At 50.1% G+C, this 114805-nt stretch overlaps 1 protein-coding gene across 2 annotated transcripts; it reads right to left on the minus strand.

The window, feature by feature from the left end:
• Positions 1–33509: 33509 nt before the first annotated feature.
• LOC144124697 (uncharacterized) lies at positions 33510–94860 on the minus strand. Of its 2 annotated transcripts, none has more exons than XM_077657539.1 (10): positions 94666–94860; positions 92268–92437; positions 70092–70240; positions 64809–64970; positions 56323–56453; positions 54992–55094; positions 51673–51804; positions 36134–36222; positions 34068–34151; positions 33510–33748 (listed from the first exon to the last, which is right to left on the minus strand). In XM_077657539.1, exons 1-10 carry the CDS (start codon positions 94725–94727, stop codon positions 33619–33621), a joined length of 1212 nt encoding a protein of 403 aa, XP_077513665.1. In that variant the 5' UTR covers positions 94728–94860; the 3' UTR covers positions 33510–33618. The 2 variants fall into 2 exon arrangements, with proteins under 2 accessions (XP_077513665.1, XP_077513664.1); XM_077657538.1 differs by lacking the exons at positions 92268–92437; positions 94666–94860 and adding exons at positions 87100–87262; positions 91630–91779.
• Between the last annotated feature and the right edge of the window lie 19945 nt (positions 94861–114805).

Consider the following 114805-nt stretch of genomic DNA (forward strand, 5'->3'; position numbering starts at 1 on the left):
CTGATCGTGGTTTTTTGTAGGTACGGCTCCCATATTTCAACGTTAGTGCATACTAGTATTATCGCCGCCCATAGGAAAGGCTGAGTACAGGGAGAGGAGCAAACATTCTATCGATCATCGGGGTTATCCAGCGGCCAACTCGAAGCTGTCGGCAAACGTGGCCGAGTGTACTCCAGCTTGGGCCATCGGAAGTGTTTTAGTAGAGGGGCGGGGCAACAAGAAATTGGAATAAAAAAAAAACGCTTCACTTAGAGACCATTGTGTGTACAGCGTACTATATGTGAATGCGATAATTTTAAGTGTGGTATGCATGCCTCTGTTTTGTAAAAAGGAAAGGAACGCCGACCAAAGGTTGTTGTTAAAAAAGAAGACGTTCTGGCTTCCCTATGGAAGCCTTGATAACTCTGATCAAGGCTTCCGTAGGGAAGCCGAAACGTCTTTTTTTCTAACAACCTTTGGTCGGCGTTCCTTTCCTTTTTACATGAATCTTCTACCTGACCGGACGAGTTTTCGTCGAACTTTAGATTTCATGCCCCTGTTTTAATTGTTGTTTTGATGCATGCATTTTTTTCATCAAAACGAAGGGTCAATTGCCGCCGATGTATAAACGCTGATGAATGCAAGACAAGATAAAATAACTTTTATAAAACAAAGCACTCCTTTATTGCAGCGCTCCAACTATGCGCAGTGTGAGACATATCTTGAATTTCTCAAAGGAATGCTGTGTTTTCTTGTTTGCACAGTACATTTAGCCGCGCGACTATGAGCACTTGCCCATTTTAGCATGAAGCTTCTTTTTCCTGCGAGCTTCTCGCGACTCATTGATTGATTTAACATAAAAATGCAGCCTTGTCAAAACATAAAACTTGAGAATGCTGACCGTGAGCGCTTCTGAGTGCTGGCTGCACCCTACACCACATGAAATCTGAGATTTTCCCAGCACCATAACATCTACTATGCTGTTACTGCACAGCTTTTCCTGACTAAAAAAAGTTGTGAAAAGGTTTTCCAGCCTTCTCACCATCAAAAAAAGCACACGAGACGGGTAGAGCAACCCTCCTTTGTCACAAATTGTAGTAAACTCACTGTCCTGGCTTTCCTCATTTGGCGCCTGTAGAAGCAAGTTTTTGCATTCGACACAGTCATTGCGTGCAATGAACTTGCGCGCTACATAACCTGCCAAGTAGTGTATTAGCCGGTCATCGCTATTTTAAATAACATAACCGCTGTGATCTGGAGATATTTGGCGTAGTTTGCCTTCAGCCAATGAGAGATTGCCCGACTCTATGAGTTTGTCAATGTCTTCCTCTGCAGTGTTGGCATTATATGCGTCCAGCAAGGAAGTAAGTGGCTCATTGCTGTCGGCGTTGCCTGATCTCACTACTCTCGCTAGATTGTAAAACGAAAGACAATTCACTGCAATCAAAAAATGGGTTGGTGTAGGGTGATCGTTAGATCCACAGGACTGCCTAACTATACCGAAAAAGTTCTCCAATGGATCCTGACTCAAGCGCGATGTCATTAAATACTTAAAGCCCTGTGTACTCAGGAAGTCCAATAGTTCGATGGTGGCAGTAAGTGTGACCTTAAAGCCAACTGCTGTTGACAAACTTATGAATCCTGCACCATTTGCATGCGTTTCCCAGCGTGATAACAGCTACAGGAAGTCCTTGATTTGCTGTACACTATGAGAGCCTGGACGCCATGCTTGCGCTGTAAACCGAGACGTCATGATCCTTATGAGACTGCTGACAGTTCTGAAAAAATGAAAAGCGAACTTTAGTGCAGACATAGGACACCACATGGTACAATAACCAAATTACGTTGCTGTCGAAACGATACCTTAAGTAAGCATAGGAGCAAGAACGCAGTTATGCGGAAAAGTGAGAAATGAACATTGAGGTTAACTTGTCCGGCAATCATGAACAAATGCTATTGCTGTCAGTGCTATAATGTCACGTGGCGGTGACAATGCCGCAGGCAACAAATGAACTGGCAGGTAGGTGTAGCACTCGTATGAACTCTTTTATGGGGGCTGACTCGCGCCCGCAAATCTACTCGGCGTTGTCGATAGCCACAAACGTACTAGCTGGTCATCGAACAGAGAATACCCATTTACCCGTCGAACAGAGAATACATATATAAATGATCCGCGCGCTACAATCACACTGATAAGGCCACATGCCGATGGCAGCTAAAAAACAGAGCTTGGAATGGTTCGCGATAATATCTTAGTGCCCTTCAATCCAATTACGAATAGGTCGTGATGTTCCTGAAAAAGCGCTTGCTTACCTGAAGAATGATATTGTTGCATCAATGTTGCCCCAAGACGATTCTAACTTCTCCTAGTAGAAGTGTAGGCCATTGATAACACGATTTCCAAATAGCTGGAATGCAAGTGTCACCCTCATCTTTTCAAACCCATTAGGTTCCAAGTGTGCAGATGTCAAGCCAGGCATTGCCTTTAGAGTGAGCTGGCTCGAGTCGAGCTTTAAGGCCTGTTTTACAGGCTGGATGGAGACCTGGAACAGTTAACATACCACATGTTGAGCTGTCAAAAAATGCAGTAGCTAGAACGCAGCTTTCATAAGAGTTGCTAGGACAACTGCTATTATACAAGGATGGGCACTTACCATACCAGTTGGAGTGTTCAGAGGACCTTTGAGTAGAGAGTTCCTCAGGCATTTTAGGAGATGCGGAAAATCCGACAGGAAAAACAGCTGTCGAAGAAGGTCCACAGGGTGTTCTCGGCTGCACGTAATATTTCCATTTTTTACGCCAATTCCCAATAGGTTCCACATACGACGATTCCATGACGCACCATCACATGTAATGAAATCAACCAGAAGTCCACTGGCCTCGGCGACAATTGTGGCTTCTATTAGAATTTTTGCCAGCATTTCAGCCTTGACATTGCCAGTAGTAGCAAAAGTGCCAATAACTTGCGACCATCGTCCAGTAAAGGGCACAAACATTACGACCATCCCATGGTCAGATGGAACATTCTGTCCGTCAGTTGTAAACGGGCCCAAGTCAACGAATCCTTCAATACGACCAGATGATGTCACATTTAGGTGCTCAGACAATTTGATTTCATCAACCAAAAGGCCGCCACGAAGTTTGAAGCTATCCATGCGTCGAATTTTTTTCTTCAGTTGGCAAAGTACTCTGTGGCTGAACCCAAAAGTGGTTTTGTAAGCCCGTAAATAGCGCTTTAGTGTACTCTTGCTTGGCAGGCAAATAATGTTGTGATTTCGGAGATGTTCATACAGCTTGGCACTTTTCATCTTCATTAATATGCATTCTAGAATCCAAGCTTTACTGTACACATTTCCCTTGCTGCTTTTTTTTTTCGCTGCCGAGAAACATTGTCTCACGCATTCTTGCTGTTTAGGATCCAGGGCTGAGATCTCTGCCTCGATCACTTCCATATGCTTAGAAGCATTTTTCTCTTGCATCTTGCAGAGCTCATATTTCAGGTCACTCATTCGTGATGATAGCCTCCGGTTCTTTTGTCGCACTGAACGCAGCTTCTGCGTTGTACTTTGCACACTCTTTCTAATTGACCGCTTTACCCTTGAACACCGCGTCAGTAAGGCCTTTCTGAGGTAGCGGCAGGATACGCATGCCTGTCCTGCGATGTAGAACAAAACAGAGAAAAAATAACTGACCACAACGTCGGCTCTAATCGTACATGCATTACATTGTGAAGTTCGAAGCAAAATTGAAATAATTAATTTGAAAGAAATCTGCACACCTTCAGATGGCTCCTTTCCGGCGCATCGTTTACTGAAGTATGTGCCGTCGTGTAGGGTCAACTGCGCTTGAAGTCCTTTGGTAAGGCTGTTTTTCGGCATGCTGCTAACGGAGAGTGCTCCTTTACATAGGCGGTATAGGTCGACACTTCGAAGCAGTCTGTTTCCTTCCTCACGGCTGGCAATGCGCCCCGTTTCTACTAAGTGGCCGCAAAGGAGCGCACTATATGCGGCGCCGGGCCCATCATCGCGTGAAAGCATCACCACCCTCTCTGACTCCACGCATTGATTTTCGCCCATTCTTAGCTTGCAGTACACAGTACCACTGTAATCAGGTATGCGATGGCAGCTCCAGTATTCTGAAGGAACATCCAGCTTAGAAAAATCGTCCGGCACAGATGCTTCGTCAACTTTACAAGGGTCTTGGTCGTTCGCCAACACGCTACTCTCAGTGTCAATGCCCGGACACCTCGATTCCTTGTTAACGTCGGAAGCATTATTTCGTGGTCTTTTCGCTTCATTAGGGTATGTACTTGTGCTTTTCCTCTTTCTAGGTGGTCTCTGTAGCGGTGTTTTCTTTGACAGATAGCTCGGCGCGTTCGGCAGCAAAGTTGGCACCGCATCGGGTAAAAGTTCCGGCTTTCCACGCGGGATGCGGACTTCTTTGCCGTCAATGATGTGTATAAAGTCCCTCACAATGCATGATGGCTCGAAATGTAGCTCACACACACAGCAAGTTTCGTCCAAAACCTTATCTTTTCGATGAAGGTTGCGTTCCCACTGCTTCCGTCGGTTCTCATCCTTTGGCACAGCGAAGAGCGACGGCTGATCGCCTTTCGTCCACTGGTATCCCGTTTTGCACCCGGGAGCAAAACAATGCTGTTGACGCCGACGATTCGGCATGACCGTAGTCTTAACGCCGCGAACTCACAAAGAGGAAAAATGCACCGCACAAAAAGCAACAAACAGCTGCAGGCAGCTTGGCGGGACTGCTAGCCGCGCGCGCGGGCGCGCCGAGCCTACAGCCCACGCTACAACAGCGCCACCGCTTACATCCGGGACCTGTCGACACTCGCCGCCTCACCGCATCGCATGGAGCGCGCCGGCTCCTGAACCCACTACCCATATTCTAGAGCACTGTAACGGCGTCAAATAGGCGTTCGCAGAACAGTTTAGTAGAAAAGTGCTCGCGTACGCGCGCCCTACGTGCAAGGTGAACAGGGCTCAAAAATAAAGTCGTAAAACCGTCGTTTTTTATTGTTCCGACCCTAGTTCAAAAAAAAAATTAGAGAGATCATAAGGCCATGAAACACGCAAACAGCTTTTTCACTTTTTCCTGACACGCTTTTTTTTTTTTTTAGGCTGGGTAGGTTTGACCACAGAAATCGTTTGTCGGCCATAAAACGAATATCAAAATAGAAAATTGAGTGGAAATAATTTTACGTGCAGCTGCTTTAAGTCACCCTCAATAATTTAACAGCGGAATGGACAAGGAACTGGCCCTTACGGGTGAAGAATACCAGTTTTCCGACTAAAAAGCAAATATGCAATAATCTCGGCATGCATCAACACAGTCCCCCGGGTCAGGGTCAGCAAGCCGTTTACAGCGCGATAGCTGTTAGAGGCCCGTCCCTGGCTTTCTCCTCGCCGTCGGCGTAACCGGTGGGTGTGTTAATGATATCCAGCCTGGATGTAAGTAAAGCGCCCACCGCGGTCGTTAATGCACTCAACTTATATCGCTGTCAACCTGGGTCGCAAAAGCGTACTGATGGCTCTGTTCGGAACAGCAGCCGGTACATCACTAGACCACATAAAAAACACTGGGCCATGGTCTGCGGCGTACTGTATTACTGCGCTGGCCCATCGTAATAGTCAAGGAAATAAACTTTTTAACGTTTGACTGCATTAAACAAATTCTAGCTCCTATAATTTTTATTGTGATTAGTTTTTTGTGTAGGCAACAAGAAAAGTTTTAATAATGGCCTACGTTTTTTTGTCGCGGAGAAAATCTGTGAGGTGGTCGTGAATGTGGGCGGAGCTTCACTGCAGACAGCCGGTCTAATTTTGCACAGGAATGAAAGCTGGCGCTCCTAAGTCAACTGAAACCGCGTCGTTTTTTGCACAAAAGGAGTGGAAATCACTTTATTCCCTCGTTTATTCCTTGAACTGATGCACCGGGCGGCGGCACCACGAACTACTGCCCCTTGGAAGCAGTGACGTCACGCGTATTCCTGCTTCCGTGACCGGCCAGCCCGTCCGCTTCGTAGTGATACAAAACTATCGAAAAATTTACTATCGATAGTATTTTTGAAGCTATCGATAGTGCTACTATGGATAGACTATATATCGTTTGTATTATCCATAGTACTATCGATAGTACTAGAGTCACTAAATAAGTCTTTATTTAGTGACTCTAGATAGTACTACCGATAGTGTAAAAGCTGTCTTTAGTGCTACTATCGATAGTGAGACTGTGGACAGTGAGACTATAGTCTATCAGTAGTGTCGATATAGTAAGATTATCGATAGTAACACTATCGATATTCTGCATTCGCTGCCCAGCGATATTGCCAAAACATTTGCGCTACCTTGTCGGCTTCACGGTTTTAAGAGGCTTAATGCCCGAGACTCGTGCTATGAGGAGTGCATTAATGTGCAGTTCTCCGAATGATTTCGACCAGACATGGTTCTTTAACGGGGGAGGAGGGTGGGGTCGGGTGGCATTTGCTTCACGCGCGGACTGGTCATAAATCGGGCCCGCTATGGGAGGTCGGTGGACATGTTTCGTCGTCCGCCTGCTGCGCGCGGCCGCGCGCCGCACTCTTCTTGGGTTTTTCGTGCACCCTTTCTTTGCTGTTTTGGCATGATAAAATTGTTTGCGCTGCGGGTCAGCAATGTTAACCGCAGCGCTGGGCCAATGTACGGAGAACAGTGGTTTTATTGACAAATATATCTAGCTTCCGGCTGGGACTGCGGAACTTTTTTAAGAGGGGGGGGGGGGGGGGCAAGACTTAAAGCTTATCTTGTTATTTATGTATTTAATGTTCATATACATTGTGGGGACCTGCCCTGCAGCCGCTGAGTTTGCTTTCCCGCGAGGCACCGTGCAGCGGCGGTCTCACCTCGAGGCTGAGCGGATTCCCTTGTCAGTTACATTAACTGGCAATTCCCGCCGCGCGATCACCCCTTTTATCCCCTCGGTCATTGCCTCCCTGGCAGCAAATCGTTACCGTCAAGCTTAGGCGTGCTACCCTCTCCGCAGAAGGCGGCGCGCTGCCGTGACGTCACGTCAGTGCTGGGGCGGAAATGAGCAGAGTCGCGGGGGTGCCTTCTCTCCACATTCCTGGCGGCCTGCGCGCCCGTGTAAGTCACGGTCGCCGCTGGCGCGGGGGACGAGGAGGGGATACCAGCGTATCCCACATTCTCCCCTCCTTAAGAAGCCTCCCGAACACAGAAACAGGGGCAACATTACTTGATCTCCGCCATCCTGAGATCGAAGTTCTTCAGCTCCCGCCGGTGCATCGGTTGACGGCCGCGCCACGCCCCCGCCGATCAGCTGCTTCGCTCCGAGGGCTTGGCCTCCCGCACGATGACGCTTGGAATCTTGCTCCCTCTCACGGTCTTCCGAATGCGCGCGGCTGCGCCGTTCCGGCGAATTCGGTCGACCGCCTCCTTGGCGCCGGCTGGGATGGCTTGGAGGCCAGGTCCATGGCTGCGCCCCTGAGGTACTGGGTCAGGTGGCTTCAGGGGCCAGGGCTGCGGCGCTTTATGGTTGAGGCCACGGTTGGGCTGCCCTGGCATACCCGGTCAGCAGGCGAGGACCCAGGGTTGCGGTGGTAATGGGGCCCCGCAGGCGGTGGCGCACAGTCGACGGGTGGGCAGCTCCGATGCGTTGTGGCAGGTAGCCGGGGTGGCCAGGGTGGCAACTGCAGGTCGCGGGCGGGGCGTAGCGTCGAGCCTTGGGCGCGGCGCGTTGCCGAAGCTGGATGGTGGCTGGTAGTGGAACGGTGTCGTTCCGATGTGCCCTGCTTCTTTTCCATCTGCGCTGGAAAAGGTCAACACAGATGTAGCCAGCTCCCGCAGCGCGTGCTGCGTGGCTGTTCGACCCTCACGAGAGTCATGAGGGTTAATGCAAGTCAGTCTTGCGTGACACTGATCGGCATGAGCGGCCCGTACGTTCATGCATCTAACGAGACTGCCTGCCGGCTCGCGCCCTCGCTCTAGGCTGCGCAGGCAGATTCTGTTTCTGCCTAGGGCGCAAGTTATAGCGGGACGCGGGGTTCGCCGGCTGATCGCAGATCTCGTTATCCGACTGCGGCGCGGGTCGGGCTGTGTCCTCTACCCACTCATCTCGCTGCACGTAACGTTTCAGGTCGCATACGTGCACCGGTCCGCCTGTCGGTTTCGACCGCAAGTCCTCGAGCCTGTAAACGAGCGAGGAAAGTTTCTCTCGCACGCGGAACGGCCCGATCCATTTCGGCGCCAACGAGGCCGCAAACTGTTTGCTAGCGTCGCTGAGAACGTGCTGGCGTCGAAGCACCAGATCGCCCACTTCGTAGTGAACATCCCGGTGCGAGCGGTCGTACTGTGCTTTTTGCTGCGCCCTAGCGGTGCCCAGGTTGCGGCGAGCCTTGCGTAAGGCCTCCGTCATCTTAGCGCGCAGCTGCGTCGCGTACTCAGCTCGTGCTGACGAAGCGACTGGCGTCTTCCTGCTGTCCGATAGAATCCGGTCCATCGGATTTAGCAGCTCTCTACCCAGATTGAGAGAACACGGCGCATACCCAGTCGAGCGGTTAACGGTCGAACGCAAAGCAAACGCGATCTCCGGCAGATAGGAGTCCCAATCTTTGTGCCTCTCAGAGTACGCGACAAGCAAGTGCTTAACGTTGCGATTGACTCGTTCCGTGGGGTTCGACTGAGCATGATAGGTGGTCGTTTTCTTGTGCTTAATGCCGAGTGCAGCGCACGAATCAACGAACACCTTCGCAGTGAAGTAGGACGCGTTGTCCGTTATCAGCTGCTCTGGGAAACCGAACCTGGTGAATACGTCCATCAGCTTCTCCATGATCACTCGTGCCGTCAGCTTTCTAAGGGGGAAAAGTTCAACCCACTTGCTGAAGTGATCCGTGGCCACCAGCAAGAACTTGTTCCTACTCGGTGTCATAGGATACGGTCCCATGATGTCGCACGCCGCGATTTGCCAGGGAGTCTGGCTGTTAATCGGGTGCATGAGGCCGGGTGGTCGTCCGCCTCGGGGCTTCACACTTTGGCACACGTGGCACGAGCGGGCGTAGCGTATTACGTCCCTTTTCATGCCAAGCCAGGTAGCAAAGCGACACAACTTAGTGTAAGTCTTGGGGCCGCTTGCATGCCCAGCGATGCACGAGTCGTGAAAGTAGCGTAACAGTGCTGCTCTCAATACTCGCGGTATCACCACCTTGAACGCCTCGTTTGTGTCGTTCTCGGAGGTGATATACCTCAGCAGGACGCCGTCGGAATCCAGCAGATACGAATCCATCGCGCTCACAGCACTACCAGCTGTTTCCCAGCGCTCCGCACCGACAGCAAAACCAGCTGTCTCCTTGTGCGCGGCGGCCCTGCCGCCCGGCTCCCGGAGCCCGTCGAACACCTTTCGACAAAACGGATCCTTCTGCTGAGCTTCGAGCAGCTCCTTTCTGCTGAACACGATCCCCACGGAACTCGCGTAGTCCACGTGGTTCACGCTCTCGCCCTGGATCAACGGTTGGTCCGCGTTCCTTACATGGGCTACGGCTCGGGTCAGTCCCTCGCTCTCCCCGGCTGTCGGGCGGTCGGTCGCGTGACCTTCCTCGCACTGGACAGGCGCTCGCGAGAGTGCGTCAGCCACAGCGTTGTTTTTCCCTTTGCGGTAGCGCACGGTGAAGTCGTAACGCTGCAGCAACAGGGACCAACGCGCTAGGCGGCCGCTCGGCTCGCTGAGTCGTCTCAGCCAGGTGAGCGCCATGTGATCCGTCTCGATCACAAATGTCACCCCATCGACGTAGTAGTCGAACTTACGCAGAGCAAAAACTATCGCGAGACATTCCTTCTCTGTCACCGAGTAGTTTCTCTCTGCCGGCGTCAACGAACGGCTCGCGAAAGCTACCGGACGGAGAAAGCCTTCATGCTCCTGAAGCAACACTGCTCCTAAGCCCAGGTCGCTTGCGTCGGTTTGAATCACAAACTCCCTGTTTAGGTCGGGTAGCTGCAACTCAGCCGTGTCAGCGAGCACTTTGGTGAGGTTGCGCAGTGCATCCTCTTGCTCGTGACCCCAACTCCAGCGCTCGCCTTTCTTCAAAAGCTTTGTCAAAGGCGCCTGCAGCGCTGCGCACTCTGGGATGAACTGGCGATAAAAGTTCGCCATTCCCAGGAAGCGCCTGAGTCCGGCTATATCTGTGGGCGACGGAAACTTAAGCAAAGCCTCAAGCTTATCGTCGCACGGCAGAATGCGGCCTCTGTCGATCGTGAACCCCAACAGTGTTATTCGGGTCGCGGCGATCTGTGCCTTCTTCGGGTTCAAAGTGATTCCCGCGGACCTCAGCCTCTCTAGGACGTCCCTCAAGTGGCGCAGGTGTTCCTCGAACGTTTTCGAGTACACCACGATGTCGTCTAGGTACGCGAGCGCATGTTGCCACTTCGCATCTCCCAGAACACGGTCCATTAGGCGCTGATAAGTAGCGGGTGCTCCTACCAAACCAAAAGACATTCTCTTGAACTGGAAAAGGCCTCTGTGACAAGTGAAAGCAGTTTTCTCCTTGTCCCGCTCATTCATTTCAACCTGAAAGTATCCGCGGCTAGCATCGAGCGTTGTGAAGTACTTCGCCCCACCTAGGTTGGACACTAGGGAAGAAATGGTGGGTAGAGGGTAGGCGTCTTTCCTCGTAACCTCATTCAGCTTGCGGTAGTCCACGCAAAGTCGATATGTATCGTCTTTCTTTGGAACCAAGACTACCGGGAAGCCCCAAGGGCTGTTAGACCTCTCAACAACGCCAGTGTCGATAAGTTCGTCTAAGGCGCTGTCCAGTGCTTTTCTCTTGGCCAAGCTAATTGGTCTAGGATTGCACTTCCAAGGCAGTGCGTCACCCGTGTCTATTCGGTGCCTGTCTAGGGTAGTGAGGCCCGGGCGGTCAGTGAATGTCACGTTGTACTCGTAGAGGAGCGATGACAAACGTGCCTTCTCCCTCTCCGTCACGCTGTTCACTTCCGACAACAAGGGGTGCGCTGACCTTCCCTGCGCGGCAGAGCAGCTTTCTACCGCGGCAACCTTCTCTCTGCCCTCTCCCTCAGCGGCGATGGTCCGCTCGCCTCCTGGGTCTCGGGCTGGCGCGGTGGATTTGTCACGGTCTCCCCCCGCTCGCGCCGCGTTCGGAGTCTGAATGGTGTGCGACGCCGCGGGCGCTTTCGCGAAAGGCTTCAAGGCGCCTGACGTGCGCTCCCTGTAGCCTCCGCTGCTGATGTCTATCACAATACCTGTCTTGGCTAGGAAGTCTCGTCCAAGAATTACAGGAACGGATAAACAGGGAAGATGAACGAGGCGTTGTCGCCGCACGCGTCTTTCCCAGCGAACCACTATCCTAGCTGCACCGCTTGATTGCGCTGTGCCGCTCGCGAGGCGAAAAGTGGTATCGCACTCTCTCAGCCGGATTTTGTTCTCGCGGAGATGGTTTAACACCTCGTCACCGAACAAAGAAGCGCTTGCTCCTGTATCTAGTAACGCGGTGAATTTCTTTCGAGCTATTGTTAGCTCAATGAACGGCGCTGACAGGTCAACAGAATTTCCTACGCGACATGCCAAAGGCGCTAGCAAACCGGAGTTTTCTGTGTACGCCGCGCGGAATCGAAGGTCGATCACCGGCGGCTTTGGCCGTTTCCCGACCGTGTTTGGTCACGGGCGGGAGGGCGGCCACACTCGCGGGCGAAGTGTCCCGGCTGGTCGCACCGGTAGCAACGGTTGCCCGGGCCCCTACGGGCTAGGCGCTGGTCGCCCCGTTCCGGTCGGTCATCTCGAACTCGCGGCGCGGATGGTGGGGGCCGCGTGTCGGCCTCGCGATCTCGCCTCGGTTCATTCCGCTCAGCGGCAGCGTGTGCTGTTCGCAACGCGTAGCTGAATGGGTCCAAAGCGCGGTCGGACAACTCCCAACCCCTTGGGACACGCTCGTCAGCAAACTGTGCTGACGCTTCAGTTCTAGATGGACTGCGCGCTGAGCTGCCATTCCACGCGCAGCGCGGCTCAAGTGACAGCGATGCGGGTGGGGGCGGCCGGTACGCTCGCGCAGAGAGGATGTCTCCCTGAATGCGCTTCGCCTCAGCTGCCAGCTCATCCAAATCTCTGAACCTGACTCCTCTCAGGTAGGCCGTGAAAGTCGGGTGCGCTTGTCTCGTGACACGCTCAACTTTCTCCGTGTTCGTGGCGCGAGGGTCAGCGAGGCGATAAAGTTCGTCCATCGCTCGGACGTACTCTAACAGAGACTCGTCGGGGTGCTGGGTTCGGAGCTCCAGCTCTCTCCTCAAACGCCACTCATAGTTTGCGGGAAGGAATTCGTCGCGGAAGCTTGCGCAAAACTCCTCCATTGTCCTCGCTCGGTTGCCGGCTAGTCGGTACCAGCGGGCCGCTTGCTCCGTCAAAGAAACAGGCACAACACGCGCGAGCATTTCGGCGTCTGCGATTCCTGTCACTTGCTGATAATGCAGCAGACGGTCGAGGTACTCATTTGCTCCCGCAATGTCGTGGTACCCCGTGTAGGTAGGCAAGTCTATCCTAACACGTGGTGACTGGGCCGGGGCTTGCAAATTGTTTTGCAAAATACCCGCTAGACTCTGCATAACCTGCATTGCGTTCTGCAAGAGCACCTCGGATGATTGCGGACTAACACCCCCGGAGTTGGGCGCAGCCGCTGATGGCGTCGAATGATGAGGCCTAGGTGCCTCATTGTTCGCGCCGCGGAGCGGCGAGGCGCCCGATGTGGAGCCCCCCATGCCAGGCCTAAGTCCTACCAACGCGTCAGGGGATGTTACTCGGCTATTCCGCGTGGAACGCCCAAGATTCACAAATTCAAACCCTTCCAACGGCGCGTCAAGTAGGGAGCCCTGGTTATGTGCCGCTGGCTCTGACAGCATAAACAAAGACTGCAAGTCACTCCTGTCGGCTGCCATCCTTTGTTAGGGCGACGGTAGTCGTTCGCTCCAACAAAGGTCACTGCTCGATTGCCTAGTTCGCCCCACGTTGGGCGCCAGATGTGGGGTTGACATGGGGAGATAAGTACTTTCTCCCCACTCAATCGCGGCTGACACGGTTCAAAGCCGCCCGGACCCCACCCCGTGATCGCGTACGCTACCGAGCGCTCGCCGACCACGGCGGGCCTTGCTCTGGGGGAACAAAGGAACGACACATTGGCTGACACAAACAGGCATTTATTGCTACAGAAACAATAACGCCAGCTAGCAACAAGGTACGCTAATGAATCGAGGGCGTCCGACTCACCAGCAAGGTTCCGAGCGAATGTTCGCCCGCGCTAGGGCAAGGGATATAAACTCCGCAGGCCGGACGGGACGAGTACGGGAGCCTGTCTCCCCGTCGCTTCTTCGCCCCGTCGGCGAAGAGCGGAGCCCCGAGCGACGCGTCCGCTCAGGCTCATTATCCCGGCCGAAGAGACCCCATCTCCCGCGGGCCGGCTTCAGCAGTCTCCCGCGCAGCGACGCTGGCGCCCTCTCTTGCCAGTTAATGTAACTGACAAGGGAATCCGCTCAGCCTCGAGGTGAGACCGCCGCTGCACGGTGCCTCGCGGGAAAGCAAACTCAGGGGCTGCAGGGCAGGTCCCCACATCCCCTCAACCTTAAATAGACCCACGCGCCTGAAAGTACATGCTATGGAGGAGTCTCCTGGTCTTCATGTCTTTGAGGCACGTCTTGCAGCGGAGGTCACGCCGACAGCGTCCACGCAGACTTCCGCGGTATTCCGAAGGCGGCGTGAAGGTCTCCGCTGGGACGACTCGTATGGCCCGCGGACTACCGTGTCCGCAGGCCCGCGAATCGAAGGCCGGTGGGAAAACTGCAGGCCAGGATCCTGCAGTAGTCGCCAGGGCAGCAGCAGCCGGAGGTGACTGCTGACTGGTCTCGCCACAGCTGCCCCGGATGGATGCGGCGAACAGGATACAGGCCGCTCCGTCGCAGCAGGTGGCAGCGAGACGATGTGCACCGGTCAGCAAGCCTGGGTGGCTCCACCGGATCTGCAAAATTGTCGAAACGCTCTCGGCGTGCCTTTAACGTAGGTCACGGGAGGGGAAACGGCATCCGCAAGGGCCTCGTGGCACAATGCCTAACTCGCTAGCAAAACGTGTCGGCGGCTGTGCAAACGCAAAGTTCGAGTGAACAAAGCCCTTTCTTGAGTTGAACGAGACTGCTCAGTTCGTGCGAGGTTACAAAAAAAACGGACGGGCAGCAAAGTGCGCCCCATCTCAACGTCACGGTCCGGTGGTCATGTCTCTTTTAATGTGGTGCAGGCAGCTCCGAAAAGCCTCAGGCCTAACGACCACTCCTACAACGACCGTGACCACAACAAAGACCCGAAACGGGTTTTGTGCGCGCAGCCGCGAGGAGACATCAGCTTTGTGGGGTGGTCCTACCCCGCTCACTGCACAAAGCAGCTTCTGAGCGGTCGGCGCCCACCGTATCGGACGGTGTCGGAGCGCCCGGTGCCGAGCTGCAATACCAGCGAGCTCGTAGCGGCACCCGTGGCCCCAGGCCACCCGGCTCCCGGAGCCGCGACTCCCAGAGTCGAAAAAGAGATAGTAGAGAAAATATATACAGAAACTCGGACCACCCACGCGGCTTCCGTACTCACTCGCTTCGGGCTCGGCGACTCCGCGGGCGCTAGGCCTCGAACTCCCTCGATGCGGACCAAGTCATTCTCACGAAGAAACTCCAGGGAAAAAAAAATGTGCTGAGCATGTCGAGAAGTTCAAACATGCTGCAGCGCAATACACCTCGCACTCAAGAAAGCATGCCGCAGGTCCTAGCGATCAAAATTCACTCTAGGCCTAGCACTTGTCAAGTCCGGACAAAGAGCGTTCCTCGAACCGAACCGACAGTCGTCCAATGTTCCAAAAGCAGGCCCCACGTTGGGCGCCAAGATATGGGGTCACTCTGCGTCCAGCCGGCCGGGAAGGCGAGCTTCCGTGCAAGCTACACGCAGGCGTTATTTAAGCACGCAACACGTTTCCCCAACCCGTGGCGCAGAGTCGCAGCCACGGCAGGTCCGGACGAAATAGGCAACGGCAGGGCCCGCTAGGAAATAGTTTATTATCCTAACGCGAGGTAAAGCACACTGCGGAAGAATGTTCTATCCGTAAAATAGATGTTCAGTAGCTCACCAAGTCGTTGACGTCGACCGGCGTTGGTGTTCGGGGGCCGGCGGGCAGCGAAAGGGGTCCGTGGGGCACTTAGGTAAGGTCCGGCGGCGAGAGAGACCCTTCCCGCCGCGCGATCACCCCTTTTATCCCCTCGGTCATTGCCTCCCTGGCAGCAAATCGTTACCGTCAAGCTTAGGCGTGCTACCCTCTCCGCAGAAGGCGGCGCGCTGCCGTGACGTCACGTCAGTGCTGGGGCGGAAATGAGCAGAGTCGCGGGGGTGCCTTCTCTCCACATTCCTGGCGGCCTGCGCGCCCGTGTAAGTCACGGTCGCCGCTGGCGCGGGGGACGAGGAGGGGATACCAGTGTATCCCACAACATAACAAACTTTACATATCTATTATTTTTTATTTTTCAATGTTCAAAGGTTGATACAAACTGTCACGTTGTGACGGCACTCCAGCAGTCAGGGAGACAACGAAAAGGCTTCCAAAAGAAACTGTTTAAGGGGCTGACGCGCACCCAGTAAGAACTGAATGACTCGGCGGCGGTGATAGCCACAAGCATGCTCGGCGGTCATCGAACTGAATGCCTGCAGTTCTTGGCCACGCTCAATTTGAAGCTTGCAAGGAACCTTCCAGCAAGAGCAAATACGACAACCCGGAAAAATGTGGAAGCATTTGCACGTGACCATTATCAATGAAAAAAGTCTGGTCGTACATCCCATTACAAAATAAAATGATAAAGCCGTGTTCCAGAGATTTTGAGTGCGAACGAACAAACGGTGGAAAGACACACAATATGAAACGAATTGAAATGGCAAGCTTTAAGAACGAGGACTACGTGATCATTTGCAATAAAAAAAAATTGTGCATAGCTTGTTTAAATTCTGCTCACCATGATCATGTACTACGCGGGTCACACAGTCGACTTCTGTTGGGACATCACTGGTTTAGGTTCCTCATATACAACAATTGGCGGTGGTTTAGCTCTGGTTAAACCTGGAGTGACGCGGTAGCTACAGCTGGCCGAGTGGAAGTTGCTTAGTTGAATTGTAAAGTCAGTCTTTCGCCGCTCCGTTTCTCTGGGCGTTCCTTCTTCATCCCACTTGACACGGCGATTGCGCACAGATAGCTGTTGCAGCTCGGTTTCGCCGGCGCGCTGCGCCGCCGTCAGCAGCAGCAGCTACTCGGCACCACGTGGCTGGTCGCGTGATCAACCGCGTGGCGGTGGCTGCGCCGCCACTGTCACGTGCCACCGCCACGCTGAAGGCTCGAAATGCTACCGTATTATAGCTATCGCTACAAAATAGGCCGCAGCGTTCATTGGATGAACAACCTCTCGCGATCAACCGTTAACCGCCAACTAGCTGCCAGCGTGGGCACGTTGCTGCGGAACGCACTCAACGATACAGGCGCCAAGCCGCGTCATGCTTGCCCGGCCGAAGGTCGTTGAAGGTCATTTTCCGGCCTACGCGACGACTGCTTTACCTAGCGTAGTGAAGCTTTTCGCTTCAAACGAGATATTTCTCAAAATACAATATGTCTAGGTTACAGCATTCCGTACAATGCAGATAATGTGTTTCGACGCACAATAGGTAAGTTTGTCTCAAACGGCGCAGTTGACATTTTCAGTACATAATTTCATGCATCATTCACGCAATACATGTGCGATCATTCCTGCTTAATGTTCAGTCTGTGCACAGGTCACCGTCATCATCAGCCTACTAAGCCCACTGCAAGGAAAGGGCCTCTCTCATTAACCCTATCCTTTGCCAGCTGCGCCATCCGCACGCCCGCAAACTTCTTAATCTCACCCGCCCACCACAGTGAGGGCACGCAATTTAGTGCGCGAAAGATCTACCTTACAATCGTAGATAATAGCAAAAAAAATTAATATTTATGTAAACCTGTGAAAGCAAACCACTATCACGCAGTGGCCTTCACTGTTCATGCTATACGACACTAATAAAATTCAGTTAACATACAGTTGCATAATCGGTTCCTACGATGTGCCGACTCTTGCGGACCAAACCCGATGACTGTTTCGAATGGAGGCATCGATCCACGGCGCCGAAATGAGCGCTGGCTCCTGAGAAAGCGAGCGCAGCTAGGTAGCGGTTCCCGTCGTATCCGCGCGGGTCTCGCTGCACTGTTCGCAGTTTCGACGGTCACTATCACAAAAGCCAAACACCGCCGTAGCTGTCGCAGCCCCGACACGACTAACATATGAATGAACGCGACGCGAAACTGCATGTGACCGGCGCCGCAAAGCAGGCGACAGCGCCCGAGATAACGCACGACTGACGGAGTTCGCGAAACAGGCAAAGGATGCGTGGCGGTTGCAACGGCTGCGCGGGTCAGACATTGAAAAGGAATAGAGAGCGACAGACCGCTTCTCCTTTCAGAAACTTCTTGCGGTTAGATATCTTTTTTCTTTACTACAGACGCTAGCTCCAATTCCAGCTTCAGTTACGTTCACAACGGATGGTGTACGAAGTTACGGCTTCAGCGGAGCTGGGACGGATGAGATTGAGAAGTTTGCGGGGATACGGTGGCCGCGGCCGCCAAAGGACAGGGTTTCGTAGAGACATGGGAAAGCCTTTTTACCTTGCAGTAGGCGTAGTCAGGCTGATGATGATAAAGTGAGCACCGGATCACGTGAAGCATACACAAACTGCAATAGAATATCTCTTTGTTCACCTGCTGCCATTCTGTCTTCTGGAACATAAGAATTTGAACCAATTTAAATGACAAAGCAGTGGTTATATTGCAGTTTTTGTATGCCTCACGGGATCCCATGCTCACTTGTATACTAGTACCGTCGCAACCATCGTCTGGCAACAAAAACGAAGCTGGAAGTAAACAGAGAAAAAAATCAATTACAAATTACCTTGTGAACGCTGACAAATTCCGCGTGGTGATGTACGTTCACTATTATAACAATGTACGCATCATTTCACAGCAAAAACGCTGCGAAATATTTGAAAAAGTTGAAAATTGGTTTCTTGGGGGAAGGAAATGGCGCAGTATCTGTCTCATATATCGTTGGACATCTGAACTGCGCCGTAAGGCAAGGGATAAAGGAGGGAGTGAAAGAAGAAAGGAAGAGGTGCCGTAGTGGAGGGCTCCGGAATAATTTCGACCACCTGGGGATCTTTAACGTGCACTGACGTCGCACCGTGGGGCCGTGCGGGGGCCCCAGGACCTTCGTCTCCTAAACTCCCCTGTGTCACCCCCACAGGACACGGGCGCCTTAGCGTTTTGCCTCCATAAAAACGCAGCCAGCGCAGTTGGGTTCGAACCCGGGAACTCCGGATCAGTAGCCGAGCGCTCTAACCAATGAGCCACCGCGGCGGGTTCCTCAGGTGGCCTTAGTTGTTGTGGCTACTGCTGCTGATGTTGTTGTTGTGGCCTGAATTGTTGTTGTTGTGACCTGTTGTTGTGGCCTAAATTGTTGTTGTTGCTGCTGCTGCTGTTGTTGTTGTTAGCCTATCAAGAGATGGCACATACCCACACTGGGGGATCGGCCAAGAATCGGAAGGAAGAAGTTGCTATTCCCCCTGTGCTTAATGAAGGCAAAAGAAAAGCACGCGGCAGAGCATCAGCGGTGGATTCTATCTCATGAATGGCATGAACTGAAAAGGGACAAGAGTTGGGATGAAAGAGAGAAAGACAAAAAAGGAATAATTGATTAAGTCAAAATGTAATAATACGTTTTTATGGAGACCCGCCGCGGTGGCTCAGTGGTTAGGGCGCTCGACAGATACTGCGCCATTTCCTTTCCCCCCAAAACCAATTAAAAAAAAAGTTCCCTGGTTCGAACCCGACCGCGGCGGCTGCGTTTTTATGGAGGAAAAACGCTAAGGCGCCCGTGTGCTGTGCGATGTCAGTGCACGTTAAAGATCCCCAGGTGGTCGAAATTATTCCGGAGCCCTCCACTACCCTTACGGCGCGGTTCAGGTGTCCAACGATATATGAGACAGATACTGTGCCATTTCCTTTCCCCCAAAACCAATTACTATTATTATCATAAAAAAGAAAAGGCTAACATTTAGCAAGGCGGTAGATGAGATTCCAGCATGAAATTTCGAACAGTGGTACAAACAGGACAGTGGCTGAACCCAAGTGTGGTGGCGCCAAATGATAGCAAGAGCGGGTGCTCAAACTAAGTCCAAAATGCAGCAACCTTCTACTCAAAGAGATGAAACGGCGACAATGGAGCCAAAAATGATCCATAAATTTAGGATCACGGCAAAATGCACAGAGGGGAGATCGCGCAAAACCATACCTATAGATGTAGATAAAAATTTTGAGGAGGGGTACGGCAGAGCAACCTTGTCAGAGATACTTCAAACTGCTGAGATCGACAAACTTTCCTGCTCCAGGAATATCTCAGATGTTGATAAGCCGCCGATTTTAGAAGTGCTCTTGCGCGCTTAATAACGCACGTCGCCGAAACCTATGATATACGCTGTAGCCGGGAGGATAGGCAACACGGGGCCGCTTAGGGATTCCTTTGCGATGCTATCTGCGATCTCATTTACTGTCACACTGCTGTGACCGGGAACCCATGTTAAATGAACAAGGCTCAAATTAGAAGCAGGGATATGAATGTGCGTAAAGTGGGAGCGTCAACATGCGATGCGAGGGACGAACGAAAAGATTTGATCGTTTTGATAGTGGAGGGTGATTTCATGGCAGGTTACCAGGCGCTCCCTCCTGAACCAGGGGCACTAGTCGCTCTGTGCCCGGTTGACGAATCCTCGGGCGCATTCATAAACTTCCGTGTTCCCTGGGTGGGAGGTATGCGCTGGCACCCATATGAGCTGGAGCCGTTCTGTGGATTATTTGGCTCTGGCCGGGATGCAGAGCTAGAGCTGTGGCATGAAGCCTTCTCTTAGCGAAGTTTCTGATTGCTGACTTTGATCTTAGTCTTAGGTGTCCAACGATATATGAGACAGATGCTGCGTCATTTACTTTCCCCAAAAACGAATTATTATTATTAATATTATTATTATTATTATTATTATTATTATTATTATTATTATTATTATTATTATTATTATTATTATTATTATTATTATTATTATTATTATTATTATTATTATTATTATTATTATTATTATTATTATTCGAATCACTGAGGATGTATCCGGCGTTGGTGTCAGCGGTGCTGGCTGTGGCCGCCTGCTCAGCCTCTATCGATAGTCGGGCGTTGAGGGAGGTGGTCGTCACAAGGGGTCGTCCGTGGTTGTCTACGACCGGGAGTGCAAATAGTTCCTTGTCGGGGTTTTCTGCCGCATTCACGTGAGCTGTTTCCGGCACTGCATGGGTGCATGTTTTTGGAAGGAGAGGAATGAATATGCGATTGAGGGAGCGAAAGTTCGGAGGTAGCCTTGGTGGTGTACCCAATTTTAAGTTTTCTAAGGATAGCCCTTGCTGTGGTCGTGTGGGAGAGGCGTTCGTAGTGAGCTGCAAGATGCGCCTCAGCCAGTTCATCGACCGTGGTACGTACCCCTAGCTGGAGCAGTTTTTCGGTGAGGGTATTTTTGGGTATAGGTGGATGGCTCTTTTATATGCCGCGCGAATTATTCTGTCTAGGGACTCTTTCTCAGCTTGGGTGAAATGAACGTAAGGAACAGTCTATGTTATAAGGCTGAGGAAGAAGTCCTGCACTAGTCGCCGTGTGTCCGCCTCCCTCATTCCTCTGCGTTTGTTAGTAATGCTGCGGGTGAGGGGAGACGCGTACTGTTAGCGCTTGCTTTAAGTTGGCCTGTTATCGCATTATTTCTTCCACTGTTCTGTAGAAGCCTTCCTAGTACCCGGATGGTTTGTACTTCGGCTATTTGGGCATCGTTGAGGGTAATTATCACCTTAGGGGGTTTGAGTCTCGGGGTGGGAGCAGGTTAAGCCAATGCTCCTGGAATAATATTGGACGACATCTCTAGCGGTTTCGAGTGTCTCAATCTGGCCATAATTCCCTGCAGCAGTCCAGAGGGTAATATCGTGCGCCCACAGCGAATGTTCCAGGTTGGGAATTTCGAGCTTTTGGCGCAGCGGAATGAGGGTCACGTTGAAAAAATGGCCTGGCTTAGCTTATGGTTAAGCCTAGGATGCGAAGCATACGTCGCTTGGCAAGCCGTACTTCTCGTTCTTCTCCCGTTTCCGTGGCTCTTTGTAACTTGCGCTTTGTGGTCTGGCGAGCCGCCCTCTCCCTGGCCGACATCTCGCTGCTCAACTGACTAGTAGTAGTAGTAAGTGGATGAAAGGGGAAGAGGAAAGGAAAATGCACGGGCCTGTGACTGGTGTTAAAACACCACAACCACTGCCGGCAGTGGTTGTGGTGCAACGAGTGCGTCGCCTTTTATACAATTGTGTGACGTCAGTATCTCCTAGCGGTAGGAGCGGGAGTTAGGCCGCCGGCGGAGGCTGCGCGTCCGCAAGCGAGCGCACGAGTTGAGCCCCAGCTTTCACAGCTGTTGTGACGTCATATCACGTGGTGCGCCGATGTAGGTCAAGTGGTAGCTACGCGGCTGCGCGCGGCGCAGCAAGGAAGAGCTCGGTTGTGCGGCTTGTATGCTTCGCATAAAAGAACGGCGAAAGGACCGCGCATTGCAGGGTACCTGTTTCGCCTAAATGGAAGGTGTTAGATTTGGCGGAACCGAACTGTCGGCTGTTTGTTCATGTGTACATTGAAAAGCTCGAGGCAGCGCTTCTTCGACGTTGCGTAAGCGCCTCGGCTAATGGCGTCACCGGAGGCGAAATTCCGGTGCTTGGACCGAGGCCACGTAGGGAGACGCAGATATCTGGCGAGGCAAGGGCCGACTTGCATGAAGCAATTAAGGCAGTCTAGTTCCTGCAGTCTAGTCTTATTTGCGGTCTATAACCTCTCTCGGTTTTGAGAAAAGGAAAGCCGCATAACTGGATCACTTTGTCTGTGGACATCTCAAGCGCACCACGGACGCCGAGTCTTAAGTCTAAAAGCTAAAGGGGACGCTCATCGGCGGCGGAACGGTGTGCGCATGTCGAAACCCAGACAGGGTTAGGAAACTTCTATATATACCATTGTCCAGCAGATACAGACGTTAGCGGCAATTCGTCCCATACCGGCTGGAGGGAAGGCAACTAGAGCTTCGTATCGTCGTCATGACAATGATATGCAAAAAAGAAAAAATAGGCTGTGAATCTGCTCAGCTCATCCAGGATATACAAAGCGAAAGCTTTCGGCATTCATTGTGTTCATTGGCGTTGACGTTAACAACGTTCTATAATAATAATAACAATTGGTTTTGGGGAGAGCAAATGGAGCAGTATCTGTCTCATATATCGTAGGACACTTGAACCGCGCCGTAAGAGAGGGGATAAAGGAGGGAGTGAGAGAAGAAAGGAAGAAAGAGGTGCCGTAGTGGAGGGCTCCGGAATAATTTCGACCACCTGGGAATCTTTAACGTGCACTCATATCGCACAGCACACGGGCGCCTTAGCGTTTTGCTTCCATAAAAACGCACCCGACCGCGGCGGCTGCGTTTTTATAGAGGCAAAACAGGCGGATCACGCCGTCGGTCCGTCGCCACCTGGACCCATCAGGCCGGCGAGGCGCCACCTCACTCCAACGTGAGCGTGGCGCCGTGGGATCGGCAGCTGCAAGATGGAGGCGGGCCTGGCGCGGCAGCGGGTCCCCTGCATATTCCGTGGCGGCACCGTGGAGGACCACTTGGCGGCGTACCCAGCCGTCGTGATTCCACCGCAGCCGGCGGCCACGCACTGCCCGGTATGCGGGGGCTTGGTCATCACCCGGCGCACACACGTCGCCTCCCGCTACCACCGACAGCACCAGGAGGGAGGCGACCTCGACGCCGAGGTGGTTTCGGGCCCGGAAGGCCCGGGACGCTGTGTTCGCGGCCAGGGTGCATCGGGTGAAGGTCGCCCCGGAGCCCCGAGCCCTAGTCGCACAACCCGAGCCAGGGAACGAGCCTCCTGCCGCGCCGCCCTCCCCAGGAGCACCACCCCCAGAGGACGACGAGATCGGGGACATTGTGATGAACTTCGATGTGCTGGGGGATTTATAAGCGGCAAAGAATAAAGACTTTAATGAGATCACTGCAGTCTACCGCCCGCTGATCTCAGGGGACGTTCGGTGTTCAGGGAGGTGGAGTGCGAGAATTTAGGAATGCCGTACCCTTCCCTGGTTGGCGAGGCGCGCCGTGGAGACGCAGGACGCTTTCTTCTTTTCCCACGGGCCAGTACACACTAAACAAATTCTCACCCTTAGGGGTGTAAATCAGCTGTCCCCAGAAGAACACCCTTTTGGGTGCTAAAAAGGGTGCAAAGATCAGCACCATTAAGGAAGGGTGCAAACATGAAAGTTTCGATGGCGCGCATCAATCCAAGGCTTTTGCTTCATGGGTGAATCATTGTGGAGCGCCCTTCCAACATGCATTCGTAGAGATGTTATGGAAAAATATTGCCCTTTAATGAGGGTGCAACCATTACATCCTCTAAAGTATCATTAAGTGCACCCTTCATTAAGGGTGCTGATCTCTGCACCCTTTTTTAGCACCGAACAATTGCATAAGAATGTTCGTCTGGGGACAGCTGAGTTACACCATAAAGGGTGAGAAATTGTTTAGTGTGTAGCCAGAAAGGTCAGCTCGAGAGCGCTGCGCCGCCTCCTTCTTCAAATCGGTCGCAAGCGCGCACCGCCAGGCGCCGCCGGAGCGGTAGCTGATTGGCCGAAAGTGGGAATCTTACCGACAAAAGAAACAGCAAGTGCAGGTCCTCGTCCAGGCTAAAATGAAGCAGTCCTCTGATCGCTGGCTGGCTGAAGTTCGCGATGCAACTAAAGGGGAACTAAGAAAGTTCTGGAACCATATATGCTGGCTGGGTAAAACGAATTAAAGAAGCAGGAACAGATTCAAAATGGCGAGAGAAAATGTTTAGAGGGAGACGATGCTGTGAAGTACATAGCATCAGTTATAGCTAACTCTATTAGGAATGACGATAGGGTAAACTTACCAAATGAGGGAGCAACACAGGACAGCCCAACGGAAAACATTTTAGAACTGGCCAGTCTTCACTGGAAAAAAGCGGAAGCAAATATTCCAAAATGCACATCCGCGGGGATAGAAAAAATTCCAATCAAGCTGTTTAATGAACTTGGCCCAAAAGGCAAGGAAACGCTGATAAAAGCATTGGAGGCAGTCATAACAAATATAAGCAAATTCCACACAGCTGGAAACAGAGTAAAATAAATTTGATTTATAAAGAGAAAGGCGATAAGATGAACATAAAATCCTTCCGACCGATTGCGATAACATCAGTTATATACAGACAGGCGATGCAAGCGGTGAAATTAGGGGGTGAACTTAGGTGAGCCTCTGTGAATTCCTCGAACACATGGGCTTGACGACCCGTCTGTTCTCCGTCAGGTATAGTTACACGCAGTGACCGAACCCTGCGCGAGTTCTACCTTGAACGATTAATAACTGGACGCCCTACTCCAGTTGTAGCCAACACAGTGCTGTTCACGTGTGTTTTAATTCCTCTAAAATGAACTAATCACGCGCACAACCTGGACACATTTCTTATTGTGTAAATAGTTTGTATATATTACTTCTCCCCCTATCCTCTATTCCTGTCCCCTCACCTCTTTCATGTAATTTCTCCATTCTGCCTGTCATCCTTTATTTCCGCCGCCCCAGCTCAGGTGCTTCAGTATCGATGGCAGATGCCGGGGCCCAGCAAAAATCTTTTCCTTACTTTTTACTATTATTTCAATAAAAAAAAAACACTACCACCACCACCTACCCCTTCCATCGACGAGCTGAGAGAGCATCGGCACCGCCTTGCCGTGGACGGTCCCACCAGTGTCTTCTCGTTTGATTGGACATTGTTCTTCGAACTGTATTCCCCAGTCAGGGATCTGGGGAATACGAAGGGTATTTAACGAGCTGCTGGTTTGGTACCAGGGGGACGACTTTTGGAGAGACTCTTTGCTGGGACAGACTCCCATCCGCTACGAAGCTACCTTTACTGAGAGGCGCTCTCAGTTGCTCTCACCTGTACAGTTGTAAGTAGTCTGTATGAAGTTTTTTCTTGTCTTCCGCTTGTAACCTCGTCTCCGATCCTCCTCGTCCCTCCTCCGGCCCGACCACGCTTCCTCAACCCAACACCGCTCATAAAGCACGGGTCAACCTCGAATGCACAGGGAAGGGACACGCGAGAGACGCGCTTTGTACGAGAGTTCGCGTCCGTCCGTCCGCTGTTTATGGAGACAGCTTGTGAGTGACGGTGCTGAATAGGTGGGCCTCGGAGATGGCCTTTCCTCGAAACTGGGTTTACCAGAGGTTGAAACAGCCCGCACAGTGGGAAAGCTAGAATGCTCGCGAAGCTCGCGGAAGGAAGGGAGAATCCTCTGGAATCTCGATGATGGAAAGCGCACATATTCTTAAGGTATTTGTCGGGATGAGTTTTCTTTTTTCAATCATTGATTGGCTGTGTTTTCCTTTCCCTATCGATGTTTGTGGTGTCTTCCTCCTGTGGTCGTCTTTTTTGCTCTACCTTTTTATTCAGGTATGATTGGTGATGCTTTCCTTTCCCAATGATTTATTGGATGGATGTTTGTGGAGTTACCTGATTTATGGAGGACATAGGATTTAAAACCAGCAGTTTCGGCGGGACCGAGGGCTGGTTTCGTGAGGTAAAACTACAAATCAGTCAAATGTATATGCCCTATATCTTCCTTGCTTGTATTTTTCTTCGTTTTATTAGCTGCTAATAAAAAATTTACCCCTCAAGAAGTGTCCTCGAGCTAGGTGATTGAGCAATATCGAAACTACAAGACTACAAGCATCCTTAACAACCATAATCTAACCCATTCCCCTCTATAAGATCGATAGAGAAAATCCAATTTCCGTTTGAAGTTTAGAACTAGCGAAAAAAAATGGCCTAATTGATTTTGAAGCTAGAGAACTAGGCTCTCACAAGACAACCTTTGTTTGGATCAAATCTGCCTAGTCTTTGTGCTCGGCTAACGGTCCTCCAGTTCGGCAAGCCTTCGAGTGAGAGCAAATCGTTTCGGAGAGTACGGTTGTAAAGCAGCGATGTTCGCTTCAACGGCAGTAAGTAGACCATGAAAACTGTTCATTCGCTTATCGAGGTTTATTTCCATTCCCTTAATCTCGATAATTTGGAAGCGGACTTCCCAGTGTTTTTTGTCCATTTTCCCATTCGGTGTTTTCGGTAAAACGACAACATGGTTATCACGTTTGCCTGGATCTTCCTTAGAAGGCCCAGGGCTGAGCTCAGTGTCCCCACACAAAAAGAGCAGCTTCAGAACATGCACACATTCAACAGCAGTGCTAAGGAAAACGTTCGGGCATGGGAAGAGCAGAAGGTTTGCATTGCTTGTGCGCTTACAGAACAGAAAGCGACTCGGACTAACCTGCGTTAGAAAGCAGATTTTGCGCGTCCGCATGGCTGCTACTCTTTCGTGACCACTGCAGACGTTCAGATGTCCTCTTCAGGCTGTCCCAAACTTGTCCTCAAGCAGACCAACTTGGATCCTCTAGTCCTTCGTTGCGCATACTGGGAATGTCTTGAGGATCATGGTTTCGTTCGTTCGTTCGTTCGTTCACTCACTCACTCACTCACTCACTCACTCACTCACTCACTCACTCACTCACTCACTCACTCACTCACTCACTCACTCACTCACTCACTCACTCTGAAAAGGAGCTTTTTTCATAGGAGTGCCGTTTTGAAAGATAATGTAAAATGAGTTTATCAGAATAAGCAAAAATGACAGGCATAAGCACGTGTTTACCGCTCCCAGGGTCGCAGAGGCCTATAGCTCCCTTTGGATTTGTATTCTGCTGCCTGAATTGAAAAGACGAGTGGCCCAATTTTTAAGACCAACCTCACTAGAAGCATATGCGGCATATAAGACTAGGTTTAAAAGCAAAAAAATGTTGTATCTTCCAAAGCATATAATTTTTGGGGTCACAATAGTTTCCTCCACGTTTCAGCTTCAGGTTAGACCTTCCAGAACTCTGTGCATTGCTTTCTAGAACCCTTTCAGAGAAGTCAAAATACTGAATGACACTCGCGAGAACCTGCATCGAATGTACGCTGTGCTCGTGGTACACAAGTATGAGCTCTTGCTATCCAGACTGGCTTGCCAGGATCCAGACGAAGCGTCTTTGAAAAGCTCTTTGAAAGTTCTGGTGAGCATCTATTCGGCCTGTACTGAATTTCCTGAAACAGCCACACTTCTTCGTCTTCCTTGTCAGGAAATGCTGTAAGGATCGATGGAGAAACAGTTCCAATCAACCACTATGCTGTCTGTGCGCTGTGTAGCAGCTATTCAAGGAACTCTCAGTTGGGAATTGCGATCTACGCTGTAAATGATAAGCACACAACCTATATACGGGGATATGCAAAACTGGACTTGTTCACTTAGCTGATCCCTAGGTTACTCTGTTGCAATAGTTTTCACATGCACAGTATCCAAGTGGAATGCCTATAAGGTATAAGCATCATTGGACAGTGGCTGTTTCACTTGGTTCACGAATTACTTGAAAGAACGAATCTTACTCTATTTGCAATGTGGTGTGATATATTAGTTGCACGTCATGCTTTGCTTACTGTTACAACGTGTCATTAATTTGTTTATTTGTAATTTCAAGTGTAATTGTACTGTTTTGCCTTTGTGAGTACATTACCCCGCTTTAATGGTTCGGCGCTGCGGGATATGCACAAATAAAAACTACCAGTGACAACCATTACGAACATCTCTAAAACTACCATATGTAAACGGATGACGATGTCACGGGAAAGTAAGACTAGAGTGCACAAATGTCGCATGACAAGAGAAGCAGTGTCAGTGCAGAAGTTAGCGCGTAAAGAAAGAAATCTTTCCCTGTTTATCGATTTAACTAGATTTAACTTCTAGGATGCTAAAACATACGGCCCCGAGCCGACGATTCAGTTTCCGCAGAGAGATACTTCCGGTCGTCCTGCCTCGCCCTCACTCCGCGCACGTTGTTCTCCGTCGCCCTCGCCGATATTTCTGCTCGGGTAATCGCTCTGGCTCTTGTCACCTCTCAGGGCAGATGATGGTGTAGGCGAGGTGCACAAATTTTAGACGACCCCCTGGTCCCAATTCGCGACCTCATTACGCAGTTTTGAAAACCCGATGAAACCCTGAGGGCTGCATGCTGATGACATGAAGGCCCAGCGCTCCCGGGGCTCTTCGTGTCATCATCATGCAGCCCTGTTGCGTCGCAGACACAACTGAAATAGTACGCCGTCATTGGACAGTGCCCTTTCCCGAACGGAAAGGAGAACACGTTCACGAATGCGTCTCGAAGCAGACGCAGTGACAGACGAGGTGTTGCAGTGCATGGCTGTCCTAGCTTCAGGGGCAGGGTGTAAGAGTAAAGAGTAGTACCAACGGCGCCGCTTGTCCTGCGCTCCGAACGTTGCGTGATAAGTCTCGCAGTTTCGGTGCCTGTCGACAGATGGCGACGCAGAATAGCGGGCACTAGAGTGACTTAAATCCCTTTGATCATATTATCAAGGGGCTCTAGGGTGATTGGATGGCCAGCGCCGCGAGCGGTCAAGGCGCCCTAGCGGGCACTACCAAGGGGCTTTAGCGGGCATATAGTGAACTAGAATTCAAGTTCGAGAACTCTAGAACTAGAATTCTAGTTCACTATAAGCGGGCACTTCCGCTATTTGTGTTGTTGTCGTCTGCTTGCAGCGAACGAGCCGCTGAACGTAAGTTTTGTTCGCCACGGACTTCCATTTCGGTTTGTATTGCTGTTCTTTGACTCAAACACGACTGTATTTTGATTGTGGTGGTGTATGGCGCTGTCACCGGTGCTTCGGTGCTTCGACGATGGGACGAAAGTGCTTTGCTCCGCGATGTACGACAGGCTACAAGTGATGCAAAGAAAGGTCGCTGTTTTCGGCACCAAAATACGAAGAATTTTTGAAGGTGTGGAGAAATGTTTCGCGCACGCTAAATAATCTGAAGGCCACGAGAACGACTGGTAAACACTGAGAATTATCGGAAAATATGCATGTTATTTTTTGTTTATTTACTCACTTTGGCTAAGCCTTGTATTTAAACTAGTTGTTCTCATTGCCTCTCAATGTATACTTCGCCAATATTCTATGTATTGCAGCCCAATTTAGTTATTTCTTTCCCAACTTCAAAAGCGGGCGCAGTCGTGTGGCGCCATCTGGCCGAGCGCCGAGAACTGCGAGTGGTTCTGCGCCACCTGCGGAGCGCTCGTTGAGGCGCCTTTCTATTCTTACACCGTTTTCGGGGGTTGGCTGTGTGGTCAATGCCCTGCCTAAACCCCCTCCATGACACTCACGCTCTTCGCTCTTTCAGAAACGCTATGGAGGGGCTTTAGCCCTGCCAGCTTCAAGCACGCTATCTAGGCTACGAAAAAGCCTAGGAAATGGAGAAAATCGCACAGTCAGTCGGGCTTTCTTTCATCGAGGCTGTAGAGAGAAAGAGAGAATCAGTAATGCATTTGCATCTCTCGTCGAACGGCTTTCCTAGATTTTGATCAGTCGATTGATTGACCAGAAAATCATTCACTTGACACATAAATAACTCTTCAGTGGTGATAAATACGCGCACATTCTTTTTTTTTTTAGTGTTCGGAGTTCCGCTGCCACCGAGAACTTATGGTGAAATAACAGCTGAGTCACTGTCCGTTGACAGAACGAGTCGGTGCTTCGTCCTGTCGGAGGTGGCAGCGCCTGCGAGCCAGCTTCTGCCGGATCTTCTCGATCTCCACGCCTTCCCAGTGGTTGCTGGTCGGCCTGCGGAAATACCTGCACGAAATGGAGGACAAATTTAGACGTGGAATTGAGGGTGCTGGACTCAAAAACGGCACAGGCAGTTGAAGAACAAGGCTCTGCTGTTTTTTTCCTTTGTTAAAGACAACGCAGACGAGTAGGCACAGGTAAACACCATTCGGTGTTTTCGGTAAAACGACAACATGGTTATCACGTTTGCCTGGATCTTCCTTAGAAGGCCCAGGGCTGAGCTCAGTGTCCCCACACAAAAAGAGCAGCTTCAGAACATGCACACATTCAACAGCAGTGCTAAGGAAAACGTTCGGGCATGGGAAGAGCAGAAGGTTTGCATTGCTTGTGCGCTTACAGAACAGAAAGCGACTCGGACTAACCTGCGTTAGAAAGCAGATTTTGCGCGTCCGCATGGCTGCTACTCTTTCGTGACCACTGCAGACGTTCAGATGTCCTCTTCAGGCTGTCCCAAACTTGTCCTCAAGCAGACCAACTTGGATCCTCTAGTCCTTCGTTGCGCATACTGGGAATGTCTTGAGGATCATGGTTTCGTTCGTTCGTTCGTTCGTTCGTTCACTCACTCACTCACTCACTCACTCACTCACTCACTCACTCACTCACTCACTCACTCACTCACTCACTCACTCACTCACTCACTCACTCACTCACTCTGAAAAGGAGCTTTTTTCATAGGAGTGCCGTTTTGAAAGATAATGTAAAATGAGTTTATCAGAATAAGCAAAAATGACAGGCATAAGCACGTGTTTACCGCTCCCAGGGTCGCAGAGGCCTATAGCTCCCTTTGGATTTGTATTCTGCTGCCTGAATTGAAAAGACGAGTGGCCCAATTTTTAAGACCAACCTCACTAGAAGCATATGCGGCATATAAGACTAGGTTTAAAAGCAAAAAAATGTTGTATCTTCCAAAGCATATAATTTTTGGGGTCACAATAGTTTCCTCCACGTTTCAGCTTCAGGTTAGACCTTCCAGAACTCTGTGCATTGCTTTCTAGAACCCTTTCAGAGAAGTCAAAATACTGAATGACACTCGCGAGAACCTGCATCGAATGTACGCTGTGCTCGTGGTACACAAGTATGAGCTCTTGCTATCCAGACTGGCTTGCCAGGATCCAGACGAAGCGTCTTTGAAAAGCTCTTTGAAAGTTCTGGTGAGCATCTATTCGGCCTGTACTGAATTTCCTGAAACAGCCACACTTCTTCGTCTTCCTTGTCAGGAAATGCTGTAAGGATCGATGGAGAAACAGTTCCAATCAACCACTATGCTGTCTGTGCGCTGTGTAGCAGCTATTCAAGGAACTCTCAGTTGGGAATTGCGATCTACGCTGTAAATGATAAGCACACAACCTATATACGGGGATATGCAAAACTGGACTTGTTCACTTAGCTGATCCCTAGGTTACTCTGTTGCAATAGTTTTCACATGCACAGTATCCAAGTGGAATGCCTATAAGGTATAAGCATCATTGGACAGTGGCTGTTTCACTTGGTTCACGAATTACTTGAAAGAACGAATCTTACTCTATTTGCAATGTGGTGTGATATATTAGTTGCACGTCATGCTTTGCTTACTGTTACAACGTGTCATTAATTTGTTTATTTGTAATTTCAAGTGTAATTGTACTGTTTTGCCTTTGTGAGTACATTACCCCGCTTTAATGGTTCGGCGCTGCGGGATATGCACAAATAAAAACTACCAGTGACAACCATTACGAACATCTCTAAAACTACCATATGTAAACGGATGACGATGTCACGGGAAAGTAAGACTAGAGTGCACAAATGTCGCATGACAAGAGAAGCAGTGTCAGTGCAGAAGTTAGCGCGTAAAGAAAGAAATCTTTCCCTGTTTATCGATTTAACTAGATTTAACTTCTAGGATGCTAAAACATACGGCCCCGAGCCGACGATTCAGTTTCCGCAGAGAGATACTTCCGGTCGTCCTGCCTCGCCCTCACTCCGCGCACGTTGTTCTCCGTCGCCCTCGCCGATATTTCTGCTCGGGTAATCGCTCTGGCTCTTGTCACCTCTCAGGGCAGATGATGGTGTAGGCGAGGTGCACAAATTTTAGACGACCCCCTGGTCCCAATTCGCGACCTCATTACGCAGTTTTGAAAACCCGATGAAACCCTGAGGGCTGCATGCTGATGACATGAAGGCCCAGCGCTCCCGGGGCTCTTCGTGTCATCATCATGCAGCCCTGTTGCGTCGCAGACACAACTGAAATAGTACGCCGTCATTGGACAGTGCCCTTTCCCGAACGGAAAGGAGAACACGTTCACGAGTGCGTCTCGAAGCAGACGCAGTGACAGACGAGGTGTTGCAGTGCATGGCTGTCCTAGCTTCAGGGGCAGGGTGTAAGAGTAAAGAGTAGTACCAACGGCGCCGCTTGTCCTGCGCTCCGAACGTTGCGTGATAAGTCTCGCAGTTTCGGTGCCTGTCGACAGATGGCGACGCAGAATAGCGGGCACTAGAGTGACTTAAATCCCTTTGATCATATTATCAAGGGGCTCTAGGGTGATTGGATGGCCAGCGCCGCGAGCGGTCAAGGCGCCCTAGCGGGCACTACCAAGGGGCTTTAGCGGGCATATAGTGAACTAGAATTCAAGTTCGAGAACTCTAGAACTAGAATTCTAGTTCACTATAAGCGGGCACTTCCGCTATTTGTGTTGTTGTCGTCTGCTTGCAGCGAACGAGCCGCTGAACGTAAGTTTTGTTCGCCACGGACTTCCATTTCAGTTTGTATTGCTGTTCTTTGACTCAAACACGACTGTATTTTGATTGTGGTGGTGTATGGCGCTGTCACCGGTGCTTCGGTGCTTCGACGATGGGACGAAAGTGCTTTGCTCCGCGATGTACGACAGGCTACAAGTGATGCAAAGAAAGGTCGCTGTTTTCGGCACCAAAATACGAAGAATTTTTGAAGGTGTGGAGAAATGTTTCGCGCACGCTAAATAATCTGAAGGCCACGAGAACGACTGGTAAACACTGAGAATTATCGGAAAATATGCATGTTATTTTTTGTTTATTTACTCACTTTGGCTAAGCCTTGTATTTAAACTAGTTGTTCTCATTGCCTCTCAATGTATACTTCGCCAATATTCTATGTATTGCAGCCCAATTTAGTTATTTCTTTCCCAACTTCAAAAGCGGGCGCAGTCGTGTGGCGCCATCTGGCCGAGCGCCGAGAACTGCGAGTGGTTCTGCGCCACCTGCGGAGCGCTCGTTGAGGCGCCTTTCTATTCTTACACCGTTTTCGGGGGTGGGCTGTGTGGTCAATGCCCTGCCTAAACCCCCTCCATGACACTCACGCTCTTCGCTCTTTCAGAAACGCTATGGAGGGGCTTTAGCCCTGCCAGCTTCAAGCACGCTATCTAGGCTACGAAAAAGCCTAGGAAATGGAGAAAATCGCACAGTCAGTCGGGCTTTCTTTCATCGAGGCTGTAGAGAGAAAGAGAGAATCAGTAATGCATTTGCATCTCTCGTCGAACGGCTTTCCTAGATTTTGATCAGTCGATTGATTGACCAGAAAATCATTCACTTGACACATAAATAACTCTTCAGTGGTGATAAATACGCGCACATTCTTTTTTTTTTTAGTGTTCGGAGTTCCGCTGCCACCGAGAACTTATGGTGAAATAACAGCTGAGTCACTGTCCGTTGACAGAACGAGTCGGTGCTTCGTCCTGTCGGAGGTGGCAGCGCCTGCGAGCCAGCTTCTGCCGGATCTTCTCGATCTCCACGCCTTCCCAGTGGTTGCTGGTCGGCCTGCGGAAATACCTGCACGAAATGGAGGACAAATTTAGACGTGGAATTGAGGGTGCTGGACTCAAAAACGGCACAGGCAGTTGAAGAACAAGGCTCTGCTGTTTTTTTCCTTTGTTAAAGACAACGCAGACGAGTAGGCACATAGAGCAGAGCATAAGCCGCCGGACGCCACTGGCACTGTTTCAGCCCGAATGCTGGCAACGCAGTCTGCGTGTTCCCACCTATTCTGGAGCGGTCAGAGAGCTGAGGAACAGAAAAATAAAGGATTCGGAAGGGAGAGAGCCTTTCTGTAGAGAGACCACTGTGAAGAGTAAAAGAACGGTCGCCTCACTTGTCTCTGACGAGCTGGGCGAAGTCGTCCTCTTCTTTGCTGACAGGACCGGCGCACAAAATGTTCTTGAGCAGCACGTCCGTACTGAAATGAAGTAAGAAGCCAAGCATAGTTCAAATGAACACTTTTGAAAAGATACTCCATTCGAACTTGTTGCTGGGCTAGTTGGTGATAAGAAAGTGCAGCATGAAACGGACACAAAGGACAGGGTGACGCTCACATTTGTTCGGTTTTTCGGTGCGCAGGAGAAAAGGTACCGGAGCGTCATGGATCTAGCATCTTTTATCGAGGAAGGGTTCTGGCGCCGAGATATTTAGCATCAGCAGCCTCTTGTGCAACCCGCCACGCACGAGCGAGATAACGCTGAGCGTTATTTCGCTCGTGCGTGGCGTTATATGCCATGTTCCCATTGCCGCTGTGTGGCAGGGTTAGTGCAAAAAAGTGCATTTGGGGATTCGTTCCAAAGCATGAGCCCTCTGCATACGCCGAAGGGGAAAGCTTTGCGAGTGTCCTGGAATGACCTTGCAGCGACGCACCGTTACAATCGACCAGCCGCTCCGTATGAATGCAGCAGCGTCCACAGTTCCCTGCTTCGGGTTGCTTGTGCCGGACCGCGACAGACCATACGCTGCATGGGGCACTGCCCCGCACAGCGTAACACGAGGGGACCGTGCAGCGCCTCAAAGTCTCCAGCGGTCTTCGTTCGCACGCTGTTTATTTTGCGCATTTTATTTTAACGCGAGAACGTCAAGGAGCCCGTGCCGCAAAAAAGCCGGCGTCGTCCTCGGCGTTGGCTGTCGGCGTCGTTGACCGTAAGCGAAAAAATGCACGAAAAATCCGTAGGGAAGCAACCTAGGGGAAAGGTGGCCCGCCTAAGTCACGTGACCGTGTGGCGTCATCACAACCTACCCACCGGATTGTGAGCAGACTGCTCACCGTGGCAGGAGGTAGAATAATTAAGGATTGGACGCGAGAAGTTGCTCGGGATGAGCAACTTTGGTTGCAGAAGCTACACTGGTGGCAGCAACTCCTGGACAATGGACAACGTAGCGTCGCTTAAACGCTGCATAACTGTGGTAGGCGCGGTATAAGGACCTCAGGGACCTATGATTGTTAAGTAGAGGATGACCAATTCAGTTTCAGCATATGCGATTATGGGCATTAACCAATAAGGCTATTGTGTTATATACTTAAGGCGGAGCTTAAGTGTCTCCTCCAATGTTTTGTTCGCCCACATTGAGCGAATTGCGCCAGACAGAAGACTTTTGCCACCACGTAGTCCACCTTGCTGCACCATTAACTTCCGCAGACCGCATCGAAGTACCTTTCACAGATTTAAAAAGAAACATGTGCATCTAATAATTACAAAAAAAAGCCACTAGAACCTATACCAGAGTCCTCCAGTAGCTTCCTATAAGCAACGGTATGTAACGTGTCTATACATTCGTCTCAATGCACAAACCTCGTCCAACCTACGGACCGATGCGTTCGCAAGAAAATAAGGTGCAGCCTTTTCCCTTCATTATATTCCTCGCCTCGCCCTCGCCAACATCGAAAGTGCTGTTCTGACCAGTAATTTGTTTTGTTTTTTAACGGCGGTTCAATGTACCAATTGCAACCTACCACAGTGCGATTTAGTGTAATTGTTCATACGCCTAAGCGGCCAACCTCCTTTAGTCTGCGCTGAGGTATGTTCATTAAAGCGTAATTTGCAGCCGCATTTAGCAAGTATAAAACCCACTTAATCGTCCATGATCATTTGGAGAGCGTTCTCGCTCTCACACTTCATAAGCATGCTGTCATTAAGCCCTACCAAGTATGAGGGAGATACACATTTTTAAAAAGTAGCCTTACTTAACAGGCATGATCCCAGATGTCTTTTCGAGTTCGGTGCATTGCCCGTAAAAGCAAAATTGGCATTCTACGAGCAGTTCTTGTTTATTCAGAATTACCAAGCGTGGTTCGGCACCTTTAAATTTTTACTGGTGACCACAGCTTACAAGATTTCGACGACTAATGACCCGGTAGCTCATTAAACAATGTGCAGCTATCTTTGGCTGGCTTACCTGCTCATTCCGATGATAGTCGTGTGGACGCCAGGAAACTTGGAGAGGCTGTACCGCAAACCGAGCCTCTCGATGCTGTAGCCGGCCTCCTGGGATATTCATACTGCGGCTCAGGCCACGGGAGCATATTTTCACTCTTTCGTTTCCGAGAAGCAACATCTGAAGGGAAAACTTGTACCCACTGGAAAGCCGGTGGGTATACCCGGCGCCACAGTTTTTCAAACTTAGTGGGAAAAGAGGCTCCGCGAGTTTCTTCACCAAGGGCATTCCAGGAAGGTGTGGTTTCGTAATTGGCTTGGCTAGTGTTGAGCCGGAAATGTGGATTCTGCCCCGGAATCGACAGCGGCGTCGCGACGCTCTCTTCCACCCGTGCATTTTTCCCTTCATCAATAATTTAACCGCTAGTGAAAGTTCAGTGCTAGGCGCGTATATCGCGCCGCGGTGGCTCAGTGGTTAGGGTGCTCGGCAACTGATCCGGAGTAGCCGAGTTCGAACCCGACCGCGGCGGCAGCGTTTCGATGGAGGCGAAACTCTAAAGCGGCCGTGTGCTGTGCGATGTCAGTGCACGTTAAAGATACCCAGGTGGTCTAAAGTAGTCCGGAGCCCTCCACATACGGCACCTATTTCTTGCTTTCTTTTCACAGTCCCTCCTTTATCCCTTCCCTCTGGGCGCGGATCAGGTGCCCGCCGAGATGTGACAGATATTGCGCCGTTCCCGTTCCCCCAAAGCCAATTTTCAATTTTCTAGGCCCGTATAGAAACTTTTGCAGTACTTCTTGTAGGTCCGCCTAGAGAAGAGCCTTACTGGTGCGTCTCAATCCACGTTTTCTAAACAACTGTAGGCTTAACGCCTCAGGAGCGAAGGAAACGACACCACAGCTACGAGCCGACACAAGAACAGAACTGCCAGCCGTGGCTGCACGAGCCACGACCAGGTGCCGTCTTTATTCTCTTCGCAGGGTGGCACGCGCTAGCCGGGTTGTCGGCGCCGCCCAAGAGAGGGTGCTACAGGGCCCCCCGCCTAGACTGGAAGTCGAAACGGACGGAGGGCCGGCGATGGCACTCGAGCACTAGGTCAGGCGGCGCTGGGAGTCGTTCCAGGGCGGTCTCCATGTAAGCCGGTTTAAGGCGGTCTAGACTGACGGTCTCTTCGCGGCCGTTTTGGAGGATGGTGGCGGTTTTCGGGGTGCGGCGGAGAACGCGGAAAGGTCCGTCGTAAGCCGGTGTGAGTGAAGATCGGACAGCGTCGCGGCGCACAAAAACGTGGGTCGAAGTGGCCAGGTCGGGGTGTACGAAAATGGTATGGTGGCGGGACGGACGTGGGGGAGTAGGCCGGGGGTCTTTAACGCAGTCCCGCAGGCGTTGGAGGAATTCTTGGGGCTGGGCTGGAAGCTGCTGGGATGTAAAGAAGTCGCCTGGAAGACGCAAAGCACTTCCATACACGTGCTCTGCAGCTGAGCACTGTAAGTCTTCTCGGATGACGGCCCTTGAACCAAGCAGCACAAGGGGCATGGAGTCGACCCAGGTGGCGTAATTGAGGCGGGCAGCGAGGGCGGCCTTCAATTGTCGGTGAAGGCGTTCCACCATGCCGTTAGCACACGGGTGATATGCAGTGGTACGGCAATGCCTGGCGCCGAGAATATTATTAAGGGAAGCAAACAGAGAGGACTCAAACTGGCGTCCACGGTCGGTTGTCACAGTGCCAGGACAACCAAATCTAGATACCCACGCAGAAATGAAGGCGCGCGAAACAGTCTCTGCGGTGATGTCAGGAATGGGGACTGCCTCCGGCCAGCGAGTGAAGCGGTCGACTATGGTCAAGATATAGCGGTAGCCTCGAGAGATGGGTAGAGGGCCCACGATGTCGAGATGAACATGGTCGAAACGACGGCCAGGGGGTAGAAAGGCTTGGGAAGGTGTCTTGGTATGTCGACAGATCTTGGTCGACTGACAGGGAAGGCACCGGCGCGTCCAAGCACGCACATCAGCGTTGATTCCGGGCCAAACATAGCGCTGGGTGAGAAGGCGCTGAGTAGCCCGAATGCCTGGATGGCATATGTCATGGAGAGAATGGAAGATAGGCGACGTAGTGAAGCCGGAACAAAAGGGCGAGGAAAGTCCGTTGAAACATAGCATCACAAGGGCTCAGGCGAGCAAGGGTGGGGCACAAGCCGTAATCGGAGAGAACGAGGGTTCGCTCGAAAAGCGGCGAGCTCGTCATTCTGCTGGGCAGACTAGAATGCGGCCCAGTCGACGGTGGAAGATGGAGCGTCTACCGCGACTATACGAGAGAGGGCGTCAGCGGCGGTGTTGGCTGCACTTTTCACATGCCGGATGTCGGTAGTAAACTCCGAGATATAAGCGAGCTGACGGAGTTCACGTGACACGTACTTCGATGAGTTGGTCCGGAACACATATGCCAGCGGTTTATGATCGGTGAGCAAGTGAAATTTGCATCCTTCTACAAAATGCCGAAAGTGCTGGATAGCGGAGTAAATGGCTAGGAGCTCTCGACCGAAGACGCTGTAGCGGGTCTCAGCAGGAAGTAGCTTCCGGGAGTAAAAAGTCAATGGTCTCCACTCGGAGTTAATGTACTGCTGTAAGACGGCTCCGATGGCCACGCTGGAGGCATCCACCATCAATCTCGTATGGCCGTCGTTGCGCAGATGGACTAGAAGCACGGCGTTAGCGACTGCTTGCTTCGCGGCAGTAAAGGCGGCCTGGGCTTCTGATGACCAAGAGATTGCGGAGGACGGGCCAGCGGTTGACCGCTGAGCGGGCGAAGTAGCTCTGCACAGTGCGGGATAAAGCGCGAGAGAAATTCGCCAGCCCCAGGAATTGTCGCAGGGTTGTGGGCGGGGGAAAATACTCGATGGTCTGGACGGGGGACGCGAGAGGGCGGATACCCACTGAGGATATGTGATGACCCAAAAACTCGAGCTCAGAAGCACCGAAAACACACTTGGAGGCATTCACAACCAGGCCGTAGTGCTGTAGACGCTTGAACAAAGCACGTAGGTCTTGCTCGTGATCATGAGGTGTAGGGCTGGCGATTAGGACATCGTCAAGGTACGCGAATACACTCAGTAGGCCCCGCGTGACCTCAGCCATGAGCCGCTGGAAGGTTTGAGCCGAATTGCGTAGTCCAAAAGGCATCCGGACGTACTCAAACCAAAGGGCGTCGTGATGGCGGTCTTAGGTATGTCGGCGGGTTCAATGGGAATTTGGTGATACGCCTTAACCAGGTCAACCTTGCTAAAAATGGCGCAGCCGGCGAGGCGCGATGTAAAGTCCTGGATGTGGGGCAGCGGATAGCTGTCGTGGATAGTGTTGGCATTCAACGCCCGATAGTCGCCGCAGGGACGCCAGTCACCGGGATCACGCTTGGGCACTAGATGCAGCGGAGACGCCCACTGTCGCAAATGGGTTGCAAGCCCCAAGGGTAGCGTTGGCCTGGCGGCCTGGGGCACAGCTGGAAACATCCGAAGGTCCCGGCAAAGGATGAGTCGACTGGCAACAGAACAACTTGTTTATTCTGGCATCGCAAAAGAGCAGCCGGTCAGGGCGACCACGTTACTCGGAGGAAGAAATCGAAGTCTCTCTTTGGCGTCCGGGGCAGCGGCTTTTATACCCTCGGAGTCGAGGGCAAGAAGGAACGGCTTGGGATGAGTCGCACGAGACGGCGACGCACGGACATGTTGAGACGTGAAGTGACGCGTCCGCCGGGCCGGCGCCGGTCAGACCTCCTCGCCTCCCAGTTGGGGAGCTCCTCTCCCCGGCTGCCGCGCTTTGACAAGCGTGGGCACCAACATGCACACACACACACACACGCACACACGACGACACGTGGCATTGAAACCTGCCTGGACGCGCTTGGCGGGAGGCGTTACGGCAGCACTGAACGGGCCCACAATGACCGCCACTTTGAACGAAGCCTCGGCGTCCGTTGCATCCGCGCCGGCTATACCGCGCGTCGTAGGCGAAACGTAACAGACCGCCCCGCCGGGAGAAGGAGATCCCGATGGTCAGGGGACTGCATCCGCTGTCCGGAGGGATGTCGCTCGATGATGCTCGTAATCGAAACCGGTCGTCCCTCGACGTTGCTTGAGCGCAGCACACAGAGAAGGCCTCGTTCTCAGGTTCAGGATCACACAGGACACTGCAAAGTGACTTCGGGAGAGTTGCCATTTTTGTGCTTGTTCCCAGCAAGCGTTAGAACTACGCCGAAACGCAACCACTCAGTCAGCAAGCACGAGACAACCCTCACTAAGCTCTGCCAGGCTCTTTCCCCTTTTATGCTACTGCCTAGTTCCTTACAGTAGTCAAGCAGCACTCAGAACGCGTCCACAAATTGGAAAATTGCACTAGAAAGCACATAATCACTTTGAAACACTAAACAAAAGCAATATGTTAAAAATCCTGCATCAGGAAGAAAACATCAGTAACAAACAACTTTGAGGCGGATTCCCACCTTAGGGGCCTCGACTTAAGCCATCGGCGTTACCGTTGAGACTCCCCTTTTTGTAACGCACCTCAAAGGAATATTGTTGCAAAGCGAGGCTCCAGCGCAGGAGGCGGCCATTTTTGGGAGAGATGGTCTGCAGCCGTTGGAGAGGGCAGTGATCCGTCTCAATGATAAACCTCGAGCCGGCTAGGTAGCATGACAATTTCTGAACGGCCCACACGAGACACGCACACTCTTTCTCGGTGGCGCTGTACGCCTGCTCACGACAGGTCAGCTTACGACTAGCATACAGGACGGGGTGTTCCACTTCTCCATTTTCCCGTTGGCACAGTACAACGCCCATGCCTCGCTCACTAGCATCGCACTGAACAACGAACCCTTTTGTGTAGTCTGGCGATCGTAGCACAGGCTGGCTTGTTAGGGCGCTCTTTAGGGCGCTAAAAGCTCTTTCCTTTGTCTCGCTCCAGACGACTGTTTGGGGCTCTGTTTTTCTTAGAGCATCCGTCAGGGGAGCCGCGATATCGGAGTACCTGGGGATGTACCTCTGATAGTAGCCGGCGACACCTAAGAACGACCGAATATCGGTCTTCGTGCGCGGTTGCGGGAAGTCTCGCACAGCGGCCACCTTTATTTCCGAGGGGCGGCGACGACCCTGTCCAATCACATGACCGAGGTAGACAACCTCGGCCTGTGCTAATTGGCACTTGGGAGCCTTGACTGTCAAGCCCGCTTCGCGCAGGCGGGTTAGCACTGCCCGCAAGTGTGCCATATGCTCAGACCAGGATGCGGAGAATATCGCTACATCGTCTAAATACGGTAAAGCGAATTCTTCCTGTCCCCGCAACACTTTGTCCATGAGGCTTGAAAAGCAGTATGGCGCGTTCTTCAAACCAAAACTCAAAACTTTAGGACGGAATGTTCCCATTGGTGAAATGAACGCCGCATACCTACTAGCCTCTTCTGTAAGTGGAACCTGCCAATAACCCCTGACAAGATCTAGGGTGGAAATAAACTGAGCGCTACTAACTTTCTCAAGGCGCTCCTCGATGTTAGGGATCGGATAAATTTGATCCTTAGTGATGGAATTAAGCCTGCGGTAGTCGACGCAAGGACGAGGTTCCTTGCCCGGTACCTCAACTAAAATCAAAGGGGAGGTATAATCACTCTCACCCGCCTCAATAACACCGAGCTGTATCATTTTCTTTACCTCAGCCTCCATAATATCGCGCTGGCGGGGTGACACCCGGTACGCCTTGGATCGTACTGGCTCTGGGGAGGTAAGTTCTATATCATGAGTAAGGGCAGAAGTCCTACCAGGCCTCTCAGAGAACTGACCTTGAAACTCTTGTAAGAGTTGGTGTAGTTCGGTTTTCTGCTCAGCCGACAGCGGTGCTTTAATGATTAAGTCACTAATGACCTGATCAGTGTCTTCCCTGTTCGTCACTGAGCCTAGTCCCGGAAGCTCGACCGGAAGCTCTTCGGGAACGTTTACCATCATACACACCACTGCTTCCCGTTGTCTATAGGGTTTGAGCAGATTACAGTGGTGCTGTGCTTTCCGTTTTCCTGGCAGACTCACCACGTAGTTAACATCCGACAGTTTTTGAACAATCCGTGCTGGGCCCTCCCACTGCACGTCGAGTTTGTTTTTTAGCGATGTGCGCAATATCATTACCTCATTGCCCACCTCAAAACGACGGGCCCTGGCTGTCCGATCATAATAAACCTTGGCCCTCTGCTGGGCCTTTGCCATTGCTTCACCTGACAACTCCTGTGCCCTTCTTAAGCGTTCGAGGAGACTAAGCACGTACTCGACCACGACTGGGTCGTCGCCCCTGCCTTCCCACGAGTCTCGAAGCATGCGAAGCGGAGACCGCAGCGAGCGACCGTACACCAGCTCAGCTGGCGAAAACCCCGTAGCCGCATGCGGCGCGGTCCTTAATGCAAACATCACCCCAGGCAGACACAGCTCCCAATCACTTTGTTGCTCAAAACACAATGCTCTCAACACGCGCTTCATGACGGAGTGGAGCTTCTCAACGGAATTCGACTGTGGGTGGTACACTGAGCTGTGTAACAGCTTTACCCCACACCTTTCGAGAAAGGCTGTCGTCAAAGCGCTAGTAAACACTGTGCCCTGATCTGACTGGATTTCCGCAGGAAAACCAACTCGCGCAAATATGGACAGTAGTGCATTGACTATCTCAACTGAGCTGAGTTCTTTAAGCGGCACTGCTTCAGGGAACTTTGTCGCTGGGCAGATCACAGTCAAAATGTGTCTGTACCTCGTGGCTGTTACCGGCAGAGGTCCCACTGTATCAATAACGAGCCGTCTAAAAGGCTCCGTAATGATAGGTACCAACTTCAACGGCGCCCTCGATTTGTCCCCTGGTTTGCCAACCCGCTGACAGGTGTCACATGTCCTCACAAAGTGTTCTGCGTCACGAAAACACCCTGGCCAATAGTACTCTTGCAAGAGACGGTCCTTAGACTTCTCAACTCCTAGGTGTCCGGACCACGAACCGCCATGCGACAAGCGCAACAGATCCTGACGGTAACACTGAGGCACGATCAGCTGATCGAACTCCACTCCTCTGCGGTCTAGATACTTCCGCTACAGGACCCCACCTCTTTCCACAAAACGAGCATTTTTTTTTGGCGATACCTTCCTTGACATTGCAGCGCATGTTTTCTAGGCTGCCATCCTTTTTTTGCTCGGCTATCAAAGCCGACCGGCTGACTTTTAGCAACCTATTAAGTCCATCGGACGTAGGCGCGATGAGCAAATCTGCAGATAGCTCTTCTAACTTTCCCGTGTCGGGCATTTCCTCTCCAGTACCTGGTGCCTTCAACGCTACAGGCTCAATTTTATTCAGTTCGGACGTGCTCTGAGTATCAGCTTGCTGCGCCTCCAACCCTTTCTCATTGTTCGACAACGTCGGCCCCGCAACTACCGCCTTTGCAGCGAGCTCCCGAACTCTCGATCTGGTTAAGGCCTGAACGCTAGCCTCACCAAACAAAAGTCCCTTCTCGCGCAGGAGGTGATCGGACCTGTTCGAAAATAGGTACGGGTACTGGGGGGGCAGCATAGATGACACTGCGGCCTCCGTCTCAATTGCTCCGAAAGGTCCTTCAATAAGCACTTTTGCTACGGGAAGACACACGCTGTGAGCTTCCACGGCTTGCTTGATCCATGCGCACTCGCCCGTGAACATATCGGGTTCTATACGTAAGAGGGGTGAACTACATCCATTGTAGCTGCGGAATCACGAAGCACTCGGCACTCTTTCCCGTTCACGAGGAAGTCTCGCATGTAAGGCTCGAGAAGCTTCATGTTCTCGTCAGTGCTGCATAATGACAAAAACACGACTTTTGTTTTTGTTTCTGGACACTGCGCCGAAAAGTGACCCGGCTTCTGGCACGTATAACACACGCGCGCTTGCCTCGTCTCGAACCGCTTTCTGCGTTCGGCTTCGGCTGCCGCCGTCTCCTTACGTTCGGTCGGACTGCTTTCACTCGCATCCGCACTACGTGTGTCCCCCCTTGCTCTCATGGGTGTGAACTTCGGCCTCTCAGACTTGGAGCCAAATTCACCCTTTTGACCGTCCTTAGCTCCGCGAGCCCGACGCTCGGCTAGCTCGGCGGCTTCAACCACTGTACTAACGTCTGGCCTATCCAAGACCCAGTACCGCACGTTCTCAGGTAACCGACTATAAAACTGTTCCAGCCCGAAACACTGCAGAATTTTCTCGTGGTCACCAAACGCTTTCTCTTCTTTGAGCCACTCCTGCATGTTTGACATAAGCCTGTAGGCAAACTCTGTATATGAATCACTTCTGCCTTTTTCATTTTCCCTAAACTTCCGACGGAACGCCTCCGCTGACAGCCTGTACTTTTTTTAGCAGACTCGATTTCACTTGGTCGAAATCCTCTGCCTCCTCTCTCTTCAAGCGAGCGACTACGTCGGCCGCCTCGCCGGGTAACAAAGTGAGCAAGCGCTGTGGCCACGTTTCCCGAGAGAACCCCTGCTTCTCGCACGTTCGCTCAAAGTTAACCAGGAACAAACCAATGTCCTCTCCAAGCTTAAACGGCCGCATCAGGTCAGTCATTTTGAACGATACCCGTTCTCCTGCACCGTGTGCCTGACTTCCATTACGAGCGCGTTCCATCTCTACCTCGAGACGCTTCATTTCCATAGCGTGTTGACGGTCGCGCTCTTCTTTCTCTTTATCTTTTTGTTCTTTACGTTCGCGCTCGTCTTTCTCTTTTTGCTCTTTACGTTCGCGCTCCTCTTTTTGCTCCCTCTCCTCAATGGTCTCAAGGCATTCCGACAGCTCGTCATCCTCAGCCTCCAACTCAAGAATAGCCCTTAGCAGTTCTGGTTTTCTGAGTTTGTCTGAGACATCCAGACCCAACTCTCTTGCAAGCTCCAGCAATTTCGGTTTGCGCAACGACTTCAAATCTATGGCTGCTCCGAATGCTGCTTTCTCTACTGCCTACTATTGTCTTGCCGCAAACTAACCCGGCAGCAACGACAACCACAATTACCAGCTCTGTTTCTGACACTAACAAAAGCCTGGCAAAACTCAGAAGAAGAAAGTCCCGCACTCACCAAACCTCGCAGCCAAGAATTCAGCGCAGTCGTTCCGCTGCCGGCAACCAGTCATCACACAGGGCTCGTTGCACTGCTCCCGGATGGTCGTTGTGCTGCTCAGCATACAGTTGACCGCATATCTTCGCTGCTGGCCTCCGTTGTCGCGATCTCACCGCTGGCAACCAGTTGTTGCAAATGGGTTGCAAGCCCCAAGGGTAGCGTTGGCCTGGCGGCCTGGGGCACAGCTGGAAACATCCGAAGGTCCCGGCAAAGGATGAGTCGACTGGCAACAGAACAACTTGTTTATTCTGGCATCGCAAAAGAGCAGCCGGTCAGGGCGACCACGTTACTCGAAGGAAGGAATCGAAGTCTCTCTTTGGCGTCCGGGGCAGTGGCTTTTATACCCTCGGAGTCGAGGGCAAGAAGGAACGGCTTGGGATGAGTCGGACGAGACGGCGACGCACGGACATGTTGAGACGTGAAGTGACGCGTCCGCCGGGCCGGCGCCGGTCAGACCTCCTCGCCTCCCAGTTGTGGAGCTCCTCTCCCCGGCTGCCGCGCTTTGACAAGCGTGGGCACCAACATGCACACACACACACACACGCACACACGACGACACGTGGCATTGAAACCTGCCTGGACGCGCTTGGCGGGAGGCGTTACGGCAGTACTGAACGGGCCCAAAATGACCGCCACTTTGAACGAAGCCCCGGCGTCCGTTGCATCCGCGCCGGCTATACCGCGCGTCGTAGGCGAAACGTAACACCACGCGCTGGACGACGGGCGTATAATGCCGAGCTCCAGCATGTGGTCAAACTCACGTTTGGCGATAGCTAGACGGTCTCCAAACAAGCGGCGCGGTCGAGCAGCTGCGGGTGGACCCCGGGTGACGATGTGGTGTGTCACAGTATGTTTAGGCGCCTGAGTGAGGTTGCATGGCTTAGTGAGCTCCGGGAAATCCGCCAACACTTTTTCGAACTGGATGGAGCAAGGTCGGACGAGACTCCCGAGAAGGAGAGATGAGTCAGGCCGTCGGTAAGGCGACGATGCCGCACGCTGACGTCTTAGTCGAAGTAGGAGAGGAAGTCTGAGCCGATGATCGGGCGAACCACGTCTGCGATGACGAAGACCCATCGAAAAGTGCGGCGTAGGCCGAAGTCGAGGGTGAGAGATCGTAGCCCATACGTGGGTATAGACGAGGCGTTTGCAGCGCGGAGCGACAGTCCTGATGGCTTGGAACGATCTGCCTTAGTCGGTGGAACCACGCTGACTTTTGCGCGCTTGTCGATAAGAAACCCGGTGCCGGACATCTTGTCAGTGACTGGGGGAACCACACGCCGCCGTTAGTGATCCCGGCGGGCGTTTCCCGGCCACGAACAGGGCGGCGTACACTTCATGGCCCGGTGGCGAAAACGCCTGTGGTACCAGCAGAGAGATGTAGGGCTGGGGCTCCGAGCTTGACGTGAGCGCGATGATCAAGACGAGACGGACGGGTCTCCAGAGGTCGGCTTCGGAGTGCGGCGACTGAGGCGGCAAGCTCCTCGAGACGGGCCTCAAGGCGCGAAATCGCTGGGTCTCTTGGCGGCAAAACAGCAGTGACGGACGGGGAGGTGGCCTCATGAACGTTATCTGCGAGCTCAGCCAGGCGGTCAAGGATGACGACACCGGCCGCCGCAAGGACGAGGCTGATGGGCTGGGGAAGGCGTTGGAGGAAAAGCTCTCGAAGCAACGCTGAGTGGTTGGGGATGTCGCGCTCCCCGAGAAGCTGTTGCATGCAGAGCAGAAGCTGGGAGGGGCGCCGGTCGCCAAGGTCTTCCCCGGTAAGGAGCTGCTGGAGGCGGGTGTGGTCCGACGGCATAAATCTCTCCAGCACCTTGGTTTTCAGGTGCTGATATGGTGTAGCACCCATGGGGGCGGAGAGAACGTCGGAGAGCTCACCGGCAACGTCAGGAGGCAGGCTTGAGGCAACGTGGTAGTAGCGCGTCGTCTCCGACGTGATGCGGTCTAGGCAAAATTGCGCCTTAACCTGGTGGAACCAAACTTGCGGGTTCTGGGGCCAGAAAGGTGGAAGGCGAACCTGCAGCGACGAGACGTCCTGCGGACGGGAATCCTGCTGCGTGGATGATGCGGGATCGGTCATTGCTCGTCCTTGGTCACCAATGTAGGCTTAACGCCTCAGGAGCGAAGGAAACGAGACCACAGCTACGAGCCGACATCAGAACAGAACTGCCAGTCGTGGCTGCACGAGCCACGACCAGGTACCGTCTTTACTCTCTTCGCAGGGTGGCGCGCGCTAGCCGGGTTGTCAGCGCCGCCCAAGAGAGGGTGCTACACAACAAAAGCCAAGCATAATACGAAACCATGCACTTATTCCCGGCATTCCTGCACCTCTCTATGGTGAATAAACTACCGCAGAGCTACGTTTCTCTCTAGGTGATATTGAGAGATTCTATGCCGCATATCGAATCCCGCATATCCTGTGTACTAGAGGGGTGCTCAAATCACTAGTCCGCCACTGCGCAACTCTGGAGTCCAACTTTTGCTTTTGCGCCGTTGAAGTCAAATCACCACAGTAGGTAGCCCCCGAAGGAGCTTCGTTCATGCTCTTTTGCCGCGAGTGTTTAGAGGCTGTTCGGAAGTTTTAATTGCCGGCGACTCGCTGGCCCATGTGCATGCCTCAGTCGGTACGTGTTGCACATGGCCCCCAAGAATGGTGGTGTCAGCAGAGCCCGCTCAAGCGTCAATCATCTGCCGAGGGTGGGACCCCGGTGACAGTTCTGAACGCCGGCTCCACAACACCAGCGCGGGTGCCCAATCTTCACTGCACCGCCGAGTAGCAGCCGCTTCAGATATAACCGACTCTAAAAACGCGGACACGGAAAAGGTGTAAAGAATGCAGCGCAATTAGCATGCACTACCAGATAACTTATCCATCATCAGCAGCCTGACTACGCCCACTGCAGGGCAAAGGCCTCTCCCATGTCTCTCCATTTAACCCCGTCCTTTGCGAGCTGCGCCCACCCTATGCCTGCACACTTCTTAAAGGGACACTGAGGAGAACTCTATCAATTTTTTTTTGTTAGCAAAATCTGATAGTTCGGCATTGAATGGCTTTGTTGCCGCTTGTCCGGGAGCGAAAGATGCATTTTTTCGAAGAAATTTGGATTCCAAGTTGAAAGTTTTTCCCTACGCTCCGATTCAAACTCGAGAACTCTTATGACGTCACGGAAAACTCTTATGACGTCACAGGACGGAGTGACGTGAAACGTGATGTAAACGGAGACTCCGTGATTTCTTGCGGCTAGCAGTGCGCTATAGCAGCTGCCGAAATGAAAGCTATACCGCCGCCGCACGTTGAAGGCATCTAACGGGGGTCGCTACCGTCGCTTCGTTTACGTTTGCACCGGCGTCTTGCCAGCGTTACGATAGATCCCGTTTCCGAACCCGACGACGTAGTTCTCGCAAAATCTCCGGCCTGCATTTCAGCGACCTCAGCCCCACAGAGCGTGCGATGATTTTGATGGAGCACGGTTAGGTTAGGCGCCGGCGGGTCGTTTCACCCTTCTTCAGTGAGCAGCCGTTGCAAACTAAATTTCATAACCCCAGTGCGGGGAGTCGTGAGGCGCCAGGACAAGGTCGGCGCCTTGCGCCCATCGGAGGCTGGCCGGGGCTTTGGGCCAACGGATTGTGATTCCTTGAATGGCGCGGTTGCACGGTGCAGCAGGCGGAGTAGAGGTCTCCCACGGTTGCAAGGGCTAGGTTATTGATTTATTTTTTTTTTTGCCACAAAAAACGAATGGGTGCTCAAGGGTGGTCGCGTTTAAAGTTTGCGGCTTTAAACTAAAGCCGGCGCACGACGCTTCAGCGGCTGCCGCTAGATCCAACGGGTCGACTGGATCGGGCTCTCTCGCCCACTTGCATGTACCTTCAGATATGTACTGTGAATGGATTAAATTATCCGAGAGCTCGAAAAGAACAGCTCCGCCCAACTGCCGAAGCTATTGAATTACGTCACAACGCGCGCCTCGCCGCGGAGCCGAATCAGTCTGGCCTGGCCGGCGGCGGCTGGCGCACTCGGCGCGAAATGGAGACATGCTCCAAGTGTCCGCCAGTGCGGTCAGAGTGCGCCGAAGCCGCCGAACGCGTCGGCGATCAAGCGCAGTTGGAGTATAGAGGGTCTCGCTTTGGCCGACGTGACGTCGCCGTGCAGCGCGCGCGCGCCCGTGTTACACCGGAGCATAAACGCGCCTTAACAGAGCCTGCGCTTAACCGCTAACCAACGTATTCGGTGGCGGCATCTATGGGAGCCACCGAAACCCCCCGCCCACTCACTGAATAAAAAAAAATTCTGTGCCGAGGCTCGGTATCGAGCCAGGGCTTTTGGCGTTTGAGGCAGAGACGCTACCGCTCCGCCACGACGGCTCAAGTTAGAGATGTCAATAAAGGCGCATCTAGTGAATGCACTCTTCCGATGCAGAAATCTCCGCACTTTCGCTACGTATATCCTGGCCTAACAGAGCTAGGCCATCAGCAATTTTTCTGAACTGCCTTGTACCTTGTCTCCCGTCCCTAATAAACGATGTCCGTTAAGTAGTTTGACGTTGACTGGCACAGCTAGGAATGTTTCGCCGGGCGAGCGTGCGAAGACACAAGTGCTGCCTTGTACGATCACCGACCATTGTGCCAACACAGTTTTTCATCTACCGTGGCGATCATCTGACAAGCCTTAACAGGCTCCATCAAAGTTAACTAGCACTTGAAGCGGCACTTGGAGTTCCTCTGCTGTTCGGCACTTGTAAATCGAAGCGCGTCAAAAACAAAACCACGGGGCACACAAAGCTCATAGACGCGAAGCGCCTTAAAAAAATCAACTCTCTCCTCGCCGCCTGTGGCGCCGCCAAGCATCGGTTTTTTTGCTTCCAACATTCAGGTTGTCTTTTGTCTGCCTTTCTTGTGTGATAAAAGTGCACTATCGGTTTTAAAACAAAACTTACTTCAATATTGAACCTCGCAACCTTTTTTTGTCAGCCTCAGAGATTCGCAGCCCCATGTAGGAAGGAAAATTCCTCCAAGGTGGCGTCTTTTGTCCTGTGACCTCACCACGCTTGTACTTGCAAGATTGGCCTGTGACAGCGATACCTGTATTTTGGTTCTTGCTATTTTCTACCTTACAAGAGCTTTGTTTTCAGCAAGAGCGGCATTTTTGTGATCAGGAGCTGTTATTCTATCGACACAAGCCAACTTCAATTTCTCCTCAGTGTCCCTTTAATCTCATCCGCTAACCTAACCTTCTGCCGCCCCCTGCTATGCTTGCCTTCTCTTGGAATCCATTCCATTACCCTTAAGGACCAGCTGTTATCATGCATTCGCATTACATGTTCTGTCCCATGGTTCTGACCCCATGTTCTGTCCGCGTGGCTCCTAGCAGCCGCGCGCACTTAGGCGCCTAACATGTTTGCTTATAAATCCCTTTTTCTTGACGTCACAAGCCATTTCGCTCGGCGATCTTTCATATTCGGTATGATTTACGAACTTAGTTGGTCATTATGGAGCATAACTTGTAAGGTACCGGTTAAAGCAATACTAAACACAACATTTGTACGTACGGAGGAAGCTATTGCTTGATTAGTATTTCTGAGAAGCGTTTATGGTTTATGTTGGTTTAACATCCCAAAGCTACTCGGGCTATGAGAGACGCCGTATTGAAGGACTCCGTCCTTTATTGTCAGCCAAGTTTTCCTTTCACACTGCTTGACATGTACAGTCTTTGTCAAAAATATACAGTGCAAGAAAGTTTGCTTCCAGGCCGTTAAGCAAATTTAGCGGGGCTGTTAAGCACATTTGACAGTCCTAAGCTTGGGATTTTTGAGTACTGAAGTTCCTCCCGTCTCCGTGCGATTAGGGTCCCCGAGTATGCAAGAGGAGCCATGCTGCAGGGCTCAAAAGCAGACCTCTTGGGCTGTATATTTTTGACAAAAACTGTACATATTTATTTCATATAACTTAAAAGCACTTTCCAATAAAATCATTCATTACCCTGATCAGTCTATGAACTTCTTAATAACGCTTATACTTTGGCTAGTTCGTATGACATTTTGTTCAGGCTTGTGCGATATCGGCAACAAAGGACAAATAAATACAACCGACAAAACAGGCGATATCATCTGCTTTAATTGTTTTTCCTTCACACGAACATCTACATTATATCCTTCTATATATCCCTTCACTTGTATCTTTCCCTTTTTTGTCTTCCATTCACCAGCCCCAGATGAACCCTATATTGACGTTGGTGGGAAGGAAAAATGCGCAAGTTGATAGTGCGCGCCTGCCCTCTGCGGTGCATCCCTTCATCCCTAGTAAACTGTAGCGCAATAACCTGCACAAGTCTATGTAGCGTACTCGTTACGCTGCAATGCAACCTGTCCTGATCGTCGCGCGTCGACGACGCAGTGCTTTAGAAAGACGTGCAAGCAGGGGTACCTTGCAGAAGGTGGCAGCGTCGGCGCAGGCCTTTTTCAGGTCTTCGGGGGTGGGATGCCAGACCGGCGGCGGCGATGACGTCAGCAAACCCATGCCCAGAGGTGCCGCGTTCGCCACGCCCAGGCGGCGACTCTGCGTTCGTGCAGCGATCCCTGTTATTGTTTGCGGTAGCAGACGTCCGAAAAAACGGCAAAACCAAAGCTAGCAGCGGGAAAGAAGTAAAAGCGAGCCTTGCCCGATGACAAGATCGGCCCGGAAAACTGGTCTGCCCCAGTAAAGCCGGGAAGAGATGGCACAAGGCGCACTGTGTATATCTGATATCTGATAGAAAGTATATCTGATAGAAAAGCGAAATACAATATTTCGTATTCAAGTTTTTGGGAGAGAACGAGTCGTGCAAGATGTTATTTAGCTTTGGGCTACGCAGCTGATGGCTGATGAAATCTTTTTTTTTATTTGAGTTTAGTTGTTTCATTCTGATTTACAGAAACCGGAGCAAAGGCAAAAGGCAAGAAGTCTGACAAAGGTCTCTGCTCCGTACGCAGTTAAGCAGACAGGCAGCAGAAACATACAGAACTACAATTGCGAACAACTGATTCCCTTTTTAGGGGACAAAAGGGATAAAACAAGCAACACTGAAAGGCATAAATGCTAGCAAGGCACAAGAAAAACAAATCAAAAGAATGCAATGATTTCTTGCAATATTACATTTTTAAGGAACTTTTTGGGAATTGGTTTGCTTAAATCAAGAAGTTTTTCAGTACGATTCAGTAGCGACGGTATTTGGAACTGTACGTGCTGCCTATCGTAGTTTGTCCTGACAATAGGGATTTTTCTGCTATGTGTGCGGAAGCAGCACTCCGCAGCGGAGTTTGCTGCGCTGTAAAGTTTCTGGTTCTGCACATGTTGCAAGAGCCTGTAACAGTAAAATTGGTTAGCCTTAAGCAGGGAATACTTTCTGAATAATAGATCTGTCGGTAAATATTGTGGTCGCCCGTGGTAGTTTTAAAATATGCGCAGGACTCGTTTCTGTAGAGTAATCAGCTTATGAAAATTTCCCTGCGTGGTTGTTCACCTGATTAGCGAGCAATAAGATATTCTGGAGTAGAAAAGCGTATAATATAGCGAGGTTCTAAGCCATCGTGGTACCAATGGGCTTAGTTAGCATCCGAAATCTGCCCTGCCCATGCAGCACTGAGATTGTTCCACACCACAACCAAAAACTATTGCCGACAGCCACTTCGGTGGCGACAAAAGAGTGGCCACATTTTGAACTCTGAGAGATGTTCAACGTTCTTCGCTGTGGTAGCGCGGGCTTTCGAACATCGAAATATGCTCTGGCAGTGACGCCGTGAAAGCGTAGCAGAGCTTGTTCCTCCCCTCTCTTGGCTGTGTGCTACGGTGCCGTGATCGGCCCGGGAAACTTCAGCTCAGGTTCCCTATAATGGGAAGACAAGATGTCCGCTCAATAAGTACCGCGTCCGACGCAAAACTCGCCAATCTGTTTGAAGATACATTTAATTTCGGGGGCCACGCAGGCAAAGAATTGCATGGGCATCACTCGGAGGCCCGAGCCGGCGCCGAGCTCAAAGCCCGAGCCCTGTTCTGGACCTCGGCTTTGAGGGGGAGTGCGGCACAGGCCCTAAAAATTACATATATGTATACACTAAGCTAACTTTCTCCACCTAACTTTCTCCGCCTTATTACTGGCGGTTAAAAAGAACCCTGCCGTACTGTTCCACAGTAATAGTAAAATGGCAAAATGCTCCGTTAGATCAACGAAGGCAACTTCTGCACCCTTTTCTCGTACAATACCACAAGAAGACTGCAAATGAAGCGACAAGAACTGCCGGCGGATCTGTTTTGAACCAGTGCCCCAGTAGGCAACAACCTTCATTACCGCCTCGTCTACATAAGTGGTTCAGCCCCAGAAGTTCAAGGTGTTCCGGAAATTCACGAGTCCGGGATTCCTGCACGACTTATTGGATTATAAAGGCCGCCGTTGCACCCACTAAGCTTCGAACCCTTTATCGGGGAGGAACAAAGTTATTTTGGAAGTCTACAACCTTTATTGAAATAATATGAGACGTATGTTGAACGTACATTACGCCTTTTTGAGATATCATGGGACTCTTCAATAGGCATTGTTTCAGTCGTTCCGGCGGTCACCACGTGGAACCATTGCAGGAAGACGAAATGCTAGCAGGCTGCGCATTTCCTTTAATGATCCTAAGCTGAACACACTTATTGGGGACGACCTTAGCAATACGTATTTTTCACACAATTTCAGCGTCCACAAGCAGACACTCGGCGCAGCGATCAGCGCGCACATACGGGTCACTACGGCAAATGTTTTCAGGACAGAAGATACGAGAACTAAATGCATTCACTCCAGCGCAAAAGGTCCCTTACTGTTACGTAGACGACTGCTTCTGTACGATGCGCAAAGAAGGCGTCACAGTCTACCTGGAAGAACTCTACTCGTCTGAGGCATTTATGCTCATACGGCTGAACTGGAACAATACAGCCGCCTCCCCTTCTGTAGATGCCCAGCTCCAGCGCAAAGAAAGTTGTCAATTCCTTCTCAAGCCAGTGCACACAGGTATGTACTTGGACCATCTCATACGGCTGAACTGGAACAATACAGCCGCCTCCCCTTCTGTAGATGTCCAGCTCCAGCGCAAAGAAAGTTGTCAATTCCTTCTCAAGCCAGTGCACACAGGTATGTACTTGGACCATCCGACTGAGCCCAGGGCTCTAGTTGTCGTCGACAAAGTGCACAACATAAGCCTGCGTGGAGCAAGCCGTTCTGCGAGAGCTGTAAAGAGTGCAGCGGGCACTTTCGACAACGGTTTTCCCAGCAAGTTGGTAATTAAGATTCAGAAGCAAGTTGTGAATCCGGTTATCACGAATAGTAGGACTTTTTCTCGGCTGTTGACAAGGGTGTGACTCGTGCTTTGCTCACCCACTATCAAACAAGCTTAGAAGCCAGCCTCACTCATGCAAAAAACCGCTTGCCAGATGTCAGCTTTCCGAGGGTTGTCTGCAAGATTGTATGCCCTCGCATATAAATATATGTCATCGGTAACGTCGCCTTCACTGTGAACAAGAAGCCCGTAGAAGTTTCGGGAGCTTTTTTATTATTTAACGCTAATTAATGATTACTCCTTCCTTTTTTCATCCTGTGATGGCTGAAGAATCGTATTTGCGCCTAAACCTTAACTGAGCTACAGCAGACGCCGTTGAGAGACCTCACTATGACGGGCCACGTCACGGCACCCGTGGCAGCACGAGGGTGGCAGTGCAGTGGGCAACCCACCTGAAAGAACGGCATGTGCTCGGCCAGCGAGTCGTCGAAGAGCGTTCCGCGGCAGTAGCTCAGCACTGTGTCCACTTTCACGGGGCTCCTCTCGATCCCCTCCCTGGATGTCAGAGCGAAACGGCCGTTTAAACACAGAACGCGGCAGGCATTTGTAAACATTGGTCAACTGGCCGCCCCATAAAAAGACAGCCAGAGGTCACCGGCGGAATCTAACGGAAGCCACGCGTTCAGAAGGCAGCGGCAGCAACCTTTAGGCGCGCGCGCGCGCGCACACACACACACGCACACACACACACACACGCACGCACACACACACGCACACGCACGCACGCACACGCACACACACGCACACGCACACACACACACACACACACACACACACACACACACACACACACACACGCACGCACACACACACACACACACACACACACACACACACACACACACACACACACACACACACACACACACACACACACACACACACACACACACACACACACACACACACACACACACACACACACACACACACACACACACACACGGCTGCTGCAGGCGGTGGTGGTAAGTTACTGCCGTCCTTGAGGGGCGGAGTCCTCATTCCAGGCACCCATGGCTGAGCCGAACAGGGCAGCCTCCCAGGAGGAGATGGAAGAGTTGGAGATGGGTGTTTGGTTTCCTGGTGGGTTCGGGCACTCCCAGACAGAGTGTTGGGTTTGGATGTTTGACTGTTCTTTTGCGGACAGCATTCGGGGTATTACGTGGGGTAGAAAAGGAGTTTGTGAAAAATGTAAGGGTACATGAGGGTCTGGAGCTGGCGCCAGGAGGGTTTCGTTGGGTAGTGGAAGCGTTCTTCGTTGTGTTTGCAGTACTCGGTTATGTTCGTGTAAGTGAGCGGTTCTGAGCTTTGAAGGCACCGTAGGGGGGCTTTGTGCCTCCTAATCGTTTTTTTTTGTCTGCAGCTCAGGCTAGGCCTGATGTTCTACACGGTTGCAAGAAAAGCGCATTTTAACTACACAGTTCCTTGTTTTCGCCAGGCAGGCAGACTTGACTGGCTGACTGTTGTTAACTTATATCCCGCTAAAGCACAACGCCTTGCCTTGGTGTCGAATGAGGCGCCGGTTTTCACTGCTATAACTCTGTCTTCCATTTCATTGCGCTGTAGAATTCATGAGCCTTCCTACAAACATGTACTGGCATAGATAAGAGCAACCAGCAAAGAAATAGGGGTCAGCAAATGTGTCAGCGCCGCTCCCTGCAGCTTCGGATCCAATCACTTTCGTTAAAAGCTACATTCAGAAGGGCAGACCTGGTATCCGTACCTTAGTGTGTGCAGCGGATACCCGGTGACGCCAATGTAGCGTATTTTTCCGGCCTGTCGAAGACTCTCTAGGGCCGGCAGCGTCTCCTTGAGGATCAAGTCCAAACTCGGAGCAAACTCTACGTCGTGAACCTATAAAGATATCGAAGTCAAAGGAGGAATTTTCAGAACAGTTTCTATACCAAAGAAAGACTACAATAAAAAGTTAATGACATCTCGGCCTGCTAAATGAACTAGACTGCATCCTCGTTGTGAATGTGAATAGGCAACTTCGAAACTACAAGTCATGTTCTCTCTTTCACGCCCTCACTGCTCCCATTGACTACCAGCACTGAATCTTCAGTACATACGTTTCGTGGTTGCGCCTCTGCCGCCGCCGCACTGCACAGCGAAATATGCAAAACATGAGGGTGCATGCTTTGTGAGCATTACACTAAGTACTACCCTTCGGCAAAGTTTACATAAAGTTTAAATTCAGAATTTGCAGCTCGACTCCCTTGCGCCAAGTCTGTCAGCTGTAGAATGCAGTTCGCAAGGCGAAATCATTAACAAACTCCAGAATAATGCGCCTAATACTCGATACTGCTCGATACTTGCACAGTAGCGCCCCTTAGCGGTTGCCTCGCGAGCCATTGAGCGAGGAGAAACGGAGAGGAGGACACGGGGAGGGGAAAAGAAGCGCGCCTCGATGCCACGACTGTTGCACAAGTTAGGCGCTGCTGGGAGCAGGTGTTCTGGGCGAGTAACTAGCTATATGACTATGATGATAATGTATAAGATAATTATTATGATGAAGTCCTTTTAAAGCGGCTCAAAATGCGCATTGTCGCTATTACAATTTCGTCTTAATTAGTTAATCGAAGATTTTCCATTTTAATGAGCGGCTAATGCGCGGATGAGAGTAAGAAATTCGCTAGGGCACGGTGGCCGCAGCTGGCAGGAGACAGGGTTAATTGAAGAGACATGGGAGGGGCCTTTGCCCTGCAGTGGGCGTACTCAGGCTGATAATAATGAACTGCGATCCCTGGACACTTTTTTCTTTCATTTATTATAAGGGTTCAAAGTCCGAACCGTGCGATTTCTGATATTTCCGCTCACAACCTGTCGAGAGGAAACCTCGGCTCACAGCTATGAAATACGCTATGCATCAAAATGACCTCCACTGTGAAGTTCTCATTGCCATAGCCTAGTTGGGTCCCGCCAATCTGTACGGTATGAAAGTCTGCTTGTTCACCGCGGAAACTTCAATTTGTACTTTGAACCACAGTGACCTGAAACGTAACGTAGATAAAAAAAACCACCACCACAGTTGGGCAAGCTCTATTGCTGGTACAGGGGCTATGCAGGCCCCTCGCTCACAGTATTTAAGCTTTTTCTGCTTGACACTACTGTCCTTGCACACCTGTAAAGCCCCATTTAAGCTCAGAAATGTACTTTACTTTGATCTGAGCATTGTTTTATGTGAATTGCCTACGTAACGCAACCAATAAGCATGCTGGTCGCATGTCGTAATCACTTGTAGTGCGAAATAACTTTTAGGTCGTCGCCGAGCGCTTCAAGCTTACCCCAGGATGTCTCCGTGCAAACCCTCCTTTTGGTTCAATCTGCACACGTGATGTCTTGAAAGAAATGCATAGTGAAACCACGCAAGCCAACGAAGACACGGGCAAGAAGAAAGAGTCAGGACAAACGCCCTGCAGTAAAGTGCACCGGTATCTTGATGACAGACTGTGCGAACACTTCGGAATGTCAGGCCCTCTCTGTTCCTCCTTGCCTGTGTCCTTGCTGCTTGCGCGGTTGTACTACGGATCATACTACTAGCCCGCCTGTCTGAATTAACCACGTTGAAAGGACTGTACGTCGCAAAACATTTCGGTGACGAAAACAAAGCGTGTCTGACTTGATGGGCATGGCGTTAAGCCGCATAGCTTGCGCCATAACATTTCTTTTACTCTTTTTTGCAGAAAACAAGATAAAACAAAATTGGCTGTTGTTTAGCTCTGGTTAACCCTAGCTGAATTGTGAAAGCTTCGTTTCCCCGGCACGTCGTCTACGCAGCGTCTCATTCCGCGGCACTCTCGAGAACTCAAACCGGTCTCTTCCGCAGTTGAAGAGTCATTCCGAGACGTGGCAGGACTTCTAGCCTCATCTTCGTTACGACGCTTCTCAAGTCGTGCGGCGCGTTCTTCTGGCGTCTCTTGAGCGCGTTGTCTCCTCCTCCCTTCGTTCTGCCGTTGTTGCGTTCTCTTTCGCGCTCTCCATAACGACTACAATACAATGAGGCGAAGCGCATATATATATATATATATATATATATATATATATATATATATATATATATATATATATATATATATATATATATATATATATATATATTGTCACCGGCGAAAATACAGAGAACAAAGCTGTTCACTCGGGCGAGGTTTGCCAACACCGCCGCGCTCGTTCTGGACAAAGAAGACGTTCGGCCACGCGCTCAGAAACACAGTTCGACCTCCAGGTGGCGCCGGCAGAAAGTCTGCAGCGTGGCATTGCCCCTCCCATCTAAGAGGCATCGACTCGATGCCGCACGCGAGGGGAAGAAAAAAAAATAAGGCGAAAGGTAATGGCGGGGTTGGGTCCGGGGCTAACGGGAATAAAACGGCTTCATTCGCGCCACGTGGACGACCTCGGACGTCGGGTGTCGAGAGGACCGGGCAGTTCCTTGAGGGAGCACCTCGTAGGTCACCGCGCTGAGGCGGCGTAACACCTGGTACGGACCAAAGTAACGGCGAAGAAGCTTCTCGGAGCGCCCTCGCAAACGGATTGGGCTCCACACCCAGACTTGGTCACCGGGTGTGTAAATCACCTCCCTGCGGCGGAGGTTGTAACGCTCGGCGTCGCGTTGTTGTTGGCACCGGATTCGCTGTCGAGCAACTTGGCGAGCAACTTCGGCGTCACGGACAAATTGGTCGGCATCCACGACAGAAGAGGGAGTAGGATCCGGAAGAAGCATGGCGTCCAGCATGGTCAAGGCTTCGCGACCGTGCACCAAATGGAAAGGAGTGAAGCGCGTCGTTTCGTGAAGCGCAGTGTTGTACGCGAACGTTATGTAAGGAAGTATCCGGTCCCAGTTCGCGTGGTCATCGTCGACATACATAGAAAGCATATCGGCAATTGTCTTGTTAAGCCGCTCGGTCAGTCCGTTGGTTTGCGGATGGTACGCTGTTGTCTTTCGATGACTGGTGCCACTGAGTCGAAGTACCTCGTTCGTAAGTGCCGACGTAAACGGGGTTCCCCTGCCAGTTAATACGACCGTTGGAGCTCCGTGACGAATCACAATGTTATGAATGAAAAAACTTGCGACTTCGGCGGCGGTACCACGGGGAAGAGCCTTGGTCCCACAGTAGCGGCTGAGATAGTCAGTGGCAACAGCAATGTACCGGTTACCCATGGAAGACGCCGGAAACGGACCGAGTAAGTCCATGCCGACCTGTTGAAATGGGAGGCGCGGGGGATCGATAGGCTGCAGGAGCCCGGCTGGTTTAGTCGGTGGCGTCTTCCGGCGCTGACATTCTCGGCAGGTTCGGACGTAACGGCGGACAACCGCAGCAAGCTTGGGCCAGTAGTACTTGGTGCGTATGCGCGCCAACGTGCGGGAAAACCCGAGATGGCCCGAAGAAAGGTCGTCGTGGCACGCGCGCAGAACTTCGTCACGAAGCGCAGCTGGCACTGCAAGCAGATAGACAGTGTCCGTTGGGCCGTAGTTCTTTTTGTAGAGTACCCATCGCGCAAGCAAAACGATGACAGTCCGCGCTTGAAGAGCCGAGGTGGAGATGGGGCGATTCCTTCAAGGTATTCTATGAGGCGCAGCAGGTCAGAATCGGCCCTTTGTTGTTGGGCAAGGGTGGACGTGGTGAGAGCACCAAGAAAAGCGGAATCGTCGTCGGACTCGTCAGTGGGGCACAGGATTGGGGCGCGGGATAGACAGTCAGCATCGCTGTGTTTCTGGCCAGACTTGTGCACGATGGTGACATCAAATTCTTGTAACCGAAGACTCCATCGAGCAAGCCGCCCCGAGGGATCCTTCAGGTTCGCCAACCAACAGAGTGAATGGTGGCCGCTCACGACCCGAAACGGGCGGCCATACAAGTACGGACGAAATTTCGTAACGGCCCACAGCACAGCTAGACATTCCTTTTCCGTTGTGGAATAATTGACCTCTGAACGGGACAAAGTGCGACTGGCGTAAGCAATCACGCGTTCTAGACCATCCTGCCGCTGAACAAGGACCGCGCCGAGGCCAACGTTACTAGCATCAGTGTGCAGTTCAGTGTCGGCCTCTTCGTCGAAGTGGCCAAGCACAGGCGTACACTGCAGACGGGACTTGAGTTCTGTGAAGGCGCTGTCCTGGTCTTGGCCCCAGATGAAGGGTTCAGAATCCTTCGTCAGGCGGGTCAAAGGCTCTGCTAGCCGGGAGAAATTGGGAACAAACCGGCGATAGTACGCGCAGAGGCCCAAGAAACGACGCAGGCTCCGTTTGTCTGTTGGCTTAGGGAAGGCAGCTACGGCGGCCGTCTTTTCGGGATCTGGACTAACACCTCGTGCGCTGACAATGTGACCAAGAAACTTCAGCTCTTGAAATGCAAAGTGACATTTCTCTGGCTTGAGAGAGAGACCAGCGGAACGTATGGCCTCGAAAACAGCACGCAAGCGTTTCAGGTGCTCATCAAACGTGTCAGAGAAGATCACGACATCGTCAAGATATACGAGGCATGTCTGCCACTTCAGACCGGACAGCACGGTGTCCATCATTCGTTGGAACGTGGCAGGGGCCGAGCACAAGCCAAAAGGGAGTACCTTAAACTCGTATAAACCGTCTGGCGTAATAAAGGCGGTCTTCTCTCGGTCGCGTTCGTCGACCTCTATTTGCCAATACCCACTGCGGAGGTCAAGGGATGAAAAGAAGGTGGCATGGCGCAGGCGGTCTAGGGAATCATCAATGCGGGGCAGAGGGTACACATCTTTTTTCGTGACGGTATTCAGGCGCCTGTAATCGACGCAGAACCTGAGGGTGCCATCTTTCTTCGTGACGAGAACAACAGGCGATGCCCAGGGGCTCGTGGAAGGTTGGATGACGTCGTCCTGGAGCATCTGTGTAACTTGGCGGCGGATGGCATCGCGTTCTTTGGAAGACACGCGATAAGGGCGCTGGCAAATTGGTCTTTGGTCGTCAGCAACGACAATTCGATGCTTGGTAAGCGGCGTCTGTCGGACCTTGGAAGTTTCCGCAAAACAGTCGCGGAAGGAATAGATTAGGCTTTGCACGCAGTTTTTCTGACTGGCCGAGAGGTGCGGGTTCACGTCAGTCGGAATGGCTGTAGCCGTCGCGTCGGCGAGGTCTGACGTGGTGGATAAAGAGCACTGCCTCGTACACTCTCCAAGCTCGTCAAAATAAGCGACGACTTCTGACTTCGTCAAATGTTGCGGTTCACGAGTAAAGTTCGTGACTAAGATTTCGGTACGACCATTGGCAAGGTCTACTAGGCCTCGGGCGACACAAACTTGCCGAGCGAGTAGCAGGGACATGTTCGCTTCAGCAATGCCAAGAGCGCCGGTGCTGTCAGTACACTCGACTGTGACGAACTTGCTGGCTCGCGGAGGGATTGTTATGTGGTCGTCACATATGCGCAACATTACTTTACAGGGCTCGGTGGTTGTGTTAACGGCTCGCTGGGCGGAAAAAGATACCATGAGTTCCTGAAGGTTTATGATCGCACCATACTCGTGAAGGAAATCCATGCCCAGTATGAGGTCCTTTGAACAGTCAGCTAACACGGCAAAGGAGCCGGTGAAAGTAAGACCACGGATTTGGATGTGGCAAGTGCAGACGCCGATTGGTGTCACGACATGGCCACCGGCAGTGCGGATCACGGGTCCACACCAAGGCGTCAGAACCTTACGGAGTGTCATGGCTAGCTCCCTGCTCATCACAGAAAAATCAGCGCCGGTATCGACGAGTGCAGTCAGTTCATAACTGTCGACGGTTACTAAAATTTCAGCGGAAACTAATCGTTCGCAGCACGTCGGTGAGGTCGTCGGATCGGGTCGTTGACGCTCTTGCCGTCGCGTCCAATCGTCGGGTGGAGGCTGTTGACTTCGTGCAGCGGCGGCGGCCCTACCCCCGGAGGACGCCGTCTTCAGTTTTCCCGCCGAGGGGACGTGCCTCTGAACTGACCGGAGGTTGAGGGCCGACTGGGCGTAGCAAAGCGCCTCGGGGATGGCGATCGCGACTGTCGCCGCTGTGAGGTCGGGGGCGGCACTTGAGAGTTCAGGTACTCCTCTATGTCCCGCGGTCTTTCACCATAGCGCGGTCGAGGCGCGTCCGGTGGGAATCCTCTCAGACCCATCCGCCGGTACGGGCAATTCCGCAGAACATGGCCGGGCTCCCCGCAGTGGTAGCAGAGCGGACGATCGTTGGACGTTCGCCACACGTACGCTTTGTGGAATGGAGGGCACGGGTCCTGCTGCTGCTCGATGGAACGCACGTAAAGATGGGGTGGTGGTTGTTCGGCAACGGGGCGAAACGCTTGCGGCGCCGAGGCAGGTCGGCGCAGGGCATCGCTGTAGGACATTACGTGCGGCTCCGAAAGGGGTGCTGGGGGTGGCTGCACCGCTCGCCGGATTTCGTCACGGAGAACATCGCCTGTCGAAGGTACGCTTTCTGACGGAGCACTCAAGTGGAGGTGTCGCAGTTCTTCGCGGACAATGCTCCGCACAAGCGCTCGCAGCGCCTCATCCCCGGGGCCTGGCAAGGACGTGCAGTACTGAGCGGCCGCTACATTTGCCTGACGGCCGTATTGGGCACTCCGTTCCTGCAAGGAACGTTCTATGGTCGTCGCTTCCTTGGCAAAGGCGGCGACAGTTCTCGGAGGGTCGCGCATGAGGCCAGCGAACAGCTGCTCCTTTACCCCACGCATAAGGTGCCTCACCTTTGTAGCTTCGGGCATGGCTGGGTCGGCCCGATTGAAGAGGCGGGTCATGTCCTCAATAAACATGGCCACGCTCTCGTTGGACTGCTGTGACCTGGAGCGAAGGGCAAGTTCGGCATTCTCCTTTCGCTCGCTCGAACTGAACGTGGCGAGCACCTCGCGGCGAAAAGCTGCCCAGTTAGAGAAGGACGCCTCGTGGTTCTCGAACCACGTTTTCGCCGAGTCTTGCAGTGCGAAGTACACGTTCAGCAGCTTTCGCTCGTCGTCCCATTGGTTGAACGCGGCCACACGGTCAAAACCGGCCAACCAATCTTCTACATCCTCGAACCGGTCGCCATGGAAGGATGGTGGCGACCGAGGTGCAAGAAAGACGAACGGCGGGGCACTGCCGAAGGACTGACCTGTCTGGCTGCCAGTGGCGGAAGTCATGGCCCGAGCAGGAATCGTGAGTGGCTCAAATTCGGGTTGCAGTCCTCGCAGGAGACGGCTCGCTTTGTGGACAGGTGTGGCGTCTGCTCGTCGGGGAGAAGCGTCAGGGCTATCGTCCCGGTCAGCGTACATGGGATGATACCCAGCACGGCTCCACCAAAAATGTCACCGGCGAAAATACAGAGAACAAAGCTGTTCACTCGGGCGAGGTTTGCCAACACCGCCGCGCTCGTTCTGGACAAAGAAGACGTTCGGCCACGCGCTCGGGAACACAGTTCGACCTCCAGGTGGCGGCGGCAGAAAGTCAGCAGCGTGGCAATATATATATATATATATATATATATATATATATATATATATATATATATATATATATATATATATATATATATATATATATATATATATATATATATATATATATATATATATATATATATATACTTTCCGTGAGGCGACACCTCCTCTCCCTCTACACCAGCGGAGCACGAGCACATCTGGTGGAGCGAGCGGCGACGGCAGCGGCGTCGACGGCGGCGCCATCTGGTGGAGCGCGCCTGCGGCGTTAATTGCTATGCAACGGCGGCTAAAGGTCGTTCGTGGGCCCGCGCATACGGCTAGTGCACGACGAGCCGAAATGGCTCGCTGGCTGGAGTAGTAAAGCCTTCGCTTTAAAAATGCGGAGAAAGAAACCTTTCACGTGAAGTGAAAAACGGTGGATTGTTACGTCGTCTTACTAGATGTGAAAAAGTTTCAGTAATCCCTAATACCCTGAAAATAACGGTCAGTTGAACTAAAACACGTAGGTTTGCGCGCCTTCTCTAGGAGCGAGCAAGAGCTCTGTTAATTCTTGTAACTTCTCTCCCGACGCACTGTGAGGAATGTGGTGGTCTGGCTGCGCGTATGGCGGTGGAGCAACACGGCTGTTTAGCTATCAGTGAAGCTCTCCACGTGAGCGGGCAGCAAAATCAGGAATCTTTTCGTGGGATACACGCTTCAGGTTCGTGTAGTGACCGATTCCGTTGGAAGATGGTTCACCTTGGACTTTCCTCACACGCATGCAGTCGAGCCGTGTCTCGCTTACCTGCACGATGTCGAAGTAGGCGAGGCGCATCTTGTCGAGGCTCTCGGCCACGCTGTCCAGCGTCCGGCGGCCGCTGAAGTCAAACATACGCTCGCAGTCGGTCTCGTAACGGCCCACCTTGTTGGCCACGTGGAACGCGTCGCGGGGCACGCCGTCCAGCGCCTGCGAGCGGCGCCACTCTTATGAAGGGCTCGAAAGTTTGCGGGGAAAAAATGGGACTAGTGCACCAATATCAAGCAACAGACCAGCATCTCCTCGATGAAGTCAGAACCAATTGCTACGACACAGATGAGCCCAAGGGTTACGAAGGAAACTACCTTGGAGAAGAAAATCCAGATATGGAAAATCCCATCACCAGAGAGGAAGTCACCGCGGAAATGAGAGCCATTACGAAAAACACAGCGGCAGGAGTAGACAGAATTAGAAACTCTCTCATAAGAAATTTAAGCGACGAAGCGGTGGACCAGTTGACGGTCTACCTAAACAGACTATGGGAAGACGGAAAGATACCAGCTGAGTGGAAGCATGCCGTAGTAGTCATGATCCCCAAACCAGGCAAGAAGCTGCAGATCGAGAACCTCAGACCAATCTCCCTCACTTCTTGCCTGGGAAAACTGTACAAGAGGATCGTCACGAAACGCATCCAGCAACAAGAGGCTCTACCCGGACACCATGTTCGGCTTCAGGGCGAACCTCTCGACGCAGGACGTACTTCTGCCGCTTAAAGAAGAAGTCCTGGAGACAATGCCCAAACAAGGGGAGAACGTAGTCATGGCACTCGACAGAAAAGGTGCCTTTGACAACGTTGGCCACGCCGCTATAATGGAGGGGCTAAACAACACCAACTGCGGGAGAAGAATCCATGACTATGTCAAAGACTTCTTGACCAACAGAACGGCCACGGTGGGACTATGGGAGCTGAGGAGTGACGTCTTCACCACCCCAAGCAAAGGAACACCCCAAGGCTCGGTCATCTCGCCCATACTCTTTAATGTGGTGATGATCGGCCTAGCGAGAAGACTCAGCAGAATCCAGGGCATCCAGCACGCGATGTACGCAGACGACATCACGGTCTGGGTGAACCATGGATCCCTGGGGGAAAAGCAAGAACTGCAACAACGAGCAGCAAAACGCGTTGAAAGATACGTAAAGAAAAGAGGACTAGCCTGCTCTACAGAAAAGTCCGAACTATTGAGGGTAGGAAGACATCCCACCGACGCGCCGCTCGAAGTGAAACTAGAGGGGCAAAACATTCCGAAGAAAAACATGATAAGCGTCCTAGGAATGTGGCTGCAAGCAAGCAGAAAATGCAGCCACACACTCTGCCTGCTCGGCAAGTCAGCCGAACAGATAGGCAGAATGATAATCAGAGTCTCCAACCGAAGACATGGAATGAAAGAAGACACGCTAAAACTAGTACGAAGTCTCATAGTCAGTAGGGTAATCTACTCGCTGCCATACCATCCCATGATCAAAAGCGAAACGGAACAGGCAGAGACAATTCTAAGGAAGGCATACAAGACGGCACTCCACCTACCAAGAAACACATCGAATGAGAAGCTGCTACAGCTAGGAATCAGCAACACCTTTGTAGAGCTGGCAGAAGCACAGCGCGAAACTCAGCTGCAACGACTCAGAAACACGACTAGCTACAGGAAGAGCGCTCCTGACAAGGTTGAGTCGCGACCCAAAGGGGCATCTCGATCGATCCGCCGATATACCCGACGAGATCCGTAAAACCCTGCAGGTCAATCCCATCCCGAAAAACATGGACCCAAATCTCCACGCGGCCAGGAGACAGGCGCGGGCAGATTATGTGGAGAGGTACTTAGCCAAATTAGAAAACACAGTCTTCCCGGATGCGACCATGTATCCATGGAATAGACGCGAAAGCTACTACAAGACAGCTTCGGTAGTAGTTGATAACGCAGGCAATCTGATCACCTGCGCAACTACACGTAGCGTCAGGATAGCGGAAGCGGAGGAGGTCGCTGTTGCGCTGGCAGCGGATGAGGGCTATCGTAAAGACGAAGCATTGGTCATCCTAACGGACTCAAAAGAGACAGACATGCAGAAACTATACGAAAGGTAGAATCTTCAGGGCTGCCTTAGCTATCCTCCGCGACGCAGTAAACCTCAGAAAAACAACAACCCACAAATTAATCTGGATTCCGGCACACATGGGGATAGAAGGAAACGAAAGGGCAGACACCTTGGCTCGAGATATCACGTACCGAGCCGAGCAGCCATACGCCCTGGGACAGCACTTCACCGTGGAGATCGGATTTTCAGAATACCTAAACTATCAAAGAGGCAGGAGAATTAGATACTCCCCGCCACATAAGGACCTAACACAGCAAGAAGCAGCTAGTTGGCGGAGGCTGCAAACGGGAACATTAACTTACATATACTTAGCAAGATGTATCCTACACAGTATAGGAACACATGCCCGTGGTGCGGGGCAACCCCCACGCTTTACCATATAACCTGGGAGTGTAAGCGAAACTACACGTTCCACCAACACAAAACCCCGAGTGCGGAGCAGTGGGCGAGCCGGCTCACCAGCTGCGAGCTCGCCGCCCAAGGGGCAATGGTGCAGCACGCAAGCGAAGCAGCGCGACTCAGTGGAGCCCTGGACTAGGGGCCCAACCCTGCTTTGAAGGTCAAGAGTCTGCAGCGATGCAGACGAAGACCGAACGCTAAACACTTAATGGACCAAAAAAAGTTTTTTTCTCTCTCTCTTTCTCTCTTTCCGAAAATCGGAGCAAAAATGTGCGCCGAGTGGCCGCTGGTACTTGGCGTTCGCGTTAATTTCTATCCGAATAAAGGGCCGTACTTGATGAAGCCTGCCTATCTTATATTCCGGATAGAGAGAAGGCAGGAAGATGGGATGCTTGACAACACACACGCACACGCGCGCGCACACACACACACACACACACACACACACACACACACACACACACACACACACACACACACACACACACACACACACACACACACACACACACACACACACACACACACACACACACACACACACACACACACACACACACACACACACACACACACACACACACACACACACACACACACACACACACACACACACACACACACACACACACACACACACACACACACACACACACACACACACACACACACACACACACACACAAAGAACTAGGATTGAGAGGGAGCCTCCATTAGCCACCTGCTCAGTTTGCTGAGACTCTCCCTCAGCCTTTGTTCACTTTGTTTTGTATCCCTGACAGACACTCGACCTGGTGCGATGTATGAACGCGAATAGGGGGTGTTGGCGTGGTAGAGTGCATGGAAAAAATTGACGGTCGTTTGCGTAGTTAGGCCAAATGAGAATTAGGTGGCCTCACTTCGTTTCGTTGTGCAGTGCCCTCGGAGATCGGAGTCCCTACCCCCTCCACATAAGCAACTTTCTGCGCCGGACTCCTGCCACCTAAGACGTATACAAGCACTTACTTTCCCCAATCTCCACCACCTACACAGCATTCAGCCAAAATTAAATGCAGATACATGCCCTTGGTGTGGCGGCATTGCTTCATTCACACGCATTACATGGGCATGCACAGCTAAACGCAACCACTTAAAGCCGCACAACGCGGCGCTGGAGCAGTGGGAGGTGACGCTGGCGAGCGGGACCCTGGAAGACAAGGAGACGCTAGTCGCCGTCGCCAAAGCGTCGGAGGAAGCCACAGGAGTCGTGGACTGAGGAACCCACCCACAATCCGCTCCGGTCTCTTTTTACGCAATAAATATTTATTCTCTCTCTCTTCACTTCGGCTCCGGTGTTCGGATCCATTGTTCACAGATGGAGGTTGCTCGCATAGCGATAATGGCTGAATGTGCAGTTGGCCATTCTTTGCTTTGCGCTCATAGATCCTTGGGGGGTCACATACCACTCCTGGCGCAGTGGTGCAGCTGTTAAGCTTGAATGCACAAACTGATTTGCTTATTGTTATGCATGATATCCGTGAAACAGCGCAAGGCCCAAGGCCTAAGAAGACAGCAGAGGAAAGGAGGGAACGGACGACACAGCGCTGGACTAACAACTGATTTTGTTTGGCACGCTGTGCGCATAAACACATTTTGGCACCAAAATAGACACCACCTCAAAGAGCACATTAATGCGCGCGGATCCCTGCAAGAGAACACAAGCTAAGATGTGGAATTCAGGAAGCGAAATTCTTTTTGTGATAAAGATACCGACAGAGCACTTACACAGGAATCGCCGTACTTCTTGATATTTGTGACCTCGATTATTTCGCGACACAGCTGATCTTTGTTCCTTGCAGCAACTCGGCACATTTCGAACTGTGGGATGCACTTGCAATCATGACAATGGTTACAAAGGTTGCGGGAATCTGCATTATCAACATTGTTACGATGCTGCCTGAGCCTAGCATTTAAGCATTGTCCTGTCTAACCAATATACAACCTGTTAAAAGGGACAGGAATGGAATACACATTTTTTGACACGTCACAAATTTGCACTTATGATTGTTGGGGCAATCGGGGGTAGTTTTCCCTGGGTTGGTGACACGCATGCACAAGCTTGATAACTTATCGGGGGCCGAAAAAACAACATCCCCACTCCTACTCTTTTCAGCACTTGTCAAATTATGCGAGATCTTGTGAATATACGGAATGACTACTACTCGCTATCTTGATTCGCATTCAGGACTGGGGGAGCATTTCAATTTCTTCAACAACACTGCGGCCGCAGATGAAAGAACGTGAAGTGGATAGCCACAAGCAGTTATCCTGTCCACCTGGTTGCTAAAACTGCGTTCGGTTTGATGTAGAGAGTATTTAGTAAGTGCCCTCCTCAAGCTTGACATGAAAATTCCTCTTTTAATAAGCCTCGAGTGCGAGGAACTGTATGGTAGCCGTGGTTTATTATCCCTAGGCTCGAAAGACCAGCACACACTGCAAGGAGAAAACTGCAGGCTCAAGTCTAGGAATCTGATTGTGTCATTTACAGGAACCTCATGGGTTACATCCAGAGGAGCAAGAACATCAGAAAAAGCACCACGAGCTTGAGACACTTCCCTGGTGAAAGCCTCGGGGTCACAGGTGAGCAAAACAAGATAGTCATCCACGAAGCGACAAACTGCCGCCGCTACAGCTGTGCCCTTAAAGCGGTTATTTAGTTCTGCTTGCCTCTGCAAAAGATCTGCTTGCATCAAGCACGACATTAGCCGCCAAACGTTTGTCAGAAACGCTTCTGCCGCATACCTTGCCCAGGACCGTCTCGGACCTTCCTTGGCCGTACCAGGGAGCCGTGTCGAAGTAGTTCACCCCCCATTGAATAGCGTTGCGGACTGCTCTCAGTGCTTCCTCCTCCTCGATGCTCCCCTCTTGCACGTATCCAAGGCCGGACGCACCTGCGTGTAATTAAAGCCAACTATCACCTGGCGTAGCGATGACTCTGTGGCAGAAATGGCCTGAAATGTTCAAAGCTTTTACATAACGTACGCTGTAACGTGAGCTATACTTCCCGCTTTCTTTACTGCTTTTGTTTCGTTTTACCTGAGCAGGGACTGAGGGTGGGGTGAAGTCTACTTGTATTCGGCTATTGTACGTACTTGACCAATAAATTTCTGATTTGGCGGATACCCACTTATAGTCGCAGCTACAAACATGCATGTTCATGGACATTCTTCGAAAAAGTTGTGTTGCTCGAGTATTGTGGTTCCCGTGGCCATTCTTAATCATGTAGGATATTCTTAGATTTTCCTACCAAGTCTACGTCACCAGACCCACTGGGTTTCAACGGGAGGCTGCATAATACTGTAAGGAGATAGTGTCGAAAGGAAATGTACCTGATGTTCGAACGCATGCCGCCATTTAAGCGCGCTCATCGAAGATGCGCAGACTGATGGGCGGTATCAAGCCGAAAACTTTTCTCCAGTCTAAGACAACGTAGGCATGATGTTTCAACAGCAGCGATGAGGGAAAGTCCTTTGTCCGGCTTCTTTCTACTTCATTACAGGTTGGTAGTGATTTACTCTGCGTATCGCTGTTAGGCTCTCACTGCTACTGAGCGTCGGAGTTGTCTGCTTTTGTTCTTGGTATTTAAACATATGTTTGCAGCTATGCCCAATGGTCCACCAAACTACCAAACTCTCATTTGAAAAACCCGCAGAATAAGATGAGGGGTCGATTCTAATCCCAGACCTGCAAACAACGATGTCATCTAAAGACTTGCTCTGGTTTGCCAGGCAGTTCCGTAAAAACTCGTGGCAGCTCGCAGAGTAAGAATTCGAAGTGCCCTGACTACAGACCTAAAATAGAGGAAACCCAAGGGCAGAATTTGCGAAATAATGCCAATCTAGATTTTGCTGAAATTCACCGAAAACTTGGCTTTCTCATCCTATTGAAGGCTCAGGTTGACAAACTGGTATCAGCTGTTGGTCGTATAAACGGCATTTAAAAAGAGATTATGCACGTTTCAAACCAGCACGATAAATTGCTCGCGGAAATCAAGGAGAAAAAGAACATCCCAGTCATCGAAAAGAGAGTGTCAAAACTTTAGGATGAAAGAATATCAAGCGAAGTTAAACGGCTCAAAGTTGAACTGAATAACATGGAACAATACAACAGCCGGACAAACATAGAAGTACATGGCCTGAAACAGACCGATAATGAAACCTTTTTGAATGAGGTAAACAAGATAAGGAACGAACCTGAACTTCCAGAGCTAGCCGAGACCGACGTGGAAGCTATACATAGACTGCCGGCTAAAAAAAAAGAGATAAGATTGCTCCAGTGTTCGCTTAAGCTCGCGCCTTATTGAAGACAAATGGCTCGCTAAGATAAATGCACTGCGTGACACAAAGGCGTAGACTTTCGTGAGAACATGGCGGTGGCATACCGGAAACTGTACTGGCAGGCGAAGTGCGCGGCTCAGGAACATGACCACCGCTTGAGGTGGTTCAAAAACGGAGAACTGCCCGCAAAGAACCGGATTCATTTGTAATCAAAATAGCTTCTGGAGACGACCTCGCCAAAGTCCTCCGACATGTAGAGTAAATCCAGAGGAGGCGCTGGTAAATCTCCGCGATCATGGCTATTCCTTTCACTGAACAGAAATACCATAAGCCTTGTTCTTGCAACAAGGGTTGGAACAAGTTATCCTTTTTTAATCTGAATCCTAGACGTTTAGGAAACTGCTTGAGGTTGTCACCGAATTTTTCAATGCCTTGAAAATCAACTGCGACGTCATTGCCTTCTCAGAAACCTCGTTTAACGCCGATAGCGACATGAACTGTGCACCTAGTTGTCACTGTGTTTCCCTTCATTGCGACAAGGGATGAGGGGTTGGCGTAGCACATTATTTTGTGCCGCGTATGACCTACGCAGTACTCGATTAATTAACTTTTAGTCTGCCTCACGTTCAGTGTTATTAGGAATGGCCGCCAGCTGGTATTAGGATTGGCGCCAGCATGTCTCGAGGATTGCCACCAAGACAGAATCTCTCGCCAGGTGTCTGCGGGGTGCATTTACCGCGCTCGCCCGGTCGTTGCTGCGTGGGACAAGCGGGGAGCAGGGTTCTGGGAAAATCCCTTTAAGGAGTCGCTGGTGACGCAGGCAGCCGTCTCGAAAACAGTTCCGCTGGAATGTCCTTATCTGTTCTCAAACCGGTCTGACCGGCTGTTGCGTGAGCGAGGGCAGATCTTTGGAGAAGGAAAAGTGCAGGCACTAAACGCTCTAAAACCCGCCAGCTCGCCGCTCAGTTAACACAGGACCTGGGACAGGGAGAAGCAGAAATCGGAGCAGAACCTGAAATCATAGAGCCAAACCTAGTGGCTGAACAAGGGGTCGAGGTTGTCGCTAGATCAGGTGACATCGACGCAGCTGCGGCGCCAAGCGAACCGCAGGAAATAGAGCCTGTCGGAGCGTCAATATTGGCCCCGACTTCGCGCAGTTTTGAGCGGCTATTGAAAATAGACAGGGATATGCTGAAAGCAGAGCAAAAGAATGACCCTAGTTTGAGGCGCCTGCATGCTACCGCGGAAAAGGGCATAGCGAGGAGTAACATCACGATACTCGAAAAAGGCGGACTGCTGTACAGGCACTACAGAGATCGCAAAGGCAAGACGTTTGATCAGCTGGTGATTCCGGAAAAATACCGGGCGGACCTTTTGAGATTGTGTCATGGGAACAGCTGGTCGGGACACTTGGGGATCAAGAAAACGAAAGAGCGACTTTTAATGGAGTACTACTGGCCAGGGTGCTTCAAAGACGTGGAGCGGTACGTGAAGTCGTGTGACGCATGTCAACGAGTCGGGAAACCAGGAGACAAATGGAAGGCTCCCCTGAAATTGGTCCCACTGATCACAGAGCCTTTTCGGCGGTTAGTGATTGACACGGTAGGACCCCTACCGCAGTCTAAATCGGAATACAAATATCTCCTTACCATGCTGTGTCCAGCAACGAAATTCTCCGAAGCAGTCCCCCACAAAGAACTAAGCTCTACAGAGATAGTGAACGCTTTGCTCAGCACATTTGCACGAATCGGTTTTCCCGCGGAGATTCAGGCGGATCAGGGAACCGTGTTCACCAGCGCCTTAACCACCACCTTTTTGAAGAGGTGCGGTATAAAGTTAATACACAGTTCGGTATATCATCCCCAGTCGAACAGTGTCGAGAAAATGCACTCCGTGCTCAAAAGGGTTCTGCGCGCGTTGTGCTATGAACGGAAAAAAGACTGGGAGAGCTGTTTGCCGGCAACGCAGCGCAGCTGTTTGCCGGCAGCGACCGGATTCACCCCGGCTGAACTTGTGTATGGGAGAGCCCTACGTTCTCCGTTCCGGATTTTGCGAGAATTCTGGGAGGGAACAGGAGAAAGCCAAACTGTCGTGAGTTACGTGTTAGAATTGCTCGACCGTCTAAGTTCTACGCGTACCCTAGTAGAAGAAAACTTGAAAGCGGCACAGCAGGGGGCAAAAGTCTATTACGATCGAAACGCAAGACAACGAACATTTCAGACGGGCGATAAGGTTATGATTTTGCGACCATCCAGGAAAAACAAAATGGAAGTGCAGTGGGAGGGTCCGGTGGAAGTTCAGCACAGGCTGTCAGAAACAAACTACGTCCTGAAAAACCCGGCAAGAGAAATGAGGTTACCATCTACCACTGCAATTTGATGAAACCTTATTTAGGCAGGGAGGAGGTGGTAAATATGATGTTAAACGCACCCGAGGAAGTACAGGCTGATCTACCTGAGTTAGCAACAGACCGCGATGCGGATTGCAGCGTCCAGGACATTCTTGCGCGCTCTGCGAGGGCTGATGTTCTGAACGAGGAACAGGTAGATGAACTTAAGGGTCTTTTGGGGGAATTCAAAGCGATGTTTAGCAGTCGGCCAGGGAAAACTGACCTGATCACTCACGAGATCGAGCTGACCTCCTCCGAACCAATCAGGTCAAAAGCTTATCGAGTGTTACCACGTCAACGGCAGATCTTGGAGACGGATGGGCGTTGTATTGAGTCAGGTCGGAAAAGACAACGAAGAGCATCCCATCCTGTACGCAAGCCGGAAACTGACGCTAAGGGAGGAAGCTTACAGCGCCTCAGAAAAAGAATGCGCATGCTTAGTCTGGGCAGCACAAAAACTGTCATGCTACCTATACGGATCAAAATTCGTTTGATCAATCACTGCCCACTCACGTGGCTGAGGCAGATGTCTCAAAAGAACGGACGCTTGCTGCGGTGGAGACTCATCCTTCAGGATTACAACTTCTCTGTGAGGTATAAGAAAGGGAAAATGAATGGCAATGCCGATGGTTTAAGCAGGCTATTCTGAAGTGCTTAAGGTGAAAAGGGTCCTCCAGCTTTTATGAGTGTGTGTGTGTGTGTATTACTAGCGGACGTATGTATGTTTTTTTTTTTCAAGTTTTTTTTCCAAGTTTAGTTATCTACTTCGATCCATTTCATGCACGGCTCTGACTTTGTTGTGGCCCAAATATCCATGATACGTTGACTTAGATGGCGGAACCACTCGGAGTCGGAATTCGTTATGTTATTACCTTATCTGTTCGGGTAAGCCTGGTGGATCAGGGGTACAGACTGGGTGCTTTCGCGTCGTGTGGAGCCTTGTTGCTGGGGCCGAACCGGCCGCTGTTTGCCATTGTGGGAGGTTTGGGAGTTGTTTTGGTGGTCGCAGAAGATAACCGGTCATCCCATTCCCAAGACCAGCCCATCTCACATCGGCAAGGGATTGCTACCACTGGCCGAACGAGATTTTCCTGGCCGCGGAGGAGTTATTAGGAATGGCCACCAGCTGGTATTAGGATTGGCGCCAGCATGTCTCGAGGATTGCCACCAAGACAGAATCTCTCGCCTGGTGCCTGCAGGGTGCATTTACCGCGCTCGCCCGGTCGTTGCTGCGTGGGACAAGCGGGGAGCAGGGTTCTGCGAAAATCCCTTTAAGGAGTCGCTGCCACGGGCCGCGAAGTGGTTCCGGCTGTCTTCCGATTTTCCCCGACGCCTCCACCGACCCGACTACCCCTGGCCTCACGGGCACAGCACCAGCGTGGGAATGGATCGCCACAGTGGCTTGTCTGCAGGCTTCGCCGGCCATCGCTAATGGCAGAACCACTGGGGATTATCTCCCGACGGGGCTGCGCCTCGGTTTCTTCGAAGTTCACCGACCGGCGGAGAGCGGGCGAACCACCTGACGTCTCCTGCCAGCTCGAAGGGGTCCTGGCCGCATACCTCTTTCCCTCGGACTCAACTTATTCCAGGGGCGTGCCCATGTGTGCGGAGGTGTCTGTGTGTGATAGTGAAAGTTTTGTCCACGCCCACTACGGCAATGGCGTCCCCTACCTGGGGAATCTAGGGAAGACGCAGTGTATAAAACTGGACTGCAGATGCAGTTGCAGGAGCTCACTTCAGAACTCAAAAGCTTGTAAATATGTAAAATACACCAAGTCTTCTTTCTCCACTAACGAATCCTTCACTCAGCGGCACTCCTGTCCTGGACGGAGCTGGCGTCATCTTGACCGAGGTTGTGTCGAGAAGCGACCCCGATCCCCACCTTCAACAGTGTTTAGTAGCCAGATCAATAATTGTAATTTTCGCAGTTGTGTACCGTCCTCCATTCGCAGCTGTTTGTGACTTTTTGCATTTTCTAGATAATTTGCTATATATTGTAAACACTACAAATCGGAGGTTGGTTTTCCAGTGTGATTTCATATTATGTATACCTTCTCTCACCCAGTGAATACAGTGCAAATCTATCGGATTTGCTCCATGTTCATTGCTTCCATAATGTTATAAAATTGCCTACTAGGTAACCTAACATTTCGCATACGGTTCTGGACACTTGCGTAACGAACTACGAAGTAGATCATGTAATATTTGGTGTCTGTTCCTGTGATCACCTATCTACTTTTTGATTTTGTTTTTTGCCGAAGGCTACTGTCAGCGCGAACAAAACAATATGACGCAGCGATACCGCAGGATGGGTGATGCTAACATTGGTAGTTTCTGCCATTTAATCATGATTCGGAGTTTTCAAAATGTGTCTCAGGAGAATTATTCCAACACAGCCTACGATCTTTTCTTAGCCGCAATTTAAGACTGCTAACAAACCAGCGTCAATTCAAGACCACCATCAAAAATCTCCGGTAAAATCACCTGTAACCCTTATTGCCATACTCCGCGCCCACCCATCATGTAATACACCGTAATGGGGTCTTTGAGGTATCAATAAATAAAAAAATAAAAATGCTGCTTCTCCGGAAATTGATTCTACCCCTAAAAAGTCTATAAAAATCAGGAGGACACTTTGGAAATTCTAAAGGGTGTTCGGCGAAAGCCTGTGGCCATTCATTTGTTAATTGATCTTCTGCCGTTTGGTGTTGGGGGAATCCGCCTTCCTGCGCTTGTCCGCTTGGTGCGGAATCACGGGGCCGCTTGGGAGCCATCCGACTCACTCGACTGCAACGACACGTCTGGCGAAGGAGCGCCGTCGCAGCGCGTACTCGCTCCGCCTGCCGGTGCAGGTGACGTCACTGTTGCTATGCCTAGCTGCGCATGCTCTTCGGCGCCACCATCTGCCGGCGAGGGGCGATGAGGGTGTGCGCAAGTCTGGGTGAGGGTCACAGCTTGCACTGTTTCAGGATGTAACGGACGGACGGTCGCCGCGAGTATGAACCGTTAAAGGCTTTTGCCTTAAAACCGTAGGTGTCAAAAGACCTGTACAAAAGAATAAAGCAAAATGATAAGCTTTTGCGCACATCCTGCAAACACGAGTAAAGGAGGACTTTGAAGAGAGGAACAAACTGAATTCAGACCTACGAAAGACCAAAGAACAGCACTTTAATACGAAATTTTCTGACGCTGCACATGCAACTGACTCGACGAAGATATGGAACGTTTTCAGAACACTAAACTCTATACTAAACCTCATCGTGCCAAAATTTCGTTCAATGTTAATGACTTCGAATGTAGCGGCACGAATTTAATTTCCAATTTTCTTTCCTCGTGTGACTTCCATCTCACGAGGAGCAGCGATACTGGGTTCAAGAGCTAAATGCAACATTCCGTGACATCAACGATATATCTGGCACCTTGCGACGCTGAAGAGGTGCTCAGAATCATTACGTCTTATAGATAGATAGATAGATAGATAGATAGATAGATAGATAGATAGATAGATAGATAGATAGATAGATAGATAGATAGATAGATAGATAGATAGATAGATAGATAGATAGATAGATAGATAGATAGATAGATAGATAGATAGATAGATAGATAGATAGATAGATAGATAGATAGATAGATAGATAGATAGATAGATAGATAGATAGATAGATAGATAGATAGATAGATAGATAGATAGATAGATAGATAGATAGATAGATAGATAGATAGATAGATAGATAGATAGATAGATAGATAGATAGATAGATAGATAGATAGATAGATAGATAGATAGATAGATAGATAGATAGATAGATAGATAGATAGATAGATAGATAGATAGATAGATAGATAGATAGATAGATAGATAGATAGATAGATAGATAGATAGATAGATAGATAGATAGATAGATAGATAGATAGATAGATAGATAGATAGATAGATAGATAGATAGACAGACAGATAGATAGACAGACAGACAGACAGACAGACAGACAGACAGACAGACAGACAGACAGACAGACAGACAGACAGACAGACAGACAGACAGACAGACAGACAGACAGACAGACAGACAGACAGACAGACAGACAGACAGACAGACAGACAGACAGATAGATAGATAGATAGATAGATAGATAGATAGATAGATAGATAGATAGATAGATAGATAGATAGACAGACAGACAGACAGACAGACAGACAGATAGACAGATAGATAGACAGACAGACAGACAGATAGACAGACAGACAGACAGATAGATAGACAGACAGACAGACAGACAGACAGATAGACAGACAGACAGACAGACAGACAGACAGACAGACAGACAGACAGATAGATAGATAGATAGATAGATAGATAGATAGATAGATAGATAGATAGATAGATAGATAGATAGATAGATAGATAGATAGATAGATAGATAGATAGATAGATAGATAGATAGATAGATAGATAGATAGATAGATAGATAGATAGATAGATAGATAGATAGATAGATAGATAGATAGATAGATAGATAGATAGATAGATAGATAGATAGATAGATAGATAGATAGATAGATAGGAGGGAAAGGCAGGGATGTTAACCAGAAAGGGGTTCCGGTTGGCTACCTGCACTGGGGAAGAGGGATTAGGGGACTAAAAGGAGGAAGAGAGAAGGGAAAAAAGGCATAACACACACGCACAACGCTGGCAAAATTTGTCACTCAATCCAGTCGCTCTCAAGTAGGCAAAGAGTGCCTTGTATGCCTTAAGGGCAGTCGACTGCTGTGGCCACTGACCGAGGATCTTTTGCTCTGTTAATGGGCGAGGATCGAGGTGGTCCAGGGCACAACACAGTATATATCTTGCACTCGCAAATGTAGGGCACTCACAGAGAAGATGAGCGATGGTCTCCTCACAACCACAGCTCTCACAGGCAGGGCTGTCGGCCATCACCATCCGGAAAGCATAGTAATTGGTAAATGCAACACTGATCCATAAACGGCATAAAAGTGTTGCGTCGCGACGTTCTAAGTTACGTAGAAGACGAAGTTCAGGGTACAGTGCCTTGAGGCGGAGGTTGCAAAATTCTCCCGTGTTCCGCGCTGAAAGTGTGAGCTCCAGCGCCAAAGGGCGAAGCCCACACTCGGCGTCAGGTCTCGATATTGGGATCCTCACTGGAAGTCCGTCGTTGTGAGCAGAACGCGCAGCCGCATCGGCCTGGTGATTACCGTTAATACCACAGTGTCCTGGCAGCCATTGAAAAATGATGTCATGACCTTTGGAAACGGCGCCGTGGTACCGTAGACGGATCTCAGCAAAAAGTTGCTCCTGCGACCCACGGCATATCGCAGCTTGCAGGGCTTGAAAGGCCGCTTTAGAGTCGGTGAAAACCGTCCAGTCATGTGGAGGTTTTTGACTGATGAACTCTACCGCAGCCCGTAAGGCTGCGAGTTCCGCATCAGTTGAAGATGTTTGATAGGTCGTCTTCACTTTCATGAAGATGGATCTGGCCGGTATCACCACCGACCCCGCAGAACTGGTCGAGTGAACTGATCCATCTGTGTAAATATGTATGGGGTGACTGTGGTAAGAATGCAGGTGATTCAATGTTAGTTGTTTGAGAGCAAGCAGTGATACCCCAGCTTTCTTTGCAATGCCAGGAATATAGAGGTGAACCCGAGGTTCATGAAGACTCCATAAGGGTGAGCTCGGTCTTGACGCAGCGGTGAACTGCGATAGAAGATATGCGCGATGGGCTTCAGTGACTTTGGCGAATGCAGTACGCGGCCTAATTATTGGGAGTGTTGAGAGGTGATGACAGGGAACCCGTGTGAGGTGCCGAATATGTGCTCTCATGGTGTCAACAGCAATGTATGTAGTAACAGGATGTTCCCGGGCAATAAGAACAGTTGCTGCTGTTGATGCACATTTAGGCAGTCCAAGACAGATACGGAGAGCTTGCGCTTGCACACTTTGAAGAGTCTTGATATTTGTTTTTCTAATAGAACTGAATATCGGAAGGCTGTACCGCATGTAGCCCAGAAATAGGGAACGGTACAGTTGTAGCATCGAGCGCACTGATGCGCCCCAGGACTTTCCCCCGAGGAAGGAGAGGACGTGGACAATTGAAACTAGTCTCTTTCTCATGTCGTAGATATGTGGACTCCACGAGAGGTTCCTGTCGATGACAACACCAAGGAATCTGTGGCTTCTCTCATAGGGAATGGCTTCGCCATTGATGCGAATGGTGTAACGTGACATTATTTTGCGTGTGAACGCCACAAGTGAACACTTTTCGGTCGAAATGTTCAGGCCCTGCAAGCGAAGATAAGATGTCAATATCGATGCCGCTTTTTGAAGTGTTGCACGAACTTGAGGACGGGTCACCCCTGATGCCCAAATACAGATGTCGTCTGCATATACCGAGATCTGAGCAGATTGTGGCAATACGTCGACCAGGCCGATAAGAGTAAGGTTGAAGAGAACTGGGCTCAGCGCTCCACCCTGAGGGACTCCGCGCGATTTTCGGTGTAAGGACGTTGGTCCGTCCGCAGTCAGGACAAAAAACGACCTCTCTGATAAATAGCTGCGTATCCAGCTGAACGTGCGGCCTCCGATCTCAGCAGCTTCCATTGCGTCCAAAATGGCCTGATGCGTTACGTTGTCGTACGCGCCCTTGATATCCAAAAACAATGCCACGGTCAATCTTTTCAAACTTTTGCTGTGGTGCACCGACGTTACAAGGTCAACCACGTTGTCGATAGAAGAGCGGCCCCGTCGGAACCCAGACATGAAGGTTGGATAAATCTGATATCGCTCCAAGTACCTTTCCACGCATGTGAGCAGCATTCTTTCCATGAGTTTGCCGACGCGGCTGGCGAGTGCAATTGGACGGTATGATGAAAGGTCGAGCGGTGATTTCCCCGGCTTAAGAAGTGGAACCAGACGACTGGTCTTCCAATCATGAGGAACTATGCCAGCAGTCCATGACTTGTTATAAGTGTCCAAAAGAGCCCGTCGAGCTTCTTGGCCAAGGTTGGCAAGTGCGGAGTACGTCACACCATCGGGCCTTGGTGATGATGACCTTCTACAACAAGCCAGGGCAGCATCAAGTTCTTCCATGGAGAATAGTGCATCCATCCGAGAATCCCGTGAGGGTGGAACATTGTTGCAGTTCAGCGTTGCGCCTGGATTCGGAGGGCCTGTTATTCTTGCGCAGAAATCTTCGGCTACCTCAACCACACTGCGCCTTTGGTGGAGGTGGACCTTCTTTTAAATCTAATCACTCTTTTGGCTATGACAACATAAATGTTAGGTCTATTAAATCTGCGTCACGAGCCCTTTCTGTTTCATTAGCAATTATGTAATCGCATGCTAGTAACTGGCGTGTTTCCAGACAATATGAAAATACCGCGAGTTGTGCTTCGTAGAGGTGGATCAACAAATGACTTCAATAACTGCCGCCCACTCTCGCTTCTCCCCGTTTTCTCTAAGATTGCGGAGCAGAATATTTTTTGCGCTACTGTCAAATTTCTTTTCTACACATAACACAATGGCTGAAAAGCACCATGGTTTTCAAAAGCATAAATCAGCCGAAGACACGCTCTTGTCGATCGGAGAAATGACCGCCAAGAACTTATAGCAACAGAAACTAGCCGTAGGGATTTTTTGGAATTTCAGGAAGGCTTTTGATTCTGATAAGCACCATATTTTACTGAAAAAAAATGGAAATATGCTGAGCCAGATGCATGTTATTACACCTTATTATTGCATGGCTTCAGAATGTGAATTACGAGGTTCTGCAAGACTATATAGTGGGCCATCTCATTTTTTGCTATATATTATTGATTTTTCGCCACATCCCTTCATGCAGTCTACGACAGCATCTTTTACTGGTCAAGGATCCCATTGAGCAAGCTATATTCCCAGGAGTTGTCTACAAGATACCACCGTCGGGACTGTGAGCCGCCTATATATATGTGGAAGAGGAATATTCAAGAGGCGAATCACGCAACACCAAGGCAATACTCGCTCCAATGCTTTAACGGAACATACAATGACGCTGGCCATGCCATCGACTGGGTACGCGGCACGTGTGATTGTCTCGGAAAAATCACAAACGCTTTCTCACGCGGAATCGCTCTACGCTCAGTCGACACTGCATACGGTTAACCGGGCACAAAGAAATATTCCAGAGAAATACATCCGCACCTTCAGAAAGTGGCCCCCATATAATGTTCTTTCATCTCACTGTGACCAAGGCACCAGTATTTGAGCAGAGACGTCAATGGTTTCTTCTTCCATTGAAATTTTGCCTAGTGTCGGTTTTTAATGCGAAAGAATTGTACGGCTCATCAGTCAGAAAATCCGGCGTTGACCGACCATTCACAAAAAACGGACCGAACCCCCCCCCCTCCCCCCCCCCCCCCCCCGTGACTTCGCGACGTCATCGGCCGTGCCTACATTGTCAGGAAAGAAAGAAACTTAAAATTTCTTAAGTAAAATTTCTTCAGAAGTGGGTCTGTAACAAAGACCGGCGTGGAGAGATCAGCTTCGCTGAACTGCAATAGAGTATACAGTATACGCCATCACCGCAGCCGAGCACCCCGCGTGCATGGTTTCGCATTCACGGCACGTAAGTAGTTTTATGTGCCCTCCGTAATTTTTTGCCAATGGCTATGATTTGTTCTCGCTAGACGGGACTCCATGAAATATGACTTCACATGCTATTATAAGGTTAAAAACTTGGGGGACGCTAAGCTTCGACTTTGAGTAGAACGCAATAGCGTCACCAACTCAATTACGTAATTCATAATTACCATACTTATATTTACTCATGTACGCATAAGTACACGTCTCTTAGACGCTCCACAAAGCCAAATCCCGCATCGCATTCACTACTTCCACATTTATTCAACCTGAACCAAAGGGCCAACGAGACATACGTCCCACATGGTCGGTCAATTTTCGGCAAGGCTGCAAGCTGTAACATGTCTGTAGCAGCAAAAATTTATTATGTTTTTCACACTACTCACTGCACAAAGCTATCTATGCACCGCTTCCAAAGAGTATTTGCAATTTTTGTTTGGGGTTCATCCGCAGGAGCAATGCGAGATGTCTTTTCCGACCTGTCATAGCAGGTTGGCTAGGTTTAGTTGATCAAGACCATGTGCAGCGGATTCTTGCCCAATTTATGTTTTTTCGGCGCACTGCCAACCGGAAACTTCTTGCATTTTTTGCAGACAAAATTAATAATGCTTTTCGCACACTGATTGTGTTTCCTAACTTCTTTGACCGTCCTTGTTTGTGGGTGTTTATGCATGAGGTATATCTTTCTGTGCGATTTCTGGCAATCTGTTTTTCAACAGAGTTTTTATTATCTTCATCGCGAAAACGTTTGTACAAAGAATTGATTTCGATGACTTTCCCTCCTAATTTATATCGTTTAATGCACACTGGATTGCCGAGACATGATGTACTTGCACGGATGCGAAAAATGTTACTTTCACCGTGCACGAAGACTTGCTTGTACTAGCTACATATGGAAACATTGCCCGTGAAGACATAGTTCCGGAAATGGGGCATTTTTGTGTTGTATGTGCCCTGCCGCCTCTGAGATTTTCCTGAAACAACTGAACATTGCTTCATCAACTGCAATTCCGCAACTTTGTTGTGGGATATCATGCAATAAACCTTGAAAAATCGCATTTATTTGACTTGTTGTACCATACGGTACCTTACCGAAGTGCAGTATGTTGATGTCGATTTCGATGAACGTCTTGTGTTTTTTCTGACTGACAGGGGCTACACAGAAAACTATAAAAAAGGGCCACCACCGTCTGGAAGAAGTTGAAGTAACGAGCGTTAGCTGTTTGGTTTACTAGATGATGAAAGCGAAGAAGAACGCGCCCCTCGTCTTGAGAAACGGAATGTAATACCCTTTCAAACGGGGTGGATTGCCACCATGCTCGGCTGCGTGTGCACGCACGCCACCTAGCGGAACCATCGCAGCCTAGCGCCATCTATAAGAGAAATTACGATGCACGTCTACAAATTGTCGAGTTGCACCCTCTCAAGATATGTCCCAAACAGAATTTGCTTCGTTTGGGGGGTCAATGAGTGCCTAGAATTCGGCTTGCGGTGCTATATGGTAAGGCTTCAATTATTAAATGCGTGTATACAATGTTTACCTATTATTTATTTGTGGTTTTATTTATATACCACTGCCCATAGGGTTTTATTTGCCTACCAAATTCTGTATACAACTATTCCCGGATGGGTGCCCATTGTCGGAGTATATATAGCGGAACGAATGTATACGTCTATAGCGGTCTCGCAAAAAGACAGTTTTCCTACCTGTTGTAGGACATTTTTTGGTGAGGGGGAAGGAATGAGAGGGCACAACCAATTTTAATAACCGCCATCTTAGATTCGAGAAAGCGAAACTATACCGCCATTTCGTCCCCTGACATCGTACTCACACAGTTCCACTTCTATCCACCATATTGGACCGTGACGTCATCATTGGCACGAGGCAGGTGGTTGCTTCTACAATGCTATGGTAGACGACGCTACAAGTCTCAATGCGATATGCGCTGTTTTCTAGTTGCGGTCGTAGATGGCGCTTTAATCTCAGGGTGGTAGGAGCCTTCTTGAAACGTAATGAGTAGTTGCTGCCACAGATTGCGCTGTGATCAAGGGTGGTAGCGTATCAAGTTGAGTTTCAGAAGAGAAACCAATGTAAGACCGAAGCGAGATGAACAATCAGAGGGGAAACTTTACTCGGAAAAGCAATTAGAAACAGCAGCCAAACAAATTTAGAACATAATTTTTTAGGATAATGAAACAGAATGAACTTATACCAAATTAACTCGATTTCTCGAGCTAGCTAAGGTGCGAGTAAAGACAAAATGGAAAAGACGCAAACCCGCGGTGATACCTTACGTGCACAAGGTATCACATAGCCTGAAAAGAATTGCAGGAAAAGCCGGTGTCAGATTTATCTTCTCTGCCCCAAACTGCAGCGCTTGTGTAAAACCGTCACCCGTGAAGGACCTCCAGCTGCCGAATGCGGAAAAAAATCACGAATCACCCTATGTGCAGTGCCGTAAAAATGTTGTCTATAAGATAGAACCATCCCGTGGGCATTGTTATATTGGCCAAACAGGGCGTTGCCTCAATGATCGCCTAAGTGAGCATAAACGCTCCCTAAAACCACACCCGAAAAGCAATTTGGTTATACATTGGCTTTCCTGTAAATGCACCCTTTTTTTTTCGACGTACTACAATACTCTATAAAAATAAGGACCAACTAACGCGGGAAATCATGGAAGTTTTTTTAATTCACCGGGGACATTTGACAACTGCATCAGCAAACCTTCCGTTACGCTAACACAAAAAGAAATTGACTACCTTAACAGTTAAGTTCGCTATGTGTAGGTTGCGATTGTGTGCTTTTGTTGTGTTTTTTTTTACAATCATCACTGATGCTGTTCTATCTGTTGATAGTGCTCCTTTTCGCCTATTAATTGCGTGCGAGCAATAAAGCCTTTTAGTCGTAAGTCAGCGCGGTGTTTGTCTCTTTCTTTGTCCCGTCCTTCGTGCGCTGTGCCTTCAGTTAGTAGAGGGGTGAACCGATGAAACACACAATAGGCCTCATTGGAATATAGCCTTTGCGCATCTTAGGAAGGCTATACAACGCCAGTGCTGAGCCATTTTGACATAGTAGCGCAAAGTAGAGGGACTTGAGTCGGGGTGGCACCACGCGAGAGACGTCCGATGGAAGCTTTTGCAGCGGTGTCTGCATCTTTGCCGTTGGGTCCTTCTTGAGACGCACGTAAGTGCTCTTGTCATTCAGCAGTGCCAGCATTTTTCTCCTGTAGTCGACCTCGTCGAGAAGAACAGTGACATTTCCTTTGTCAGCTGGTAGAATGACCAAATCGGAATTAGCCCGGAGCTGCTTGATGGCGTTGAACTGAACTGAAGACAGTGTCGAGGAGGCCTGAAGCGGCCGCAGCCTCGAAAGAGCGCCGATTGCGCGAGTGCGTGCTTCTTCGCGGCGGGAAGGTTCCACCTTGTATTGCGTTCTCCACCGCGCATACAATTTTTCTTTGGTCTGGTGCCGATGCCACATTGAAGTTTAGGCCCATGTTGAGTACGAACACTTCAGGCGGACCAGGCTCATAAGAGCACAGGGTTTGAACTGTTGGCCAAGTGACACTGCTGCGTGCAGGCATATTTGATGCGTGAGCCTGTTGAGTTTTTTTCGTTGCACCGTTCTGCTCTGGCTGCAGATAATATGGCCTAAAACTGATGGGTACTGGTGCTCTATCCGGCGCTGTGGAAAGAAAGCTTCATTTTCTAGTTTCCTAATTGTTTGTTTGCAATCCAAAATTCTTGCCTGTAGTAGAGGTCGTTCAGCCTTGGCGACAACGCTGTAGGCGAAACTTGTTGCAACGGGCCTGTTGAGGCGGAGGGGCCGAGGAATGAGGCCAAGAGTCTTGCATGTCATGTTGAAGTTCAAATGCCCTTTGAATGATGCCACTCGAGTAGTCACGGAAGTAAACCGGCGGATTTCGGTGATTGCTGTTTCGCCATACGACCGGCGTAAGTTGATGAAGTCGAGGGCTAGACGGAAACCCGTCTGGTCGGGGGTGTACTACACACGCCTAGTGCATGCGCCCGCTGCCTAGGGGACATTTTCAGGCGTAAATAGCCAGCCTTTCCCGTCTGTACCTTTTTCTGAACAAGGCTCCAGTGTGGGAGCCGAACCGTAGTTTAAAAGTTCATTTCTATGTTGGCCGGTGTTCTGACTTCGTCAAAGCGGCGTACATGCGACGTCATGCTTTCTTTGATTATCGCAGTAGATGATATATTCTGCTGCATTTTTAATTGCGGCCACTTCCAGCAGAGCAAGCAGGAATAAAATTTTATATTTCCATATTGGCCGTGTATGCCTTCTTACGGTTTTTGGCTGAACTAGTTTGACGCGCCGTATTTTTTCAGGGCAACCTTCCCAATGGACATTAAAACTCCCATGGACGTCCGCAGGACGTCTAAGGGACTTACAGTTTTTATAGGGTTTCCTCGAGGCTCACTTTTTTCCTCGTGCTTGGCCAGCGCGGTTTCCACTGTTCCATGCATCCGGTGTCTCAGGCGAAGGATTTCGTCGACCGCCACATGGACACACGAAGCACTGGCTGCTGCGTTGCATGCTCCGACCGCTGCTGGGCGCCGTGACCGGCTTACCACTTTGGAGAACTGCAGCGGAGCGCACGCCCTTTTTGGGCTGTACTTGCGCATTTACTGTACATTGCACATTAGACTTTATATTAACTCTGTCGGGCACCGCGCCCGAAGTTCTGGACGCGAATTTTCAAAAAAATTTTCGAAGCGCCCAGAACTGTCTTCATGATGTCAGTCAGTCATCACCATTATCAGCAGCCTGGCTACGCCCACTAGAGGGCAAAGGCCTCTCCCGTGTCTCTCAAATTAACCATGTCCTTTGCCGGCTGCGCCCACCGTATTCCAGCAAACTTTATAATCTCATCCGCCCACCAAACCTTCCACCGTCCCCTGCTACGCTTGTCTTCTCTTAGAATCTACTCCCTCACCATTAAGGACCAGCGATTATCTTGGCTTCGCATTGCATGCCCTGCCCAAAGCTCATTTCTTCGTCTTGATTTCGACTAGGATGTCATTAACACGCGTTTGTTCCCTCACCCACTCTGCCCGCTTCCGGTCTCTTAACGTTACACCTATAATTTTTCATTCCATGGCTAGCTGCGTTGTCTTAACTTAAGTTGAACCCTTTTCTTTAGCCTCCATGTTTCTGCCCCGCACGTGATTACTAGTAAGATACAGCTCTTTTATACTTGTGTTTTGAGGGATATTGACAAACTGCCATTCACGATTCGAGACAATCTGCCATATCCGCTCCACCCCATTCTTATTCTTCTACTTATTTCCCTCTCACGATCAGGATCAGCGGTCACTACCTGCCCTAAGTAGACGTACTCCCTTACCACTTCCAACACGTCGCTATCAGTTGTGAACTGCTATTCCCTTGCGAGACTGTTGAGCATTAGTTTCGTTTTCTGCATGTCAATTTTTAGTCGCACCATTCTGGTGTGCCCGTCTAACTCATTGATTATGCTTTGCAGTTCGTCCCCTCAGCGACTTAGCAAGGCAGCAAGATCAGCGAATGGAAGATTACTGATGTATTCTTCATTGGCCAAAAACATTGGCCCGATCGTGTCTTCCTGCCCGTAATCCTTCCTGATTGGAATTTTATTGCTGACTTTATGGAGGACTATGGTAGCTGTGCAGTCGTTATAGATATCTTCCAGCATTCTCACATAAGACTGTTCTCCATCCTGACTCCATGCTTGCATGACTGCTGAGGTCTCCACTAAGTCAAATAATTTCTTGCAGTCAATGATGGCTATATATAGGAGTTGGTTTTATTCCGCGCATTCCTCTATCACCTGATTGATAATGTAAGTGTGGTCTGTTGTTGAGTATCCTTTTCGAAATCCTGCCTGATCATATGGTTGATTGCAGTCTAAGGTTGTCCTGACTCTATTAGCGATAACCATAGTAAATGCCTTGTAGGCAACAGACAGTAAGCTGGACGGTCTGTAATTTTTCAAGCTCTCGACGTCCTCATTCTAATAGATTAGGACGATATTAGCGTTCTTCCAAATTTCTAGCTGGTACGCTCGAGGTCATAAGTCAATGCGTATACAGGGTGGCTAGTTTTTCTAGCACAATCTTCCCCCCTCCGTCCTTCAACAGATATGCTGTTACCTGATCCTCACCAGCGGCTTTTCCCCTCTGCATTGCTCCTAAGGCTTTCTTTGCTGCTTCTTTCGTTACTGGTGGGATGTCCCACTCCTGTGCGCTACTGACTCTCTCATTAACTCTCTGATTACATTGGATACTGTATAGATTTGCATAGAACGCATCGGCTACTTTAAATACATTGTGCATATTGCAAATAACATTGCCCAGTTTGTCTCTTAAGGCATACATCTGGGTTTTACCTAAGCTTAGTTTCCTCTTCGCCGCTTTTAGGTTACCTCCATTATTTACAGCCTGCTCGATTCTCCATACTAAGCTTCCTTATGTCGGCTACCTTGCGCTTATTTATTAACTTTGATAGCTCTGCCAGTTCTATTCTGCCTGTGGGGTTAGATGCTTTTATGCCTTGGCGTTTCTGAATCATATCTTTCGTCTCCTGAGATAGCTTGTCGGTATCTTGTCGAACCGTCCTATACCGCCGACTTCTGCGCACTCCATGACGATAGCTGTGAAATTATCGTTCATTGTTTGAAGATTAAGATCGTCTTTCTTAGTGAAAGCTGTTCTGCAGCGATATTCTTAACTCCTGTACTTTCCCTCTTGCCGCTAACTCATTAATTGACTTCCTCTTCACTAGCTTCTTCCGTTCCCTCTTCAAGTCTAAGCTAATTCGAAGCCTAGCCATCATCTATAGTCGCTACAACGCACCATTCCGAGGAACTCCACATCATGTACGATGCTATATAGCGTGAGACCATAGTACAAAGTCTAATTCATTCTTAGTTTCACCTTTGGCGCTCTTCCACGTTCACTTCCTTTTTCCTGTTAGCGAAAAAAATCATTCATGATTCATAAATTATTCACGTATGCAAACTCTGCTAATAACTCTCTCCTGCTATTCCTAGAACCTATCCCATAGTCGCCCACTTCCTGGTCTCCAGCCTGCTTCTTGCCTACTTTGGCACTGAAGTCACCCATCAGCACAGTGTACTGCGTTTTTATTTTGCTTATTAGCAATTCCACGTCTTCATAGAAGCTTTTGACAGTCTGGCCATCACGGCTAGATGTAGGCGCGTAGGCCTGTACCACCTTCTGTCTGTATAAGCTTACAAGGGTAGACGAGCGGGCTACTTGGTGATTCATACTTCTTTTTAACAGCGCAAAAGACGCGGACGCTGAAGGGACAAACAGGGCACACACAGCGCTGACTCTCAACTATGTTTATTAATGAAATTTGCATGTATATACAGAGATGGCTTGGTGTGCGACAAGTGGAAAACAAATACAGTGCGCAAAAAGATCAGAAAGAAAAATTGGCAGTGGCTTAGCTCGGCTATGCCAGGATATACGTAGCGAAAGCTAAGGCATAACTTAGTTAGCCTTGGTTAATCTTGATTAACCACGTGATTCGTCACGTGGTTGGTCACGTGGTGCGGTGCGACCACGGTGGGACTGCGAGCACCGCGAAACTGCCAGTTCGTGGCCAATGTAGCTTTCGCTACAAAAATGAATGCTAATTGCGTTTCGCACGCTTATCCAAAAACGCCCGTTCTTTTCCTGATAGGGCAAGAGAAGGTGTGCCGACGCGAATGTCACCAAGAGTTAAAATCCTTTGAGCTTCAATTATTTCCCTGGTGGTTCGGTCCTTGCTTCCTTTGAAGGTTCGGCGCTTATCAAACATGGCTTTGCAGACTTTCTTATTTTCCTTTGGGGAATCGAAGCAGTGAAGCGGCAGGCTGCGGTCATTAGAGTTAGTCAAATCCCTTTTGTGTTCCCTTAATCTCTGATTCAGGCAACGCCCAGTTTGTCCCACGTACATTTTGCCGCAAGATGTGGAAGTTGATAAACCAGCCATTCAATACAATCTACAAACCTGCTTTGATGCTTTATCTTACATGCATCCCTTAGCTTAGTGACGAGACAGCTGATGCTCCGTGCAAGCTGTCTATGTTTAGCCCCATTATCACTAAGCTAAGGGATGCATGTAACATAAAGCATCAAAGCAGGTTTTTAGATTGTATTGAAAGGCTGGTTTATCAACTTCCACTAACTTGCGGCAAAATGTACGTGGGACAAACTGGACGTTGACTAAATCAGAGATTAAGGGAACACAAAAGGAATTTGCCTAACTCTAATGACCGCAACCTGCCGCTACACTGCTTTGATTGTCCAAAGGAAAATAAGAAAGTCTGCAAACCCATGTTTGATAAGTGCCGAAGCTTTAGAAGAAACAAGGACCGAACCACAAGGGAAATAATTGAAGCTCAAAACTTTTTAACTCTGGGTGATTTTTGCGTCAGCACACCTTCTCTTGCGCTATCAGGGAAAGAAAGGGCGTACTTGGATAAGCGCGCGAAACGCGATTAGCATTCATTTCTTCTCCTTTTGCGCACTGTATTTGTTTTCCACCTGTCGCGCATCAAGCCTTATTTACATATGCATGTAAATTTCATGAATAAACATAGTTGAAAGTCAGCGCTGTGTGTGTCCTGTGTGTCCCTTCTGCGTCCGCGTCTTTTGCGCTGTTTAAAAGAATTATTAAGCTTAATTACGACACTTGCGTCCGTCTCGTTAATACTATAGAATTCCTTTGTGTTGCCAGTTATATCTTGAGTGATGAGGAATCCCAAACCTAGCCCTCGTCTGTCCACTAATCCACGATAGCACAGTACCCACTCGCCTCTTAGTACTGTACACGCCTCATCTGTCCTCCTAAGATGACTAAGCCCTGTGGCATCGCATTTAATACCCGCTAGTTCTTCGAACAGCATTGCTAAACTAGCCTCACTAGATAAAATTCTAGCGTTAAACCAGTTACACGTTACCAGGTTCAGCTTCCAGCGGCGGCCTCTCAGGAGCCAGAGATTCTTAGCACCCTCCGCTGCGCCACAGATCTGACCGCCGCCTTGGTCAGTTGCTCCGCAGCCGCTGGAGACAAGGCTGAGGGTTAATTGCTGCATATACAGGATGTTTAATATTTATATGTCTGGGTTGTAAAAATTGTCCTGCGCAAACCAGTGGTCAATTTTGGCTCAAGCTCTGACCACAGCGCAGCTTATTAAAGTTAAGTTCTTGGTAAATAATTTAATAACGGAACTTGCCTGAACTGCCCAAAATCGATGAAAAACTGCAGTCGTCTGCGCACAGAATTTTCATTAAGGCGAGCGAGATAGCCGATATGAGAGGCTGCGCCCTCAGGCGAACTGCGAGGCAACCAATATCCCGGCTTGGAGCTGGGGTTGGAGGCTTGCTTTCTCGGCTTGTGTATTGTTTGATGCTTCTTCTAGGCGAGCGAAATGGGGAAGAGCTCTTTCTTTAAACCCCGAACCTATTGACTGTGTGTTCGCAATTAAACGCGCGCACAATGTGCTCATGCTCCTCTCCTCGTCCGTGAGCTCTGCCCTCTATTCTTGACCTGTTCATTAAGGTAAGCGCAAACCTGGTTGCATCGCTGCTCACTCACCGAAAGAGATCTCCGGCACCACGATGTCGGTCGAGCCGAACCGTCGCCTCTTGAGCGGAGGAAGGGCCATCGGGGGCTCCATTTGCGACGCCGTCTGTTCGACAGAGTCGCGAAAATGAAAGTGCGTTGCAGTCCCTGGCTGGCTCGTGCGTCGCGTCTGAAAGTGGGATCTGAATGGAAGGAAAAAAACGAGAGAGCGCGTGCTATCGGCAAGGGGCCGCGATAACTTCTGGTGAGCTAGTCGTCCAAAAAAACAGCTCGTGAAGCTATATGCATCGCAGATAGCCGAAGAGCAAAGACCTCGCGTTGTTTACGGATGTACCGTACTTTCTACTTTGCAGCGATATATTCCTCAGAAACCTGTTTATGAATATGCACTTCGGTGGACCCTTCAGTCAGAAACATCAATCAGGCGAGTTGTACTCTGCAGCTGGAAGGACGCAGATTAAAAAAAAACCTTTGTTTTGCTCACAGGTGCCGTTCGCGCTTCATTCCGGCCTGACTTTGCCTGGCGCCTTATTTGGTATTGGTTTCATATATGTTTCAGTTTGTGTCACGACAGCTGCCGTGCACATATTCGGATTTATTTTCGTTCCTTTTTCGAGGAGCGCGGTTAATGCGTTTTGGGGAATCCCACCTTGTATCAATAAAATAAAACGTGCATGTATATAGCAGTGCGGAATTAATGTCACAACTGCATTGAAAACGATGCGCTGCTTTCAACTGCGCTGAAGAGCGCGAGAAGCACCGCCTCGTATTGACAGGCATCTAAGGAAAACATTCATCACTGTTCCTGCTAGCACAACGAGTGCCTCGATTTATTCTGGAGGCGCCTCGCCCCGGTGCAACGTCGCCGCATGACAGCCTGCAATAAGCGCCGCTCTTGTGCATTCGAAAGGCAGGTAGGGAAGAAATGGCAACAGTCTAAAGGCTGCATGCAAAGTGGCATCGGGACACCGGAAGAACACCAAGTAATCAGTAACAGAATGGCTTGATTCTTGGCTAGTTTGTGGGATTCCGTTTGGGTGGGCTAGCTTAGACATTGGGACAAGGGCGCAGAGAGACATACAGAGCATATTGCTGACCTGTTTGTTTTTCCTGTCATGTCCCAATGTCTAAGCTAACCCACTCAAAAAGAATCAACAGCGGCCGCAATATAATCTCATTCGATGTATTTGTACACACTGCACTTCTGCTGACTGCTGGTGGCGTAAATAAAATTCACTGACCTCAGAGACCGCCAAGTCTTTCAATGTGCATTCAACTTTTTGACAGAAATGACGTAACGCACGAAGGGAGCGAGACAAGCACTGTGTTTGTATAAGCTTGGGCGGGTTGGTAATCCATTGAGTACAAACAGCGCGAACTGAGACTGAGACGAAAGGAGTCCTTGTGTGTCTTCCTTCGTCTCAGTCTTTATTTCCGTTGTTTCTATTGAGTGCGACTCATTCCCTTCGCCTCCTCTTAGCGCTCTTACGCCCTTTCCGTCAACGTGCACCAACGGCCCGTGTAAGAATTATTCTAGAATTCGGCCTTTCCTGTATGCGCTATTTTTAGTCTCTGCTCTCTGGCACTGATCCTTTGTTTGCCTGAATACTGTTTCTTTTCCGTTCTTTCTTTCTTTTATTCCATTGCCATTTTTCGTGTGCCTGCAGGCTTATAGCAGCCAAAACACGAGCGTGGTTTGACACCTGAGCGCATTTCCTCTGCCTGCTCTGTCCTTCCATCCTTCAGCATTACGTGGCGACGATGATAATTTGCGACTGCAGAAGAGAATAGTTGTGCTCCAGTAAGGTTGTCCAACGCGCAGAAAGCACGGCGGACAGCTTTTACAATTTCATTGTTTTGGTAGGGGGTTTTAGCGTCGTCGGAATCGACAGCGCTCTTTAGATTCAGAAGGAAAGGAGAAAAGGAAGAGGCAATCTGACCTCGTGCCGCCAAGAAACTTAGCCGGTGTATTGCCCTGCACTGGCAGTTGAACCGGTTGTGATCAGTGCGTTCGATATCCCAACCGACGTAACTCTGAATATTGCGCCCTTTATAAAGGTCGTCTCTGTGGCGGCTATCTGGCACGTTCGCAAGATGCGCGAGGGGTTGCAGGTACTAATTAGCCCCGAAGGAAATCGCGTGGCGCCGTTTGCCAAGGAGGCTTCGACTCGGCTGCCTCGACGAGTGATAGATGCATGGAATACTTTCTAAGTGGCAACGAAGCTCTGCCCGCTGTCACGGAAAGCATGATATAGTGAGGAAGGACGTAAAACTCAACCTTGTAAAGCGAGTGCAGCGAGATAGGTCAGGCCTAGTGGAGTAGCTGATAAAGGAATCTGCCTCGGGGTTAGCACCGATAAGAGGCGCTCCAGCAGCGCACAACAATGGGAGATAAAGAAGTACTCCTCACCCCGCGGCGCTGCGCGGTGGGCCGTTGCAGTCAGACTCTTCACGTTCGGAGGTCACTCGCATTCTAGCATGCTGCCGGACGAAACGACAAACGCAGCGGAAACACCGGAGGGAGCGCACACCCACGAGGAAAGCCCGTCAGAGGCGCAGCATAGCTTCGTGACGCACGCGAGCGCAGAGGTTGTTTTGGCTCGGTTGGCGACGTCTTTCTTGAATTGTTTTCATGCGAGGTGCAATCGGTGCTTGCAAAGTGTGCATCTTGAAGAACAGGATGGCGCCACTAGCGCGTTATCGCCCCATTCCCCCTGAACGGCGGAGGCGACTTTGCGCGAGGGCGAAGCTTGTCGACACCGCGAGATTGCCGCCATCGCGTGAAACAGCGCTCGCTACGCAGCATAAACGGCAGGCTTTTTCCTGTGCTCCGTGCCAGATGTTTTCTTTCTTTCTTTCCGGGAGGAGGACGGAGACATTAAGCCTTTAGCGCGCAGGCACATTATTTGTGCAGGTCTAGAGAGACTCGTTGTATCTTTCGGCGGTATTACATCGTTTCGGTGGCTTTTTCTTTATATTGTGACGCGGCTTGACTGCATAATGAGGAAAAGGGTATCCATGCGGCTCCGAAAGACGTTAACATCTCTTCAATACTTATTTCAATAAAGGCAATTCGACGCCAAAAGTTTACATTTCATTCGCTCTACTTCGGATGATAGAAATGTTATTGTTGACAATTAAACCAAGCTCATATCTTCGAGAAATGCCAGAAAGGCGCGACGACATATCCCATTTGTGGGCGCGTGGTGTGTGGGTATTTATGTTTACTGCTTCACATCCCTATACTTCTCGCAGTACTCCGTCGCCGTCATCTGGAGCCACCTGTGAGGCTCAATGTAAGGCAAACCTCCCACTTCAGCCAGCGACCCAGACTTGGAAGGAGTAATACACTTTCTTCTCTTTCTTCGGCATTCGTTGTAAAAACGCTGCCTCTGTTACTGTCGGTTTTCGAAAATTCATCTTTTATTTATCGCCTCTCAGCAACCGACTCTCTGTCGATTTATTGCAAACATTACATGAGGTGCATGAGCGTGCATGAGCGTGAAAAAAATTCTCGCAGGGTTCGTATCCTCAAGAGGCAACGGTTTACCCCTAAGCTGTTCCGCTTAAATGTCTTGTGTTTACAAAATTTATCGCATTCGGCTGCGACCATCCCTCGTCTTTAGATTTAGGAATTTTAATCTAGGCGATTTCTTGTTAGCGCGCAGTTGAAGAGCCAGTCGCAGCCTGTGATCGGCGTGCTTATTGTTCTTCGTTTTTACGGGCAAGATATGTGAACGCATTTCTAAATCTCTGTTCTCCAGGTAGGCTTGCGATTGTCCGTAGCCCGACCGAGGATCGGTCACATGAGGCACGGATGCGATAGCAGAGAAGGGTAACGTATTCAGTCCGTGAGCTAACCAATCGTGATAGGCCTTGGGAAAGTATTGCAGAGCCGAAGGACAATGACTATCTGATTTTACGCACGATATGATATATATGATATGATATATACAGGGTGTTTCACCTAAGACTTTAAGCAATATTTAAAAATCGGCTTTTTGAGTTAGAAGAGCGCTTTTTTGGCAAATCATTGTCAGCGGTGTAGTACATCAGAATACAGCTAAGGCGTGCAGACTAGCAGGCTGGTTCACTAGTAATCAAAAATCGGCTTTTTGAGTTAGAAGAGCGCTTTTTTGGCAAAGCATTGTCAGCGGTGTAGTACATCAGAATACAGCTAAGGCGTGCAGACTAGCAGGCTGGTTCACTAGTAATCAAAAATCGGCTTTTTGAGTTAGAAGAGCGCTTTTTTGGCAAAGCATTATCAGCGGTGAAGTACATCAGAATACAGGTAAGGCGTGCAGACTAGCAGGCTGGTTCACTAGTAATCAATAGTTACGTTTTTAGTCATCACCGTTAGTCTCCTTAATTATTGAGAGGTGTGTAGGCCACCGCAAGTATATCCATATCAATTTTTACAATTTCGAAAATGAGGCCTCGGCGCTGTCAGCCAAATAATTTGGGCTATTTCAACTATTGCGTGCACTGGATCCAGAGGTTGCTTCACCTGCAAGCGTCTCGAAAGCGCATGCATTTTGGCGCGATGTAGGTTATGGGAAACGGAAGCAGCAACCTTCAGAAATGACGTTGCTTCACGGCGAAACGAGGAAGATACTCCGTCGACGACGACCAGGCCGCATCGATCACCTCAACGACGACGCGACGCCTCTCAGCGAAATGACAGCGACGAGCCCCATCCGCAGTCACAGCCTCCGGCGAACCCGACTCCAAGACCGACTTGCAATTCCAGGACACGAACCACCAGCCTTGAAGTGACTTTAGACGGCCTCATGCTTACTGCTTTGGTGGACAAAGGCGCAGCTCTACACTCTGTCATTAGTGGGCATTTCTCCACTCAGCTCAAGAAAGTTACGACCTCTTGGGGCGGCCCGCACATTCGCACCGCGGCAGGCCACTTTACTACGTCGTCGGGACGATGCACCGCAAGAGTAGCAGTCACCGGATATGTTTGTCGGGCCAGCTTCATTATTGGCCGCGGTTATCCGCCGATGTCGCGCGTTGCACGAAAACTTGGCGTGAGACGTAAGAAGCCACCAAGCAGGCCGGCTGGACTATTGAACCTTATAGTTATCCCAATGAAGCCTTTGCAGCACACTGGAAGGGATCTACTCGGCCCTTTCCCAGCGTCGACGTGTGGCAACAAGTGGACCATCGTGATGACTGACAACCTGACTGCTACGCCGAGGCAAAACTGTGGGGTCGCATCCTTAAAGAAAATGCGATAACCTTTAGGTTGGCTGCTATGGTATCTACAATGTTTGCCTAATGTTTCTGCCATTTTCTCGACAAAACTCTGGTTGGAACCGGTTCCATTGCCCTTGTATGGTACGCTTGAGTCATCGCTTTCTAAAACGTTCCAGTATCTTCCACTGGATTATCACATGGAATTATACTAATCCAAACTACTAATACACCTACTAATCCCTCCTAATCCATCTTAATTCATTTTCTCGGATGGGCCTACTTTCAATATTTTGGGGGTCCTTTATTCTAGAATTATGGGGGGCGGGCCATCTTCCAAATTTTGGGCATCCTCAGATTTTCGAATTTGGTGGCGCGATATGATGGGTCCACTGGTGGTCACATGGCGTTGATGGCGTCACGACCCTCTTTATCGCATTCGTGAACGCGGGGGGTCCCATACAATTAATAGTGCCGTGGTGCAGCGGCTAAGCGCTGCGCCACTGCTCCGGCAGGTCAGGTGACTGTTTCAAACACAGCATGCACCGGTGGGGCTTGTGAGACCCAGGTTTCTCATCCCGATCTCCCGTTAGGCTCATGTGCAGCGCCACGGTGGGCAGGTGGCAATTGCATTGAATTTCTTTGAATTAATTTTATTGACATGCGCCACAGGGGGCAGGCAGCTCACAACTCGGTGGGCAGGTTGCCGCGTGCAGTGGTGGCTAGGTTGTGAGGACGTCGCAAGGTCATGTCATAATTTAACTGCAGCCTGACAGGGTGGGCTCGCAAACCGATGGGCCGATTGTGTGTGACATCACAAGGTCACATGACCTCTCGGCGTTTCAGGGAATTTCGTGAAAGAAAAGTCGGAAAATTTTGTGATACTATAACCTAAATGCTGTGGCAATAAAAACCCTGCCGAGTGGCACCACATCTGAAATCGACAAACTTTTCTTCGAACAAATTCTTCTCCGGCACGGAGGATTTTGAGTTCTCATCACAGATAGGGGCGCAGTCTATATTCGGTGTTTCATCGAACGTTCGCTCTCAAAAAGTTTCAAAAATATTCTTTTTTGGGTAAAAATATAGCTTTTGCGACACAGTATTACCAAAGTTGGCGGACACCAGAAATCCGGTAAATCGTCTTAATCAGTAAGCTGGTCAAGTAATTTTTAATAATTAACTCTCAAACCAGAGAAGTGGGGCACCTAGTTGCAATTAGAGATTTGTAGACAGTCGTTATATTTTTTAGAACACGATACTCGCCTTTAGAACACGATCACCCTCGGCGCTGTGGCTCGACAAAATTTAGCTGCATTGTGCAAAAATACATGCGCTTTCGAAAGCATGCACTTAAAGCAACCCCTCCAGTGCACGTAACTATTCGAAATTGCCAAATTTTTTCCAGCCACAACGCCAAGGGTAATCGCGTTCTCGAAATTATAAAAACTGATATGGTTATTACTAACGACCGGCTACAAACCTCTACATAATTGTGACTAGGCGCCTAACTCTACTAGATAAAATGTTAATTATTAAAAATTCGTTAACCAGCTTAAAACTTAAGAAGATTCACCGGCTTTCTGGTGTCCGCCAACACTAGAAATATTATGCCACAACCCTATTGAAAAATGTGTGCAGGTTTGAATACGTCGACAAATAGGATTATGGCACATTTCGTTTAACATTATAGGATGACGCTTCCAAAGCGATTCAGCCATTGAGTGACTCTTAGTGAAGGGCTCCGTATAACTTCGATTACCCGTGGTTAATTACCATGCACTTACATCACAGGAGTGCGTTGTTAGTGCTCGTTAAGAACCCCAGGTGGTCGAAATTATCCGGAGCCCTCCACTATGGCGTCCCTCATAGACTGAGCCGCTTTGGGACGTCCATGCTATAAAGCCAAACCAAATGTGCCATAATCCTATTTGCTGACCCATTCAAACCTATATACATTTTTCAGTAGGGAAAGGAGATATTTTTATCCCAAAAAGCCTATTTTTGAAAATTTTTGAGTTCGCTGAAACACCTGGTATATGGGTGTGTACAGATAAGAACAGTAATCGAGATCCAATGATCACATTTTGTTTTCAATGATTTTTTTATATGTTATGGGCAAATGTGTTGACACAACGGAATCGTACTCAGTTTTCAAATATACGCGGTACTTGGAAAAAAATCGCATATCACGCCAGGTTGAAAACGCTGATTTTGCGAAGTTAGCGATATTGCTACTTTGTATAACTGCAGAAAGTAAAACAAAATTTTGTGGACCCTCATTATTTTTCCGGCAATTTTGTGCATACTTTCCTATTGGAAACAATCAAAAATATTTTGGCTTCTCTAAATGCGCAGCAAAGAAATCGCAAACATTGCTGAAAAAGTAAGGCGTTCCAATAAGGGCAGTTTTAGGACATTAATGGGACAAGAAAGATTAAGAATCTGAGGCTGATTTTTGTATCAATGTTAATCCGTTATTTTAAATTTTTTTTCGGACAAAATATGTGCGTATAGAAAAAAAAAGATATTTTTTAGTTAGGCGTTGGAATCATCTAAAATTGAACAAACCCGAAAAAAGGCGAACTTTGAGGGAGGTTTAAAAAGATACACCCTCTTTGATTTTTATTAAAATTTCCCTGGAACACCTTCAGTACCTGACAATTCTGGATCAGGAAAACGCATTGCATTATATTGTCTGAAACTATGCAATTAAAGGCCTAACACTGAACATATTTCGTTTAGCTGCCATTACAGTCGTGCCTCGTTAATACGACCTCCGTTAATATGGACGACTCGAATTATGGAAAATTTTTCCGGGGACCAAACTTTTTCAATGCATTTACTCCTCGTTAATATGAAATCTCGCGGTCCGGACAATGGTAAAAATGTAAGGAGCTCATTGGGACCAATGTATTTTTATTCCGTTAATATGAACAGAGTTGAGAACAAAATCACTAGTGTGTCTTCCAGATATTACACCTCATGCATTTGCAGTGCAGAACACCAACAAAAGGAAATGCGAAAGTGCAAATACCGTAGGAGGAGGAGAAGGAGGAGGATGAAAGGCAGGGAGATTAACCAGAAGAATTGCCGGTTTGCTACCCAGCACGGGGTGAAAGGGGTGAGGGGAGAAAAAGATGAAGGAGAACAGACAGTTGCAGGAAATTAGTCACTATGTAAAGTCACGGCGTTCAGTAAAGTCACAGCCTATCGTGCAGGCCAGAAGTCTTCAAAAAGCGGAGCAGTGCCTTGGAGGCCTTCACTGCCGACGACCGCCGCGGGCAGTGGCCGAGAATCTTCGTTTCCGTCAGTGGGCGCAGATCTAGATGCTCCAATGAACGGCAGAGAGACGGTCTTTCGGCGCTGTAGGCAGGGCATTCAAAAAAAATGTGGGCTGTAGTCTCATCACACCCGCCGATGGCACATGCAGGGCTGCCAGCCATACCTATTAAGAAGGAGTAGTGCTTGGTGAAAGCTACACCAAGCCACAGGCGACACAACAAAGTTGCTTCACGTCGTGGTAGGCCGGATGGAAGCCGAAGCTTCAGATCTGGGTCTAAGGTTTTTAAACGCGAATGCGAGAATTGGCCTGGATTCCACGCGGAAAGCGTGATGTCCCGCGACAGTGGTCTAAGCCTACCCGCTGCGTCGGCTCTCGAGATGGGGATGAACACACAATCAAGCTCATGGTGAGCAGTTCGCACGGCCTCGTCCGCGCGCTGGTTGCCTGCGATGCCGCTGTGTCTTGGTAGCCATTGGTAAACAATATCGTGCCCTTTGTTGATGGCTGTATGGTGTAGCTCTCTGAGTTTGGCGACAAGTTATTCATGGGACCCATGACGAAGAGCAGATTGTAGCGCTTGGAGGGCTGCCTTTGAATCAGTGAAAACAGACCATTGCTGGTGTGTTTCTTCACTGGTATGTTCAATGGTGACACGAATACCAGTAAGTTCTGTACCAGTCGACGAAGTCCGGTGTGGTGGTGGTAGTGGTTTTCCCACCACCACACCGGACTTCGTCGACTGGTGCAGAACTTACTGCTATTCGTGTCGCCATTGAGCACACCAGTGAAGAAACACACTAGCAATGGTCTGTTTTCACTGATTCTCACTTTCTTAACTATGGTCCTTACGGGGATGACTACGGAGCTCGAGGAACTGGAAGGGGTCACTGAGCCATCCGTGTATACGTGCATTCGGCGTCCGTGTTTCTCATGCAAATATTCTAGAGTGGTATTTTTTAGTGCTGTCGTCGATAAATCAGCCTTATTTTTGATGCCCGGTATGGAAAGAAGCACACGAGGTTGGTGCAGACTCCACAATAGAGAAGACGGTATAGAGGCTGGTGTAAATTGGGTTGGTAGTAAGTCGCGATAGGAATGAATAATTTTCGCATTTTCGATATACTCGGCCGGTTAGCAGGAAGACTGGCAAAATGGTGTGCGGGAGTCCGAGAGAGGTGACGAATGTGCGCTCTCAAGGCTCCAATTGTAACATATGCAGTCACTGGAGTCTCCTGAGCGATGAGTACTGTTGCGGCTGTAGACGCGCATTTTGGCAGTCCTAGGCACGTCCGCAGATCTTGAGCCTGAACACTTTGCAGACACCGTATGTTCGTTTTCCTCAAGTTTCCTAGTGCAGGGATACTGTACTGAAGGAATCCCATGAATACTGCACAGTACAGCTGGAGCATCGACTGCACTGATGCTCACCACGACTTCCCTCCGAAAAAGGAGAGAACGTGAACTATCGATGTCAGTCGCCTTTTCATGTACGAGACATGCGGGCTCCATGTTAGATTACGATCGATGATTCCTCCGAGCAAGCGATGGCTGCTTTCGTGGGGTATTGTTGACCCATTTATGAATAAGGGGTAATGGGACATGTCCTTGCCTGTAAAGGCAACAACGGAACATCTTTCAGTAGAAATCTCCAGGCCTTGCAGGCGGAGGTAGGCCGCAAGAATGCTTGCCGCCTTTTGAAGCCTTGCTCGAACTTGCGGTCGCGTAACTCCTGGTGCCCAGATACAAATATCGTCTGCATAGACTGAGACATTCGCCGACTGTGGTAGTACATCGACAAGGCCGACAAGCGCAAGATTGAAAAGCGTTGGGCTGAGTACTCCACCCTGTGGGTCCCCACGGGAAGTGCCATGTGAAGATGTTGGTTCGTCCTCAGTCTCCATAAATAGTGATCGGTTGGATAGGTGACTGCGTATCCAGCAGAACATGCGACCACCAAGTTCTGCAGCTTCCAGAGAGTCCAAAATAGCTTGATGAGTGACGTTATCATACGCCCCTTTAACATCCAGAAACAACACCGCGGTCAAGCGCTTCAGATGCTTCTGATGTTGAACTGATGACACCAGGTCAATCACGCTATCAATAGAAGAACGTCCCCGCCGAAACCCGGACATAACATCTGGGTATATTTTATAGCGCTCCAGATACCATTCAATTCGCGTAAGTACCATCCTTTCCATGAGTTTGCCCACGCAAGTCGCCAATGCGATTGGACGGTACGATGCTAGGTCAAGCGGCGATTTTCCAGGTTTAAGGACTGGAACCAGACGACTTGATTTCCACGCGTCCGGAACAGTACTCGCACTCCATAATGAGTTGAAGTGGTCTAAAAGAACACGTCGAGCCTCCTGACCAAGGTTTGCAAGTGCGAACTATGTTACTTTATTGGGCCCCGGCGATGAAGACCGTCTGCAAACGGCCATGGCGGCGTCTAGTTCATGCACGCAGAAAAAGAAGGTTCATTCGCGAATCCCTAGATCTAGGCACTTCGCAGCAATTCCGAGTTGTGGATTGGTTCCTGGGACCTGCTATTCTTGCGCAAAAATCATCACCAATCTCCTCTTCGCTACGTCCTTGGTGAAGTGCGAGAAACTTGAATGGTTCGAGCTGCTGAGGAGATGTTCGCAAACCGCGCACCACACTCCAGATTCGTGAGAAAGGCTTTCGAGGATCCAGTGATTCACAGAATTCTTTCCAACGGTCAGCCTGCAAGACTTGAATTCTGCGCTGAATTTTATTCTCTGTGCGCCTTGCATCCCTTAAGTCGTGCAGCGACTTTGTGCGCCTGTATCTTCTCTCTGCTCTTCGTCGAAGTGATCGGAGGCGCTCCAGCTCCACATCGAAGTCTCTGAACTTTGGCATTGGAGTGAAGAAGCATCTCACGTGTTTCATAGCCTCCTTGATGCGCTCTTCGATGCATGTTCTAATGTCGTCTCTGCAGGCTTCTTCCATGAAGGTTTTAGATATAGACCAGTCTATTCGTTGCAAACGTTTGGCACATCTGCATCCAGCGAGACTAGAAACAATAATATATGTGAGGATGTGGTCACTTCCATGCGTTTCTACGTCGGCAAACCACCGGACGCGTATCGCAAGGCACCCAGACAGAAACGTCGAGTCCAGAGAACTGCTGCAAGACAGCCCGCGAATGTACGTTAGAAACCGTCGTTAAAGGGAAGCTGAAGCACTTAAAAAAAAATGAGTTCTCAACGTCATTTTATAGCTTTTAGTCCACTGAAAAAGAATATCTCCTTCAAAAAGAGCGGAAATAAGCGTAAAAAGCTGTTTTTTAGAAGAAAACGCGCCCCATCGCCTCAGGGCGCCGAGCGAACGCCGCTCTTGTCCGCGATTGGTCGGGACCGTCATGACGTCATCCACGGGGGTCTCCGGACGGCACCGATGGCGTTGCTGCGTAGCGCGTTGCTTCAGCTGGCTTTTACGGACTACGTTTTGGAAATTATGGATAATTCAAGCAGTATTGAACAGTTTGGACTTTCGCCATACATGTTCGAGCCATCAGCAGCTTCAGAAAACGGCGGAACCAACGACGCCGCGGAGTGCGCCGGCAGCGAAAGTCAAGTCGCGACATCTTCACGTGTTGGAAATCTCGAGTGGATAGATGGGTGGATGACAGCTTCTATTTCCACCGGAAATGGAGACCCTTTATTACTCACCGCCCCCAGCACGCAGGCCGGGAGGGCGCGGGCCGGAGTCTCCGTGAATAAAGGCTAACAAAGAGATTTTATCTCTTCGCAGAATCAGCCGCCAGGCGGATCGGCTTGTTTTTGCCGAGCGGGTTCTTTGCTGCGCAGCAGGGCTTCCCAGCTTTCTCTGCTATCAATATCTTCGTCGACTCCGGGGTAGTCGGCGCATTCCCATATTCTCTGCTTCCGGGTAACCGTGGAACCGCCGCACTGTCGGAACCTGGACGAGCGCGCCTAAACCTATTCCGAAATCGTTGTGAACTACAGACTACAGAAGAGAAAACTGGTGTCACCACCTGATAAGAAGCTAATAGAGAAGCGACATGGCGGCGCCTGCAAGCCCGAAATTTCGTTAATCCAGTATGGGCATTTCACGTCCTACCAGGGTAACACGAAAACCAAATCTCGAGTGATGCGTATGTTTTGCATAGGTGCATGCACGTGCATATCTTTTGTCTAGGTGCATGTGGCAATAAAAAAAAAGTAAATTGCGCTGAAATGTTGTCGTGTACCGCTGCTGCATAAAACCCTGGCCACCATCTTCTTTCCGGTGACAGTGTGTGTGTCTTCTCCTGTTCCTGCATCTTTTTTCGCGGTTTCTTTTTCTCTTCACCAACTTCTTGTAACTCCTGTAAGCGTGATGTAGTTCAGATCACCGGCATGCTTACACGAGTCGCAAGGGGTAAAGCATTTGTTTGTTGATTTATTTATAGTTACTTGCCTAATTACTCCCGAAGGCCTTTTAGAACTACAAATGAATGCCAAACTGGATGAGTTGGAGTGGTTGCACTGCTGTACTGTAGCGCGAAGAGTCGAGGTGACCGGGAGGAAGGTCCCGTCTGCGCTTTCCTTCTGTCGCAAGTTCGGGCTACTGTTCAATCATGAAACTTCTGCACTTACCCCCGTGCGTTGTTGATGTTTTTTTGCATGCTGAACACGCTTTTGAACAATAATTATGGCTGCGTTTCGGATCTCAGTGCTGCTCATCAAAACTAGTGTGCTGCGATATATATATATATATATATATATATATATATATATATATATATATATATATATATTATATATATATATATATATATATATATATATATATATATATATATATATATATATATATATATATATATATAGTTGCTGTTGTTGCGTATCGAGGTAACCAGCAGAATTACTTATGGCAGATATATGCGTACCGCGGCTCGACAACTTTGCCGTTCGGACTCAAGGACAGATTTGCATGAATTCTGGCACCATTGTCGATCGTCAGCCATGACCAAGCGCTCATGAATGCAAATGTTTGCATTGCTCAAGTATACTAGGTTGATATAATCGGCTTTTGTTCAGTTACGTGCAGCGGCATGTGCTGCGCATTGCTTGTGCTGCCATGAGCTGCAAGCAATCAGGACAAACCCAAAAGGCACACAGTGCGTAACGAGCTCAAAAGAGTTCCATTCCATTCCAAAAACCTTTATTTCCACCAGAGAAGAGGCTCCCCTACTCCCCATCTCTGGCACGCAGGCCTAGGGGTGGGGGCCGGGAGCCTCGCATCTAAAGGCAGGCATAGAGTTCTTGGTCTCTTGCGGCCTCCAGTGCCAGGTGAATGACTTTTTTCTGCACGGCGGGGTCCGCGCTTTGCAGAAGGGTTTCCCAGGCTTCCTTGCTAGTTATTCCTTCTTTAATCCCTGGGGAGTGTGTACATTCCCAAATGATGTGATCTAGGGTCCCCCTATTCTCACATTTTTTGCATTTTTCCTCTATTTCCTTTTCCCTAAATACGTGTGATGCCCACACCGGGTTTATGAAGTTCCCAGCTTGTAGTCTACGCCATGTTGTAGCTTCTTTATTCCCTAGTGTTTTGTCCGGCGGAGGGAAAATCCTCCTTTGACTTCTATAGCTCTCTATTATTTCTGCATAGCTGATCAGTCTCTCATCCAGGTCCTTGCAGTCGGGCGGCTCTCCCCTGGCTCGGAAGTAGAGGTCTCGAGCCAGGGTGTTTGCCGCCTCGTTTCCAGGGATGGATGCGTGAGCTGGTACCCACACGATGCGTACGTCCCTCCCAATTTCCTTCTTTTTTAGAATTTGTGCTGCTTCTAAGGCAATCCTCCCTCTGCCATAATTGTAGACTGCAGTTTTGCTGTCACTAGCTATAATTTTGGCCTGCGTTCCTACGCATGCGAGCGCTATTGCGACTTCTTCCGCCGTTTCCGGGTTGCGGCTTCGAATGGATGCTGCTATCTCAGGTTCCCCCTTTCCGTTGACCACTGAGGCCACGGCTGCTCCTAGCTTCCCACTTGCTGCATCTGTGTATGCCACTGCTTTCTTATCTAGACTGTCCAGTCCTCTGGCCATGGCTTCTGCCCTCTTTTCCCTTCTTTCCTTGTTGAATTCTGGGTGCATATTTTTGGGCAATGGGTCTACTCTGATCTTTTCCCTAGCACATTTTGGAATGTCTTGTTTCTTTTGCATCCCCCTGTCGGTTTGCCTGTCGACCGCTTCTAGTATAGCTCTGCCGGTGCTCGTCCTGCTGAGCCTATCTAGCTGCGCTGATCTTACCGCTTCAGCTATCTCACTCCAGTTGTTGTGAAGCCCCATATTTAGTAGCCTTTCGTTTGAGGTGCTTATTGGCAAGCCCAGCGCCTTCTTATAGCTTTTCTTGATTATGGCATCAAGCTGCCTTTTTTCTGTTGCCCCTATCTTGAGGAAGGGGGTCGCGTAGCTGATCCTACTTAGTATATATGCCTGTACTAGTTTCATTAGGCTCTTCTCTTTGAGGCCTCTACCTCTAAGCGATATCCTTCTGAAAATTCCCGTGACTTGCGTCGCAAACTTGTCCAATCTTTTTAGGGTTTCATCATTGTAGCCGTTACTTTGTATGAATAGGCCCAGAATCCTGATCATATCTACCTTAGGCACCAGTTTTCCTTCCACAGTGATTTTAAAGTCCTCACCCTGCTTGAGCCTGTTTCTTTTTGGGTTGTATACCAGAAGCTCAGATTTCTCTGGTGAACATGCCAGTCCTCTTTGTGCTGCATACTCTACCACAGTGTCTGCTGCCTTCTGGAGTTTCCTTTCTATTTGCCCGTCGTCTCCTTTGTTTATCCAGACATTGATGTCGTCTGCATACATACTGAACTTTAGACCCTCTATTCCTTGAAGTAATTTAGGTAACCCTCTCATTGCTATGTTGAAGAGGAGTGGGGATAGTACCGACCCTTGGGGGGTGCCCCTGCTGCCCAGTTCTATGTTCCCTGATTCTATGTCCTGATATTTGATCCTCGCTGTTCTCCCAGTTAGGAAGTCCTTGACATAGTAATATGTTCTCGGACCTACCTCTAGACTATGTAGTTCCTCTAGTAAAGCCTCGTGTTTGACGTTATCGAACGCCTTTTTGAGGTCGAGACCTAGGATTACTTTTGCATCTTTGGATTGGGATTCGATTATGTCGTGCTGCAGCCTCAGCATCACGTCTTGCGTACTCAGCCCCGGGCGGAAGCCAATCATCTCGCTTGGCCAGAGCTCGTTGTCTTCCATGTATCTGGTTAGCCTTGTCTGAATTACGTGTTCCATTAGCTTCCCTACGCAAGATGTGAGGGATATGGGTCTTAAGTTTTCGAGCTTCGGCGCTTTTCCCGGCTTTGGAATGAGTATGATGTTCGCCTCTTTCCATTGCGCGGGAAGCTTTCCGGTTTCCCACACCTTCTGCATATATGCAGTGATTGCTGTTATCGAGCCATCATCTAGGTTCCTCAGGGTTTTGTTGGTGATGCCGTCTGGGCCCGGGGCCGATTTTGACCTTAGCTTAATTATTTCCGCCCTTACCTCCGCTTCTGTTATTGGACCGTCTAAAAGCTCCATCGGGGGACCCTGGTACTCTGGGAGTTCTACCCTCTTCGTGTCCCCTATATATGTTTGTATAATTTCTTTAACGAACTCCTCGTCCGTCCCCTCATAGATGTGCTTTGTCTTGGCTAGACTAATGCTCGCCTGCGTTTTAGAGTTGGTAGGGTCGAGTAGGTGCCTTAATAGGTTCCAGGTCTTTGTTAAGCTCATACCTTTTTCCATCTCGTCGCACCTGCTGCACCAGTTTTGCTCACACAACTGTCGTGCATATTTTTCTATGTCCCGATTTAGTCTTGCTATTCTTCTCCTGAGGTTCCTATTCCATCTCTGCTTCTTCCATCTGCGTTCGAGTCCATTTTTGGCCTCCCACATGTGCAGCAGTTTGTTGTCTGCTAGTTCTAGAACATATTGCCCCTTCAAAGTTACGGTCGCTTCCGACACGTGCTTCTTAAGGGTTTCTGTCCATTCCTCTATGTTTTGGATGGTTCCCCAATTTTGCTGGTCCCTTTGGGCCCTGAATTTGTCCCATTCCGTGATTTTGGGCAGTCTACCCGCTGTATCTTTGATGCCCGTGCGTACCGTCGTGGCGATAATGAGGTGGTCACTTCCTAGGTCCGTTCCTGTGTTCATCCAAGTGGCTGCCCTAACGTTTTTGGTTAGCGTGAGGTCAGGTGTGGTGTCCGCCATGACGCTATTCCCTCTCCTAGTTGGGCACCCCGGATCTGTTTGCAGGGTTAGGCCTAACTCCTGTATGTCCTCCCATAGGTGTCGTCCCTTCGTGTCCCTCGTACTGTATCCCCACTCCTCGTGATGGGCGTTGAAGTCCCCTACTATGATCAGTGGGCTAATGTTTGCCACTTTCATTGCTTTCCGAAATATTGCCCTGAACCTGACTTTTTGCTGCTTCGGTCTCGAGTACACGTTTAGTAGGAACAGGCTTGGTTCATTCTTTTTGCCCGTTTTCATCTCTACTAGGACGACTTCTGCCTCTGCCGTGTTTAGCTCATGCTCAATTGTTGCTATGTTCCTTTTAACGTATGTGGTGACGTGAGATTTCTCCCCTCTATCACTGTGGAATGCTTGATACCCTGGTAGATTTAGCCGCTTACCAGTTTCTTGCAGGGCTATGGCCAGGGGCTTTTCCTCTAATGTATCGATGTATTGTTGCAATACCGCTCGCTTGCCTCGGAAGCCTCGGCAGTTCCACTGCCAAATGAGGGTCTTGTTTTTGGCCTTTCTATCCATGTTGGATTCGTGCTATTGCTTCCTCCGTTCGTTTATGTTGCTCCGCGTGGGCTATCAGCTCCGCTCTCTGGCTTTGTAATTCTGTTCTCTGAGCCTGGACTTCAGACTGCAGCTGTCCTATTGCCTGCGTTATCTGCATCATGAATTCCCTCATCTCGGCTTGTAGGGTGGAGATTGCTAGCCTATTCGCTTCGCTCTCTTTCCTGAGCGTTTCCCATATATCTACCTCCTCGTCCCCTTTGCGTTTGAGTGGGGGTCTCCTTGCTTTTTCCGCCTCCTCCGTTACCTGCCCTGTCGCCTGGGGTTTCTGCGTAAGAGGTCCGGTCTGCTTTGTACCTGTTTTGGGCTGTTCTGCTTGTTTCATCTCTAGTGGAGCTGCTTTTGCGCTCCCCTCTATGTGCTTTTTCAGGAGTCTCTGTAGCTCCTCTACCTGTTTTTTAAGTTTTTCTATCTCTCTGTCTTTATCATCTTTAGCCTGGGAGGCCCCTCTGTTAAGTTTTTCTATCTCCCTGTCGTTATCATCTTTAGCCTGGGAGGCCCCTCCTGCAAAGCTTACCGTTTTCGGCTCCTTGCTCGGCTCTCTGCTCCGGTCGCTGCGTCCTTTTCCCCAGGGGTCCTGTGGGTCCCTGGGCCTCGATCTCTCCGGGTCCCTGGACCGTGATCTGGATCTCGCCCTTCTTTGTTCCCCGAGTCCTCCCTGTCCTTTGGGGGCTCCCGGTTTTCCTGGGGGCGTCTGGTTCCTTGCCTCGCCTTCCCCCAATCTGGGGAAGCTGTCGTCTCGGCGATCCGTTCTTCCTGTAGGCTTCTGGCCCTTCCTGCGGGTCTCTTCTTCCTGCCTTTTTTCCCAGATCTTCTTCTTGATCTCGTACGGTGTTCTGTATATTTCCTTGCATCTTCGGTCTCCTAGTGGGTGTTCCTTTGCGCATAGTTGGCATTTGGTCTTGCATTTGTGGCCGTCTGCTGGGTTCTCTTCTCCGCAGCTTCTGCACTTCTTGTTTTCTGGGTCCGGGCAGACGTCCTGTCGGTGTCCCATTCGTCCGCATGCGTAGCAGACTTCGTACCTTTTCTTGTAGAGGACGCACCTCGTCGGCGTTGGGGATAGGTACACGTGCCATGGCACCCTGTTGCTTTCGAACAGGATTAGGACGGCCTTGGATTCTTTCCCTAATCTTCTCACTCCCAGTATGGGTGGGTTCTTGGCTCCGTGTTGCTCTAGTCTTTCGAAAATTTCTTCCTCCGTCCAGAAGTCCGGGGCGTCGTAGATCACTCCCTTCCCGCAGTTTTCCGGCGGGGTCAGGTACGCGTTCAGCGTTGTCTCTACGTCGCCTATCTTCAGCTCTGTTAGCGACGCGTATTTCTCTCTTCTATTTCCATCTCCGGTGGCTATCATGATGGACTGCTGTTTCCTGTTGAAGGTGATTATGTCCTCTCTGCTGCCTTCTCCGACCTCGGCCGCTTCGGCGATGGCGTTCGCCAGAAACGCTCCTCCGTGCACAAGTAGCTTCTCTATCCCACCTCTGGGACGCATGATTATTTTGTCGAAATCTTGCGGAATTCTCGTTATTTGTTTCTCCACCGATTTCGCAGCCAGTCTTCTTCCCTCCTGCCTTGCGGCCGTCCTGTCCTTAGCTTTTGTCTCGACCACGGGGTCGTCGGCTATTTCCTTTTCCGGAATTAGTCTTCCATTCTTTCTTGTCCTAAACCATTGCCCTGGGGCTTTTAGCTCCTCCGGGTCTATCTCTCTTCCCTCAACCACCTCCATGGCACTGGGAGGGCTCGGGCGTCGGCCGTTAGGCCTAGGCCTCTCCTTTGTCTTGGCTAAGCCTCGTTAGGCTTAGCCCGGTCTCCTTCCCGTTGGGGCCTTCTCGGCCCTATAATTCAGGAAAATCGGCCCACCTTGTTGGTTATTGGTGTTCCTAGCCTTCCGGTTCTCTTCCGACGCTGATTCCAGCCAGTTTGGGTCGTCCTCAGGCTCCTGAGCACGACTTCGTCCCCGGTGTCGACGGAGCTCGCCGAACGCACGTCCGACCGCCTCGACAGCCGGCGGAAGAATCCTCAAAAGAGTTCAAGACTGATTCACGTTCATATTATTCCAGCGCAACGGCACATATCCAAAGAAAAGAAGGACGAACACAGCGCTGTGTTCGTCCTTCCTTTTTTTTCTTTTCCGTCTTCTTTTCTTTGGCTATGTGCCGTTGCGCTGGAATAATATGAACGTGAATCAAGATTACCAACTAGCCCAAGAACTGACTCAACTGAAGTTCAAGACTGTGTGCCTCAAAGACAGTGCTGGAAGTGGCCTTAGCTCAGCATGGATGTGAACCAGCTGGAAAAGGCAAAGAATTTACAAACAGGTAAGAAAGCAATATAACGAAAAAAGAAATGTTGATGCACATATTTTATGCAGGCAGTTTCGGCATGCTGCGTACCACTATATTGTCTGGTTAACGTGGAAGAGGCTGTGGGAGAACCGCCAACGGATTCTACCAAGCCGTGTGCTGAGCGCTGTCCGAAAACAGTACCATACCAAAACCGGTTTATATGCAGGCTTCAAGCATTACACGGAACGCCCGAAGGAGAGGAAGTAAACGGCACTGGCAAAAGATTAAGTTGATCTGTGGTTCGCCAAAGCGCGGGCCGCAGCGAAGCAAGCGCAGTCGGACGGCCGGCCGACTCTCCGTGAATGGCGTCACTTCCGCCAGGTCTCCGTCTCTGCCGTCCCCGCACCAGGCGCTTCCGGAAGCGACGAGGGCGTGCCGGCGGCGGGTTTTTAAGAAGCGATTGCAGCTCTGTTTGCGGATAGAATCGGGAAAAAAATTACACACATGATTTTCAAGGTCCTTTCTTCCAAACCACAGCGTTTTATGCGATTTGAAAACCGTTTCAGCTTCCCTTTAAGGCATTGTAGGTCGTGGTCAGATGCCAAACAGACAAGACTTGTTACCTTCTAATTCATCCGGATGCCTCCCCACATGGCGTGATGCGCATTAAAGTCACCAGTGACGATCCAAGGCCCAGGTGTTACAGCCAACAAGTCCCTCAGTCTGTCAGCGTCAAACCTTATTGTTGTAGACAAGTACGCACCCACGAGCGTAAACGTCATGGTGCGCCTTTTCACCGTTATACAGACGTGCTGGTTATGGTTGTGAGGGGGAACCGTATGGTGCACATAAGGAAGCTCACTTCGAATGTAGAGGATGACCTTGCTATTTCCCCTGTGCGTGGAGGATGCAAACGCTTCATAGCCAGAAATTCGGATGGGATTTTGTAAATTTGGCTCAAAAATAACAAGGATTGGAAATCTGTGTTTATAGACGTATTCGCGAATGTCCGAAATGCGGGAATTGAGTCCACGGGCATTCCACTGGAAAATGGATGCTTCTCTGACTTGGCTTTCAAATGGTAAGGCTGGGAGAGCCATTGTGTCTGCAACTGGAAAGCTGAAAGGACTGAATTTAGCGCGTCCAGTACCTGCAATGCATTCCGTGCTGCTGGCGAGTGAAAGCTGGACAGCATCACACGCATGGCGTTCATAACAGACCTTAAGATGGATAACATCTGCACTTCCTCACCTAGGTCTGGATCTCTGCCTTGGGCTCGCTCAGCTGTAGGCGTGGGACAGTGGGGGCGTGGTGCCTGCTCAGACAACCAAGGTCGAACGTGACTTCGGCAATGGTGGCCATGTCACCTCTGAAGAACTCGTTCCGGCTTCACCAGTCACCGGTTACATTACTCGGTGGGGGGGGGGGGGGGGGAGGACAAGTAGCAGGAGCGATGGGGGCTTCTCTGCCGCTTTCAGCCGCTTGTCTTGTAGATCGTCGACGACAAGAACGACACCAATGCACCGTAGCTGCGGCCTCTCTGTGCGTTGAATGGACTCGCACCATTTGCTTCAACACCTCCCGTTCTTTCTTCAGGTGGGGACAGACTTTCGAAGAAGCGTCATAAGGGCCACGGCAGTTGGCGCACTTCAAGACAGTAGCGCGGCAACTGTCACCGCTATGTGGCTCAGAGCAGCGCGGGCACGCTATGGTGTTATTGCAAACACCACTTACATGCCCAATTTTCATGCACTTCCGACACTGAAGCGGCTTCGGGACGAATGGGCGAACTGCATGTCGAAAGTGGCCAACCTTCACGTGCGATGGAATACAATCGCCCTTAAAAGTGAGCTTGACGCACCTTGACTTGCCGAGGCGCTGAACCTTGGTTATTTCGATGCTGTTCGTCGCTGGTTTAAAGATTATCGGCAAGTCGGAGTCAGTGATGTTCGCATCAATGTCGTAAATGACGCTAGCGGTTGTGCCATTGTTATCAAGAACAAGAGAGCGGACGGGGATGTCTCCGATCTTCTTGATGGTGGCTAGACTTTCCAAAGCGCTCCGCTCCGTTACATCGGTGGCAAGGACGTTCCTTCGGCTGTTGATCCTGACGTCCTTGACCAACCCCGGGACGCGAGCCTCGAGGAACACTGACGTAGCTTGCCTGTTCAGCTGATTCAGGTTGTCGGTGGATGTTTCAGGCGCAAACAGAACTGTATGCGCCGGTGCACCACGCGTCGTGATGACGGTAGATGTGCTTGATGAGGACGAGTCCTCAATCTTACGCCCATACACCTTCATTGCACAGGACATTGGCAGCGCGTATTAACCCAACATCGTTCTCGTATCTTTTAGTGTTGTGATGGCCCTATATGTCAAAGTCTGCTGAAAAAACGCATCCTGCACTCAATCGTTTCAATTCCAGCATTTCAGACAAAACGCAAACTTCTCCAAGTAAACAGCTTGTTCAGGCACATGGGTCCGTTCCCACAAACTGTATACAAAATAAAGGGGAACCGTTCATGTCGCTATCCCAACAAGGAGTGGCCTCGCACGAGACAGTAAATTAGCACAGAGTTGATTCCACTATGTAACAGTGGTGTAGGCCACCAAAGCATTGCCTAAATTGGGTTCAACATCTTTACATTCGATGCACGCTGTTAACGTGTACTTTTCGAGCTCTCTTCCCTCCGGTCCTAAAAGTCAGTAAGCTGATTGTGCCGAACATCCTGAACGCTGATATTATTCAGCCTTCTTCAGAGTCCACCGAAGTAGCCACTGGCTCTTTCTAAACTTCCATTTCCATTCATGGTCAAGGTGTGTGTAGCGTTTGTTAGCTAGCCCATCTCCGCCGTTACACCCCCGTCTGCTGTGCACTGTGGCCGGAAACGTGAGCCTTGTTGCATGGCATTTCTTGCGTGCGAGTCCATGAAA

Source organism: Amblyomma americanum, chromosome 3, assembly GCF_052857255.1.
Source record: "Amblyomma americanum isolate KBUSLIRL-KWMA chromosome 3, ASM5285725v1, whole genome shotgun sequence".
NCBI classification, from domain to species: domain Eukaryota; kingdom Metazoa; phylum Arthropoda; class Arachnida; order Ixodida; family Ixodidae; genus Amblyomma; species Amblyomma americanum.

What these genes read in the sequence shown, in the direction of transcription:
- LOC144124697 (XM_077657538.1), bottom strand. Translation starts at nt 91,764, where the DNA reads ATGCAGCAATTAACCCTCAGCCTTGTCTCCAGCGGCTGCGGAGCAACT. An exon ending in CCGAGACGGTCCTGGGCAAG is followed by an intron (nt 64,971 to 70,091) that starts GTATGCGGCAGA and finishes CGCCGCTCGCAG; the next exon opens with GCGCTGGACGGCGTGCCCCG. An exon ending in TATCCGCTGCACACACTAAG is followed by an intron (nt 55,095 to 56,322) that starts GTACGGATACCA and finishes TCTGACATCCAG; the next exon opens with GGAGGGGATCGAGAGGAGCC.